The following is a 105,819-nucleotide window of genomic DNA, read 5'->3' on the forward strand; positions in this document are numbered from 1 at the left end:
GAGTGGATAAAAAAGCTGTGGGACATTTACACCATGGAATATTACGCAGCTGTAAAGAAGGAGAATCTCATACCCTTTGGGACAGTATGGATGGACTTGGACAATATTATGCTAAGTGAAATAAGCCATGCAGCTAAAGGCAAATATCACATGATCTCGCTTATACGTGGAATCTAAAGAACTTAATAAACTGATGAACAGAATAGATTCAATGACAAGGAAGCATAGATGAGATTGAAGAATGTCAGAGGGATGGAGAAGGGCGGGTGGGTCGAGGGGGAGAAAGTAACCAAAGAATTTATATGCATATATGCACAACCCAAGGACACAATGGTGGGGAGAAGGACAGGGGAGGGGGAAGGGACGGGGTGGAGCAGGTCATTGGGGAGAAAAAGGGACATCTGTAATATTTTAAACAAAAATTAAATTAAAAAATATATATTTAAAATGGCAAAAAAAAAGAAAGAAAGAAAGAAATATACCAGAACACATGTCATATGATTCTATTTATATGAAATGTCCAGAATAACCAAATCCATAGTAGTTACCTAGGGTTGGTGGGTGCCACTGAGTATGGGGTTTCTTTTTTGGGTGATGAAAATGCTCAAGAATTAGATAGTGATAATGGTTATACAACATAGTTAATATACTAAAAACCACTGAATTGTACACATCTAAAGGATATATTTTATGGTGAGTTATATCTCAATAAAAAGTATACCCTTTAATAATCTTCTGATCATAACACTAGTAATTTAGGCCTGGCCAGTGTGGCTTGGTTGGTTGGAGCATCGTCTGTGGGGAGCCGCTGTGGCCCCAGGCACAGAGGAGCTGCCTGGGTGAGCTGCAGATGTGCTCTCCTGCTCCCTGACCCAGACCTTGAGGCACCAAGGCGATACTAATTTAGCTTGCAGCCATAAATTCTAGAAAGGCTAATTAGGAAGCTGGCCCGGGCCTGAAGGGTTAAGGGACAGTCAAGCCACATACCAAGCCAAGGACTCAATCCTCCCCAAAAGTTCCCATTAGAAGCTAAGATAAAGATAGTTACCAAGGTCTGAGCTCATGCAGGTGGCAGAGTGTTTACTCTGAAAGAGCATCCAAATGGCCTTGAAGGAGTGTGGAGAGCGGTGCTATTCAGTAAAGTCAACAGTGCCTGTATATAATGAGCTGAGAAAATAAACTCGGGGCTGCAGCAGTCACGGGCTGCAGTCCTCCCGATCCCATCTTTTTTGTGTCTGTCTTTTCTCCATCCTCACCCCTTCCTCAGGACTGTTCGACTCTGCCGGCGGGCTCCGGCAATCGTCCCATCATCCCCTACACCAAAAGGGTTGTGGGTTCAATTCCCAGTCAAGGCACATACCTAAGTTGGGGGATCGGTCCCTGGTAGGGGTGTATACAGAGGGCAACTGAACAATGTTTCTCTCTCACATCGATGTTTCTCTCTCTGTGTGTGTCTCTCTCTCCCTTCCTCTCTCTAAAATCAATTTAAAAAACAAACAAACACATATCCTTGGATTTAAAAAGTAATAATGTAGGAAATTACATAGTAAAAGATAAGGAGAAGAAAGAAGGAAGGAAGGGAGGGAGGGAGGGAGGGAGGGAGGGAGGAAGGAAGGAAGGAAGGAAGGAAGGAAGGAAGGAAGGAAGGAAGGAAGGAAGGAAGGAAGGAAGGAAGGAAGGAAGGAAGGAAGGAAGGAAGGGAAGAAAAAAAGAAGAAAGAAAGAAGAAAGAAAGAAAGAAAGAAAGAAAGAAAGAAAGAAAGAAAGAAAGAAAGAAAGAAAGAAAGAAAGAAAGAAAGAAAGAAAGAAAGAAAGAGAAAGAAAAAGAAAGAAAGAAAGAAAGAAAGAAAGAAAGAAAGAAAGAAAGAAAGAAAGAAAGAAAGAAAGAAAGAAAGAAAGAAAGAAAGAGCCCTCCCACCCCTATTGGATGGCAGCCCCACAAGATCACCTTTGAAGGCTGCTTCCTTCTGCTACCCCTTCTCCCTGACTCTCAGGTGATCCATGTGATATATTTGTCAACCCACATCCATTGACACTCATGTCACAACCTGCCTTGCTCTGGAAAAAGAACTTCTATAATTTACAACAGGAGCATACTTTTTCTACAGTATTGAGTCCTTACTGTGTGCCAGCGAGGAAACAGTGTTTTATACACATTATCTTATGCAATCATGCCATTAACCTATTAGGCAGGTTCCCTTATTATTCCCAATTTAGAGATGAGGGAGCTGTGGTTCCCTTATTATTACCATTTTAGAGATGAGGGAGCTGTGGTTCAGGAAATATGAGTAACTTACTTAATGGTATATGGCAGAGCTATAATTCAACAGCAGCAAGAATGTCATTCTCTCAAGTGCCTTTTCTTGTTAATCCCCTTTTCAAAACAGTCTAGTACAGTAGTGTGATCCCCATCATTGGAAGTGCTCAAGTAGGGACCTAAGGAAATGAAAACAATGTAAGATCACTCAGACTAATGGCTTTAAGGGCCCTTTCAGCCTTAAAGTGGCAGGAGTCATTTTTTTACCCAAGGCATGCTTCATTCCCACCAAAGAAAATAGAGCTTTTCTTGAATGTACACTTCCCTTTACTAGACATTCAAATGGTGGAACAGTGTCTTTGTCCTCAAAGACTCCTTAAAAACATCATGCCTCCCTTTTGCACACATCATGGGAAATGCCTTATCACAACTCTTCCAGGATGAAAGCTCTGGTTACAGCAGGAAGCTGATAGGCTGATCAACTGGCAATGATGTCATACTTGAGGCACTAAAAGTCCAGTTGCTGCTTCTCCAGAGAGGCAGAAAATGGTAAAAAGATATAAAGGACCCTGATGGCCTTCGGCAAGGGCTAGGATATCTGGTTTAAATCCATCCAGAAAGGAGCACCTACCAGAAGCAACAGAATGGACTGGGGTATAGGGGCACAACTGGAGGCAATTTGGGAACAAGTAGGCCCCCCCCTCTTTGCACAGTGATGTGGTAGGCTGAATTAAAAGATGGCCCCTGGTGGGGTGGAGGGGATCAACGGGTGGGGGGAAAGGACATCTGTAATACTTTCAACAATAAAGATAGCCCGGCTGGGCGTGGCTCAGCGGCTGAGCATCGACCTGGGGTCCGGGAGACCGGGGTTTGATTCCTCCTCAGGGCACATGCCCAGGTTGCGGGCTCAATTCCCAGTCGGGGGCGTGCAGGGGACAGCAGATCGGTGACTCTCTCATCATTGATGTTTCTCTCTCTCTCTCTCTCTCTCTCTCTCTTTCTCTCTCTCTCTCTCCTTTCCTCTCTCTGGAATCAGTAGGGATGTATTTTATTAAAAACAAAACAAAACAATAAAGACAAAATTTTTAAAGATTTTAAAATAAATAAATAAAACCTTCCTAAAGCGGGGGGAGGGAGGGGGAGATGGCCCCTGGGAGCATTTGAGATCTTGTGTCCCAACACTGTCATGTCCTAAGGCAATATTTTTCCCTAGGTCAATCTTCACCTTAAGTAAGCCTATTTGAAACATGCCTTTGCAATAACAAAACAACTGCCCTTTTTCTGGGCCCTCAAAGCACAAGCACAGCACCAGAGTGGGAGAACACAAAGCCCCTCACTGTTATTGTTATCATGTTAATTTTTGACTGTTAACTATCCTGTACCCACCTATGTAAAAGAAGTATGTGCCGCCCTGGCCAGTGTGGCCCAGTTGGTTAGAGTGTTGTCCCATATATCAAAAGGTCATGGGTTCAATTCCTGGTTAGGGTACATGCCTAGGTTGTGGGTTCAGTCCCTGGTTGGGACAAATATGGTTGGGGCATGTATGGTTGGGGCATGTATGAGAGGCAACCAATTGATGTTTCTCTCTCTCTCTCTCTCCCTCTCTTCCTTCCTCTCTCAATAAACATATCCTCGGGTGTGGATTTAAAAAAAGAAATCTATATTAGCTTATTTTTTTTAAAAGGAAGCATGCGTCTATCATTTTACTTTTTATCCAATCCCAGAGGTCCACCACCCCCAGCTTTGCTTTCTCCTGCCTCCCTAATCTATTACCAATAGATTTCATGTAACCCACTTACAGGTTTCTCTTTTGATTGTAAGGTATAAAATAAGGTGTAAAACTGCCATTTTCTGGAGCATTTTCTCAATCCTTTGAAGTGTTTGCTTCCTTGTAACTGTCATCAGTTTGGCTCAAATAAACTTATAAAAATTCTCTACAGGTTTGAATGTTTCTTATGTTGATATTTCTTGGTCTAGGGCAGCAGGATTTCAAAGATGCTCACCCAGGACCACCCCACAGACCTGGATCCAGTGCTAGGATTCAGCAGGGACCCATTGAGCCCCACCAGCTCTCCTCCACATTGGGTGAACTTGTGTGAGTTGTCTCTTGGGATCCAGGACCTTCCCATGCTTGTAGTAGAGGGTCTGACTTTATTAGAGCTATTCTTAGAAAATCCTAGAGGTAGCCCAGCCAGACGTGGCTCAGCAGTTGAGCATCGATCTAGGATCCAGGTGATCAGGGTTTGATTCCTGGTCAGGGCACATGCCCAGGTTGCGGGCTCTATCCCCAGTCGGGGGCTTGCAGGAGGCAGCTGATCAATGACTCTCTCATCATTGATGTATCTCTCTCTCCCTCTCCTTTCCTATCTCTGAAATCAATAAAGGTATATATTTTTTAAAAACTCTAGAGATAGAGATAAAGGAGTTAAGACAGGCGGATGATTTTAATTTTGTCTTTTCAATTGGAATTACTTAACTGTGAGTCTAAATAAAACTTTTCTGAAATGAGAGCCTGAACCCATTCAGTCCAAAGACAAGTGGTACTTCCTCCAGCCCAAATCTCAGGTATTCTTAGGTGGCTAAGAATCTTTGTGGGGGGGGAGAGAATTTTTGTGGAGGTGTCAGAGGGCATCCTTCACAGTGTGGAGGAGCCCCATAGGGAATTCCAGATCAACTGTAGTTAAACAATTGATTCATCTGAGGATGTACATATAAAGATTGGTCACCTATGCCCTGGCCAGGTGGCTCAATTGGTTGAAGCATTGTCCCATACACCAAAAGGTTGTGGGTTCAATACCTGGACAGGACACGTACCTAGGATGAGGATTCAATCCCCAGTCCGGGTGCATATGGGGAGCAACAAATTGATGTTTCTATCGCACATCAATGTCTCTCTCTCTCTACCTCCATTCCCCTCTCTCTAAAATCAATAAGCATAGCCTCCAGTGAGTATTAAAAAATAATAATAATAAATAAAAATAATAAAATAAAAGTTGGTCAGTTAGCACTCTGAGTACTCACAGCTGTAGTAGACAGCCAGGGAAAGAAACCGAGGCATGTGAGAGGGTTGATGGTACTCAGGGCTCTTTGACTCACTAAACAATATCCCTAGAAAATGTGTTCCAACTCTGCAGATATTCAAAGAAAGACTAAAATTAAAATGGGAATTCATGTCTCAAAGGTCAATGAATCCCAAGAATACCAGCCCTCCATTAATACTCCTGCAGGTTATATGTATAATTCATACAGAATCTCAACTTGCAAATATCTACAGAAATGGGAAAATTTGTCCTGGCTGGTGTGGATTAGTTACTTGAGCATTGTCCCATGCATCAAGAGGTTTCAGGTTCAATTCCCAGTCAGGGCACATGCCCAGATTTCAGGCTCAATCCCCAGTGAAGGGTGTGCAGGAGACAACCGATCAATGTTCCTCTCTCATCAATATTTCTCTGTTTCTCTCTCTCCCTTCTTCTCTCTCTCTAATCAATAAAAACATTAAAAAAAAAAAAAAAAGAAAGAAATGGGGAAATCTAACTAAAAATGTCAACTTGAAATGGCCAAAGTGGGAAACTTTTGACTCTTCTAAATTGATTTTTCTGTGTGCTCAATTAGAAAAAGTCAGATCTAAAATTAAATTGAATGAATGGAAGCTTATCTTGATTGGAAATTAGAAGCTTCTAGAAGAGGCTCAGATAAATTATCTTTCCTAAAGGGAATTAATAAGAAAAATTTAGAAACTGCCTCTGAACTAAAGAAGGCTTCTGAAGCCAATAAATGCCAACACCCCATTCATCCTGCTTCAACAGCTTCTCCACTATATCCTTTGCTCTCTGAGCTTCCTTTTACAGACTTGCTCTCCCCTGAGTTTCTTTCTTCTCCTTCTATATCTCCTCCACTACCACTCCCTATTGACCGAGTGGAAAGTGAAAATAGAAATTCAGACAAGGATAATCCAGGAATGCTAGCAACACCCTTCAGGCAAAAGCCTGTCTCAGGTAGAGTGAAACTTGTGATTGAATATGCTCCTTAGACTAGAACAAAACTTAAAAAATCTAACTAAAGATTTCCCTGACCCTCTCCAGGACCCTGCTGAGTTTGCAAAGGAATTTGATTCAACTGTTGGAACATATGATCCTGGCTATTTTGACTTATTTCAATTAATACACCTACCTGTTTATGAAAGGAAGGCAACAGAATGGCTGAATAAGGTTTCTGGCATACTCCTGTAGAGATTTTTTTAAAACAGAGAGAGACAACCAGGAATTATTCAGGGAATTAGTTAACTGGATTTACCAAGCCATACCTGAGATTTTTCCCCAGGAAAATGGACTGGACCAAGACCCAACAATGTAAAAGAGAGCCTGATGAACAAATCCTTGATTTCTTTGAAAGTTTTGGAAAAAAACTTTCAGCCCTGGCCAGTGTAGCTAACTGGTTAGAGTGTCAGCCTGCGCAACAAAGGACCACAGGTTTGATTCCCAGTTAAGGGCATGTACCTGGGTTTCAGGTTCATCCCTGCCCCAGTCAGGGCGAGCGCAGTGGCAACGAATCGATGTGTCTCTCTCTTACATCGATGTTTCTCTCTCACTTTCTCTCTCCCCCTCCCTCCCTTCCACTCTCTCTAAAAAGCAATGCAAAAATATCCTAGGGCGAGGATTAACAAAAAAACAACTTTCAAATAATACTCAGATCTGTTCCACACAATTTTAAGGATCATCAAAATTATCCCTTACTAAATTTGACATGTTTAGAAGGACTAAATAAAGAGCTTGTAACTTTGATCAAATAACATAAATTAAACTGGCAGGCAACACACATTCTGCCTGATCAACCATCTAAAACCATCCAAAGGAGAGAAAAAGATAAAGTTGCCAAAATTATAAACTTACAGCTCCAACAATTAAGCAATCAAGTCAGATCAACCCAAAGGTCTCTTAGACAAAGGGAGAAAGGAGTTTGTTTTTACTGTAAAAAGCCAGATCGCTATAAAAAAATTGTAGAAAACTAAAATGGATTTACAAAGAAAAAACAAACAAAGCAAGCATAGGGCTACTCTGAGGACTATGAAAGGGCTTTCCCCCTTCTCCTTACTAATACTTTAGAAGAAATTGAAATTACCATAAAAGAGGAAATTATTAAGGCCCTTGTAGATACTGGGGCTACTTGATCCGTCTTTAACCCTACTCAACTAAGTTGTCCTCTTCCTCGGAGTAAAGCTGATTTTGTACAAATGGTAGGGGTATCTAACCAACCAATGACTGTTTTAAAATCAGAACCTGTCCCTTTCAACGAGGGAATGTTATGGGGCAATATATATTTTTATTGGTCAAATTGGCCCTAATTCACCTGATAGGAAGAGATTTTCTTGAAACTCATGATGCCTACTAATTCTTTTCCTGGAAGGGTGAAATGTATTTAGAACTAAATGAATCAGATACTGAACCAACTGGGAAAATGATGATTTTCCACAAAAGGAAAATAATCTTGAAACTGAATGCTTGTTGCAGGAAGTTCCAATGCAGCTTTGGGCCCTTTCCAGTACAGATATTGGCAAGATCAAGTCAGCCACTTTTATTAAAATAACTATTGATGCCCTGGCCAGTGTGGCTCAATGGTTAGAGTGTCTGCCCACACACTGAAGGGTTGTGGGTTCAATCCCTGGCCCTAATCAGGGCTCCTGTGGGAGGTAATCAATCGATATGTCTCTCTCACATCAATATTTCTCTCTCTCTCTCTCTCCCTCTCTCTCCCTCCCTCTCCTTCCCTCCCGTCCACTCTCTCTAAAAAACGATGAAAAAATATTGTTGGGTGAGGATTTAAGAAAAAGAAATAACTATTGATAATAGCATCTACCTAGTATTTGCCAATATCCTTTAAGACCTGATGCACTAGCTGGAATTAAGCCCATTATACAAGATTACTTACAAAGGGGACTTATAATTCCACATACAAACCCCTGTAATTTTCCTATCACTCCAGTAAAGAAACCAGATGGAAAAGGATGGAGATTTGCACAGGATCTCAGAGCTATAAATAAGATAGTTATCCCCAGACATCTTGTGTTTCCAAATTCATATACCTTATTATCAGCCATTCCTGTGGACTGCCAATATTTTTCAGTAATAGATTTATGTAGTGCCTTTTTCAGCATTCCAGTAGAAAAAGACAGTCAATATCTCTTTGCCTTCACCTGGGAAGACTGTCAATTTACTTGGACTGTAATGCCCCAGGGATATACAGAAAGTCCCATCTATTTCTCCCAGACATTAAAAGCTGATTTAAATTATGTTAAATTTCCTAGAGATTCCACTCTAATACAATATGTGGGTGACTTATTTTTATGCTCTAAGACATTACTAGACTCCCAAAAGGCACAATTTACCTATTGCAACAGCTAGCTATAACAGGACATAAAGTCTCAAAAGATAAGCTTCGATTTTGCTTACCTCAAGTAAAATACCTTGGCCATCTCATATCTAAAGATGGGCTACTAGTTAACCCTGAAAGATTCAGAGGACTCCTATATTTTCATTTTCCAAAAAGAAAAAGCAACTTAGAGGATTCCTGGGTTTGACTGGATATTGTTGAAATTGGGTTCCAAATTTTGTCATTAATAGCCCAGTATAGCCCTACTCTCAGTTGGTTGGAGCATTGTCCTGTACACCAAAAAGGTTGCAGGTTTGATTCCTGGTCAGGGCACATACCTAGCTTGCAGGTTCGATTCCCAGTAGAGGTGGGTACAGGAGACAACCAGTTGATCTTTCTCTCTCACATCGATGTTCCCCACTCTCCTCTCCCTTCCTCTCTCTAAAAATCAATAAACATATCCTCAGGTGAAGATTGAAAAAATAAAATAGCCCAGCCTCTATATGCCTGATTAAAGTCAGATCAACCTAACCAATTCAATGGAACCCTGAATAAAAACAAGCTGTAGAAGCTCTAAAGGAAGTCTTATCTAAAGCTCCTGCTTTGGGACATCCTAATTATAAACTTCCCTTCTTCCTTTCACACATAAAAATAAAGGAAATGTTTTAGGAGTTCTAATTCAGAAACATGGAGATCATCATAGACCAACAGGATATTATAATTAGCAACAGACTCAGTAGCAAAACAGCCTCCCTCCCTGTATGAGGGCCATCTCTGCTACAGACACATTATGTAAACAAACAGAAGAGATAGTTATGGGCTCTCCTTTAACTATTTATGTTCCTCATTCTATTGAATCTTTACTGAACTCTGCTCACATTCAACACTTCTTTGTCAGTCAATTGGCTTCTTATGAAGTACTCCTGCTCGCTGCATCTAATATTACTTTAACTTGGTGTAATCACCTTAACCCTGCAATTTTGTTACCCTCTTTATAGGATGAAGACATCCACAATTGTGTTTTGCTTACTGACCACCTTCTTATTCCTAGGAATGATTTACAGAAAACTGCTAATGGTAATGCCGACTTAATTTGGTTTACAGATGGATCTTATGTGAAAGATGAACATGGACATTTCTGAGCTGTATATGCAGTAACTTCCATGGTGAACATAATCGAAAGTTCTTATCTACCTGAAATAGAATCTGTCCAGCAAGCTGAACTAATTGTTCTAACTGGGGCTTGTCAATTGGCCAAAGATCAAGTAGCCAATATTGACATTGATCATTGCTATGCATTTGGTGTAGCTCAGGACTTTGGAATGTTATGGAAGCAGGAAGGCTTCTTAACTTCCTCAGGGCAGCCCATAGAAAAATGGAAAACTGGCTGTGGAATTATTAGGTGCCATACAGCAACCAAAACAATTGGCAATTTATCAAATTTTCAGGACACTTTAAAATTACCACCATGGAACCAAAAGGAAATAATTTTACTGATGCTGCAGTTAGGCAGGAGGTATTGAACAGTCAAGTTTTCCAGACCACCTGAAAATGTTCTTTGTTTTCTATTAAATCGATAAAAAACTATCTTTTACAGTTTCAACAGATAGCTATGGAAGAAGAAAAGAGAATATGGCAACAAAAAAAAGGGGAAACCTTAGCCCTGGCCAGTGTGGCTCAGTTGGTTGGAGCATCACCCCATATACCAAAAGGTGGCAGGTTGATTCCTGGTCAGGGCACATGCCCAGGTTGCAGTCAGGGCAGATGTGGGAGGCAATTGATCTATGTTTCTCTCTCACATCAATGTTTCTCTCTCTCTCCCCCTCTTCCTCTCTCTAAAAATCAATTTTAAAAAAATTTATGTTTTTTAAAATTTTTTTAAAAGGGGGGCAACTTTGACCTAGACAAAGAGATATGGCTTGGACCCAATCAGAAATCTATTTTACCTATAGGGGCCCTCCCTACACTCCAACATGTACATGAGCTAATACATTGGGGTCCCAAAAAGATGATTTCATGGAGTAAGCAATATTTCTGGAAACCTCTTACTGTAGCTCATAAAGTACACAGCAGTTGTTCTATCTGTCCCAAATATAACCTAGGAAAACAACTCCATGGATCCCAAGGGCATTTCCCACATCCTTTAGGTTCATTCGAGATATGGTAATTGGACTATATTCAAATGCTACCATTTTAGGGATACAAATATATATTAGTTATGATTTATGTTTTCTTACTGGGTTGAAGCATTCCCTTGCAGGAGAGCAATGAGAGCAACAGCCTTAACATTTAGTAAATTGCTATTAGAAAAAATAATTCCCTCTGAGTTACATAGTGACCGAGGGACTCATTTCACTGGGCAAATAATAAAATCCATCTGTAACATTTGGCCTGTTCTGCACCATTTTCATTGTGCCTGTCACCCCCAGTCCTCTGGATTGGTGGAATCAGTGATACGAGTCAAAATTCAACTAGCCAAAATTTAAGAAGCTTTTCATCTCCCTTGGACAGAAGCTTTCCCTATAGTACATCCTGAGATCTACTCCTTTTGGTAAACATGAACTTTCTCCTTATGAAATAGTCACTGGCCTCCCTATGCATGTGGATAAAGAGGCATATCAACCACTTATGCTAAAAGGAGAGATTCCATATTATTGTCAAGGACTTATTAACCAGCTTAAAGAAATCTATAAATTAGTAACCAATTCATTCCTTAGCGACAAAGATTTCAAAGATCATGGCTTACAGCCAGGAAAATTGGTCTATTGGAAAAGACATCAAATAAAAGACTCTCTTCAACCTCATTGGAGGAGACCTTACCAGGTATTACTAACTCATGTGCAGCCAAACTCAAAGGAGTTAACTCATGGATTCACATTTCTCATTTTAAAAATGCACCTGACTGCAAATGGATATATACTCCTGTCTCTGACACTCACCTCCGTCTATAGCAGAGATCAAACACTTTTCAAGGATGAGAAACTTCCAACAACAATGGCAGACAGCTATACTAAGACATCAACAAGGCCTGCATGCTCACAAATTGATGCTATTCAAGCCTTGTCCTTATACCACATAATTGTTATTGATTGCATATACATAAAATGATTTTTATATTATTATCCCCCTTATGGTTTCCTAGTGGAAACCCAGACACCCTCCTTTATTAGATATAAAAAATTTAACTTGGGTACCTGCTAAACTTTCCCACCTACTAGACAATGATATTCTGATTACCAGTTATGATAATGAAGTTAATGCTTTGTTGGCCACACATTGGTCTTCATCTACTATTAATATAAGCTTTGGTACATTTTTTAAAATATATATACCTATTATAAAAGACCCATCTTGGGAAAATACCTCCAAGAATATCTCCCTGATAATTCCTCTGGTAGAATTATATATGAATCTAATCTAGATAAGTATCGTATAACTATAGGAATGGATGATAAAAAGCTAAGAAAAGAACCTGGATATCATCAAAAAAGCTTGCAGCAACCTGCCTTGTCTGTCATAGTGTGTCTTGTCCTTGGACTCACCAGCCATGTTCTTGTGGCTGGATGTCTGTGAAACAAGAAGAAGAAAAAATTAGTGGGTTCACATTTCAGAAATTACCGGGATTATTTGCTGGGTAGATATGTCTGTAACTATCCCACCCTGCTTGCTTCCTGAACACTTATGGAATACTCAAATTCTAGCTCATTTTGGGGTTACCTCTACACATTTAACTATAGTATGGGACACTCAATCTTTTGGGGCCCATTCAGTATATCCTAACTGCTTCCAAGCCATAGCTACTTCATGGCAACAACATTCCTGGTGGATCCAACAACATTGGCCCTCTATTATTTTTTTTAAATACATTTTTTATTAATTTCAGAGAGAGGAAGGGAGAGGCAGAAAGAGATAGAAACATCAATGATGAAAGAGTCATCCTGCACACCCCTTTCTGTGGATGGAGCCCACAACCCAGGCATGTACCCTGACTGGGAATTGAACTGTGATCTCCTGGTTCATGGGTAGACGCTCAACCACTGAGCCACACCGGTTGGGCAACATTGGCCCTCTAAAAGAAATAAAAGAGAAATGCTTAGAAGATTAGGGGCTGGCCTTGGTATTCTGGGCCACACTGAATGTGTAGTTTATGAAAAAGATCTTTATCTAAAGAGTCTAGAAAAACTCTTTATCTAAAAATAGGTCATATAGCCCTGGCCAGTGCGGCTCAGTTGGCTGGACATCATCTGTTGTTGGTTTGATTCCCAGTCAGGGCATATGCCCAGGTTGCAGGCTCGATCCCCAGGCAGAGGTGTGCAAGAGGCAGCCAAGTAATGTTTTGCTCTCACATCAATGCTTCCCCCCCCCCCTTTGTCTCTCTCTCCCTCCCTCTCTCTCTAAAAGTCAACAAAAAAGCCCGGCCTGGCGACCTAGGATCCAGGCGATCGGGGTTGGATTCCCGATCAGGGCACATGCCCAGGTTGTGGGCTCAATCAATGACTCTCTTATCATTGATGTTTCTATCTCTCTCTTCCTCTCCTGTCCTCTCTCTGAAATCAATAAAGATTTTTTTTTTTTTAATTTAAAGAATCTTTTTTAAAAAATAAAATAAAATAGGTCATATAGAGGGGATACTGTTTTAAGAAGAAGGAAAAGGGTGGGAAGCAGCATAGAAAGACCATGAGGCCTTAGCTCAAAGGATAGAACAGACTTGACAGACTAGAAAAATTCATGCACAATGGGAAAGAAAACCCAGCAATGGGAATGTGCCTGTACCCTAACTCAACATGGCCTATTGTCTATGCTAATGCAAATGGAATCTGAAGTAGATATGAAACAGTGGGTGCAGTAATGGGTGCAGAAGCCCAGGCCAGATATTTATGGGACTCATATGGTTCCCTTGGATTTTGAAAATTTTTGGATGGGAAATGCAACCTACAATGTTGTGTCTTAAAAGCCCAGGAGCCTCAATTAGATCCTAAGTTTAAATTCTCAGTAGTTCAATGGCTGGCAAAGGGACCATCCTCAATAACACTAGATTATTTCCAATGGGAAGTAGACTGGCCATATTTAAAAATAATAAACAATGGCAACCCACCTCACTATCTGATTGTGAAAATTTAAAAAGTAAATGGTTATTCCCCCAATTTATATGAAATACTTAATCCACCCAATCCTGGCCTATTGTATCTACCCCAACAAATAGCAATATATGGTATATGAGAAAAGGGAGTTTTCATTGGGAAGGGTTAGAAAATTCTTCTGTTATACTAAATGATTTTTACTGTAATAACACCAAGTTTACATTAACTACCACAGGAATATGGTGTAATACTGACATTATAGGCAAAATAACTGCCTGAGGTTAAGAAAGCCTCTGATAATATTGTGGAAGGATAGTAAGAAGCTAGGAGAATTCCTGGGCAAGTGGAATGGGGAAACTGAGACAAGAAGATTAAACAAGGCCAAATAGTTTGGGCACCTTACGGCCAGTTTGTGAGTCACAAGAGCTTATCTTCCCCAACCAAGGACACTTGAGAGCAAATGGTTTATACCTCTCTTCCCTAACCAGAGAATACATAACTTAAATCACCCTGGCCTGGGAAAATGGAGAACAAAGACCCAATTAATGCCACTTGTGCCACCTAAACCCAAGGACAGGTGAAGTCTGGGGGACCAATAACAAAAACCCCAAAAGCGTTTGGATGGTATCACTTGAGGAGGGAATGTTAGGCAGGAAAGATAGCTATTAGGGCAGGAGGAGGCAAAGAGGAGAAAAGGGGAAATTTACCTCACCCCCTGAACAAAGAAGTCAGCAGTCTTGGGATTTGCCAAGAGAACATTTGTTCTCATAAATTCTGGGGAAAGCTGCAACAATGTAAAAGGAGGACCTTGAAATCTAGTCTAACAGGCAGGGAAACTTTGAAACTTATAGGGGGGAAAAGTGTAAAACCCTTGAACCCTTCCCAGGCAGGGCACTCATACTAGCTGGGTTGCCCACTTGTGCTTTATGCCAAGTGTATTCTTTTTTAAAAATGTGTTTTTATTGATTTCAGAAAGAAGAAGGAAGAGAAAGGGGGAGAGAGAAACAGTGCCTGAGTGGCAGCCTTACAAACTCAGAGACCTAAAGTACCACAAAACATGGTCTAAAACTTTTAAACTAAAAGTGGTTCATGGAGGGTAGTCATGTCCTAAAGCAATATTTTTTCCTAACAAAGGTCAATCTTTACCTTAACTAAACCTGTCTGTTTTCTTTTTGCATCTAGGATAACATATTTGATAAACTGGTCTTTGCAATAACAAAATAATTTCCATTTTCCAGACCCTTCAAAGCACAGTCATGGCACCAGGGCAGAGGCCACAAATCCCCTCATTGTTATTATTATCATGATAATTGTTGACTGTTGTAACTATCATGTACCCATCTATGTAAAAGAGGTATGTGTCAATCATTTTACTTTTTATCCAATTCCAGAGGCTCCCTCCTTCCCTGCTTTGCTTTCTCCAGCCTCCTTAATATATAACCAATGGATTTCACGTAACCCATTTAGGTCTTCTCTTTTTATTGTAATGTTTAAAATAAGGTGCAAAACTGCCATTTTCCAGAGCATTGTCTCAGTCCATTGAGATTTTTGCTTCTTGGCAATTGTCAACACTTTAGCTCAAATAAATGCATAAAAATTCTCTACAGTTTTGAACATTTCTTACATTGACAGGGCCTTGCTAACAGGTAGCAAGAAAAAATGGGGAATCAGTCCTGCAATTGCAAGGAACTAAATTCTTCCAACAGCCTGAACAAACTTGGAAGAGGACTTTTAAGTCCAGGTGAGACCACAGACATGGCTGACATCTTTTTTTTTCTTCCTTCTGGCTGATATCTTCATTTTAGTCTTTTGAGATCCTGAGTAGAGAACCAATTATTCCATGCCTGGACTTCTCACCTACAGAAACTGGAAAATACTAACGGGTATTGTTTTAAGCTGCTTAGTTTGTGGTAAGTTGTTATGGAGCAACAGAAAATTAATGCAGGTGATAAGGGCTGAGAAATTCCCTCACAGTAGCAGGGAGTTCATAATTCACTGAGAAGTCAGGAAAGCCTGGAATCAGACAAATCTGAGCTCAAATTTAAGCAACACTATTTATTAGCTGTGTGGTTTTGGGCAAGTGTGCTTTGAGTCTATTCTTTCATACCTAAAATAGAGTTAAATAGTTATCTCATAAAGTTGTTATGAGGCTTAGATGGGATAATAAATAGTTTGAGTATGCAATGACACATCATAAATTATAGTCATAATTGAATTAAACAACAACACTCTAGTAGCCAATCTAAGGCACTGTAGGCAAAGTGGAGAAACGGACAGCAGAGTGACCAGTTAGGATTCAGTTGGAATATACTCCAGTATTTTCTCAAAAGTGGGAGCCCTGAACACACCCTGAGCTTCTGGCTCTTGGGGATTTTGTAACAGGATAGCAAGAAGCTAGGAAAATTCCGGGGCAAGTGGAGTAGGGAAACTGAAAAAAAAAAAAAAAAAACCCTAAACTAAACAAGGCCAAACGGTTTGGGCATCTTGTAGCCAGTTTGCAGCAAGCCCTTATTTTCCCTGAACCAAGGACACTTGAGAGCAAATGGTTAATACCTCTCCTCCCTATCCAGAGAATGCAGGAAAGGAGGGGAGAAGGGGAAAGGAAAGAAGGGAGAGTTTTATTTCACCCACTAAACAAAGAAGTCAGCTGTTATGGGGAACGGGGAGAGAAGAGGGAGTTTTATCTCACTCTTTAAACAGAGAAGCCATCAGTCTTAGGGCTTGTCAAGATAAAATCTCCAGAAGTTTCTCATAAATTCTGCGAAAGTCATAAGAAAGGCAAAGGGAGACCTTGAGATCTAGCAAGATATCCTACAGAGGAATTTTTTTTTTTTATCCTCACTGAGGATATTTTTTTCTTTCCTTTTCAGAGAAAGTGGAAGGGAGAGAGAAAGAGAGAGAAACATCAATGTGAGACACACTGATTGGTTGCCTCCCGAACTCACCCCAAGCAGGGCCAGGGATGGAGCCTACAACCAATGTACATGCCCTTGACCAGAATCAAACCCAAGGCCCTTCAGTCTGCAGGCTGACACTCTAACCACTGAGCCAAACCAGCTGGGGTCCAGCAGAGAAATTTTAAAACCTGTAGACAGAAAAGTATAAAAGTCTAAACCTCTACCAGGCAGGGCTTCTCAGATTAGCTGAGAAGCCTACATATGCCTTAAGCCAGGTGTATTTTGATAGATCTACTTGCTTTGCTTCTTTGATAAATTTATTTGCTTTACTTCTTTAATAAATTCACTTTACTGCAACACTGCTGTCTGGTGTCACTGATGTGAAACCTTTCCTATGAGACTGACAAAAACTGAGGAGGGGACAGCTCTCTCCCTGCAACTCAGGGGGCTGTCTGATAACACCTTTTCTGGTATTTCAGGTATCTATAATAATTTTGATGAATATTAATTGAAATGCAAAGAGGTCAAAGCCTTCCCACGTGTTCTTTGGTTAGGTTGGTGGGAGAAGTTGAGGGCAGGTGATTTGAAAAAAGTTTGTTTATCCTTTTTCCAGTGTCAAAGTAAGAAATATTCAAACCTGTGAAGAATTTTTGTGTTTATTTGAGCCAAAACTATTGACAATTGCTAGGAAGCAAAATCTCAGTGGATTGAGATAATGCTCCAGAGAATAGCAGTTTTACACCTTATTTTATGTATTACAATTAAAAGAGGAGATGTCAGTGGGTTTTATGAAACCTATTGGTGATAGGTTAGGGAGGCAGGAGAAAGCAAAGAGAAGAAACCTCTGGGGTTGGGTAAAAAGTAAAATGATAGACACACACTTTTTCACTTAGATGGGTGTAAGATAGTTAACAGTCAACAATTAACTCAATAACAATGAGGGGATTTGTGGCCTCTACAGAGCAGTGCCTGTGCTTTGAGGGGTCCATAAAAAAGAAAATTACTTTGACATTCCAAAGATACATTATCATAGATGCAAAATGACAACAGACAGATTCAGTTAAGGGAAACATTGACCTTGGTCAGAAAAGGCACCAGCCTAGGACATGACTACCTACCACAAACTGCTTTAGTTTAAAAAGTTTTAATTTCAGACCATCCTTTGTCTTTACCTTAGGTCTCTGGGTTTGCATCGCCGCCATGTCGGCCTTCCTTGAGCTAGTTAAGTAAGCATGTGGCCCCAGTCATCCACACCAGACAGGCTGGTAACCCCTAAAGCCATACTGCTAGGGAGGCAAAAGAAAAAGGCAGATGCTGATGACCAGGAGACAGGGCCTGGAGTGAGGAAGAGGAGACTGAATGTCCATTTTTTCTTTCCTCATTGAGTACAGGGATAGAAATGAGGAATCCCAAGACAAAAGAAACTGTCTCATTACCTCAGGATGTCAGTGAGATAATTCAGACCTGGGAAAAGTGCAGAGCAGCTCAAAGTCAAGATGTAGTTATGTTAGGGGCAGAGATGTTGATCATGTTCTCTTGACCGTGGTTGGTAGCTATAGTTACAAGAAATATTAATCATGTTCTGTTAACTGTGATTATTCTGTTCTAATTAGAAAAAGCACTTTCTAACCTGGCTGGAAATTATCCTTGGAATGCAGTTTATTCTCTTTTTCCAAGAACTGCCTATCATCATGGACAGATTAACAACCTTGTTCCCAAAACAGTGGAATCCTGGAGCACCTGCCCATTGCAACCCCCAGCCCACATTGCCTGTAACCTGGTCCTGGAACGGCCCACCTGGGTCCCCAAGGCACCCTCCCTCTATGAACCCTTTCCCACACTCAACCCACCTTGCCTACTTCCCCATGCCTGTAATTCCTATTTTCCCATGTAATCTTTGTCCTTCTACCCAATGTCAGCTGACTTATGGGGGGGGGGGGGCTGCAGCAGCAGAGCAGATTTTTGTGGATGACCATTACCGCTCTCCCAATTTGCCAGCAATATTGGAATAAATGCTCATATACAATTCAACCCTGTCTCTGCTTAATTGTCTCAAGTGGTGACACACAGCCCAGACCCATTGTTGTCCAGGTTTCAGTTAGTGAGGCCAGATTCTATCATAAAAGCCTGGGAATTTAGCATTGTGGGTGGAGTTTGGCCAGAAATATTCAGGTGAGTCCTCCGAATTGGGGATCTGGTGAATAGAGCCTTGATTGTCTGCAAGCAATCTAATTTCTAAGCCTGTTTCCTTATTTGTAAAGTAAAGTGGTTGGACTAATTTTTTTTTTTTTAATGTTTTTATTGGTTTTAGAGAAACATCAATGAGAGAAACTTCATTCAGCTGCCTCCTGCACACCCCCTACCAGGGATGGAGCCTGCAACCTAGGCTTGTGCCCTGACCTGGAATCTAACGGGGGACCTCTTGGTGCACGGGAGGAGCTCAACCAACAGAGACACATCAGCCAGGGCTAGACTCATTTTTTTAATGCTTGAGATTTATGACATAAGAACAGTTACTAATAATTTATATGTAAACAGTTGCTTTCCCCTCCCCCAGTCGTTCTCTTATTTTAGGCTCAAACGGGGGTAGGAGGAAGCAGAGGTATTTTTATTTTAACTTGTCGTTATTATTGTTATTCACATTTCGAGGTGATGGAGTAGCCCCCCCCCCCCCCGCCCCAGCCGGAATTCAACCACGATATTGTCCACCACTCACTCTGCCCCTTGCCTCCATTTTTGCTCCATGATGTCAGCACAGGGCCACTGAACCAGAGACCTAGTTCAATATGGCACCAAAACGGTTTGTCCTCAGCGCGACGCCGTAGCCTAGGGCCATGTGGCGCTTCCTCCAGCGGAAAAGGGAGCAACGTAGCGGGTGGGGCCTCATGCTCCGCCCTCTGCGCGTCCGGGCGTGAGTCCCACCCCCGCGGTCTCCGGAACGACGGAACCTGCAGCCGGCTTCTCTTCAGCCTCAGCCTGCGCGCCGCCATCGCCGTCATGCTCGGCCCCGGTCTCCGCCGCTGCGCCGTAGCAGCAGCTGCAGTCGCCCGGGCCAGCCCTCGAGGTCTCCTGCACCCCGCCCCGGGCCCCGGCCCCGCTGCGGGTAAGGTCCGCTCCTGCGCCCGCGTGTCCTTGCGGTGACCTGGGCCCCCGCCGCCACGCGAGGACAGGCTCGCCCCGCGGCCTATGCTGCCCGGCCGGCGGGCGTCCGAACCTAGTGGTCGCTGGCGTCCTGTCCGTCGCCTTCGGGTGCGGAGAACGCGAGGACGCGCCCCTGGGGCCTACCTCAGAGCGACTTCCTTGTGTGGGCACCGCGGACCGGTCAGGTGTGGACGTGCTGTAGGCGCCAAGGAGGGTTCCCAGCGCACCTCCCGCGTCAATCCGACCCCTTCGGTCCTCGGGGCGTGACCGTAATACCCCGGCGCAGACCCCTGCGGCCACCTGATTGGGAGTGTCCGCCGCCATCAGCGCTTTGGCGAAGGTGACATTGAGCCGCCTGGCGCGCTGCTCAGCGTAGGGGCGGGAGAGGGCCCTCAGAGGAGCCGGGCACCGCTGCCTCCAGGGTCTTTCGAGAATACAATATGCCTCCTTGTGGGGCACAGTATACATTTTTTTAAAATAAGGCATTTCTCGGTAGGCGTTTTGTGGGTCACCTTCACAGACCGTTGTTAATTTTTAGAGACTGCTATGCCACGATCTAATTATTCCACGTTTACGAGAGATCGACGTGTGTGGTTGTTTCCTTAGGTCTGAAAGAGCGCGAATAGGTGATAAGAATGTTACTGTTTCGAAAATGGGGTACCGCAGACCAGGAATACTGGGTTCTACAGACTGGGGCGGGGGGGGGGGGGCACTTTATTGTTTGCTTCGGGTTAGAAGCCTAGTTGTTGGAGTATGAAATGTGCTGATTCCTGTCTCTTATTTTTCCTTCCCCAATATATGTGTTCCCAGTGACTGTCTAGCGCTATAACTTTATTTATTTATTTTTTTAAATATATCTTTATTGATTTCAGAGAGAGAGAGAGAGAGAGAAACATCAATGATGAGAGAGTCATTGATCCGGCTGCCTAGCCCGCAACCGGGGCATGTGCCCTGACGGGGAATCAAACCCTGAATTCCTGGATCTTAGGTTGATGCTCAACTGCTGAGCCACGCCCCGCCGAGCCAGCACTATAATTTTGATTATTGTAACTGCAGTTTGATCTTGGTCCATGATAGGTGTATATGCTCCATCATTTAGCCCCTAAACATACATATTTTAACATATGAACTCAGAAACTCAAAACCAATAAGATTTTCTTGGCTATTTTGAGTGTTTTAAGTAGACACCTCACCTAAGGAATATGTTTCACTCCATTCAATTTAGACTTTATTTTCTATAATTTATCAGAATGGTAAGGTTGGCATGCACTTCAGAGACCATGGAGACCATTTTATTTTAAGGAAGAGGAAACCAAAGCCCATCTTGGGAATCTGACACCTTAATTAGTGGTAAAACCATTTTCTGTTTCTTAGCCATAGTTATTTTTGGCTCATCCTGATGTTTTTCAGGCTTTATGTTTTTTTATTCTTTCCTTATTTAAATGTGAAAGGAGGAAACACTAATTTTTTCATATAGACACATTTTGGGGAGGTTTTTATGACCTTCAAAAGAATTATATTTTGTGGCAGGTCAAGGAAAAAACCAGAGGTTTTTGGCAAACTGTAAATTAAGGGGATTCTTTTTTTCTTAGTAAGTTTGGACATAATGGTTTATCTCTTATGTGTTCTATTCCTACTCTTAGAGTTTAATTCATAAACAGAAAGTTGTATTTTAGATGTTTGTCCCTTAGGCCTAAATATTTGCCACAAGGAGTCAGTATTGTTTACAGCTGTGTCAGCTGCTTTCTAGCCCTGTGACCTTGGACATGTTAACCTTAACACTCAGTTGCCTCTTCTCTAAAATCAGGATAATATTTGGTAGTGGTGAGGTTTCCGTGAGATAAGGTAGCCCTTAGCATCTTGTCTGGCACTAATGCTTAACACATAATTGCTTTATTATAGTGAATTTCACTTTTGCATATTATAGGTATGAGATTAAAGAGATTCTATGCAATTGAAAGTCAGAAAGTATTAAGGTTCTTGTATGAGGTGATCCAAGGTCAAATGAAAGAATATTTTAAAGAGCTCTGGAAAGGTTAACCTGAGTGGCCTCAAGTTTGCTCTAGTTAAGTAGCAACCCAAATTTGGCCCATGAAGAAGTCTCCAACTTGAAACAATTGTGTTCCAGTAACTGCTGAATTAGGTAATTAAAATGTTTTAAACAACAGCTAGAGTCTCTAGTTAACCCTTTTTTTTTTTAAATATATCTATTGATTTCAGAGAGAGGAAAGGAGAGGGAGAGAGAGAGATAGAAACATCAATGATGAGAGAGTCATTGATCGAGCCTGCAACCCAGGCATGTGCCCTGACCGGGAATCGAACCCGATCGCCTGGATCCTAGGTCAACGCTCAACCGCTGAGCCATGCCCAGCCGGGCTCTAGTTAACCCTTAAAACCTACACAATCCTGGCTCCTACAGGATAATTTGAGAAGGGTGGGAGGAGTTTTCTTTTTCTGTTTCTTGGTGCAGGGCTGAATATAAGTGGTACTTTTTTTCACCTTTCCACCCTCTTTTTTGCACCACTTCCACATTTCTAGATTTTCGGCATTCGGGCCCCAAGATCCATGCCTACTTTTAAGCCTTGCACCTCAGGGTTCTGCCTTTGAGTCTGTTCATGTATCCTTTCCATTAATTGCTGCTTTCTCTTACTCCTAGAATCACCACCAAAATGTTCATTCTTTGGGCCTTGTTCCAGCTGATTATTAAATGGAAAGCTATCTGATTAAACCAAAGGGATTAATGAGCTCCTTAATTTTCCTAAATATGCCAGCAGCAGCAGCTTCTTTCTCTCCTCTTCCCTTCCTTCTCTTCCCCTCTTCTCCTTTCCCTTCTCCTGCCTTCCTTTCTTCCTTCCCCTCCTCCTTCCTCTTCCTCTTCCTCCTCTTCCTCCTCTTCCTCCTCTTCCTCCTCCTTCTCCTCCTCCTCCTCCTCCTCCTCCTCCTCCTCCTCCTCCTCCTTTTCTTCGTCCTCTTCTTCTTCTTGTGCTTAACTGAATGCCAAAAAGCAGTATTAGAAATAGCGTTTTAGATTGAGGCTGTAGAAATGTCTCAGTTTTTTTACAGCTGCTTTCCCCTTTTTTACTCTGGAACCTTCAGGTTGTATGAAAGCACTGAGCAGTTGTTTTCTAAAGTAGTTTGCCTTACAAACCTCAAAATTTGGTGGAAAAGCTATCAGTGGCGGGGAGGGAGGGAATGCCTATACAGTTTACCTAAAAATCAAAATGTTAAGTATGACGCGGCATGTTCATAGCTATGAGAACAGATCCTACTCTACCCATTACTGGAATTGGGAATATAGTTTAAACCATGTGGGAGATGGGAGAATCTTTGCCTCCTGGAAGGGATGTGTATTCCTGGTTTATGCTTGGTGTTCTAAAAAGTTGTTGAATACACTCAAACCTCAGTTCTCAAACATCTCCCATGTTGAACAATTTGGTTCTGGTTCTCCACCAAGTTGTTCACATAAAAAAATGTCTTGGTTGTGGAGCAGAACTTCAGTTCTCTACCTCACCATACTTTCATGCTGATACATCAGCATGACAAAAAGTGTCGCTCAGGCTCTTGTCTCAGGAGAGAATGTGAGTCAGTTTACTGCTAAACCTCGTGTTGTTAACATTTCAGGAAATTGTGCTGTGAATTTGTTTGGTTTGGTTTGGTTTTTGCTTTTGTTGCTGGCAAAATGGATGATTAGCACAGTTATAAAACATAAAGGGGTTGTCAAGAATGCTAATGTTGCCCTGGCTGGTGTGGCTCAGTTGGTTGAACATAACCCCATGCACCAAAAGATTGGTGGTTGGATTCTGGTCTGGGCGCGTTCCTAGGTTGTAGGCTTGATCCTCAGTAGGGGGTGTGTAGGAGGCTGCTGATCAATGTTTCTCCCTCTCCCTTCCTCTGTCTCTAAAATAAAAAACATTAATTAAACAAATGCTAATGTTGCTAAGGGTGTGAAAAACAATGATCACAGGCAGTTGAAGAGTAGAAAAGCTGTTGTTGATTTTAATAAATGAAAAGTGGTTATCCCAAAATAGCATTTTGAAACAGTGGTACATGAAAAAGGGAAGACGCTGCATGCTGACTTCCTGAAAGACACCCCTGGAACGAGTGCTGAAAGTGATTTTTCTTAAGGCTAGTAGAGGGTGATTTGATAACTTTAAGAAAAGAAGTGTTTGTTTATAGATCAGACAGTTCATTAGACATGTGTAGCATATGTAAGAAAGGTTAAAACAGAATCATTTGGGAGTCTGGAACAAACTAATTCAATTTACATTATTTCTAATAGGGGGAAAATGATTCAGTTTTTGAACAAATGGCTTCTCAAACAGCCTTCTGGGACTAATTAAGTTCGAGAACCGAGGTTCCACTGTGCAACCAGTTTGTAACTTGGGACTCCCCAGAAGGAAGGTAAACAAATATTGAAAGTGATCCATTGATCTCCTTGACTGGGATTTGCACTTGCTGGTCATCTTTTTCACAGTTAGAAAACAATACAAAGCTACCAGTCATCTGATGAAATCCATGCCCAGCAGTGAGCAAAAGAATTGGTTATTGCCCTAGCCAGTTTGGGTCAGTGGTTAGAGCGTTGGACTGTGGACTGAAGGGTTCTGGTTCAATTCTATCCAGGGGCACGTACCTTGGTTGCAGGCTCGATCGCTGGCCCTGGTAGGGGCGCTTGCAGGAGGCAACCAATTGATGTGTCTCTCTCACATCGATGTTCCTCCCTCCCTCCCTCCCCCCCCTCCCCCCCCCCTCTCTCTCACTGTCTCTCCCCCTTTCCCCCCTTCCACTCTCTGAAAAGCAATGGAAAAAGTATCCTTGGGTGAGGATAAAAAAAAAAAAGAATTGGTTATTGTGAAACACTTTTCTGGGTGGTAAGAAAGATATACTTAGTAATTACCTCTGGTGAGGGAATGCATATATTTCATATTTCTTGGGTAAATGCTCAAAGTGGAATTACTGGGTCGTATGGTAGATGTGTGTTTAACTTGATAATAAACTGCTAAACAGCCTTCCAAATTGGTTGTACCATTTTACACTTGCACTTTAAGTATTTAGTAAGGATAACTTTAGATTTTGAAAAAAGTAGCTTATACATTTTTGGTAACAGTGGGTAGGAGCCTTGTTGTGATCTATGCTTTCGGATTTGTTAAATGTGAGTATTAATCCTGTAAGAGTTATTAACTATTCATATATTCATATAGTTTTGACTAAATGTTTGCACTTAAAATACTTTTAGGTCTAGAGAGTCATTCTTTTTTCTTATCATAGAAATTAAAGAGTACCCAATTCCAGCCCATTTATATACATGTCCCACTTCATTCTGGGCTCAGATTGTAGAAATTTAGGTCTCTGGTAAGATTGGGACTTGTGCTGTGGTCCTCTGTGACTAATGACAGGTATTTTGCTATAGGTTCAAATGGCAATTTATCCTTTTGCTTGATCTGCAGAACTGGCTAGTATTCCATCTTTTCCTCTTTTTGTTTTCTTTCTCTCTTTTTCTTATTTTCTTTCATTTTTCTGCACTCTCTTGCCAGTTAGAGCATTAAAGATGTATGGGATATACCTAACATTTAAATTTCAGAGTACACTTAGAGCCCAGAGGTTTCTGCATAGTTTTTGGTTTTTTAAATTTAATTTTAATATTTTCCATCACCCTTTATCCCCTCCATGCCCTCTTCCACCTCTATCCTCCCAAAACCCCAGCAATCACTGCTGTTGTCCATGTTCATGAGTTCTCTCTCTTTTTTTTTTCCTTTTTTGCTCAATCCTTTTTAAAATTTTTTAATTGAATTTTTGAGAAAGAAACATTGATTTGTTATTCCACTTATTTATGCATTTTGACTCTTGTATGTGCCCACAACCTTGGCATATCAGGTTGGTACTCCAACCAATTGACCTACTGGGCCAGGGCTTGCTCTGTGTGTGTGTGTGTGTGCGCGCAGTATTTTGTTTTTTTGTTTTGTTTGTTGCTTTTTTTGTTTGTTTGTTTGATAAGCCTTTAACAATAACTAGAAACTATACCAAGCTTGTCTAATTCATCTAACAGAAAATGCAATTTGAAGAATGTTTTATTTCTATAAATTATGATTTTCATAAATAGATCAATTAAGACATTTTTAGATAAGGATTAATTTATAGCTACCATTTATTGAGTATCTACCTACAAAGTACCAAGTCCTAGGCACTGTTACCTGGCCTTTTATAATTTTTTTATTGATTGATTTTAGGGAGAGAAAAACCGAAACATTGATTATTGTTTCACTTATTTACACATTCCCTGGTTGATTCTTATATGTTCCCTGATCAGGGATCAAACCCACTACCCGACCCAGGGCTCTGGCCTTCATTTTTAATCATCATAATCTGCTAAGGTAATGGTATCTGCATTTTACAAATAAGGAAAATAAAACAAGTTAACTTGTGGTTGGATGCTTCTAGGCTCTGCTGCTTCCTAAAACCCAAAGGTAAAATTTCCTTCTCCCCCAGCCCCTACCATACAGAGGCTGTTTAGAAAGAGCCAACTCCTAATTCAATGTCCAACTGACAGGCAGTAACTAAAATGGAAAGGCTTTCATATGGTGCTACAAAGGGTGTAATGATTGGGAGCAGAATGCTAAGTGTGTCTTGTTTTCTTGACACTTATATTTTTTTAAATCTCACTTCTTAGAAATCTTATAAAGTATTTTTTTTATTGGGTGTAAGTCAAAGGGCATGTTTATCAAAATTTATGGGGAGGGAGCTGTAGTGTGATAAAACAGTTTTTAAATTACTATTGCTTTGTCAGGATATGTAATTTATTTTGGAATATAATTTAATAGAAAACATAAGATTTAAAAATTTTTATCAAAAATATATCTTATAAATTTGCTTAAGTACTAGAATGAAGTCCTGACCAGGTAGCTCAGTTGGTTAGAGCGTCATCCCTATACACCAAGGTTGTGGGTTTGATCCCTTGTCAGGGCACACACAAGAGTCAACCAGTGAATGCATAAATAAGAGGAAGAATAAATCAGTGTTTCTCTCTCTCTTGCCCCCTTTCCTCCCTCCCTCTCTCTCCCTCTCAAATCAGTAAATTTTAAAAAATGAATGAATTTCAGAATAAGTTTTAGAATGAGCATTATTTTAAATTAGGATTTAATTCTCTGTTTATTGTAAAAATTCAGACATTTTGGAAGTGTATAAAGAAATAAGGTTTTTCCTTTCAGAGATAACCAATGTTAACAATTTCAAGCTAGCATTACACATTAGGGGGGAAAGCATAAACATACACCCATAGTACTTTTTGTTCTGCTTTTCTTTGTTTAATTTTTAAGATTTTTTTTCATATCAATACATAAGATTTGACATTTGACCTGCTGAATAATTTTTCTACTGTGACATACAGTTGATTCAAAACTTAATGCATTGAATGTATTTATTTTTATTTTTTTGTTTACTTTTTTTTTAATATGTCTTTATTGATTTCAGAGAGAGGAAGAGAGAGATAGAAACATCAGTAATGAGAGAGTCATTGATTGGCTGCCTCCTGCACATCCCGTACTGGGGATCAAGCCCACAGCCCGGGCATGTGCCCTGATGGGGAACCAAACCTCAGTCTCCTAGATCATAGGTCAGTGCTCAACCGCTGAGCTCAGCCGGCCGGACTACATTGAATGTATTTAAATGCCACTGAACTGTATACTTAAAAATGTTTAGGATGGTAGATGTTATATGTGTTTTAACACAATAAAAAAAGAAAACAAACAAAAAACCCTTAATGTATTGACAGGATTTATCAAGTACTGCTTCTGTACACTGCAGTTATTCTTTCTCCATTGTAGCTATCCAGTCAGTTCGCTGCTACTCCCACGGGTCACATGAGACAGATGAGGAATTTGATGCTCGCTGGGTGACATACTTCAACAAGCCAGATATTGATGCCTGGGAATTGCGTAAAGGTAATTGGGATATAGACTGCTGGACAGTCTATTTTGTCTATTTTGGTATAGAATTATGAACTGCTTTGTAGTCTTTCATTACTTTGTTAAAAGCAACTATTTTGAAAACATGTATCATGTAAACTAAGTACTCTCCTGCAACTTGCAGTTAGAAAACATTATAGCTTCCATAGTATTTCCTGTAAAGCAAGGTTTTAAAGCAGGCACAATTCATAGTTAGTGTTAGATAATAGATCTTTGTTGCAAGTGTTGTCCTTTGCATTGTAACTTGTTTAGCAGCATCCTTGGCTTCTACCCACTAGGTGCCACCCCCCACCCCACCCCAGTTGTGACAACCAAAAATGTTTCCTGGGAGTCAAAATGACCTCTAATTGAATGATAGGTCAGGGTGAGCAGGAGTTAAATTTTGTATCTTTTAGATAATTTATGCAAGTAGTCATTTGGTTCTTCTCCCTTCTTAGTCATAATTTGGGTTTTTTGTTATTTTTATTCTCAGTTATGATTTGTCTTGCCCGAATAACTGTCCAGTCTAAGTGAGCTAGAACTTATTTTTCCTAAACTTATAGATGTGCATTTAACCATGTGTAAGTAGCATTAATGATAACTAGTCTAATAGTTAGACTAGTAACGTAGATAACTTAAGGTGTAGGCAGTTTATCTCAGACCAAGAATTCAGTCTCTGTGACTATATTCTAGCATTATAGTAACTGGTGTCCTTTGTTTAAATATTATAAAATAAAAGCGAGAAACCTAAGTGCTTCAAATTTCTCTGCAGGAATGTAATGGCTCCATTTTGCTGCAACCAAGGAAATACTTATTTAATAATTTTGAGAAGTAATTAAAAGAACAGAAATTCTGCATTTCTGTTAAGAGAATTTAAATTTTATGTCTTATTTTGTGCAAAGCTGAAAGTAATCATGCCCAACCGTTTTTCTGGTTGAATATTTGAGTCTGTGCACTAATGTTTCTCTATGTATCTTTAATGTCTTCATTTGAGCTTCATTAACTCTCCTTTAGCATTTCTCTGGTTGTTTTTAGATTACTTCCCAATCAAATCTATTTTAAAGCAATCAAAGTGCATACATTGTACTAAGAGTTAAAGATACGAGTTGAAAATGATCCTCTTGTTTGAAAATGTTTGTTTTTCTTCATTACACAGGCTACTACATACTTCTTTCCACTTATTTATTGTGGAAGAGTCATTATGATCTTATCATCTAGGATTTGTTAAAAGTAGATTCTCTCATTTTATAGATAAGAGAATAGAGGCCTGATGGGTTCCAGGACCCAATTCCAATGTGTGTGTGGAGGCTTTCCTACACCAAGAAACAAATCTGGATGCCAGCAGGGTGTCCAGGAATTCAACTCAGTATGGCATTATCTACCTTACCCACAAGTAGAATCAGATTCCACAGGTAAAGGGCTCAGTCTCACAAGATTACCCTTCACTTTAGAGACTGGTTTTAAGCCTAGGTGGTTCATCTGTGCTTCTGACCTACCAACTACAAATCAGAAGTTCTCACAACCCCCTCCTTGGGTTCAAATGGCTCACAGAACTCAAGAAAACCTGTTTCTTCACTATATTTACAATTTATTACAAATGTTAAAGGATACAAATCAGCCAGATAGATACATAAGATGAGGTCCCAAATGAAGGAGCTTCTGTTCTCATGGATCTTGGGGGCCTGCACAGTGGCTCATGGAGGCATTATAATACCTCAGTGTGGAAGCTCTCTGAAAAAGGACCAAGGGCCTTTCCTATGGTTTTTATGGAGGCTTCATTACCTAGTCATGATTGACTAATTCTTTGGCCATTGGCAATTAATTCAACCTAAAGCCCCTCTCCCTTCCTTGGAAATCAGGGGTGGAACCGAAAATTTCAATCTTCTATGCAGAGTTGGTCTCTTCTGGCAACCAACCCCCACTCTTGGGAGTCCAAAAGTTACCTCCTTAATGTAACAAGAGGCACCATTGTGATCTCATCACTGAGAAGATTCCAAGGAGGGTTGGGGGTTCTGTGCCAGAAACAGACCGAATATATATTTATTATAAGTCACAGTATCATAGGCCAAAATAGACAAGATCACATGTTTGTGTTTTAATAAAAACATAGATAACTAAATTATAGTTTAAGTGAGAATATTTCAGGTTGATGTGGCCCCTCTTTTTAATTTGACAGGGATGAACACACTTGTTGGCTATGATCTGGTTCCAGAACCCAAAATCATTGATGCTGCTTTGCGGGCATGCAGACGGTTAAATGATTTTGCTAGTGCTGTTCGCATCCTAGAGGTTGTTAAGGTCAGTGAAATAATGCTCACGTTTTTCTGGAAATATGTGATCTGGTGATTAGATGTCAGCATATTCTGTATTTTTTAATTTGTTAAAATTCCTAAGATTAGTTCTTATATAGCTAGAGGGAATGTACAGTGCAATTAATAATTTTTTTGCAGTGCAGTTTGACAGAATTTATCCCAGGCCTTAAAATTTGTGCTTGATACTCTTTGGTTCAGCACATCCATTTAAGAGTTTATCTTGAGGATGTACAAAGGTTTAACTATAATTTATCTTTGTGCTATTTGTGATAGGAAATTAAATGTTGTTAGTAATTTCTTAAGGTGGGACTTCCCAGAAGTGGCTATTATTACACAAATGTGTTTAACAGTAAACATATTTATATTAAACATATTTATAGCATGTTAACTAAAGAAAATTATGAAACCACTTTTGTGGTGTGACCCCATTTTATTAAAATATATATAGGTGAAAATGTAGGTGGGCATATTCTCCCTTTTGCTTGATTATAGTTTCTGATTTCTCTGTAATGTGCAAATAAATACATTTCATTTTAAACAAGAATTTTATAATTAAAAAAATATAACTAAGAAAGCTTAGAATTTGTTAAAGGCAGAAGAATAGCAGCTTGGCAGTGTCCTTAGTCCTTTTTGTCCCTGGGGAACTTTGTGACAACATATAGGTATTAATGTATGTTGTGGTGAGTATTCATGAAAACTCTCTTGCCCTAGAAATAAGTATTCTCTAAGTGTAGCTCTCTAAGAAAGGATGTGGTCTATAAGATAGAAATTCAAGATCTGTAAAAAAAAAAAGTGTGAGATTACTTTATCTACAATGGATGATAATTTAGGGTTCTGTAGGCTATCAATTCATTCAGCACCAGTAGTTAATTCAGTTAGGGTCTCAAATTGGAAGCAAGTTTTAAAACTTTTCCTCTGTTAAGTTAATTATTCCTTTTGCCTGCTGGGTATGTTTAATTACCTTCACAAAATTCTGTCATCACCACCCTGTTTTCCAGTAACTGAGGCTTTGAAAAAAAATTTTTCTGGATTTAGTCTAATTGTCTTAGTTATTCCCAAAGTGTCTTTAAAAACCTACCTTGACTAGTGCCCACAAAGTTGCTCTCTTTATGGAACAAATATGTTAAAAGTAGTCTCTGCATATGTGAGTAAAAGCATTTTCAGGTTCATTTTGTAAATAGAGATGGCTTTTCAGAGAGCTAAATGTGATTTTTTTTTGCCATCAGGACAAAGCAGGACCTCATAAGGAAATCTACCCTTATGTCATCCAGGAACTTAGACCAACTTTAAATGAACTGGGAATCTCCACTCCAGAGGAACTGGGCCTTGACAAAGTATAAACTCCATCGGTAAGCAACGTACCACTGACTAAAGCAGTAAAGAATCCAGGGAGGGGTGAATGAGTGACATTTCAGTGTTTTCAGAGTAAGACCTTTTAATGGGCTTGTTAGAGGCTATGAGCATAGAGATTTAGAGGATACCAATGGTGATAACTAAGCAGCTTGGACTGTTATTCTTATCTGTTATAATTGTTCTCTTACTGGTGTAAAGGCAAGTAAGGTCTCCTTAATAAAAAGTCTATATAAAATATTTCAAGTATAAAGAATAGCATAGAGCCCTAGCCAGTTTGCTCAGTGGTTAGAACGTCAGCATGTAGACTGAAGGGTCCCAGGTTTGATTCCAGCCAAGGGCACATACCTCAGTTGCAGGCTCAATCCCTGGCCCTGGGGCATGTGTGGGAGGCAACCAGTCGATGTTGTCTCTCTCACATCAATGTTCCTCTCCCCCTCCCCCTCTCTCTCCTCCTCCCCTCCCCCCCTTCCCCTCTCTCTGAAAAAGCAATGGAAAAAATATATATTCTCAGGTAAGGATTTAAAAAAAAAAAGAATAGCATAGAGAGCCTGGTCAGTGCAGCTCAGTGGTTGAGTGTTGACCCATGAACCAAGAGGTCACTGATTCAATTCCAGGTCAGGGCATATGCCCAGGTTGTGGGCTCAATCCCTGGCAGGGGCTGTGCAGGAGGCAGCCAGTCAATGATGTTTCTATTTCTCTCCCTCTCCCTTCCTTTCTCTCTAAAGAATCAATTTTAAAAAAAACTTCTCTTTTAAAAAAGCGTAGAGAATAAATGTAACCACACCCAGGTTTTCAGATATTATTATTTCGCCATATCTGCTTTAGTCACACATGTCCAGTCCCCGCCCACCCCAAGAAATGATTGGTTTCACCTAGAGTTGAAGCTCTCTGGATACCCTTCCCTCATTTCGGCCCATCAACCTCTCAAAAACTAAAAGTAGTTCACTGCATTCAAGATATTTTTCATGTATTTTTTTTTTTTTGTATATATATATATGGACTTTTATTGATTTCAGATAGAGGAAGGGAGAGGGGGAGAGAGAGAGAAACACCAATGATGAGAGAGTCATTGATCAGCAGCCTCCTGCATGCCTCCCACTGGGGATGGAGCCTGCAACCCGGGCATGTGCCCTGATGGGGAATTGAACCTCGGTCTCCTGGATCCTAGGTGGATGCTCAATCCCTGAGCCACACCTGGCCAGGCTCATGCTTTTATACATGTGGTTATTTATTTATTTATTTTAAAAAATATATCTTTATTGATTTCAGAGAGAGGAAGAGAAAGGGGGAAAGAGAGAGAGAAACATCAGTGATGAGCGCCTAGGCATGTGCCTTGACTAGGAATTGAACCAAGATCTCCTGGATCATAGGTTAATGCTCAACCACCAAGCCAAGCTGGCCGGGCTACATGTGTTTATTTATTTTTTGTTGAAATGTATGTTTATTCTGATATTTCTGATCAGTTGTACACTTATCTAGGGCAAATTACCAAATAAATTTTACATTTCTTCAGGACTGGGGTTTTTCCATGGCTTCAAATTTGGGATCTTCAAATTTGAAGTCAGGGAATGCATTCATGTCTGCTTTACCATACATTTGCTTAAGCTTAAAAAGCTCCCTTTCCAAGTCTTGCTGATACTCTGGGCCAGCATCAACAGGTCCTCCAGATGACTGTCACTTAGTTTTGTATTCTCTAATCTTGTCCACGAAGAGTTTCTGTACAGGATCAAGCTCCTTATTAAATGCCACTGCTGTAACACCAATATTCCTTCTCAAATGGACTGAGGTTGCAGACTGGATGACAGAGGAGAACCTGAAGAGCCTCTGAAGAATCATGGTGATTCTTTTACTGAGGATATTTTTTCCATTGCTTGCACTCAGTCCCACGCTGCCAAAGCCACCATACATGTGTTTATTTTTAACAACAGTGTTTTATTAATTGATATTTTTGTTTTTGTGTGCCCAGGTTTAATTTAATAGTCAAGTAAATGTTCATCAATAATAAAAGCTTATTGTTCTCTGTGGAAAGACAGATAGGTAATAAAACCAGCCACAACGTTGTCTAGGTAGTGAGCAGTGTGCAGAAAATCCTTTGTAAAACAGAAAATATATAAGCAATAACTCACTTTAATTTTATTTAACAAATACTAGTGTATATCTTTTTCCCCCTAAATCCTCACTTGAGGTTATTTTTCCATTGATTTTTACAGAGAGTGGGAGGGAGGGGAAGAGCAGGGGATAGAGAGAGAAACATAGATGTGAGAGCGATACATTGACTGGTTGCCTCCCACACGCATCCTGGGGTCAGGGATCAAACCTGCAACCCAGGTACATGCCCTTGATGAGGAATCAAACTCACGACACTTCTGTGCATGGGCTGACTCTCTAACCACTGAGCAACACTGGCCAGGGCAGTGTATGTAATTCTTGATATGTGTCAAGCACAGTTTTAAGTACTATATAAATATTAATTCATTTAATCCTCATAAACATCCCTAAGAGGTGGTTACTGTTATTATACTATTCCTATTTTATTATTTACTGGTGAGGAAACTGAGGCACCTTGTCCAAAGTCAAGGTAATATAATGCACATTTAAACCCAGGCAGACTGGCTCCAGAGTTCATTGCTCTTACTATGCCACATGTCCTGCATAGGCATTTACTAAGGTCATACTCTTATTTCTCAGAGTTAAAAAATAAGGCTTAAATAAAAGTGGACTCATAATTATTTGAGGAGCTATTAAATATCAGATCCTTCACAAGATAAAGAACTAATGAGCCTGGTTAGGATATTATTAGTGAACATTTAGTCTTCCTACTGACAGACTAAGCAGAAAATGTTTGAGGTTTTACTGTAATCCACTTTGGGGCTTGCTTTTTGGAGAAGTCTTAATTTTTTATCTTTGTCCACAATCACCTGAAGTCAGGTAGCTCATCTTTATAACCTATGGAAAGGTTTATAGGTTTATAACCTATAAACATTTCTTTGAGCACTAAGAGAAAATTAGGTATCCAGAATAGAGGATTTCCTAAGTTATATTTTTGAAGCTCTTATCTGTGGTTCATACTTCATGATGGACTCTTAAAAGGTTATCTAAACACTTGGCCTTAATTTTTATTTTATCAAATATTATTGCAAGAAGTCCAGAAGATCTTTGTTATATAGAATGTATTCTTGCTGCAGTAATGTGTTTCTTTTTTAAAAAAATTTAAGAGCAACTCCCCAATACTTTTCTGATTGGAAAAGAAGACTAACCCAGTAAGTACCAGGTATATAAACAACAAGAGAGCCACAGATAGCCCCCTGTGAGGTGACCATAGCAGGATTAAGAAAGCACAGAAAAGGCTACATAGAGGAAGTTATTTCCCTGGGCTGTTGATCTAAAGAAGGTTATTGTAAAGATTTCTACTTTTTCATTATTTCCTGCTAATTGTTCATATTTTCTCTTACAGATAGGCTTCCCAAGGATTTACTGATAATGCTACTTGAGTGTAAACAATCACCTGGAAATACTGATGATAACATATTACCTTATTTGAACAAGTTTTCCTTTATTGAGTACCAAACCATGTAATGGTAACTTGAACTTTAATAAAAGGAAATGAGTTTGAACTTAAATTTGATACTGTTCCATCTGTTTACATTAAAAAGCAGAAAATGGTTTCACAGTTTTGTTGTTACCTTATGTGCTGAGAGAACTTTAATTTTCTGGAAGCCATCACTAGAGAAACATATTTGGGTGCACTGACTGGTAAAATAGCTAAAGGCTAAAAGTCATTTATATAGAATTTCCTTGTTGACAGGGCCAGCAAACCCTGGGCTTAGGGAATTGGTTGTCTGAGGATAGATCAAATTGTGTACCTTCCCAAAACAAGTGAAATAAAGTTTAAAAGTGGTCATTGAGATAGTCTTGAGGATGTGCTATAGGGTAGCCAGTTCTCTCTTAGTGCCCCTTTCCTTCCCTACCTGATCTTTCCTGGCAGTGCCTTGGGCATCAAAGAATTTGTTGTTGTAGATTTAGAAGCTTTCTGCTTAAAGAACTAAGTAAATGGGTTTACTTCTTGAGAGAATAAAATAAATCCTTTCTTTAGAAGTCCCATAATACTGGATATCAGCTGCTGGATAAATTGGTTCTAGGCCTGAGTGTCTTCTACTTCAGCCAGTTCAGACTGCAGCATCCGGGGAATAGGGATAATGTTCAGTTGAAATTTAAAAAAAAATTTATTTATCTTTATTGATTTCAGAGAGAGGAAGGGAAAGCGAGAGAGAGAGATAGAAACATCAATGATGAGAAAGTCATCATTGGACACCCCCAGCTCAGGATCAAGCCTGCAACCTGGGCATGTACCTTGACCGGGAATCAAACTGTGATCTCCTGGATCCTAGGTCAATGCTCAACTGTTCAGCCACGCCCGGCCGGGCATAAGATTCATCATCTGTTTCATTTTTTTTTTTTTCATTTTTTTTTAGAGGAAGGGTGGGGGGGAGATAGAAACATCAATGGGCTGCCTCCTGCAAGCCCCCTACTGGGGATGGAGCCCAAAACCCAGGCATGTGTCCTGATAGGGAATCGAACCAGTCACCTCTTGTTCATGGGATGACACTCAATCCATTGAGCTACACCTGCCAGGTCAGTTGAAATTTTGATGTCTTTTCTCCTAAAACCATTGTAAGGGAATGTTAGTAAATGTTTCAGTAAGGTTTTAACACAAATGACCTTTTATAAAAGGCTGACTCCCTCCCAAAAATTCCCCTCTCCCCTGTTTTAAGGATTATAAATGTGAAATAAACTAAAACAGCCACATACATCTATTTATGTGTAGTTAGTAGTCCATAGCTCTTAGGTTTGCTGTCTCTGCAGGGCAGTTCTTTCCCTCTCCTTCCATGTAGTATAACATCCCAGTTTCCTGGGGTTTTTCCTCCAGATTCTCTTTATGTTGCTTCCCCCACAGTAGTGAATATCAACATAGTCCTGCCCTCATAACCTCAAGAGTGAGAGGCAGGGGGATATTAAAACAGAATAATCACAGATATAAAGGTGTCATGGCAGATTTTTAAAGTTCTGTGAACAACAGCCCAGCCGGTGTGGCTCAGTGGTTAAGCATCGATCCATGAACCAAGAGGTCATGATTCGATTCCTGGTCAGGGCACATGCCCAGGTTTCAGGCTCAATCCCCAGTAGGGTGCGTGCAGCAGGCAAACGATCAGTGACTCTCATTTGATGTTTCTATATCTCCCTCTCCCTTCTCTCTGAAATCAACACATATTTTAAAAAAGAAAAGTTTTGTGAACTTGCATTTGGGTAATGTGAGAAAGGGAATGATAGTTTAAGTTGAAGCCTAAAGGATTGGGGGTGTTTGTTTATACAGGGCTTTAGCTAAATGGTAATTTCATTTACATATTTACTTTTGCTAATGAAGGACTTTATTTCAAACAAAAATAAAAAATTGAGAGCTGTATCCCTGGGTGTGGGGAAGGGATTAGGGCAAGAAAATTCCCATGGCTAGCCCAATACCCTCAGGTACTGGAGGGGTTGTATAACTCCGTTCTTGGCCCCTGTGATTGAGAATCTCAGCAAGTGCAGGACCCTATGCCAGAGCCCACCTTCCAAGGGGAACTCAGGCTAGGAATCAGTACCTGGAAAGGGAAAGGCAGCACTATAGCCAAAGGCAGACCATAGGATCAAGTCCTAAGTACCAGGGACTGTTTCCTGCTTCCTGGGACCCAGAACAAAATAAGAAGATGGCCTATGATCCTAGCTGGTTTGGCTCACTGGTTAGAGCATCAGCCTGCAGACTAAAGGGTCTCGGGTTTGATTCCAATCAAGGGCACATACCTCAGTTGCAGGCTTGTGCGGAAAGCAACCAATCCATGTGTTTCTCACATGGATGTTTCTCTCCCCGCCTCCTGAAAATCAATGGGAAAAATATCCTCAGGTAAGGATTTAAAAAAAAAAAGGTGGCCTGTGGAGCCCTGGCCAGTTTGGTTCAATGGTTAGAGCATTAGCCCAAGGACCAAAGGGTCACTGGTTCGATTCCTGGTCAAGGGCATGTACGTCCATTGCGTGTTCATTCCCCAGCCCTGGTTCAGGTGCATGCAGGAGGTGACCAATCGATGTGTTGCTCTCATGTCAATGTTTCTCTGTCCCCCCTCCTCTCTTCCTTCCACTCTCTCAAAATCAATAGAAAAAAATATCCTCAGCTGAGGATTCACAAAAAAAGATGACCTGTGGAAAGAACTTCTCACCCTGGTGGGAAGAAAGACCCAGTGTCCTCATGTTTATCACCTCTGTTCTCTGGAGGGCACTGAGTCCTGGAGTCTGTCAGGTGGTAATACCCACACTGATGAGGGCAGGGAAACCCCAGCAAGTCTGGATAAGGCTGATTCTCCCACCCCCTGGCAAGGTCTACACTCACCCTTTGATCCTTTGTATTTCTTACCTTCTATTTCCCTTGGGTGGATGGGTAAGTAGATGGGGTTTCTCCAGCAAGGGCCCTCCCAAGGAGGGTCCCCTGAATGCTCCACTACTCCAGGGCCTGAGAAAGTACAATGTCACATTATGCCATTGGTGAGGTACTGGAAGCTGTCATAGAGTTCGGTGGTGATAGACTACATGCTGCTATCCACCAGTCGCTGGAGCTGCTTCTCAGTCATGCTCATGTAAAACCTTTGAGATTATGGATGGTGCTGGAGCCATGGAAGCAAGGAACTGGAGAACTTTGCTGCACAATCTCCATGATCTGCACCACCTTGTCCATGTGTTTCCAAGCAGCAACGAGGCCCTGCAGCAGCATCTTGTAGTAGTTGAATATGTCACCATCCAGGCCACCTATGATGTCTACAAACTGTGGTCAGCTTAAAGGCTGGCATTGCAGAGCTCAGGTTTCGGGGTGAGCTGGACAAGATGAAGCCAAAGTCATTGTGAATGATGTGGCCTTCTGCTTCTAAAAGGATGGTTCCATTGTGTCTCCTTGACTTGGAGCAGGTAGCCAGCTCAACTTTGCACGACACTGTGCTGAGCACTGAGGAATGCCTCAGTGGTGTAACTGCCATGCTCCTGTAGGAAGTAATCATCGGGAAAGGAGGGCTGTAACTGTTTCTTTCCCTGGTGGCTGAACACTTGACCACTGGTTCAGTCATGCTACTGTCCATTGAAATCACAAGGACTTGTATGGCTTGATCCACAGGGTACTTGCTCCTGTTCCCAAGTGGACTGCAGTTGCTTCAACACCTGGAAAGCCAGCAGCTCCTTCCCAAAGGTCATCTCCCACACTTGACAGTGACTGACAGGAGCTGCCAATTGGGGAGATGGCCGTAGGGGGAGCTGAGCACTCTCTGATACCCTCACTTTTTCCTGCCAGGGCTCTTTGAGAGCAACTGTAGAAGGGTCTTCTGGGTCACATATGAAGGTGGAGGGTGTGAGCCAGCTGCTCTGAAAGGCACTGTCAGATGTACCCTGCTGCAATGAACACAGGCTCTTTGCTTTACTGGATGGTGATACTGTCTATGGATGGAAAACACTGTCACACCTGTTGTGCACTTCAGGGAGCTCCACTTGCAGCTTCCCTGTGTGGTCCACTGACCAGGCCTCATCATTTTTGTCATAGGCACAGTGTTGAAACTGCCTTCCTCCTGCTTGTGGGTGATACCGCAGGTTTTCTATAGACCATATGCTCTGTATTCAGCTCTCGGGGACCTGGGCAGGGACATTGGTGGTGTTGAAGTTTTCACATTCAAGGACTTCCACACAGATCAGATAGGGAGCCTTGCCCTTGGGAGTTGAGGACAATAGCCTGGGTATGAGGCACATGGACCACGTGGTGGTCAAAGCTGGTAGTGGGCAGCCAGACTTAGGCAGGGAGAGCTCTGAGATCAGCCACTGTGTTTTCTGCTCCTTGGGCCCAGGGTTGGGGGAAGCATGGCCAGCCACATGGTGGTCACCATCAGAGATTCGATGAATTCTCAACCAGGAGCCAGTCTGAAAGGCTCATCCTCATTCTCCACTTTGGGGTTGCTGGCTTTCGTTTCAGATTGCTGTTGACTTATGCTGGTGGTGGCTTCTGACTTAGGGCACTGGTAAGTCCTTTTAGAGGAGACAGCCCTGTGTCAGGGGCTGGGCTCAGGGAGGGCAGCTCCCTCTTTCAGTGAGCTGGCTTCAGCGCATCTGAAAGGATCAGTTTAGGTAGCTTGGTCCCACAGGAGTTATTGTTGAGTGGAAATGTGCTTGTCAGAAGAGTAGACCCCAAGCAACAGGGCACACTGGAGGGAAATGTTAATGCTCTGGCAGCAACAGTAGACTATGCAGGGCTTAATGGCATCATCCACATCCTCATCCTTGTGTATGTACATGTTAAGCAACTGGGGCAGATAGAAGTCCATGTCCTTTCAACATCACTAATCATCAGAGAAATGCAGTTTACAACCACAATGAGATATCACCTCACAGCTATCAGAATAGCTATCATCAATAAATCCACAATGGGCAAGTATTGGTGAGGAACTGGAGAAAAGGGAACCCTCACACACTGCTTGTGGGAATGCAGATTGGTGCAGCCACTATGGAAAACAGTATAGAGGGTTCTCAAAAAATTAAAAATGGAACTGCCTTATGACCCAGTGATTCCACTTCTGGGTATGTATCTGAAGAAACACAAAACAATTTCAAAAGTATAATGTACCCCTATGTTCATTGTAGCATCATTTACAATAGCCAAGGTATGGAAGCAACTCAAGTGCCCATCAGTAGACAAGTAGATATAGAACAGGTGATACACACATACAATGGATATTACTAGGCCATAAAAAAGAACGAAATCTTACCATTTGTGACAGCATGGACCTAGAGGGTATTATGCTAAGTGAAATAAGTCAGAGGAAGACAAGTACCATGTGATTTCACTTATATGTAAACAAAACAAAATGGAAATACTCATAGCACAGAGAATGGACTAGTATTTGCCAGAGGGAAGTTGGGGAACTGGGTGAAAGAGGTGAAGGGAATGAGAAGTACAAATTGGTAGTTGCAAAATAGTCACAGGGATGTAAAGTATAGCATAGGGGGATATAGTCAATAATATTGTGATAACTATGTATTGTGCCAGGTGGGTATTGAAATATCAGGGGAGAAACATTTTGTAAAGTGTATGACTGTCTAACCACTATGCTGTGCACCTGAAACCAATACAAAATAATACTGAAAGTAAACTGTAATTGAAGAAAAAAGTCCACATTCTAATTGTGAAAGTAGAAGAGCCTGTTGCTAACCTAGGCTTGCAGCCCAGGCTCCTTGGAGTTACACAGGTATGAAATGGCCATGGACATGTCAGAGTTTTGACTCAATTCTCAGCAGCCAAGACTGGCTGTTGTTCAGCCTCTGCCTTCTTGCTCCCTTGGCTATGCTGGAGGCCACAGTGGCCCCCCATCTCTCTTCTTCCTCTCTTATCTGGGCAGGTGGAATCATCTAGGCAGCGGATCTCACTGTGCACACCATGTGCGTTGACCAAATCCAGTGGAATGCCTCTGCTAGAGAGAGCCATGCCTCCATGCAAAAGCTTGACCTTTAGCACCTCCTGGCAGGCCTTTTGGGCCACCTCAGGGTCAATTACTGATAGGTCTCTGACCCGCCCATGATGACACTTAGCAAGGAGCCCCCATTATTCCCTGGTGGGCCAGGAGTGGGCTCAGAAGTTGGCTTCAGGGGGTAGGCTTCACTACCATGCCTCTCATAGCCACAGCCAGACTTTGAGTTTAAAAATCCCACGGGTCCCCTGCAGAGTGGGTGCTGGTGGTTTGGGTCAGGCTGCCAACACTGCCACCCCAGCAGCAATAGCTGCTCCCGGGTTCCATTGGCTACCAGTGATTCCCTGACAGTGGCCACAGGGGCTGCTGCTAAAAGGTAATTTTATTTTTTTATTTTTATTGAGTTTATTGGGGTGATATTGGTTAACAAAATTATACATGTTTCAAGTGCACAATTCCACAACACATCATCCGTACACTGTATTGTGTGTTCACTACCCCAAGTCAAGTCTTCGTCCATCACCATTTATGCTCCCTATACGTCCTTCCACCTTCCTCTCCCTTTCCAAGCAATCATCACACTGTTGTCCGTGTCCATCAGTTTTTTTCTTTTCTTTTTTGTTCTATCCCTCTACATACCTCCTACCCCACCACCCCACCCACAACAGCTGTCAGCCTCCTCTCTATGAGTCTGTCTCTATTTTGCTTATTAGTTCATTTAGCCCATTAGAGTCCACATATAAGTGAAATCATATGGTACTTGTTTTTCTATGACTTGCTTATTTCACTTAGCATAGTGCTCTCCAGGTCCATTAAAAGGTGATTTTATTTTTTTAATATGTTCTTATTGATTTTTAGAGAGAGGAAGGGAGATGAAAAGAGAGAGAAACATCAATGAGAGAGAAATAATCAGTTGCCTCCTGCACATGCCCTATTGGGGATCAGGCCCACAACCCGTGCATGTGCCCTGACCGAGAATTTGAACAGGTGACCTCTTGGTGCATGGTACAATGCTCAAGCAACTGAGCCACACCAGCCAGGGCTAAAAGGTAATTTAATTACTGTATCACGTGTTTGGCTTTTACACCATTGGAGTGGGGAGAAGGGATTTTTTGACAATTCTCATAAGTGGATACATAATCACATTTAAATCTGCTTCTTTAATTACCAAAATCTAAAGGATTTACTATAACTAGCTGAAAAAGGATCATGTGCGTAATCATGGGCTCTTAACATATAGGAGGAAGGCAAAATGATTACAATGGTTTCTGCTCTTAAGGTCATGAGAGGAGCCTGAGGAGGGAACACAGTGGTTCACAATTATCTACAAGGGTGAAATAAGTGCTGTGACGGTCTTCATGCCACAAACATTTACTGAACAGGTGCTAAGCACTGTGTCAGGTACTAAAGGTAGAGCAGTGAACAGGAAAGACAGAATTGGAGCCCAAAGAAACTGGAGGTAGGGACACAAAACAGCTATACTGTATAGCAGTATAATTATCACTTAATGAGGATTTTGAATTAGGGTAGCAGCAGTAGAAATGGAAAGAGATAAATTTTGAGTTACATCTTTGAGCTGTAGTTAACTAATTTGGTGAGGGGAAATGAGAACTCTTGGAAGGTCCGTTTTACAGATTTGAGTGATGGTGCCATTCATAGGAAAACAAGAGTCAGCAAGAAGAGGAGTTTGGTGCATGGTAGAGAAGGTACTGCATTTGATCCTGGTCCTGTTAAATCTCAGGCATTGGTGGGCAGAGTAGGCCTAGAACTCTGAAAAGAGGCAGAGACTAGAGGGATTATGAAGGAAGGCCATTTGGAGATAGATATGAAGTCCATTAATGGCTAAAGTTTCAGGAGCAGGGACATTTAGAAGAAAGAGGAGAGTAACTTCTTATTACAGAAAATTTAAAACATTTACAAAAGTAGAACAGTATTATAAATTCTCATAAACTCATCACTCCACTTCAGCAATTATCAATTCATGACCACTCTTCATCTGTATCCTCATTTACCCCAACTCCAAATATTTTGAATCAAATCTCAGGCATCATATCATTTCATCTGTAAATTACTATTTTGGCATATCTCAAAGTATATATATGCACAACCACAGTAAAGAAGAACTTAAATTTTTTTTTAATCCTCACCTGAGGATATGTTTAGAGGAGAGAGAGACATCGATCGGCTGCCTCCCCCATGTGCCCCAACTGGAGATGGAACCTGCAACCTACCTATGTGCCCTGACCAGGAATCGAATCCACAATCTTTTGGTGCACAGGACAACACTCCAACCATGCTCACAAAACAATACAGGAAAGTACAAGAATAAACACCTGAAATTTCACCACCCAGTTACAACCATGACTAGCATTTTGGTGACCATCTTTCTAAATGTTTCTCTGTTGTGCATGTGTAAATACTTTTGCATGTTGTTTTACAAACCTGTTTTTCACCCCTTTGCTAGGTCAAGACTATTATTTTCTGTTTAATAGGCTATAGTATTCCACAGTGTACTTTAATTTGGGTGATGGCTTTTGTAATGACTTGTTCAGTAAGGTATAATTTCCATGGACACAAATGTGCTAATCTTAAAGTGCATAGTTTGAATTCTTCCATGTGTAATCTATGAAATCATGAATGGAGGACTTTTAAAAGTTTTTTTGTGTTTTTGTTTTTTTTTTCTGAAGATTAAATAAGACTAAGTGAAGTTGTGAGCATACAGTGATTTTCAACAAATATTAGTTCCTCTGCCATGAATTAAGGGAGTTCAAGGCCAAATTATAGGAGGTAAAGAAGTGATCTTAGGCACTGAAGGAGGAAGGCTCCTGAAGAACAATTAAGTCCCAAGAGGGTGATGGGAAAGATGGTGAGGGTTGAAGAAAGTTAGGCATTTCTTTTACATGCTGGAGATTTTTACTGTGTTGCTGAATAGAACCGGCAGCTGGAAAATGTTACTGTTTTCTTTGCATCTTAAGTTCTGCTTAGATTTCTAAATTCAGTTTTTACCTAAGTAAGTCATTTGTGTTTTTAGAAACAGATGGGTATTGTGATAAATGCTAACTTAAAGTTTGTTACAGCCTGGCCAGGTGTGGCTCAGCGGTTGAGCATTGACCTAGGATCCAGGAGATTCAATTCCCAGTCAGGGCACATGCCTGGGTTGCGGGCTCGATCCCCAGTTGGGGGCGTGCAGGGGGCAGCTGATCAATGACAACTCTCTTATCATTGATGTTTCTCTCTCTCTCCCTCTCCCTTCCTCTCTCTGAAATCAATAAAGATATATTTAAAAAAAAAAGTTTGTTACAGCAACACCTTAGACTGCAGAAGTAAGTGCTGCCTTTTGAATAGCATGATGTATCTCCTTTATCTCTAAGGTAAGGGTGGCAAACTATGGCTCCTGAGCCAAATCTAGCTCACCACCTATTTTCATACAGTTGGCAAGCTAAGAATTTTTACATTTTTAAATGGTTTAAAATCAATAATAAAAAAAATAGCCCTAGCCTGTTTTGCTCAGTGGTTAGAGCGTCGGCCTGTGGACTGCAGGGTCCCGGGTTTGATTCCAGCCAAGGACATGTACCTTGGTTGGAGGCTCAATCCCCAGCCCCAGTTGGGGCACATGCAGGAGTCAACCAATCAATGTGTCTCTCTCATATCAATGCTCCTCTCTCTCTCTTTCCCTCCCACTCTCTCTGAAAAGCAATGGAAAAAATATCCTTGGGTGAAGGTTAAAATAAAATCAGTAAAAAAATATTTCATGACATGAGAAAATCATATGAAATTCAGAATTCATTGCCCATAAATAAGGATTTATTGGAACACCAGCTATACATTCATTTGCATATTATCTATGGCTGCTTTAAAAAAAATTGTAGCCCAGCCAGTGTGGCTCAGTAGTTGAGCGTCGAACCATGAACCTGGAGGTCACAGTTCAATTCCCAGTCAGGGCACATGCTGGGTTCCAGGCTCGGTCCCCAGGGTGGGTCATGCAGGAGGCAGCCAATCGATGATTCTCTCTCATCGTTGTTTCTATCTCTCTCTCCCTCTTCCTTCCTCTCTCTGAAATCAATAAAAACATATTTAAAAAGAGAGAGAGAGATGGAAAACTAGTTTCATCTTTTTTTAAAAAATTGCAAAGTACAAAAATTTAAGATAGTAAATTTTATGTGTACATCTCAGTAGCACTAAGTACATTCCCATTGTTGTCCAATATCTATGGCTGCTTTTGCACTACAATGACAGAGTTGAGTAGCTGGAACAAAAACTTCATGGTCCATAAAGTCAAAAATATTTTTAACCTGGCCATTTATAGAAGTTTCCCAACCTGTAATCTAAAATAATAGAAATCATTTTCCATGCAAGCAAACATCTAAACCCCAAGTCTAATACTAAGAGGAAAGATGACTAGATAAATCTACTGAAAAATTTCTTATTCCCAACAAAAGCAAAAATAAACAAGTAGGACTACATCAAACTAAAAAGCTTCTGCATAATGAAGGAATCCACCAACAAAATAAAAAAGTGTCTAATTAAATGGGAGAAAATATTTGCAAATAATTTATCTGGTAAGGGGTTAACATCTAAATATAAAAAGGACTTCACAACTCAATAGCAAAGAACAAGCAATTCTATTTAATAATGGGCAGAAGGTCTTGGCCGGCTGGCTCAGTTGGTTGGAGCATCATCCCACACACCAAAAGGTTGCTGTTTCAATTCTTAGGGCACATATATGGGTTGCACATATATAGGTTGCCGGTTTGATGCCCAGTCGGGGCACATACAGGGGGCAACCAATCGATGTTTCTCTCTCCCCCTTCCTCTCTAAAATAAATGAAATCATATCTTTGGGTGAGGATTAAAAAAATAAGTAGATAGATGCATAGTTAAAAATGGGCAGAAGATCCAAAAAGGCATGTTTCCAAAGAAGACATATAGATGGCTAACGGCAAATGAAAAAGATGCTCAACATCACTAACCATCAACTAAATACAAATCAAAACCACGAGATATCACCTCACACCTTTTAGAATGACTATTATCAAAAAGACAAGAAATAAGTGTTGGCAAGGATATGGAGAAAAGGGAACTCTCCTGCGCTGTTGGTGGGAATGTAATTTGGTGCAGCCACTATAGAATACAGTATAGAACTACTGTATGACCCAGCAATTCCACTTCTGGGTATCTATCTGAAGACAATGAAAACACTGATTCAAAAAATATATCCACCACTGTGTTCAATGCAGCGTTGTTCACAATATGGAAACAATCTAAGTGTTGATTTACGGATAAATGGGAAAAAATTATATATACATACACATATATATGTGTGTATATGTGTGTGTGTGTGTGTGTATAATATACAACTCAGTAAATAAAAGAATGAAATTATTCAGCCATAAAAAAGAATGAAATCTTCCCATCTGTAAAAACATAGATGAACCTTTAGGCATTATGCTAAGTGAAATAAGTCAGAGAGAGAAAAACAAGTATCGTATGATCTCACTTATATGTGTAATATAAAAAAAACACACAAAGTAAATTCATAGATGCAGAGAACAGACTGGTGGTTGTGGGAAGGGGGATGGGTGAAGGGAATCAAAAGGTACAAAATTTCAGCTATAAAATAAGTCATAGGGATGTAAATGTACAGCATGATGACTATGGTTAATACTATATTGCATATTTGAAAGTTGCTAAGAGAGTAGATCTTAAAAGTCCTCATCATGAGAGAAAAAAGAAAATTAATTTTGTAACTGTGGTGATCATTTAACAATGTATACAACATTGAGTCATTCTGTTGTACATCTGAAACTAATATAACGTTATATGTCAATTATACCTCAATAAAAAATATTTCACCACTGTTTCACCACTGTTCTCTATCCCTTGCTATACCTAATCACAGGTCCTTACCAGTGGACAGCAGAACAAGACTTCTCAACTAATGATGAAGATTCATCTGTCCCAGGATGAGGAAAAGGTTAGGGATTTTGGGATTCCCATGATCTGGAGCCACAGATAAAGGATGTGACTGATGGGGGCAGGAAAGCCTGAAAGCCTGAAAGCCAGGGTGGGAATCTTTCTTAACAGCCAAGGATTCCCTCCACTCGATCCTATCCTACCCCTAACAACGAATTTAAAAAGACTGGGAATTAAAAAGTAGAAGGTGCCTTATCAGTCCTGTTCATCATTAGATCTATAGGGTCTTGCATAGCACCTGACCTACCTTAAATGAGTAAAGCTTTGCTAAATGAAGGAGCTGAGGGTCCCCAGTTCAGCAGGGGTCCAGCACAGCCACTCTGGGTTAGGGTCTGAGTACATGGGGTAAGGAAGAGGGGCTTTGTGCCCCGTGTGCTGTGGCAGTTCTTGACCTGGAGACTCCATCCCCTTCAACCTAGGCTTTATTCTTTGTTGTTTGTTTTGGGGAGTGGGGAGTAATTTATTTTTTCTTAGATTCCTAGTGAACATCATATCTTCTTTTTTTCCCTACAAAAAGCTTTCTTGTTTCTGTTTGGTCCAATGCATGGGAGAGGTCTCCATGGTGGTTAAAAGAATGGCTAGTGTTTTGGGGGAGAGGCTCAAGCAAAAGTCAGACACAAGGGGAATGCAGAGGGGCCCCTCAAAGTCCTCTGGGCTCCAAAGGCTCCTAGTCGTGCTTGGGGGTGAGCCTTTTGAAGAGATACTTGCCCAGCCCAGCCTGGGGGCCAGCCAGCTTGCAGAGGTCAGGTGGTCACTCATTTCTTTATGAGTTTCACCTCCTCAATCCAGGAGGTGGTTCTTCAGGAAGTCACAGAGATGAGGGTCTGTGCAGGTAGAACCCAGGGCATGCAGATCCAAAAGGGCCTGGTTCAGATTCCTCCCCAAGGCTATGGCTGCTTCCATGGCATCCTGAGCTTTGCCCCACTCGTCCTGGGAAGGATTCAGCATGTTCTGGAAGAGAATGAGGCCACTGCACTGGTTTTGCATCTTTAAGAGATGCTCAGCACCCTCGCACTTCTTCTCCTTCAACTCGTGGAAGAAGTGGCCAACACCCTCCAGAACCACATCATCACAGTTGAAATAAAAGCCCAGAGAGAGGTAGGTGTAGGAGTCCCGCAGATGCAGCTTGGCCAGGTGGTTGATGGCAGCCTCCACCTCAGTGGCATAATTCTGACGAATTTGGGAGCTCACGGTTGTCGGCAATAAGGAGTTAAGGTCGAAAAACAGTGTTGGCTGGTCGCAAAGGCTGAGGATGGCTGAGGTGGTTCCGAAGGTGGTGACTGGAAAAGAGGTTGGAGAGTGGTTGGAGGCTGGAAAAAGTGGGGTCCCTGGGTCTGTTCTGTCCAAACACTGTTGAAACAAGAGACAGATCCAGGACTGCCGAAGGCACTGATGAACATAGTATCTTAAACGGAAGAGAGCTGTCCATACCCAGGCCAGGACAGTTGGGCAATCACAATTTCTTCATTAATAAAATGAGTTTAGACTATGTAATTTCTAAAATCCCTCCCAGCCCCAAATTTCTATGATTCTAAATAAACTAAAACTTAAGAGGGGAAAATAGAACATTCATTCAACAGATAGGTGTTACTATGACTTTGTGCTAAAAACAAGGAATACAAAATGAGTAAGGCACCCTGGCTGGTGTGGCTCAGTTGGTTGAGCATCATCCTGTGCACTGAAAGGTTGCTGGTTCAATTTCTGGTCAGGGCACATACCCAGGTTGCAGGTTTGATCCCTGGTCAGGGTACGTATGAGGCAACTGAATGATGTTTCTCTCTGTCTCTCCCCTTCTCCCTTCCTCTCTCTTTAAAATCAATTTAATAACGTATTTAGAACAAAACAAATCAAAATGAATAAGGCAGTCTGCCCTTGAGTAGCATAAAGCCAAGTGAGAGGATAAACACTAAGTACTTAGAATACTATGTAAGCTTTGTAAGGTTACATTTCTTGAGAGGCAACTGCCATTCCAAGCACTTGACAATTTAACCTCACAATACTATTAGTTACTATAATCGTTCCCATTTCTCAGATAAAGAAACTGAGACATAAGGAGGTTAAATAATTTGACAGTGATACAGCAAATAATCTGGATTCAGGGTCCATGTTCAATCACATAGCAATGAACTGAGCACTAATGATGGGGATTTAGGAAGGGAATGGATGAGGGCACTCAGACTCTTTTTTGCTACAAGTTCCTGGAGATTTTCTAACATTGAATGGGTTTCGATCACATTTTCTTTGGCCTTTGGTAAGGTCCCCATCAGTTTAACAGGCAGCATAGCCATGAGAAAAGCCATTTCTTTGGAATCCACAAGGAGTTGGGTTCAAATTCCAGCTTTAACCACTTAAGTAGTAAACTTGACCAAATCTAAGCCTCACTGCATAACAGGACTAACAACCAGCTTCATTGGGAGGTCAGGAGAATTAAGTATTAACCATATGAAGTTGCTGTTTCTGGAGGTCAAAACAAGTGGATTCTAATGAAATAGTTAGCATTCCTTTGTGTCTCTAATTTTTAAAAAACTCCAGCTCTTGCCCAGCTGGCGTGGCTCAGCGGTTGAGCAATCGACCTATGATCCAGGAGATCCAGGTTCGATATCCAGTAAGGGCACATGCACAGGTTTTGGGCTCAATCCCCAGCAGGGGGCGTGCAGGAGACAGCCAATCAATGACTCATCGATGTTTCTATCTCTCCCTCTCCCTCTCTCTGAAATCAATAAAGATATATTTAAAAAAAAAAAAAAAATCTAGTCTGTTGTCCAAGATATCTGTCAGGGAAGCTTTGAAACCTATAGGGAGGAGAAGGGTATAAAACCTTGAACCCCACAGACTAGTTGAGTACCTGCTTGTGCTGCATGCCAAGTGTATTTTTTAAAAGATTTGCTTGTTGCCCGGCCAGGCGTGGCTCAGCAGTTGCGCATCGACCTAGTATCCAGGCGATTGGGGTTCGATTCCGGTCAGGACACATGTCCGGGTTGCAGGCTAGGCAGCTGATCAATGACTCATCATTGATGTTTCAATCTCTCTCTCTCTCTCCCCCTCTCCTTTCCTCTCTCTGAGATCAATAAAGATATATTAAAACAAACCAAAAAAAAAGATTTGCTTGTTTTGCTTCCTTAATAAATTCCCTTGCTTTGCTTCAACACTAATGTCTGTCATTCGTGTGAAATCTTTGAGCTGACAAAAGCCCTGACAGGAGCCAAGGAGGGGACAGCTTCTCCCCCGCCCCCCAGACTGTCAGGTAACACCATGGCAGCTCCATGCCCTACCTACTACACACAGACTCAGCCCATGCACTTTCACCCTTCTGTCTACAGCCTGTTTTACCCTTGTTTGTCGCTGCTGTAGGAAGGTTAGTGACGTTGGTTCCATTTTTAAATGTGGAATCAGGCCTACAGAGGGTTTGGCCTCACCTAAGGTCTCAGACACCACCTGGTGGGTTTGGACTTAGATAAGCCCTGGCACTTACGTGACCTCCGCAAGGTCCTTGAACCTCTCTCTGGACTGTCCTTTTCTGGAGAAAAGCGCTAATACGTCCCTTTCTCACACAGTTCTTTTCCGTTCAGCACAGGCTCTCCCGGCCCGCCCTTGGGGGCTCTGGCTGTAGCAGTATGATCCGCGACACACTGCATAGAGCACAGGCGAGCAGGGGCACACCGCGACCCCCCATTAATATCAATATTTGATTTTCACTAGACAGCACTGGCTCGGCAGTTCCGGGTTCAGACCAACTACAAGGACCACAAAGCGCCAAAAAGGAGAGACTGAACCTACCCGGCCCCTGAAGAGCAAAATGGCTGGGCCACGCTCTCGGTAGGCGGGGCCGGAAGCTCTGCGGCTCCGGCCCGCGCCTGCGCACCACCATCTGGCTCAAAGACAGCACCTCCCTCCCGGCTGACTAGTTAGCCCCTAGGCGGGGCTTGGCGAGGCCGCGGCGACTGAGGAGGCCATGGCGACCGAGGAGCCCTGCGGGCAGGCGGCGCGGGCGTCTACCCCGGGACCCTGGCCCGGCGGGGTCCTGGGCCACATGGCACGAGCTGCGGGGCCGCCTTCCGGGCGAAGCGGCCGTGGAGTCGCCCGATTGGGGGAACGGACCCCGGCGGCTGTGGAGAAGCGGGGGCCGTACATGGTGATGCGTGGGCCTCCCATTCAGGCCAAGCTGCGTGAGTGCGGCCCGATGGGGTCTCTGCCTGGGCGGGCTGCTGTGTCCCCCGGGCGGGCTCCAGAGCCTCGCTGCGGCGACCCCCGAGAGGCACCTCCAGCGCGCTCCCGTTCCCGAAAATCTGTTCGAGAAGAGCGGGTTCCTGGCGTTTGGGAGAAACCGCGGAGTGGGGAAGACCCCGCTAACCTGGGCTCTTTGACTTCCAGAGAAACACCGGGACCTGGCCAAGGCCGTTCTGCGGAGGAAAGGCATGCTGGGGGCCTCGCTGAACCGCCCCGACGCTTCAGGGAAAAGGTGTCAGCAGGCGCCACCTCCTCTGTGCAGACAGTTTTCCGAGAAGGCCTTAGTCCTGGGGCTGGGAGACGGGGGACTCACGTTTAAGGCCCAGCTAGGGATTCCCCTGACGCCAACCTGTCAGGTTCACTATTTTTTATTTTTTTAAAAATCCTCACCCGAGGATATTTTTTCCATTGTTTTTCAGAGAGAGTGGAAGAGAGAGAGAGAAACATTGATGTGAGAGAGACACATCAATTGATTGCCTCCCGCATGCACCCCAAGGGGTCAGGGAATAGAACATGCAGCCGGGGTACCTGCCCTTAGCCAGAATCGAACCTGGGACCCTTCAGTACGAGGACCGAGGCTCTAACCAGAGCCAAACCGGCCAGGGCCCGATTCACAATTTTAAAATAGGAAAGGGACCGACTTTTTTTTTTTCTTTAAGAATGTGATGGTGTCAGGGCAAGGGTTTTAGAGTAAGTTTTGTCAGGGCATAAAATCAGTCACTAAGTTAGAGAGGAGCATAATGGCTGGGTCCCCAGAAGGGAAGATGGACAACAGTGTGGGACAAGCCAATGCTGTCCTGATTGATGAAAGTTTGGCTTTTCCTCAGTAAGAGTAGGAGGAGTGGTATGGGGAAGTGCATATTCTGAGGAGCTGTAGCCAGATACATAGCTGGTGGCTGTGTGACCAGGTAGAAGACAAGTCAGGAGTAGTGCAGTTAGTTCTTTTAACATAAGAGCAAGGCTTTTGGCTTTCCCTGTAAATGCTGGTGCTTCATCTGTACTTGATCTCTTCTATCTTCCCTCAGGTCAGTGAAGTTTAACAAGGGCTATACTCCTCTTAGTCAGAATCCAGATGAAAACCTGGTGTCCCTCAACTCGGACAGGTGAGTTCTCCCCTTGGAAATACCCCTTGGGGAGTGACTTGGGTAAAACTGCAGATTGCTTGGTGCCTTCGCTTGTTCCCTGCCTCTTCCAAGACCCTTCACGCATGTTCCAGGGCTGTCTTCTTTGGAGCACTATTCCATCCCAAGATTGCTTGCCTAGAGGATTCCGAGGATTCATGCTGCTCTTGGATTTGCAGCACCAGCCTTGTCTGGGGAAACCATCCTGCCCTATTGTGTCTTGCACTGTTAGTGACAGTGACCTTGTCCCTGCTGGAGCCTTTGAAGGAACCATTTGTACTCACAGCTAATTCTGGGCTTGAGTTCTATGGTGTGTGGTCTTTACTTCATAACTCCTGCAGACCCCCTTGCATGCTTTTCACCTTGCCATTTGCAGCTGTGCTCCATAGGTATCCTCCTGAATTGACTCTCTTCCTCTTCTCCTAGTGATGGGGAGCTGGAATCCAGATACTCCTCCGGGTATTCCTCTGCAGAGGCAAGTTCAGAGTGCCTTCCTGCGCGGGGCCAGGCATCAGGCAGTGTTATCACCACTGCCAAATGCTTGTCGAGTGCCTGTTGTATGCACGGCACTGTGCCAGACATCTGGTTGGTTCTCCAATCTTCTACTCTGTCCTCTTCCCACAGCAGAGGTATAGGTGTCTGAGAAGGGCTTGTTGAAAATCCAGGAGCCCATAGACCCTTAGAGCTGGAAACAACTTCACAAGTCTTCTAGTCGAGGCCACCACTGAGAAAAGGAATTCTCTAGGTCAGGGATGGGGAACCTTTTTTCTGCCAAGGGCCATTTGGATATTTATAACATCATTCACAGGCCATACAAAATTATCAACTTAAAAATTAGCTATGAAAAAAGCTCCTAGATTTATTAAATTTCAAGTCCCGCCTGCGGTTGCGTGGGCAAGGCCAGACATTTCCCACTCCTGCTCTAGATAAATCCCAGCTAAGTGTTTACCAGCCTCTGCTTGGTTGCTTCTTATATATTTATAGATTTCAGAGAGAGGAAGGGAGAAGGAGAGAAAGAAACATCAATGAGTGTCATTGATTGACTGCCTCCTACATGCCCCCTGCTGGGGATTGGGCCTGAAACCCAGGCATGTGCCCTGATGGGGAATCGAACCTCTATCTCCTGGATCATAGGTCAGTGCTCAACCACTGAGCCATGTTGGCAAGGAACTTGGTTGCTTCTTGTAATCAGGTACTCACTACCTCCAAGAAACCTTGCTGTCCGCCCTCTCTCCAACACATATGCCCAATTCCTTCTTCAGGTAGCTCTTTGAGCTAAGTCTTCCTTATTTATTTGAAATGTCTTCTGCAGCCTGGACTGGGTGGTCACACAGTAATTCAAGTCTCCCTTTTTTTTTTTTTTTTATCTAAGATCAGCATTCCTGTCCCTCCCCTGGCCATCCTCCACCAAGCTTGCTTTCTTCCAGGCCAAACAACTTCTGTTCCTTCAGTTGTTCCATCTATGGGAACTGAGACTGAGATACTCCTGGGCCAGCCTTTTGGATATGTTTCCAGAGTGATTGTCCCAGACAGAAACAGGATATAAAGTTGTGGCATGTGCCTTTGACAGAAGTGAAGTTCTGGGGACATAACTGTACACCACTGGTATTTCTTCCTTATTCTCCTGGAAACTGTTGGCTACCCCCAAGTTTCTGCCAAAGAGAATAGGGGCAGTTTATAAACTGTATCCTCCTTGTATATCTGGGTGCCTAAAATTGTTAAAACTAAGAAAAGAAAATTAGCCAGGAGCCAGAGAAAGCCCTACACTGTTCCCAGTCTGACTTTCCTTCTGCTCAGACGAACTGGTAAAGCCATGCTGACAGGTTCCACTTTGCAAGGAAGGAGCTCTGCTGGCATCGAAGAACAATATGTCTAACTGGCAGTGCAGACAAAGCTGCTCTTCACCCTGTTCTACTGTAATTCATATTTCTTTACTATTCTACCCCATCGTTCTCGTATCGTTATCCCATATTTTTCAGCCTTCATTGGGACCAGTCTGGGTTCCCAGTGAGAATGGTCAAAGCATTGATTTTCAAACATATTCTGGAATCTGGTATTTACATCAGATTCCTCAGTATTCTTTAGTGAGAGCAGCTCCTCTGGGGGTTTGTGACAGTGCAGCCTGGACAGTACTGGCTCGTGCTCTTGGGTGCTCCTCACTGCTGGCTGAAGCACAAGTAGGAAAAGCTGGCATTTCTATCTGCAGTCCCAGAATGTATGGGGTTGACCTGAGGGTGGAGAATGGACAAGAAGCTATGTTAAGGGAATGTGTGTCTGCATTTTGGGCAGCAGTCATTTCTGCTTTGCAGTCTGGCTTATAGTTTTCTCTTCTGCTCTTAGCAGGTGAACCAGGATGTGAGCCGCCAGCTGCTCCAGGATGGGTATCACCTGGATGAGATTCCAGATGATGAGGACTTGGACCTCATTCCCCCCAAGCCTATGGCCTCCTCGACGTGCTCCTGCTGTTGGTGCTGTCTTGGGGACTCTTTCTCCTGTACCCTCCAATAGACATAAGCCCCTAAGTGGGCCCTGCTTGCCGTGCCTATGGAGTCCTTTGGGCTCTTCATAGGTCACAGACTGCAGTGGGAACTGCTGTCAGCCCCAGAATCACTTGAAGTACTGGCCTGGGAAGTCAGTTACCTGCAGTTACCCCTTACCTGGTGCTTCTCAGGCCAGAGGCCCCCACCTGGGTGATAGGGTAGTATGTGGAATTCTGTGGTTTTCCTCTGCTGTTGGAGCAGAGTTTGGTAAAAAAACCACTTTAATAAGGGCAGAAATAGAAGAATTCTGGGAAAAGGGCTTATGTGCCCAAGTTGTGCTGGATGGTGGTGTGTGGAGGCAGAAAATTTGAATATGTGGCTTATAGCTGGGAATCTTTGAAAAAGAACTATATGGGACCAGTTCACGAAATTTCTTAAGCTCTTCTCCTCTTCCTAGCTCCAAGACAGGTTTGCCTTTCAAGAAAGCATAAAGCTTTGGCCTTCTGGTTGTGCCTGACTATTGCAGGGAGGTCAGCAGCTTGCTTGATGACATAGCAGGTTCAAGGCTTCCAGAATCCCTGAACCCAGAGCATCCCCAACTGTTCCAGCTGGGTAGGTTTAGTGACTCTGGTCAGCCCTAGTTAGAGAAAAACTGCTCCACTATGTACATATTTATTTATTTGTTGTTCCTTGGTTTCCATTCTCCGCCTTGGTCTTAGCTAGTTTCTTCTCCATCCAGTCTCAGAAGACTGCAGATTTTGGTTACCAGCAGAGGGAGCTGCAGAGAGCATTCAAGTGTCTTCCTATTTAATAGCCTTGTAAACTTGACAAGCATACTGGCTAAGCTGTGTGTGGTCTCTGACATAGATGGAGGCTCATAAACAAGATCAGGAGTAGAGACTTGTGCCAGCTCCCAAAGCCCCTGCCTAAGGAGATAATCTGCCATTGCAGAGGGCCTCCTTTCACCCCATTCCATTGTGTCCAGCTGTCCAGATTCCTCTGACCACAGCATAGGCATCACAATGGATACTCAGGATTGGACTTTTTACAGTAAACGTTTGCGTGCAACACAGCCTCTCAGCCCCCAGTGTGAACACAGCAAAGACAGCATAATCCCCCCATGACCCCTACTAGACAGCATATCTTGCTAGACCACACCACACCTCTCCCTAGAATTTAGTTTGTGTTTTTGTTTGTTTTGCCTTACCTAGAACCGTGGTGAGGACTGAATGGGAGTGGACAGGGTTCCCAGCCCAAGGGGCATGGTAGTCAGGGTTGGAGTGTGGGCCCCACATGGGAAAGTGCCTGGTCTCTTGACTTATTTGATGCTCTATAACCACTAGGTATATATGAGGGATGGTGTGGACTCTTGCTTGCTCTAATACTATGTGAGGTGATTGAAATACTGAGAATGTCAGGTTAAAAGGACATATCTTAGAAAGTAGAGAGGAATACAGTATCCAGGGGGCTGGTGCCCCACATTCTGAGCACTTTGTGCAAATGCTTGCAGGGCGTGAGGACACTCCTTTCTGAACCCTTTGCCCACCCACAGGCCTTTCTGGTTTCTGCAGAGGTGGAGAAATGTACACAGAGGGTTCAATATAGGACAGTGTAGACAGTGGTAACAGAAAACCCAGTGGGGCCAGAAAGTGGCTGTGGCAACCAAGTGTGGGACAGTTTTCTGTGGGGCAGGTGGTTAGGACAGTGGATAGAGCAGCCTAAGCATTCGGCAGCTGTCGGTGCTGAGGGTGGCAACAGGACCCCAAGATCAAGGCGCTCTGGGTGATTGTTGCTATTTGGCTGTGGCTGTCCCTGAAGACGATAGTATGTTCCAGAGCTGGTTGACCCTGAGCGGAAGGCATTACCTTTGTGGGAAAAGTTGCAGGAAACTAAAATGGGGGACAGTGTGCAGTGAGGTAGGATTTCTGGAAATGGTCAGTTGTTTGGGGCCAGAAGCTAAAATATCACCAAAAAGCACCAAGATGCCAGAGCTAAACTGCCTTAATTGAGAGTGTTGGGTGTTCTGTAGGTAAGTACCCTGGGGACAGGTGTATTCAGGCTAACGTCACAGATGGGAGAGGTACTGTATGGTGTTTAGAATACTCTACAGAACTCTTGGCTTAGACTTCTACAGCTTTGTAAGTTTATAATAAATACAGTCATGCTAGTTGAGCTGTCTCTGTTGCAATAGGATTTTTCAGAAAGGCCCAGGCCGCAGTCGTTGCCCCTTCTGAATTCTGAAATAAATAAAGAGCCTAATAGCCCCAACTGTGACCATTCCTCCTCGGACCTCCTTTGTGCTCTTCCCAGTGGGCTTCATTTTCAGGCCTGCTTCACTAGAGGCCATGGATGGAATCAGCCTTTACACATCACTTCTCTTTAGAATGAGTTCCCTTTAGCAGACCCTTCTTTCCCAGGTTTTTTTTTTTTTAAACCAAGGAAATTTGGGGCCAAAAAAAACCCCAGAACAGATTGACCAGAATTTTTTGGAGATAGTTTTCTAGAATTGAGTTGAACAGGGAGTCTAGTATGGGCAACAGCCCAGAAAGATCCTTTTGTGAGAGTCCAAACCCTTACCCCACAAAGGAAGGAACCAATAGCTTGGATCTCTGCTTAGTCTGGGGTGATAAGATCTAAGCCTGTTGACTGAATGTGCTCCATAGTAGTAGCTAACAAACCTTCCCTCTGAAGGGCCAGTCAGTACTTTGACTTTGCAGGCTGCACAGTCTGACATATCAACTCAACTCTGTAGCCTGAGAGCAGGCAAGGCAGTATGTAAATGGTAGGTGTGCCCAAACCCAGTCTGCTGATCCCAGCCTAAAGGCCAGCTCAAACCCTCAGAAGAATCTTGCTTTTTAGACCCACCTTTCCACTGTCTGCAGGGCTGGAAGGCCCAAGGCCTGCCTTGCAAGCTCTGCATCTGAGGCTGAAGCTGGTTCCTTCTCCCACACTGTCCTATAAAAAGCTCTAGAGTCCAGCCTACCCACTTCAGGGACTGGACAGCCAAACGTTCAGTGTCTTTCACGCCACAGCCTCAACACAGGTGATCTTTATTTTTTTATTTTTACACAAGTGATCTTTAATTACTTGACAAAGCAAGAGGGTAACAAGGAACAATGCTGGTCCACAGGCCTACCCTTTCACTCCTCTGCTACTGAAGAAGTTGGCAGTCCCAGGGCCAGAACCCTGTTCTTTTGCTGTAACTGGTGCTAAGCTAATCATAGATTTCACCAGCCTGTCTAATACTGTAGGTGAAACAGCTGCTCTCTCCTGCACTGAGTCAGGTCAATGGTGAGACTACAAATGGAATGTTGGCCCTTAGTCCTCACATGGGTCCCTCCTCCCAGGAAGATTGTTCAGTCTAGGCCTGCTCAGGCTTCACTACCTTTGAGGTCATTGCTCTATATTAGCTCTTCTAGGAAGTACTTAGAGTCCAGAGCAGGGAAGGAATTTGAGCTGGGCCTAAGGAGGTAAGGCTGACCCGGACACGATGACTGGGCAGGAGAGCCAGGATGGCTATGGCTTCTACAGCAGACAGCAAGCACGGAATATCAGCAGGTCCTCAGGCACAGTGAGCTCCAGTGAGACACTCTCATTGGCCCCAATGAAGAGCACCCCACCACGCTGCAGGGGGATTATTGCCTGGGCTGTGGGAGTCCTGGCTGTCACTGTGCCCTGCACCATCAGGAGGATGCTGGCGGAGTCCAGTGTCAAGATCTTATACTCAGTGACTGAGCCAGGGACCTGGGCGGGAAGAAACAAAAGAATGGTGTAGCTCAGACTGCTCCTACAGCTCACAGGTACAGGACAACCTGAAGGGCCACCTTTTGTCCCACTGCTCAGGCTCTTGTCAGGATGGAGGCCTACATATGGTCCCTGGTACAGAGGAGTGGGCAGGCCCTTTGGCCATCTCTCACCAAATGAACTTAACAAGAAAGGAAACTCAGCCCAAAGTATAGTCCACATTGTGGCCCTTGCCAGGGTTTTTCATGCCCCACAAAAGATGCCCACCATGGCCCCTACTCACCTCCATCTTCATAACAGTGAAATCTGGTACGGGTGGGTCATAGAGAGAAAGGTAGGGGTCTTCCTGACTCAACTTTGGAGAAAAGAGCCTGTCCTTGCTGGAGCTGGGGGTATAGCTGAGCATTTCACACAGAGTTGGCACATCAATGAACTTGGATGTCAGGCCAGCGCGTACTGTGTTGTCTGAACACGCCATGCACTCCACACAGTCTGGGGACAGAGAATTGTCATGTGCTAAGCTGATGAAGGATGCCTTGGGTTTTGGCTGCAAGGCTGGTCCTTCTAACTTGAGCTCCACAAACCCGCGGCAGTTAAAAATGTGTGAATTGCATTCTCTGGGAGAATGAGCTAAAATATCAGGCACCAAAAACAGGTGATAGTTCACCCGCTATTGTCAGAGGTAGTCATCTTCACCCTTGGGGAGCCCCAACCCTCCTCAGACTCTAATTCTCCCACAAAATCTTGTCCATGAATGGATATATGGCCAAAAGTCAAAATGCAGCCACCCTTCTATGGCAACATGTATTTTAATGTAAAATCTCTGGGTTGATAAGGCAAACATGAAGGCAGTGATGCAGGGGAGAGAACAGACTTGATCCAATATACCCTAGGTTCAAATTGTGGTTCCTACACATTCACAGGGTTTCACATGAAAGTATCATGACCTCATGGAGTTGGTGTGACAATTCAAGCAGCATCTGACAACAACCTGGCATTCATCATCCCTACTGGCCTCTTCCCTGCTGAACCCTAGAACCCTGGAAAATCAAAGCTGAATAGGACCTTAAAGGTCTTCTCAACCACCCTCTCTATCATTTGTCTGGATGGGGAAACAGGGCCCAAGGGGAATAGCAGTGGGGCTGACTGCTGAAATGTGGCTCACCTCCTTTCAGGTAGGCATGGGGCACATTGGCCTCCAGAAACATGGCTTCCCCCGGCTTCAGGGTAAGCAGGTTCAGGAAGTAGATGGCAAAACATCCGACATCACCTGGGTACTGCTGGTGCAGCTGCAGCAAGAGCTCCCCACAGATGTCTTCCATATTTTCGGCAGCCACTGAGGGTCACAGAGCACCCCAAGGCCACTTAGGAGCACTCAGTGATAATTCACAGCCCCACCTTAGCCAGGGAGTCCTGGGGAAGTACCTGTCCACAAGAATCCAAACTGGTGGGCATGTCCTCCCAGCCACATGCCCAACCTCCTGAAGACCAGCCTTCCTTCTAGCCTGCACAGATGCCATTTTTCCCGTCTGTATGCCACTACACTAGGCATTACAAAAACAGTGTGAAAGGAAACAAGATGGCGTAGGTAACAGCTGCACCCGCTGCCTCTCACAACCACATCAAAATTATAACTAAAATACAAAACCATCAAGCAGAACTTCCTGAAATCTGGCTGAATAGAAGCCCTACAACAGGGAACTGAAGAAGCACCAAGAACAGTAAGAGGGGTGGAGACACGAAGACGAGGGTGGATCAAGGCTGAATCCCAGAGACTCGGCCACGGGCCCACACTCGGTGCTGCAGTTTAAACCTGGGAGGGACATCTTGGTGGTGGAGGTTTCCCAGAGGAGTGAGGGGTCCCAGCCCCACATCAGGCCCTCCAGCCCAGGACTCCAGGGCCGGGAAGAGAAATCCCCACAACTTCGGGCTGTAAAAACCAGTGGGGACTGTGGCCGAGGAGCACAGGCTGCAGAAGTCCCAGGCGTTCCTCTTAAAGGGCCCATACACAGACTCACTCCCTCTGAGCCCCAGCGCTGTGCAGCAGCTTGAAAGGAACCTGGGACACTTGGGGAGGAACTAACCTGCCTGATATTGGGGCGAGAGGTGGAGGGGCAGCATTCTCCTGGCAGAGGTCATTGCTCCTTTGGCAAGCCCTCCCCACACAGAGGCTGCTGGAAGGCACCATATTTGAATCGCCAGCACCTGACTCACACTTTTCACCACGGCCTGGAGATTCCCAGAGACCCCCACCCCTCCATACCTGCAAGCTCATCTAAACCATTTACAGTGGCTTTTCTATGCAAGTGGCCTCTTGAGCCTTATGCTTAGGACTTTCCTAAAATCTCTCAAACAAGCAGCAGCGTGCCCCATGTGACTTGATAAGTGGCTCCAGGCCTGGCACTAGAGGAAGCCTGCATGGCTCAGTTTGGCCTCTCCTGGATACCACCAAGCCCAGCACAAGTAGCAGCAAACTACGGTTAGCTGTGTAGCTCATGCTGAGTGGCCCTGGGCAAGGCACTGGCAGAGGCTGACTTTGCACCTCCCAGGAGGCCCCAGAGACAGTGCACCTGGTGGTAAGACTCAACCACGCTAGATAATAATCCTACCACAGCCATGAGTGACACTCAAGGAGTGCACTTGGTGAGCACCAAAGCTCCACTGAAGTAAATCCTGCTTCATAAGGGGGGGTCTGCAGCACAGTAGCTGTTTGGCTATAGTTGCAGCTGGTCCTCACAGCTGATTGGTCTGGGGGTGAATTCCTCCCAGTGACGCCAACAGTACCCAAGGCTTAACTACAACAGGACAGTACACACAGCCCACACAGGGGAGCACCTAGAAGGCCCAGCTCAGGTGACTAGGGAGGCTGAGCCACTGAACCCTGCGGGATGCCTACTACACAAAGCCACTCTACAAATTCCAGGAGACATAGCAGCTCTACCTAATACATAGAAACAAACACCTAGAAGCAGCCAAAATGCGGAGGCAAAGAAAGATGACACAAAGAACAGAAGAAATCTCTAGAAGAACTAAATGAAATAGATCCAAGCAAGCTAACAGATACAGACTTCAGAATTTTGTTTATAAGGATGCTCAAGCATATTATGAAAACAACTGAGAAAACAGATGACATAATAAATGCCAATTTGAAATGAAGGCTACATGAACTGAAATGAAGAATAATTTACAGGGAATCAACAGTAGAGTAGAGGATGCTGAGAATCAAATCAGCAATTTGGAACCTGAGGAACAAAAAACACCCAACCGGAAGAGCAAAAAGAAAAAAGAATCCAGAAATATGAAGATAGTATAAGGAGCCTCTGGGACAACTTCAAGAGGCCCAACATTAGTATTATTCGGGTGCCAGAAGGGAAAGAAAGAGCAAGCAAGAAATTGAAAACCTATTTGAAAAAAATAATTACAGAAAATCTCCCTTACCTGGGGAAAGAAATAGACTTACAAGTCCAGAGAGTACAGAGGGTCCCAAACAAGAGGAACCCAAAGAGGCCCACAGCAAGACACATCATAATTAAAATGCCAAAGGTTAAAGACAAAGAGAGAATCTTAAAAGCAGCAAGAGAAAAGCAGTTAGTTACCTACAAGGGAGCACCCATACGATTGTCAGCTGATTTCTCAACAGAAATTTTGCAGGCCAGAAGGGAGTGACAAGAAATACTCAAAGTGATGAAAAACATGGAACTACAACCAAGATTGCTCTACCCAGCAAAGCTATCATTTAGAATTGAAGGTCAGATAAAGAGCTTCTCAGACAAGGAAAATCTAAAAGAGTTCATCACCACCAGACAAGCACTACAGAAAATGTTGAAGGATCTTCTTTAAGAAGAAGCTAATGGCCCGGCCAGGCGTGGCTCAGTGGTTGAGCATCGACCCAGGATCCAGGCCATCAGGGTTTAATTCCCGGTCAGGGCACATGCCTGGGTTGCTGGCTCGATCCCCAGGAGGCGGCCAATCCATGACTCTCTCATATTTCTATCTCTCTCTCTCCCTCTCCTTTCCTCTCTATGAAATCAATAAAGATATATTAAAAAAAAAGAAAAAAAAAAGAAGCAGCTAATGAACAAAAGAATCTGACGAACTAAATAGATCCAGAGACATTGACGCATGCAACAGATGATCATATTTCAGAGGGAAGAGGGAAGGGGTGGAGGGTGGGAAGAGATTAACCAAAGAAGTTATATGCATATAAGCATAACCCATGGACACAGTCAATAACGGGATGAAGGCCTGGGGAGGGAATGGGAGCGAGGTGGAAGGGGTCAATTGGGAGGAAAAAACGGGACACCTATAATACTTTCAACAATAAAGATAAATTAAAAAAAAAGAACTAGAGTGTGCCCTGGCTGGTGTGGTTCAATTGGTTGAGCGTCGTCCCATGCCTGTTCAATTCCCAGTCAGGGCACATGCACAGGTTGTGCGGACTTGATCCCCAGTAGGGGGCATGCAGGAGGCAGCCGATTGATGTTTCTCTCTCATCATGTTTCTCCCTCCCTCTCTTTAAAAAGTCAATAAAAACATATTATTAAAAAAAACACACAAGTGCTAGAGTGTTTGTTTTGGGGGGACAGTGTTTCTCACCCTTAGCACTACTGACATTTTGGGCCATGTAATTCTTTGTTGTGGGGGCTGCGCTGTGCATTGTAGGATGTGAAGCTCTACCCACAAGATACCACTAGCATCCCAACCCAGGTTTTGCCAACCAAAAATGTCTCCAGATAATTGCCAATGTCCCCCAGTTGAGAACTACTGTTCTAGGAGCTCAAAATCTAGTTAAGAGATAACCCAAGAGTTATGTATGCTAGCCCAGGCCTTTCCCTTTTTTAGCACTGAAAGTACTGCATCTCAGAAAACTGCTCAGTCCCAGGCAAACTGAGGTTGGTCACCCCAGATAGCATGAAGTACAATGCACCAAGAGCCAAATTTTGAGTTCAGCTTGGGCTACAGTAGTGAGGGAAGGCCTTTGGAAATGGGCGGGGAGTGGGGGATAGGAGCTGAGTTGTTTTAAATGTATTGTAGAGGAGAGTATTTATAAGTAAAAGCAGGATGTGTCAGTGCCACAATAAAAACAACAGCAACAGCTGATCGAGATTGGAGGGTTGTTCTGATTTCATACAGCTGAAAGCCTATTCTGTGCTAAGCACTGGGGACACACAAAAAGGTCAAGGAGACAGGTCCATGGCCTGTGTGTGCACATGGTATAGACTCACAGGTGCCAAGGGCTATACGTGACATATGAACAGGGTGCTATGGGATATCCAGGTAGAAGGAATCAGTTCTGTGAGTGCAAGAATCCCTAAAGGAACAGGCATGCAAGCAGAGAAAACACCAAAAAACAAAACAATTGGTAGGCTTGGGTAAAATAGTTACTTGTGCCTCAAAAGTAGCAAGGGAAATGTGTAGAGACAGAATCAGAAGAGTTCTGGGGTCACCTGGAGGAGCTGGGGCTTCATCATGTGTGCCACATAAGCTCATAGCTGAGAGTTCATTCTGCCTTGTTTTTCACTATATTGATTCTCCAATCTGAAGGTGACTACACCCACCAAAGTCATTTCCTGAACTCTCCTTAGTTAGCACAAGGTTGGGCACAGGGCAGGTATTTATGTTAAGATCTACTAATTAAGAGCTCCTGGCATCAGGCCTGTGGAGGACAGGGAGGATCCCCTTCTCTTTTCCTGCTATCTAGCTCCAAAGTACAAATCCATCCATGGCTGGGGGGTGGGGCAGCTGTCAAGCTGGGGAAATCTCAGAATGCCTGGCTGAAAGACATCCTAATTGTCTTCCAGGCCAATCTGTCTCCAGCCATCTAAAGAAGATGGCCATTTACAAAACATCCTTCAACCTAGGGCCCTACTCCACAAAGACTAAGAAAAAAATGCTAAGTCACCAACAGGCCACCTAAGTTGGGCCTGCTTTAGTGTTCCACTTGAGCAAAGGGGTTGAGAACCCTGTCCCCACAGCCCAGTGTCTGTGCCGGGGACCCAGGACAGGATATTGCCCCCAGGCCTACAATGACACCTACCTTGCTGGGAGATCCGCTTTACCAACAAGTTGAGCTGCTCTACCACCACCTTCTTCTCGCTCTTCATCAGGTGGGAGAAACAGCTCTGCAGAGCAGAGGCCACGGCCTGGGAGTCATGGCTTACGCTCTGCTTCAGCTGTGTTGTTGCATTGTCTCCAATTAGGAACTGGAACTCAGGGACCTCTGCAGGAAAGCCAGGCCAGGGCCCGTATCAGGAATGGCAAGATGGAACCCATAGAAGTGGGAAGTTGCAGGAGGCCTACCCATCCCATTCCTAACCAAGAAGTCAAGAGATGCTAAGCAAATTACAGTGAAAACCAATTGCTCACCACCAGCCCTCAGCAACCATACCTAAGCCTGGTCTCATGGGATTATCCCAGTGGATTCAAGAATTCATGAGGCCAACTAGCCTGTCAGTTCCTATGACATTCAACCTCTGTTCTTGGCCACTGTTCCAGGTCAGCCCTGGGTTGCCCATTTATTCTAGGCCCAATATGCATGCTGTCAGCATTTTGCTCAACCTTACTTGTCAGAAAGGTCACAATTTCCTCAACTGGCCGAAAGCCACATAAGCCCTGAAAGGAGGTGAGGGCAATGGCGATTTCTGGCTTATGGTTGGCATCAGGGTAGTGCTGTGGAGCCTGGAGATGCAGCTTCTCTGCCAGCTCCTGTGGGATGGCCAGGGGAAGAGGAGAATTAACAAGGTGCAGCCATCACCTAGCAGGACACCAGTCCCACCCAGGCCTCACTCCCTCCCCTCCCCAGTCGCCAAACAGCAGTAGCTTCCCACTTCTAGTAATAAGCCATCAAGGCATAATGCAGAAATTCCAGGTTCAACCAACCCAGGGCAGGGACAAGAGCCAAATCGAGGGAAGAACTAGGGCAGACTTTAAGAGGCCTGGACTATGAATCAGGAAACACCAAATCATACTCTGACACTAACAAGTTGTGTGACTTTGGGTAAATCCTTCACTTCTATGGGTCTTACTTGACTCATCTAGAAATGAGGAGTTTGGACAGATAAATGCTTATGATGTGACTCATGAGCTTGTTGCAGAAAGACACCCTGGAGGTGGAGCTGAGGCAACAGCTAGGGTACCTGCCCTGCCTGAAAGGTGAACACTCTAAAAGAACCAAGTAGGAAGATGCCAGATATGAAGAGTCCTGGGCTGGGTGAAGGGAGCCCAGCAAGAAGCTTGGAGAAATTCCCCAGGCACAGGCTGGTCAGCTGTTGACTTAAACTTAGCTGCCAATATGTGTCACAAGCATTTGGCCCTGCCTATCTAAACTGGGAATTGTCAGGCCTGGATTTAGCTTTAAGCTGAAGCCTGGCATGGGTGGGGTAAAAGCAGCAGTAAAAGTTGTAAGAGGGCTTTAAAAATAAGCTCTTCTCTACCCTGATTGTATCCCACTCTGATCCTATACCTTGTTAGGGTGTGCCTGGATGGAGAGGGCTGTCTCAACTGAGAGCACTTTGAAGAGGAAGGGCAGCTTGCCATGAAAGGTGTCCTTGACCTTTGAGCCCAAGCAGTCCTGGTTCTCAGCGATCCACTGGCCTAAGGTCTTCTGTGAGATATGACTGTCAAGAATCTTGGCATCTCCCCGGGGGTGGGTTCCCATCCACAGCTAGAAAAACAGGAAATTCAGGAGGAAAAGCAGGAAAACCTAGCACCACCAGTTTGCCTGCCCCAATCCCAGTTACCCTGTGTTCTCCATAGGGCAGCTGAGTCCCAAGACAGGCCTCCCAGGACTGAGTATAAATGTTCATGCCATCACGGACCTAAAGGGAGGCAGCAGACCCCAGAATACCCAGAGTCAGGAGACCCAGGCTCTATTTCAGGCTCTGCCTCTAACCAGCTATGAAGGCTCAGACTAGTTATTTCCTGTCTCTGGGTCTCAGTTTCTTCACCTGTCCAACAAGGAGAATGACACCTGCACTGTCAAGGTCACTGAAAATCTCTGACTCTCAAATAGCTCTGTGAGGTGTTAGCATTCATTTATGCCAGCCTCTATGTTTTGGCTTTTTCTCTACTAAATGGGCAGGAGGCCCAGCCGGGCGTGGCTCAGCGGTTGAGCATTGACCTAGGATCCAGGCGATCGGGGTTCGATTCCCGGTCAGAGTACATGCCAAGGTTGCGGGCTGCAGTTGATCAATGACTCTCTCGTCATTGATGTTTCTATCTCTGTCTCTCCATCTCCCTTCCTCTCTCTGAAATCAATAAAGATATATTAAAAAAATTAAAAAATTTTAAAAAATGGGCAGGAGAAAGATACATTATTTTAGACTTAAAAATGTAAGTTAAGGCTGGGTAGCTCAGTTGGTTAGAGCATTGTCCTGATACACCAAGGTTGTGGGTTCATTCAATCCCTGGTCAGGGCACATATAAGAAGAAACCAATAAATGTATAAATAAGCGGAACAACAAATCAATGTTTCTCTCTCTCTCTCTCTCTCTCTCTCTCAAATCAATCAATAAAATTTTTTTTTAATCCTCACCTGAGGATATTTTTTTCCCTATTGATTTTTTAGACAGTGTGGAATGGAGGGAGGGAGGGGGGAGAGAGAGAAACATTGATGTGAGAGAGACACGTCGATTGGTTGCCTCCTGCATGCGCCCCAAACAGGGCTGGGGATTCAACCTGCAACCCAGGTACAGTGCCCTTGACTGGGAATCGAATTCACCACCCTTTGGTGCACAGGCCAGTGCTCTAACCACTGAACCATAGTGGCCAGGGCAATAAATAGAATTTAAAAATAAAAGTGTGAAAGTTAGTCAAAGTAAAATTTTTCTTTTTAAATATATCTTTATTGACTTCAGAGAGAGGAAGGGAGAGGGAGAGAGAAAGAAACATCAATGATGAGAGAGTCATTGGTCAGCTGCCTCTTGCATGGCCCCAACCGGGACTGGGCCCGCAACCCGGGCATGTGCCCCAAGCAGGAATTGAACGGTGATCTCCTGATCCTAGGTAGAGGATCAACTGCTGAGCAACACCCTGCTGGGCTCAAAGTAAAAATTTTAATTGTCAAAGAAGACTGAATTAAAATTCAGTAAGTGCTAAGAGTTCTTTGAGGAAGAAGGTACTGGAAATCCCAGCCTATTATGAGAAAACCTCTCTTCTTTGGGTGCCACCATCTGGGTTCAACAACCTGCACTGATCTAAGAGGCTAGAGGGCCTCCTTCTTTACAGTTTCCCCCTCCCAGGTGATCCCGGTGCCTTACCTCAGGCCCTTTGAATTTAAGAGTCTTTTGGTCTCACCTGCTGGTAAAGCGGGTTCTCACCTCTGCATATGGCTTGTCCTCTGAGATCCGGGCCAGTGGGTCACTGCTGGCCAGCAGCCGAGCCACTTCACTGTTGGAACCCATCTTCCCCCAGGCATACTGCTGCACCACACAGGAAAGTGGGAATACTGCGGGCACAGACAGAGGGTCAGCTTCCACTCCACCCCTGAGGCCTGACTCTATTGTCCCGGGGAACTTGCCACGAGCTGAGAGTTTTGTCTGAGGGACAAAGTAAAACCAGGGGTTTGTAGGTTGTTAGCTGAGACCCTTCTCCTCTGCAGGCCCCAATGTTCCCATCTATAAAACGGGCAGTAAGGATCTTCTGCTGACGTGAGGCAGATAGCTGCACTGAGCTGACCGGGAGGGAGCGGGAGGAACCTTTTCCACCGCCCGCCGTCAGGAAGAGACCCTTGAGAGGCCCCTTCCACCGAGACCTTCCTAGAGGGCTCCAGTAACGGCTCAGTCCCCAGCGCAGGGCCCCTTCCCCTGCCCCACACCCATCCATCTGCCCGCGAAGTCCCGAGGGTGGGTTCGACTAGCATAACAAGTCAGGAAGGGTCCCTAAGATGCGACCCACACCCTCGCCTGCTCTCTGGCGCAAACCCACCTCGCTGAGCCGCCATCCTCGCGGCACCGGACCGGCTTCCTGCACGGGTGCCCTTCCCGGCAGCACCTCTGGCCCCTCTGCGCCCAGAGCTTCATGGGAAACGTAGTTCCTCAAGCGCCAGAGCCTGAGCCACAGGGGAACGCCAAGCAGCCATTCCTGCACTTTTATGGTTTTTTTTACTTTTAATTATTTTATTTTATTTTTTTAAATATGTCTTTATTGATTTCAGAGAGAGGAAGGGAGAGATAGAACATCAATGATGAAAGAGAGTCATTGATCAGCTGCCTCCTGCACGCCCCCTCCTGGCGGTTGAGCCGGAAACCAGGGCATGTGCCCTGACCAGAATCAAACCTTGACTTGGTTCATGGTTCAAAGCTCAACCACTGAGCCACACTCGCTAGGCCAATACCCTACTCTTGAATCCTTCTCCCACCCTCTAGCAACCTGGAGATGCCCCCACCAGCTCAGAGGCTTCCAGCCCGCAATCCTTAGATCTCAGTATTCTTTCCATCCTCCACTGGACACATTTATCAAGACTCTGCTAAATGCCAGGACTAATCTAAGGGCTGGAGATACATCAGGGGACAAGATACTGATCCCTTTGTCTTTGTAGAGCTTACATTCTTGTGAGGGGAAGGCAGGCAAACAAGTATAATAAATAAATAAATCATATAGTATGCTGAAAAATAAATGCAACAAAAAGGGGTGGGTGGCAGTTTGCGGAATTTAAAATGTTGTCCAGCCTGGCCAGGTGTGGCTCAGTGGTTGAGCGTCAGCCTAGGATCCAAGAGATTGTGGTTCGATTCCCGGTAGAGCACATGCCCAGGTTGTGGGCTTGATCCCCAGTTGGGGGCATGCAGGAGGCAGCCAATCAATGACTCTCTCATCATTGATGTTTCTATCTATCTCTCTCCCTTCCTCTCTCTGAAATCAATAAAGATATATTTTTTTAAAATAAATAAACATAAAATAAATATAAAATAAAATGTTGTCTAGGTAAGCCTCATTGAGAAGCTGACATTTAAGCACAGTCTTGGAGGTGAGAAGGAGAATGTGTTCTGGGCAAAAGAAACAGCTAGAAGGAAGGCCCTAAGGTGGGAACTTGGGAACACGCCTGTTGTGTTCTGGAGTAAATAGCAAAGAGGCCAGTGTGGCTGGAGCTGAGTGAACAGGAGAGGGGTGATTAGGAGGAAAGGCAGTGAGCAGAACTTTGGAGGTCACTGTGAAGACTTCAGGTTTTACTCTGAGTATCGAAGTCGTTAGCAGGTTTGAACAAAGAATTCCTGTGATCTAAGCAGGGACTAGCTGATGCTTGATTATGATGGCAAATGTCATATGCAAGTCCCTTAACATGTCTGAACTTCACTTTCTTCCTCTGTAAAATGGGCTAATAATGCCAGCCTGACAGGATTGTTGTAGGGTCAGATGAGATGATATGGGATGCAGGAAGGCAGTCAGTGCTGGGAGCTCCTTTCATCCTCCTTGCCCTAAGTACTGCAAGACTCAGAACCTGAGCCCCTCCTCCAGGCTGAGATGCTCACAAGTCACAACACACAGAAGTCAAGGAGAGTCACCAGGACCCCTGCATGGCAAAGACTGGGCTGGGCCTTGGATGTGGAATAATCTTGCTATATCCTGTGGAGAAAGGCTCTGACCTCCTCAGTCAACAGCCCAGGAAGAGGGCAGCCAGATGGAGGGGCCCAAGAACACAGCCACCAAAGCTCCAGGGAACCTTGTGTGAGGGGCTACAGTACTAACCTGGCCTCCCTTTCTCCTTCCCCAATACTGATTTCCACAACCTCTACAACACATGCCCAGGAAAAGAGGAGATACTGTTTTCTCTGATATGTCCAGCTGTAAACATCAACCTCCCCTGGGGTCCCCTGGCTCAGATAAATTAGCCTGCATTTCAAGGGAAGCTTCACCATAAACTAAGGAATGATAAAATGGAAAACACAAGAATCATACAAACAACACATCTCACATATCTCCTACCTTTAAATCTCTCTCCTTCCCCTTGTCCCCATTCCTCCAGCCATATGAACCTTCTGGAAGAAGAATAAGGGATTAGTTTAGGCACTGGGGGTTCTTAGAGCACCTCCCACTACGACCACCACTGAAGCCAGTTAGAGTCACTTCCTCATAGTATCTCTACAGGGAGGGAAGAACTTAGATTGTTGGGGCAGAGCCTCCACCCCATGCCATCCTCCCTACACACAGAAAAATATATCTGTAAGGGAAACTAGGGTGTTTAGAGAACTTAGAACCTTTCACCCTTACTTCTTGCTTGTCCATTTCTAGCAGAACTGATCACACTTTATTATCCAGTGATGATCTGCTTTCCTCCCTCTCTCTTCTCTACTAGACCATATGTCTAATGCAGCATCATATATCTGCTAGTGCCCAGCTGAGGGCTCAAGCTATAATAGCAGCTAACATTTATTGTTTGTTTTGTACTAAATCCTGTACTAAGCCCCTTTCAAGAATTCTCTTGCTTCACTCTCAAGACAATCCTATGGGATAGGTACTGTCATGAGCCCCTTTTTTTAGAGATGAGAAAAATGGGTCTTGGAGAGATGAAGTAACTGGTCTAAGAGCATAGAGTTTTCGTCTGCTATACCTCCTCCCTTGTTGAATATGTGCATGAATAAATAAATGCATGATGTCTCTGGACAGATCCCAGGAGTCTTCAGAGACAGATGAGTGGGCCAGCTCTACACTGGTGATATCAAGTTCCATTCTTTCTTCACCACTGTACTAGGTCAGGCAGATGAGGAGGCAGGACAGCCTCATGTTGTATACTGTTCTCTCAGGCTGCAGACAGCAAAGATCTCTGTATGCTGCCGGTGATATTATGATATAATAACCAGCTCCTGTCCAGAACTCCTAAAACCTTTGTAATTTTCTAAGCAATAAAGGTGGTAGGGACATCTTTTGTTCTAATATTTAGTCTTTGACCATGGTTTCTGATGCAGAGTTCCTAAATCCTTTGGAACTTCCTAGACTATCAGAGCACTTTCTGTCCTAAAAAGGCAACTCTTGATGGGCTCCTGAATAGCCTCAGGATGTGGCTCTTCACCAGAAAGAACAAGCCTTGATTAGAAGCTTGAAACTTTCCACCCCACCTTCCATCTTCCAGGAGGGATGAGGGGAAAGATTAAGTTAATTATCAATCATGATCACACCTATGTGATGAAGTCTCTCTTTGGAAAGCTTCCAGGTTGGTGAATACATCCACATGTCAGAAGTGTGGTATACCCCAAACCCACGGGCACAGAAGCTCCTGCACTCAGGACCCAGACCTCACCCTATGTATCTTCAACTAGCTGTTCATCTGCATCCTTTGTCATACCCTTTACTATATAAGAAGCCAGTAAATGTGTTTACCTGAGTTCTGGAAGCCATTCTAACAAATTACTGAACCTGATGAGGGGGTTGTAGGAACCCTGATTTATAGAAGTACAGGTGACTTGTAGAAGTACAATCTGAGACTTGCAATTGCCATCTGAGACTTGCAATTGCCATCTGAAGTGGCGGCAATTGCCTGGCCGGCGTGGCTCAGCGGTTGAGCATTGACCTATGATCCAGGAGCTTACAGTTTGATTCCTGGTCTGGGTACATGCCTGGGTTGCAGGCTTAATTCCCAGTAGGGGGCGTGCAGAAGTCAGCTGATCAAAGACTCTCATCATTAATGTTTCTATCTCTCCTTCTCCCTTCCTCTCTCTGAAATCAATAAAAAATATATATTTTTTGAAGTGGGGGCAATCTTGTGGGACTGAGCCCTTAACTTGTGGGATCTGATGCTAACTCCAGGTAGATAGTGTCAGAAATGAATTAAATGACATCCAACTGATGTCAGAGAATTGGTTAGTGTGGCGAAAATGAAACAAAACCTGTGTCTGGTCACATAAGTGTTCTGTATGAGTAGTAAAAGAGAAACACAAGAGTTTTTCCTTACACTGCCCTTGGATGGGTGGCTGTGGGGGGTTAGGAGTAGGTAGTTTCTAAGGGGACACACATAAGGATCCCTTTCCTTTCCATTCTCCCACTTGAGGACATTTCCTGGAGAAAAGTTGAGCTGGTCTCTAAAGAGTAGTTGGGAATTAGCCAAGGGAAAGGAAGGCAAGAGAAGTGAATGAGGGAAATAGCAAATACAACATGAACAAAAGACCAATGAGCAGCCCTGTACTAGTCCAGGGTAAGGAATGGTAGTGGCTAGATTCGGTGGTAGCAGAGATGAACAAAGCCAGAGGTGAATAAATAAGGAAGGTAGTTTGTGGGGAGTGCAGCCATCTCTCCCATGGGGGCTGAGGGCTGTATTGCTGAACTCCTTCATTCCCTTAACAAATGCTTGACACTCAGGTTCAAATCCCAAATTAGGCCCTAAACCTGTATGGGCATCAAGAGGCAAGGCCTAAAAGAAGCAGAGCTCAGCTAGTGAGAGGACAGCTGCATGGTCGGCTCTTCAGAAGGGAGCCCCTCTGCTCGGCCCCTACCACCAGAACACTCCCGCGTAAAAGTAGGCTCACACTCCAGTTCCCTGCCTGGACCAGTGGTGCTTCCCAAACTTGCTCTCCAGGGAAGTGAAGGGGTTACGTTTCTGGCTCCCCTTTGGGGGGTTTCCAAACACAAATCTGGCTGCTGTCAGACCGAGAGGCCGTTGAGAACGGCTTCGACACTCCCTACTCCCTCCCCGCTCCCCAGCCCCCAAATCTCTGGCTCCTTTGCTCCCGGACGCCGTCGAACCCGGAAGCACAGGTACAGATAAGAAACCCTGGGAAAGGAGTGAGCGCTGCGCAGGAGGGCGGAGCGGACCTCTGTTACGTACAGATTCACGTCCCTTGGGGCGGGCGCTGCGCCTGCGTCAGAACGGCCGTCTCGTTCCCGGAAGTGGTGGGGTCTGCCTGGAGAGAGCCGCTGGGTCTCGGTGCCCGGAGGCAGAAGCGCTCTCGGAGCTCGTCTGTCGGCCTCCGACTGCCATGTCGGCCTTCGAGACCAATCCCTTCGCGGACCCAATGGACGTAAACCCCTTCCAGGTAGAGCTTCAAACACACAGTTCTCTCTAGTGCCAAAGGCCGTCGGCCGGGTCTTTTTCTCCAGGGCCCGAAGACGTGGCGTAGGAGGGACGGGCTGACTGCCCAATGGGAGAGCGGGCTCTGAAGGCTGGCCTATCGTAGCGTCTAGGGGGCGGGACTTGAAGCAGGTGGCCCGATTGAGGGCGTGGGCTCTGCAGCCTGGGAAGAAGTGGGACTCTCTAACTGCCCCGACAAACACCCTGTTACCGGGTACTGCTGGGGAAGGGGACTGGAGCAGACTGGAGATTCCCTCAGCATCAGAGAGAGTAATGACTTCACCTGAGGGGAAGTGTGACAACCACAATCCTGCAGTCTTGGTTTGAGTCACATTAGGAGAGGGATGACAGCAGCATAATGAAGAAGTGGAAGCCTTCATGGATGGAGAAATGTGGAAATCCCTAGACAACCCCATCCCCTCTCCCCCAACAGCCAAACTAGCATATAAGGTATAAGAGGACCCCTGAGATTTTTCAGGAAAGGAAAGCTGGAGAGAGGGTGAGAAGCTGAAATATGGCCTTGATAAGAATTACACACTTTGGCCATGGGTCTACTTTGGACTGGATTGGCTAGTTAGGAGAGCCCAGGTTAGGTAGGGAAGAGAAGTGAGAGGGCTCTGAGGGTTTTGAAGCACAAGGAATGTTGGTCTGATGGACCTGTATGTGGTGGCAGGGTAGATGAGATGCGCTGACCTATGAGCTGGCCTCACATTTTAAACAAATGATGGAGGAAGAAACAGTCTTCCTACTTAAAGCCAAAACCTTTCTGCCTTTGAGCTAAGGGCACAGGGGCATTCTTTTTCCGTGATGAATGGCTGGGAACTTCTGTTAGCGCCCAAGCTCCTGTGTCTCTTGTTTTATGTCTGTTCAAAACCAGTTCTAGGAAACCTTGCTTGTGCTGACTGGTGATTTATGAACCCCTAGGTTTCTGCTCTGTCAGGATGTCGCCAGGCACATTAACCCATCCTGCTTGGACTTCGGTCATTGACAGCTGCAACGTTTCCTGCAGTTGGAGGGGAAATCCTTAGAGGGGTCCTTCCTGCCATTCACAGCTTGCGCTTTCCCACCTTGAATCTCCTCAAGGGCCAAAGCCAAGACAAAAGACACTAGAACAAAATTACTATACGATGTCAGGAGAGTGAAAAGTTTATGCTTCTTTCTTGGTCTCAAGATGACAGCCAACAGGAGCCCTCAAGGCAAATTTTGGTAGCTTGTTCTTTGTAACATCAGAGAATTCTTGTAGCTTAATGCTTCTTGACAGGACCTTTGCAAGGACCTTGTCTCATGTAATTCAGTCATCTCTGTTAGTTGAGTGAAGAAAGAACATTTGCGTTTTATCTGCCAGTGTCTTCTGGTAACTGTTTTGCTTTAATTACAAAACTGCAGTATAATACTGGAGTTTGAGGTTTAGTAAGGATCTAGTAGCTTTTTGTTTTGTGTACTGTGTAATCATTTACTTTTTTTTTTGTCCTGTCAGAATCAGAAATAAAATGTCTGCTGCTACCTGACAGAGGTGGTCAGCTGTCCAAAGATACAGAGAGCTTATCCCCAATGCTAGCAGTGGGCAAGATAGTTGGCCTGAGTTCAGCCCTGTATTAATAGTAGCTTGAAAGTCTTAAACTACATCTCCAGCCCTAGAAATGATTGTGCAAACTGTGGTAGAAGAAACTTCTGCATTCAAGCAAGACATTCTGTCCATCAGGCAATCCCAGGATATGGCAGGACAGGAAACAGCTGTGAGCCTGTGAAGAGCAACAAAACATCTGGTGGGGAATCCAGTGTAGGAAGAAGAGAGTTGGCTGGCTACGATTCTTCTCCTTACTCTGGGCTGGTTTTTCCTCTTGGTGCACAGTTGTGTGGGGAGAAGGAGCTTGGAAGTGAGGCCCCCAAGCTCCTGGAGAGCTGCCCTCTCTCTCCTTGTGAGGACAGTGTCTGGTTCCCTGACTGCCAGGACTGGAACATTGGGAGGGTGCAGCCTTTGGGTGACTGGGTGTGAGCCCAGCTTCATTTACTCAGGGTGTTGGCACAGAACTCAGGAGAGAGGCGATAGGCTCAGAAACTGTCACACTTAGCCAGCCTTCAGAACAGAGTCCTTTTTCCATCACTTGATGGTGGGTTGTGAAAATATATTTAGCGTTCAGAGTCCATGGTGGGCTCTTAAAGCTGGGACCATCTTCAGAAGTCTATTCTAACCCTTTCAGTTTAGAGATGAGAAAACCAGGAACCCAGTGAGGATGGGACATGCCTAAGTCACCGGCTAATTTGCAGCAGAAAGGGGCCCAGACCTGGGTCTCATTCCCAGAACAGTACTGTTTTAAAGGTTTTTGAAGCTCAGATGTTATCTTAAACTGCTCTGGGTTATTTAGGCCAGCTAAGGAAAAAAATGTTATGTCATCACTACCACCACCATTCTTAAAATGAGAGTACTGATAGGGGTGAAAGTAACAAATTTGTATTAGCTAAGCTATTCCCCCCCCAGTGTGGGGTTGGAATAGTTGCTTACGTTTTTTAAGACAGTACTTTAAAGTAGTGTATGTTCTGAGTAATACCAGTCCTGAAAGGTGCTCAGGGTTCTGCATTCAAATAAGTTTTTGAGAATCACTACTTATTCCTTTTTTTTTTTTTAAGATTGATAAGGCTTGTTAATTTGTTGAAGAAAGGAGCTAAGAAATCCTACAGTAAAGACATTTACTCAACTTTATTTTACCCAACATTTCTCAGAGTTATTATTAACTTTTGTAATACCCTATGAAACTCCCAGTGCACTTTTAAGTTGACTTCCTTACCCATGTTCTTTCCAGTCCCTACTCCCACCCCTGTCCCACACTGTGGGTGTGGTCTTTTATGCCCTATTCCTTGCGTACAGTTATAATTGGGATTATTAGAAAACTTCCTGCAAAGTAAGAGCCGTGAAAGGAAAGTTATCATAAAAGTGTAGCTGAGGGCAGTAGATGGTTTGCTCAGTGGTTAGATAGAGCATTGGCCTGCGGAATGAAGGGTCCTGGGTTCGATTCCAGCCAAGGGTATGTACCTTGGTTGCAGGCTCGATTCCCAGCCTCAGTTGGGGCGCATGCGGGAGGCAACCAATTGATGTGTTTCTCAGCAATGTTTTTTTCTCTCTCTCCCTTCCATTCTCTCTGAAAAGCAATGGAAAAAATATCCTCCAGTGAGGGTTAAAAGAAAAGGTGCAGCTGAAGGTTTATCAGACTTGTAGGAGGAAGCAGGAAACTGCAAGACAAGTGTTGCTGATTATACAACCTCCAGTGGCACTCCCTAACCCCTCTATTAATGATGATGTATCTGCTTTGTACCCTCTGGAGATGCAGGTCCTACTTTGGACTGATTCAGCATGTCTGCTTCTAAAAATTTCTCGGTCTTGTCGGGTGATGAGGCGGTAAAGGGCTAAAAAGATAGGCATTGTACTGTTCATTTGATTTTTCAGCAGTCCAGTAACAAGCAGGTCACCCAGACAAACACCAGGGTTACTTTCCTCCTCAGTATTTCTGCCAGTTACCCCGGTGGCCCACATTGATCTCAAAGGGGAGTGGACCAGCTGGTGGTTCTGTTTAGAGAAAGCCTTTAAGTCTTCGTGAGTTTCCAAATCACATAATTTATCACTTTCACATGTTGCCTCTTTGCAGTTAAAAAGATAATCTCAGTGACGTGGCTACTTCCCAAGGATTTAAAACATTTCTCTCCTATGGGAGGAAGTGGTGGCAGAAACGTGATTTGGGTGTAAACAAAGTTACCCGAGGTTCTCTGCACAGACACTGATAGCTTTGCCACTTCCCAGAGAGGGTGGGCTCTAGCTTGACTCTAACTTGGGAATTCTTAAAACCACTGAGTGGACCTGGTAGGGCAGGAGCATTATCTCAAGAAATTTGTCTCATACATTTAGAGGTGTCCTGGAGTTCTGTCCTTGACTTTGTTCTCACTGAATACCTCTATGAGTAATTTCTTTCACTTACATGGCTTCAGAATAGCATTCACGTAACAACGATCCCAGATCTAGAACTATGTCTAACCCTCACCTATCTCCTGAGCTTCAAGGCAGTATTCAGCTCTCACCTGGACATTTCCAACCATTCCAACCAGATAGATTCCATATGTATCTCCAGTTTAATCTAGTGTCTTCTCAGATCCTCTTCCTGCTTGCACACACCCACTCCTGAAAAACCTGTTCCTCTTGTCCCATGATCAGTGGTCGCCTGTTCCCCAGTTACCCAAGCTGGCAGTTCAACTCCTTCCTTTCCCTTCCCTGCCCCCCCCCCCATCTTGCCCTGCAGTATTGCCATACCTCTACCAACCCAGAGAGTGGCCCAGCCTGTGGCATCTACCTGAAAAGGGTCTCTGGGGTCTATCCCCTCTTCTCTTTCCCCAGCTGTCATACTTTAGTTCAGTCCTCACTATCACCCACATAGACTTGTGTCCCAGCCAGTTTTCCTGGCATCCTTCCCTAAGCATTGCACTCTCCTCTCTGCTAGCAGAGATGATCATGGCAATCCCTGCTCACAATCTCTAGTTGTCCTCTATTGCCCATAGGGTAAAGTCCAAACTCATACAGTCTGGCCCTACTCCTTCTTCAGGTCGGTTCCCTGGTGCTTCTGGCTACTTTCTGTACACACTCTGCTCCACAGCCCCCAGAACTTTCTCCTGTTCCCTGAACACATGCAAGCTGTTTTTAAAGGTGCCAGGTCTTTTGAAATGCTATTTTCCCTTTCTCTTTAGTTCTTGCTAAATTTCTTTCATCTCTCAACTGAGATGCCACCTCAGTAAAGCCTTTTTATTTTTTTAGAGAATAGTTTATTGATTTTGAGAGAGAGAGAAAGGGAGAGGGAGAGAGAGAAACATCAATGTGAGAGCACATCAGTGGGCTGCCCCCTGCACGCCCCCTACTGCAATGGAAATGGCAACCTCCCAGTACACAGGATGACGCCCAACCAACTGAGCCACACAGGCCAGGGGCCAGGGCAGTAAAGCCTTTCTTTCTTTTTAATCCTCACGCAAGGATATTTTTTCCATTGCTTTTCACAGAGAGACATCGATGTGAGAGAGACACATTGACTGGTTGCCTCCCTCACATGCCCCAACCATGGCCAGGGATCGAGCTTGCAACCAAGGTACATGCCCTTGGCTGGAATCAGATCTAGGACCCTTCAGTCAGCAGGCTGATGCTCTAACCACTGAACAAAACCGGCCAGGGCAAGTAAAGCCTTTCTTCACTTTTCCTGATAGTTTAGTTCCTCCCTCGTCTATGATCCCCTTCCATCTGCCCTCATCTTGTTACAGCACTGATCATATGCTGTCTCTGCCCTGGCTTCTGTTTTGTGCTCTGTACTATTTGCTTCTTGAGGGCAGGAATCAATGCTTTTCCTTGGTGTCCTCGCCCTGTGCTTGGTGTGGAATGGTTTCTATGGGAGTCAAGAGACAGAGGTGGAAGGCAATGATGAATGGCTTAGTTTGATTGAGAATGGACTGTGCTGAGAGGGGTGCTGTGCCAGGTCGTGGGGCCTTGAGGCCAGGCCAGGCGGCTCAGACTCTGAGGCAGGAAGGGAAGTCTGTGGCAGGAAGGGAGGTCCAGGAGTACTCAGGCTCTTTTTAAAAATATGTGTTTTTAAATTAAATATAACAATTGTACATGGAAAATTCGGAAAACGAAGTAAGTCATCCATATTTCTACCAGTCTTTGGCAACTATTGCTATTTTGATGTGTTTTCCTGCCAGTCTCTTTTCATGAGTACATTGGATAAAATGTATTCATGTAACAAAGCCTTTTCTGTATTGCCCCCTATGTTCATAGCTGTAATTTTTTTTTAAAATGTGAATTTTCAAGAGAGAGGAAGAGAGAGAAACATCGATTGGCTGCCTCCTGCACGCCCCCTACTAGGGATTGAGCCCACAACCTGGCATGTGCCCTGTTCGGGAATCAAACTGGTGACCTTTTGGTGCATAGGACACCATTCAACCAACTGAGCCACACCTGACACGGCCTTTGCTGTAATTTTTAATGGCTCTTTAGGCCATCAAGGGAATGTGCACCAAAACATGCTTGTGCTTAGTGTCATTGGATATTTGTTTTCTGCTTTTTTCTCCTATTGTAAATACTGGTGCAATAAATGTTTTTGCAGATACAGATTTTTATGTTTTTGTCAAATTTCCTTAGGATGAATTCTTAGGTTCTGGGTCAGAGAGTACTGAGGGTAACTGTGGCTTTGGTGCACTGTTACACACAGCTGCCAAAACAAATAGGACTTCACAGAGCTTCTAAAGTATTGGTGACTCCATGCTTCCTAGAGAGAATGGCTGAGTTTTTTTAGCCCATGAGGTATTTATTTAATGTTTACTTGGAACCAGAAATAATCCCCACACTGGGAGCTTGGGTGGAATGTAGGATGGGAAAGCAAGGAAAAATCCCAGAGAGCTAGCTTACAGCAGGACCTGTGAACCTTGTGGAAAGACATTGCCAAACCAGTGAAAATAAGTGTATTTTTCAAGTCCCCTCCTGGCAGAGCTCCAGCCTAACTCTGCCTCTTTTCTCTTGGGTCCCTCACACCCCAGTGACATGGAAGTGTTCCCCTGCCCCAGAGCTGTGGTGAGCCTTACTCACTGGGCCTTTGCTTACCTTCCTCTCCTCCTCTTGGATCCCTCCCTTTCTCAAAGCCCTACCCAGACCTCCTTCCCTGTCTTCATTCCATCCTGGGTTCTTGAGCATGTGTCTCAGCTACCAGATCGTGTACTCCAGAAGGACAAGAGCTGTGCCTTTTTCATCTTGGTGTGTCCCTCACACTGTTTGTGACTGTTAATGGAATGAAAATAACTGAGTTCAGGAGCATTTTATTTGTTATAAATTAAGTAAGAGGCATTAGCCAGTTTGGGGCCTTTGGCACTGAGGGGGTTTTAGGTTACTTCTTTGTAGGTGAAACTTAGCTCTCACTATCCTTTCAAATAACTGCTTGACCCACTTATGAATTAGTTGGTGCTCAGTGAATGGGAAAGAAGATTGCTGCTGTGACTCCTTATTTGTAACTCAGTAAAAGCTGAGGATCCTTTTTCATGCCAGTCACTGTGGTCCTTAGTCACAAGACACTCTACATGTGTCCTACAAAGGGTGTTCCCCAAGAAGGACTTCTCTAAGGCCTAGGAATAAAGAAATGAACAGAAGCAGTTGTCCTGATCACTCACAGTGTCCTCATCAGTGTCTTTCCAGAGTGGGGTTCATTTATTCAACCACACATTGATGGAGCACCTTCCATTTGTCAGGTGCTGTACCAGGCTTCAGGGGTGCACTGCTAAACAAGGTAGAACTGGGCCTTTTCCTGTCAGGTTTACCACTTTTGTCTTTGGAGACAGCCTTGGATTCAGAGTCGGGTTCAGCCACTACTTCTGAAATCTTGGAGCAGCTGCTTCCCCTCTCTGAGTGGAGGCATTCTCCAGCTGCAAACTACAAATACTCCTTCCTCACAGGTTGGTCGTGAGGTGGAATGAGGAGGAGAGGGTGTAGCTTTTCTCAGCCAGGGCTTCTTAGCTGGAATGAGGGGGAGAGGGTGTAGCTTTTCTCAGCCAGGGCTCCTCAGCTGAGCCACAGGACACACAAGTTGATTGGAGTGACTGTTTTCTCCATTCTCTCAAGGATGGAATATAACCAGGGTGGTTCAAGATGCACAGGAGAGAAGTCAAGTCATTGCAGACAGTGAATGCCTTAGGGTAGTGGGGCTTAATTCTGTTGAGGAACCAGGTTGAGAAAGGCTAGTAGAATCATCTTTTTGGATGGCTTGACACAGTGGCCAGTTCTGGGGTGACTAGAATTTCACAGTAGCATCCTGTTATGGTAAGCCTGGCACATAGTAGACAATAAATGTCAGCTCCCTTCCTCAGTCCCTCCTCCTTCCTGCCTCTATCCCCAGTTCTCAGCTTCTCTTGAAGCCACCCACAACTTTCTGAAGAGCCCAGGTCTCTTCAGATGGGAAATATCCTTGTCTCCCAGAGTGTTCCTGTGCCAGGCTTCTCTTCCCAAGCAAGGTGCTTTTGTGCCCTGTGGCTGCCACTGTGATGCAGGTGCCTCCTTCTCTACGCCCTAACATTTGTGCAGTGCCTCTTAGAGAAAGCAGAGAGCCTGCAACATTCAGCATTTATTCTCATTTATTCAGCATTTATTCTCTTCTGCTCTGCATAAGCCCTTCACCAAGCACTAGGAAGCCTGAGTATAAACTAGACACCTAGCTGCAGAGTTTACAGCCTGCTAGTGGAGACTGGATTTGTTTATGGTGAATCTGTTGTCTTTTTCCATATAGAAAAATTGAGGGAGTTGTCTTTTTCCATATAGAAAAATTGAGTGGGTTCCATATAGAAAAATTTATGGGGAGCCTGTTGTCTTTTTCCATATAGAAAAACCTGGGGGTCTGCTTAATGTTAACATTGTGTTTAAAAATCCAACCTAAGGAGGCTTTCTGGTGGAGGTGAGGCTGGGCTAGAAGGGCAGGAGCATCTGGATGAATAGTGAAGGATGGGGGGTGAGGTGTGCACACAGAGTAACCTAAATGAGGCCTGTAACAGGGACCTTGACAGAGTCTGCTTACCCTTCACAACTGTTTCTCCCAGAACCCAGCCATTGCTGTTGAGCTGGACCTGAGCCCCATAACTGTATGTATGGGGAAGAGGGAGTGTATAGGAGCTCTGCTGGGTAAGGGGCAAGATGAAGACAGACTGGCCTCAGGCCAGCAGGAAGGCTGCTTGGGTGAAGAGGGCGGCAGGGAACTCTGTGCAGGTCTTAGACCAGAAGGGCTGGCCTTCACAGAGATCAGATGGGAAAGGGAAGATTAAACATTTAGGACAAGCTGTGTTCTGAGGATATTTTTGTATTTTTTGAAAAGAATCTAGAGGGAAAAAACAACCAAAAACATTTTCCTGGCTTTTTATCTGAGCCCTTTTTATCTCTTTATTCCTAGTAAGTATGCTTGATTTAATCAAGTTAGCGCTGGCACCCAGCAGCATGCTTTTGTTCTAGGACCGTGAGCTATCCTTTTAAAAATAAGAGGAATAAAATAATAAATAAAACATTTCAGAATAGTTATAAATTGAAAATTTTCTACCCATACCACCCATTCACCACCCCACCACCACCAAAAAACCCCACTCCCTGGAGGTAAATACTATGAACTGTTATGAATTTATAAAGGTTACTAACAAGAACACGTGTAGTGTTGATTCCCAGGCCTCAGAATATAAAGCTTGCTTTGAATCTCTTCTGGGAAGTCGCCTGGGCTGAACCTCTCCTTTTCTAGAAAGGGAAAAGAGATTGCAGTTCTGTGTGATAGGGGCTGGGTACAGGAGCCTTCAGAAGAAGCTGTTCAGGACACTAGGAAGGGTCATCAGCAGCCTCACTTTAGCCGGCATCCCTGGGATTGCCTGTTGGCCCTGAAATGGTGATTTCCCTGCTTCGCCAAAGTTCTCTCTTTTCAGTATCTAATAGCTTTTTGTTTCACCTTCTCAGGACCCCTCTGTGACCCAGCTAACCAATGCCCCACAAGGTGGCCTGGCTGAATTCAACCCCTTCTCAGAGGTTGGTGAGCATGTCCTCTTTCTGAGTCTCTGGGTCCTCTGGGTGGTGCTGGGGTCTCTGGGGCAAGGAGCCTTGGCAAGACAGTGTTGTAAGAATGTGCAGTTCTCAAAGGGACAGTCTTTTTTTTTTTTTTAAAGGGTTTTTTTGTTTTTGTTTTTTTTTTATGTTGATTTTAGAGAAAGAGGAAGGGAGAGGGAGAGAGAGAGAGAAACATCAATAAAAGAGAGTCAGTTATTGGCTACCTGCTGCACGCCCCTAACTGGGGATCGAGCCCGCAACCTGGGCATGTGCCTTGGCCGGGAATCGTACTGCCATCTCCTGGATCATAGGTCAATGCTCAACCACTGAGCCACGCCTGCTGGGCTCAAAGGGACAGTCTTAACGTGAACTTGAGGGGTGGGGGTAAGATGAGGAAGCCACCAATTCTCCCCTTGGGGTCCATGATCTGGACTCCTCCCTAAAGAGGGCAGGACAGTGCCAGGAGCTCGGGATCCAAAAAGGCCATGGGTGCTGGGTTAGGCATCATATTGCCCAGAGCCTGAGGCTTGTTGGCCGAGAAGCCACAGAGGGAGGCCCAGAAGGAGTACTCCTCATAGGCAGGGGCATATCACTTACCCTGCTGTGAATTTGCTCCCACATGGCCAACTAGTGGAGTCCCACTCACCTCACTCCTTTGATCTGTCCCAAGCAGACAAGTGCAGCAACAACAGTTCCTGCCACCCAGTTCTCTGGGCCCTCGCAGCCAGCTGTTCTCCAGACCTCAGTGGAACCAACCCAGCCAACCCCCCAGGTATGGTTGTCAAAGATCCCTTTTGCCTCTCCTTTCCAGAACAGGAAGCACCCAGACTAATAGCTGAGTCTTGAGATTGAGTGGTGGGCAGAGGGCCTTATTCTCTGTCTTCCCTTCAAGGGCCCTCTTGATAATGTCTTTGGAGTTGGTCACTTACATGTGGAGGGTCTGCTCACCTATGCCCTAATCTCCCACCTCACTGGCAGCACCAAAAAATAAGCCCTACTCACCAGGCGGGGTGTCTTCAGACAGAGCATTGCCTCTCATGCCATTCTAGATCTCCTAGGGCCTTTTTTACTCAGGGTCTGGAATCTATCTTTTTTTTTCTAACCTTACTTATTCCTGCCTTCCTTCCTATTTTCCTTTGTCCCTTCACCAAATACTGACTCTTGTCTGCTTGGTACCCAACCCTCCACCCCCTTGCCTCACTGTTCTACTCCATGCTCTTCACTGTCCCTGGTGAGCATGACCCACAGTGGAGTTGTGTGTTGCAGCTCCTCCTTAGACAGGCCAGCAAGTTCCTGCCTACCAGATTCCTGGCAGTGAGCGAGCTCTCAGAGAGGCAGATGCTACTAGGAGGAGATAGTATTCTCAGAGACAGCTACATGCGAAAGCTTCCAAAGGTAGGCAAAGTATAGGTGAGCGTGAGTGAAGGTAAAGTGCCTGGAGCCTGCCAAATTGGGCTTTGGATTCTAGTGGGCCCCAGGCTGCTCCCGTCATCTGGCCAGACTTACTCTGAAAGTGCTGCCCCTGCATGGAACCCTGGGACCCTGGGCCCCATCTGTGGCCCTAGAATCCTGTGAGGTGATGCTTAGAGGCAGAGAAAACTTTCTTGTTTAGCTGGGTGGTGGGTCCTGGGTCCAGCTCAGCTGAAGTCACAGACTTGGGGAAATAGGCCAAGACCCTTACCATGGTCAATTCCTCGGTTTTACCTGAGATCTGTTCTGGTCCTGCTTATACCCCCAGTGCCAGAAATTTACCTCCTGAAGGCAGTCTTAGCTCTTTGGGGAACTTATTTTGGAGAGAGTGACCGAGAACACACATCCATATGTACACTTATCTTCCTGTGAGATGACCAGTTTGGTATTTGATCCTTAAAAAGGACTGTAGACTTTTGGAGGAACTGGGCCCCAATAGCTGCAGCACCCACCAGGAGTGGGACTGTGGGCTGGAACTCTGGGCCCAGCTCTGTCAGCCTCATGTAGAGTCCCCTAGCTGCTTCACTTGGACACCCTGCTCTGCCTATAGAGGGGATAAAGCTTGGCCTGTGCATGCCATCAAAGCCAGGCAGAGCAGGGCCAACCCTAAGGGGCCGTTCTGGGATGTAGCCAGTCACAGTTCACGTTGACCTCAGGGGACAGTTCCTGGTAACAGAGCAGGTGGAGGTGCTTAAATATATATCCCTCAGGTTCCAGGTGTACACAGTGTGGCCTCAAGTGCCTCCCCTCCCTACTCACTCTAGCAGGTTTGCACTGTTTCCCTTCACACACCCTCTAGGCTCTTCAAGCGACGCTTAGGTCTCTGGGTTTCTGACCACAGGACAGTCTGTTGTGAGACCTTTTGCCCTTTGCTATCCCCCAAAGGTAAGGTCAGTGTAACTGAACTTGGCCTGGATTACAGTATGGAGGATGGTTCTCTTATCTCAGACTTTGGAATGAAGGGGGGAGGAGAACCCTGGTAATGGCAAAGGGGCCAGAGGTGTTGTAAGAGCAGTAAGGGACAGGTCACTTTGGCCTCTCTGTGGTGGTCTCAGGGACCCAAGACACTGAGGGGTGGGACGGCCTCTGGGACTCCCAACTGGATCTCCCTGCATGAGGCACAGGCCCTGTGACTTCCTGTCAGGCCAACACTGTTCCTCTGTCTCTCGTGTTTGCCTGCCTCCTACTTCCCCTTTTGGCTCCAGGCTGTGGCCTCTGCAGCCCAGGCAAGCCTACTCCGGCAGCAGGAAGAACTGGACAGGAAAGCAGCTGAGCTAGAACGCAAAGAGCGGGAGCTGCAGAACACTGTGGCCAACTTACATGGTAAGGGAGGCTGCACAAGGTCCTGGGTTACCAGGCCTGGTGCAGGAGAGTTCCCTCAGCCTGCTTGTTCCTGGGGCAGCCTCAGATCTTTGCTAAGCTCCTGATCATCTTAGAATGGTGCTGGTCCTGGGGAGGGCAGTAAGGTGGGACTCAAGAGACCTGTAGTGTAAACTTAATGGGTGTAGATTATTCTGTGCTCCTTTCCAGCTGTAAAATTCTTTGATAGAGTGGGGCCACTGGCCTCACGATTCCTTGATTATAGACTGTTCAAAAAAAATAATCACTTAGGCTGTTTAGCTCTCTGTTTCCCAGTACATTTGGGGTCCAATATCTTGGACTGAGCTTGTGGGTGTTCATGTCCCATCATCCTTTTCCCTTCCCACTTTATACCCATGAAGACCTTGAGCCCCACTTGCTGGCACCCCTCTGGGGGCCCTGGATCAGCCCCAAACTGGGCCAACATGCGCACTGTGCCATGCTGCTGCTGAAGCTGGGCCTCATCTCTTCGTCTCCTTCTACACAGTGAGAGAGAACAATTGGCCGCCCCTGCCCTTGTGGTGCCCTGTGAAGCCCTGCTTCTATCAGGACTTCTCCACAGAGATACCTGCTGACTACCAGCGGATATGCAAGATGCTCTACTATCTCTGGATGTGTGAGTCAAGCTCCTGACCCTCTGAGCTCAAGGTTGAAATGGGCTGTGTCTTGAGAGCCCTATCTATGCTCTGGCTTCTCCTCCATGGCAGACTCTAGCCTTCCTCATTGCTGTTTGGGCTGGGATGGGGAACCTTTGCCCACATCATTGGCCCTCTGAAGTCTGCTCCTTATCCTGGGAACCTCCCCTCAAGGGCCAGTCCAGACCAACCATCAAGTAGGGTGGGACTAGCTGGAGGCTTCTGAGTTCTTGTGGAGCTCATTGCACTAAAAGGTCCTCCTTTGGTGAATGCCTCCCCTCCCTACAGACCCCTGGGCTCCTAGGAGTGAGGATAAAAGACTCCCTGCTGCCCTGGCCAGTGTGGCGCAGTGGTTAGAGCATTGGCCCACTCACCAAAGGGTCAGGGGTTCAATGCCTGGTCAAGGGCACATACTTTGGTTGCAGGTTCGATCCTCAGCCCTGGTCGTGGCATATGTGGGAGGCAACCAATCGATGTGTCTGTCTGACTGTCTTTTTCTCTCTCCTCTCTCTCCCCCCCTTGCCCCCTTCCACCCTCTATAGAAAAAAAAAAAAAATCAATGGAAAAAATATCCTCAGGTGAGGATTAATAACAACACAAAAGACTCCCTGTTGCTCCCCTGTGAGCAATCCAGGGCTAGGGGAAAAAGTTGCTTAGAGAAGGATTCCATTCCTCGAGGATCAGTTTTTCGATCTGCACCCTTTCCATAGCCACCCCTTAGATACCTGGGTTGTCCCATTACCTCTTAGGAGCTTGGTTTAGTCCCTGGTTTTGAGGTCTCAAAAAAGCAAGGATAGGAGCTAGCCCTGCCTGGGTACCGATCGAGCTCCTCAACTTTTGCTACAGCTGTCCTGAAAGCATGGACCTCATCTCCTCTCCAGGGGGTGGTTTGCCATATCCGGGAGCCCTTCAGCCACCTTGGCACCAGCCCACGTCTGTCTCCCCCCTTCCACAGTGCATTCAGTGACTCTGTTTCTGAACCTGCTTGCCTGCCTGGCCTGGTTCTTAGTCGATAGCAGCAAGGGAGTGGACTTTGGCCTCTCAATCCTGTGGTTTGTGATCTTCACCCCCTGTGCCTTCCTTTGTTGGTACCGACCCATCTATAAGGCCTTCAGGTAAGTAGGGTTGGAACAAGGGCGGTTAGTGTATAGTTGGCATCCCAGGTAGCAAGCCAAGGACCATGAACCCTAGGGCCGCATTCCAATCAGAGCAGAACAGAATCATGAAAATTCACTTCCCATTCCCACCCACAGCCAGAGTTGGCAGGGATCAGGAGCCATTTTCCTCAGTTGTACTTGAGATCTGTTCTAGCCCTGTCCTCAGACCAGGAAAGGAGACCTAGAAAGGGGAGCTGGAGCCTTACTTGCCCTTTCACTGCACCCAGTCTGTTTGGTGCAGGATGATTTCAGTCACTGGGAAGAGAGAAGGGACTTCCTTAGCTCCCTTCTGAAGTTTTAGGGCAGCGATTTTCAACCAGTGTGCTACAAGAATTTTTGACTATTTAGTCAAGGGCACTGACCTCTTTTACTTAGATTGTCAAATGAGAAAATGCCAACAGTGAACACAACAGTAGCTGTTTGGTGTGAATGAATCAAAATTATACCTATTTTTGTGTCAGATTGGCAAAAAATATATTTTGTTGTGCCATAGAATTTTAGTAGTTTATGTGTGCCATGAGATGAAAAAGTTTGAAAATCGGTGCTCTAGGGTATGCTTCTATGAGTCAGACTCTGAGATACATTCTTTTTTAAAAAAAATGTGTTTTTATTGATTTCAGAGAGAGGAAGGGAGAGGGAGAGAAATAGAAACATCAGTGATGAGAGAGAGTCATTGGTCGGCTGCCCAAACCATGATCTCCTGGTTCATGGGTCCACGTTCAACCACTGAGTTCACGCTGGCTGGGCTGAGATATGCTCTTAAGGCTTATCTCTCCATGCTTGCTTATGCCCCTCCCCCTACCTCCCTAGTAACTGTTGAGCATTGTTGAATGCCAATATTTGACCAGTTTACCTAGAATAGATTCTGTGGACTTCAGTGGATCCACTTCACAGACCCCTAGGGCTTTTGGAACTGTGCCCCAGAGCTGATGCTTTCAGGGAGCCCAGCAGGCCCTGGAAAAAGGGGGCAGGGCAGTGGCTGAACCTCCTCATACACTCAGCAGGTGGGACCTGAACCCTCACTGTATTCTAGGCCTCAAGGACATGGAAATGGAGGTACTCAAAACAGCAGTTTTGCCCAGTGTTTTCTACTCCCCCAATACCTTTGCTGCCACTCAGGCCTACACTTTTATTATTAAAGGTTTATACTTCTGGCTTAGATTTTCTTCCCTGTTATGAAATGCAGATAAGTACTCTAGAAGATGGACTCTTTGTATAGATTGTCCTTTGGGTAGGCAACTGTATTAGCTCTTTGAGGAGGGGGTCAGGCTTTGTTCTCTTAAATAAGAAGGCACTGAAAGGCAAGCCCTTTTGATTGTAGTGTGTCCTTATAGACCAAGGATGGGGAACCTTTTCTGCCAAGGGCCATTTGGATATTTGTAACATCATTCACGGGCCATACAAAATTGTCAATCAACTTAAAAATTAGCTATGAAAAAAGATCCTAGATTTATTGAATTTTGAGTCTTGCCTACAGTTGCCTTGGCAGGGCCAGACCAAATGATTTGGGGCCAGATGTTCCCCACCCTTGTTGTAGACAGTGGGACTGAGCCTCTGATGCTCTGTTTGCTCTCCCATTCTGCCCCCTGGCTTCTAGTGAGGAGGAATGTCAGACTATGTGAGGAATGCTGAGGAATGAGTCCCAAGCCCTTTTGTGACTTCTGGTTTTCTCCTCTCTCCACAGGTCTGACAACTCTTTCAGCTTCTTCGTGTTCTTCTTTGTATTTTTTTGTCAAATAGGGATTTATGTCATCCAATTGATTGGCATCCCTAGCCTGGGGGACAGGTGAGACCTGGGGCAGTACAGAGGGAACTTTGCTTTGGAGGCTCAGCTCAGCCTCTCTTGCCCTATTTGCCAGCCTCTGAGGGCCCCTCTTCCATTGTAGCAGGGAGAACGCTAACTGGGCCAGCTTGGATCTGCCTTCAAGCCCCCTCTTCAGTTCTTCACTAGTAGCCACTCACTATCTTGCCTTGCTCACCACTTTCTGGAGTGTTGTGGGTGAATGTGGCCTGAATCCTTAGGCTACCTGAACTGTGTCCTGCACTGGATTGCATCCTCTTCCTTTTCTCCTGTCACACCCTCCTAGAAGCTGGTGCTACTTCCACAGGTTCCAGACATGCCCTTGGTTTTGGGCAGCTGCTGATGGATGCCCTGGTCTTTGCCAGCCATGAGCTATGACTTTTTCCAGAGGCCCTGTAACCTCAGGAGATGGAGCCCTAGCCTCTCCTGGATGGCTCCTCTGGCTGCTCTCTTTGAGCAAACACCTGGCTTGAATTTCTGAGTACTATAGTCCTCCACTCAAAATAAGTCTCAGAAAGAAAAGCTGATGGTTGATGTTTTCCTTTCTGCCTCAGTGCACAGGGAACATTATAGAAAGGTCAGGCTGGCACTTGGCTGAAAGCCTGAGCCTGGAAAGGCTGCACTATTTTGGTCCCATCTCTCCAGTGGAGCTGGCAGGTCCAGAGCAGTGGGGAGGAGGGTGACTTACCTCGAACTCAGAGCCAAGTGCACGCTGCTCTCCTACCACCCCTCTTCCTTCTCATCTTGTTTATAATCTGGCCCCTTTTCTCTTTGGTGACCTAATTACATTACTCATTACCCTAAGTGAGATTCCTGGTAGAAAGGCTGTGATTAATAACTGCTGTTTGCACCCAGGATGGGGAGTCTGAAGGCTTGATTTCTGGTCCTGGCTCCACCCCTTAATGCCCTGCCTAGGCCTACCTGGATGAGCCCTGCAGCCTCCCACCTCCAATGTCTTTCTCACCTCATCTCATAACACTCCCTTTTGATTGTAAAATACACATAACATAAAATACGTCATTTTATGTACCACTTAAACCATTTTAAAGTATACCTCTGTTTTCTTCTAAGATTTTTATAGTTTGAGTTATTAATAGGTCATTGATCCATTTTGAATTAATTTTTGAAGGGGTCCAACTTAATTGTTTTGCATGTGGATATCCAGTTGTCTCAGCACCATTATTTATTTATTTATTCATCCTCACCTGAGGATATTTTTTCCATTGCTTTTTCCGAGAGAGTGGAAGGGGGACAGAGAGAGAAAGAGAAGAGAAAGAAACATTTATGTGAGAGAGACACATCGACTGGTTGCCTTCCGCACATGCCCCAACCGGGGCCGGGAATCAAGCCTGCGACCAAGGTATGTGCTCTTGTCCAGAATCGAACCCGGGACCCTTCAGTCTACAGACTGACGCTCCAACCACTGAGCCAAACTGGCCAGGGCCCAGCACCATTTTTAAAAAACGGTTTTTAGAGGGAGAAGGAGAAAGAAACATCGATGAGAGCAAAACATTGATCGGCTGCCTCATGCATGCCCCCTTCTAGGGATCAAGCCCGCAACCCCCGCATGTGTCCTGATCATGAATCAAACTGGCAACCTTTTGGTGCACAGGACGACGCCCAACCAGCTGAACCACACTGGCCAGGGCCCAGCACCATTTGCTGAAGAGACCATTCTTTTCGCATTTAAATGTCTTGGCACCCTTGTGAAAACCAGTTGACGATAGATGTATGGGTTTGTTTCTGGACTCTTAACTCTTTTCCATCAACCTCTATATTGTACGTCTGTCCTCATGCTAGTACCACACTGTTTTGATAACTGCAGCTTTGTAGTAAGTTTCTAACTCATGAAGTGTGAGGATATTTCCTTTTATAGATGAAAAAGCTGGAGCTCAGGAAGGAGACATGACTGGACATAGAGGGGGCTGTCTCTGGGCCCTAGTGGGAGGAGCTGAGGTGACAGGATGAATGCAGTAGTTCTCTTTTCCTGAGGGTAGGCCCTCAAGAGTGAGCAGCCATGCTTTCCATGTCTCCCCAAGCCCCCAAAGCAGCAGGAAAAAGCCCTACCCAGTGCTACTTCTGACTGAGGGCAGCAGCCACATCCCTTCCAGACTTCACATGGCCCAGAGATTCCATGTAGGCAGTATGGGGCCTGTCGGCCTAGGTGGTGGTCAGCATACAGCAATCACTTAAAGAAGAGCCCCTCATGGGACCTCTGGCCCACTTCCACTGTACCCTCTCTGATCTCCTCTTCCCTTTTGTAGTGGTTGGATTGCAGCCCTGTCTACACTGAAGCAAGACTTGGCTGTGTCGATCATCATGATGGTGGTGGCTGGCTTCTTTACCCTCTGTGCCGTGCTCTCACTCTTCCTTCTAAAGCGGGTAAGTGGGAGGAGGGGTTGCTGTTCCATTAGCAAATCTGAGGAAGCAGGCACCTCTTCCTGCCTTGCCATAGGGGTGTTCATCACTACAGCAGTTGGGCCTCCTGAGTTGCCAAACATCCTGTGGCTTTCTCCAAGGCTCTGGGCGGGAGGTCAGGCAGGATGGGTTCCTTGTGGGCCTACAGGGCAGGCTTCTCTCACCACAGCCTTTTTCCCCAGGTACACTCCCTGTACCGCCGGACAGGGGCCAGCTTCCAGCAGGCCCAAGAGGAATTTTCCCAAGGCATCTTCAGCAACAGGACCTTCCGCAGTGCTGCCTCATCTGCTGCCCGAGGAGCCTTCCAGGGGAATTAGTCCTGACTCTCCTCCCTCTGCCCCAGCCTTTTCTCCTGTCTGCCTTCTGAGCTGCACTTTCCAAGGGTGCCTTAAGCAGTGCTATGGCCAGCACAGACCTGGGGAGGGTCTTGCCTTGGCTCTTCCTCCTTCCTTAGCAACCAGCTTCCCCTTCCACCCAAGGGAAGGGGGGAGGGATAGAGACTTTTTTTACACAAGAGAAAAGAAAAAAAACAGAGTTGTTTTTTCTTCTCTGGTGGTGGTTTGGTAGAATTCTTTTGTCTCTCTCTGGAAGCAGTGGGACTGAAGTTCTCTTTCCTCTACACACACACACATGCGCGCGCGCGCACACATGCACACGTGTACACACTTGGGACCTCTGGCTGACCTGGGCCCACCCCCAGCTGGAGTTGTATTTCTGTCCGGGGCCTGGGCCTCCACTCCTACCCCAGCAACCTGGCCTGAACCTGGCTTCACAGACCCAGTCTGTGGCTTCCATAGTCCTGCCCTCCTTTCCTGTTGGGCTGGGATGACCTCCCAAGGGCTCCCCTTTAGATGAGCTATGGTCTGGGCTGGTGGGTAGCTCTATTCCCCAGATTATTCTGGACAAGTCTCTGGGCTTCCAGAGGCTCTGGGCTGATTCCTCAGCCCCTTCCCTGCCTCATGTTTCTCACAAACAGATTAATAGCCCTATTGGCCCCCTGCACCTTTTTGGTGTGGGCAGCACCCTATGCCATCTGGGGCCCTCCCTGAGCCCTTCCCTCCTTAGACTTACTAAATGTACATTGGGGTTGGTTGGGATCTGGGGATGGGGAGGGACAGGACAACCTGAGTTGTCCTGCCCAGCCTTTAACAGTCTTCTAGGAGGGGTGTATGTGACTGTCCTGGTGGGGATAGTTTGTCCCTGTTTGTTTTGGTTTCCTCCTGGGGGACAGCTGCACTCTGCGTTGGCCTCACATTCTAATTCTCTGTCCCCACATCAGCAATATCTAGCTTGTATGACTCTTAGGAAGGGCAGGGTGAATCAGTCCAGACCTGCATCCTTCAGGCTGCACTGATGAACCAGGGTTCCAGACTCATCCTTCAGGGTTTTCCCATACCCTGAGTAGTAGAGTCTAGGTTACCTTCCACTGGTCCTGGGGATTCCCTGGGAGGTGTGTCACTGTGATGAGCACCTAGGAGTCCACCATTAACACCTGCACCATATCCTCCAGGGACTGTAGGAATGGGTGTGTGGACTGAGGGAACTTCTCAAAAAGCAGGCCAACCCAGAGGCAGCCCACAGTCTGCAGCCCACTCCAGAGCCGCTGAATGATAATTTAATGGCAATGACCAAGGTTTTGTAAATTCCTTTCTGGTATTTTTTCTCCATGTATAAATGTATATGTTATGTTTCAGTTTTGTGCTTAAATAAAAAGACATTTTCAGACAACACTAGTCCTACTGTCTGCTGCACTCGGGAGGATGGGGAAGGCCTCCAGGAGTAGGGGCTGGGGTACTCTATAGGTGTGAAGGGTCAGTCAAGGTGCTGCTCCCTGCTCCCTTGCTGGTCTGTGACAGGCCAAGCCTCTCACTCCTGGAGGCAAGCCTCTACCTAAAATAACTATTGGCCTCTTCCATGGTGCTTCCCCCCCCTTTAAAAGATTTTTTTTTAAATTTATTGATTTTAGAAAAAGAGAAACAGATTTGTTGTTCCACTTACGCATTCATTGGTTGATTCTTGTTATGTGCCCTGACTGGGGATAGAACTGCAACCTTGGCATATGTCCCAGTAATTCCACTTTAAGAGCTGCTGGTCTTGGGAGGAGGGACCTCTTTGAATCCCCCCACACACCGCTCAAGCGCCCTGCACCCTTCTTGCTCCTCACGTGGGCTATCTCTAGGATCCTATCGGAGCCCCGATGGGATTCCCCGTGACCTCTGCTGGCCTCTAGTTCCTCCGTTTGGCCCGCTGGGGTCTCAGTATTCCCAGATGGATGTTGCGGATCAATGGATTTGTAGTGCAGGTGGGGGCGAAGGAGGTTTTGGGCAGCACTCAGAGCAGAGCAGTGGCTAAAGCAGCAGGAGGCAGCGAGTCGCGTGGGCTGGGGAGCCCGGCCCCTCGCCCGCACTGCACTTCTGGCGGGCGGCGCTAGGGGCAGCGCGGAGTCCGGCCAGTCGCTGCTCGCGCTCCTCTCTCGCGGCTCCGGGCCGGAACCCGCTCCGGGAAGCAGGAAGCGCCTGCTGGCGCTGCTGGGGGCTCAGGATGGCGGGGTCCGGCTGGGGCCCCCCGCGGCTGGACGGCTTCATCCTCACCGAGCGCCTGGGCAGTGGCACGTACGCCACGGTGTACAAGGCCTACGCCAAGGTGAGGACGGGGCGGGGCCGGATTGGGGAGCGAGAACTTCTGAGGGCCTGGCCCGGGGCGGGCCAGACCGTGAGGGAGCCCGGCGGGTACGCGGCTGAGAGGCTAGGGGAGGTCAGAGACTGCACGGGAGCATTAGGTGCCCGCGGCCTGCCACTTCCCGACCTGATTGTCGGCGGATGACGTGGAAGCTGACTGCCTCCTTTAGGTCTTAAAAACAAACACACATAAACACACCCGTGTTCGAGACCTGGGTGGAGCCTTGTGTCAGTGCCTTAAGAATAGGCTCAAAACAGGGAGGACACCCGGTGGGCTGGGAGGAGTCTTGGACAGGATTCTGGAAGGCTGGACCCACTTGGGAAGCAAAATGGGCAGTTCTAGAACACTGAATGACTTGCCTTAGCAGGTGCACTCTAGAAGGGCTGTAGGACTTAGCAACAGAGGGATGGAGAACAACAGGCTGGGTGGGGATTGCAGAATCAGGGGGCCTCATTGACTTGAGAAGAGGAAGCTGGGAAACCTGGATACTGGTGTGAGTGGCTAGGCCCAGAGAGGGGGAGAAGGGCAGAGGGAATCAGAGCCTTTCTGGCCAGGCATGGGCCCTGGCTCCCTCAAGACAGAGCCCTCAAATCTCCTACCCCCACAGAAGGACACTCGAGAGGTGGTAGCCATAAAGTGCGTCGCCAAGAAGAGTCTGAATAAGGCATCCGTGGAAAACCTCCTGACAGAGATTGAGATCCTCAAGGGCATTCGACACCCCCACATTGTGCTGCTGAAAGACTTCCAGGTGCGGGCCTGTGGTACATCCACCCCCAAAGGGAGCTGGAGAAGAGATATTCTCTTCAAGCTGCCTCTTTGCCTCTATCCACAGTGGGACAGTGACAACATCTACCTCATCATGGAGTTCTGTGCAGGAGGTGACCTGTCTCGCTTCATCCATACCCGCCGGATTCTGCCTGAGAAGGTGGCTCGTGTCTTCATGCAGCAGTTGGGTAAAAGCCTCTGACCCCAGACTTCCCATGATCTCGTCTTCCCTCTGTACCCCTACCCAGGCTTAGAGCCCCTGCATTCTTAGCAGTTGCCTCCTTTCCCAGGTTGGATTTATGGGGCCCTGTCTTTACCATGTGCCCATCTCTAGCTTAAGGATGTTATGAGAGACACAGAGGCAGGAGCCCTAATCTGTGAGAAGTCCAGATTTTCCACATGTGGAACATAATAGAAAGACCTTGTAGGACACTCCAGGGCCCAGTGGGTAGTACCAAGTGCTTTTCCAAGAGAAAGAGCAAAAGTCTAAAGGGTTGGGGCATCCAGGGAGGCTCCTAGGAGGAGGGGAGACTTGCAAAGGGGCCCAAGGGATGAAAGAGGGTCCTGGAGGTGGAAGTGGGGGGTTCTTAGAAGTGGCAGGAACCTGGTACTTGTATGTAAAGCATTCAGGAGACCAGCCAGGCCAGAACTAGGGTCATGCAGGCTTGAAGAAGCAGATGTCAGTCAGGGAAAGCAAGAGGCAGGTGGGAGATGAGCCCCTCTGACCTGTTTCTCTGCATGTGTTCTGTTCCCCAGCTAGTGCCCTGCAGTTTTTGCATGAACGGAACATATCTCACCTGGATCTGAAGCCACAGAACATTCTGCTGAGCTCGTTGGAGAAGCCCCACCTTAAACTGGCAGGTGTGAGTCTGGAACAGCAGGGGAAGGCTGGGCCTGGGTCTACACAACAATCTGTGGGCTCACCTGGGTCCTTAGAACTGAACAGAGCATCAAGGTTTGGAGGGTGGGTATGCACTCAGCAGCCCTGGTTCTGGAGCCTTCTATTGAGTTATCAAATAGGAATAGGCTGGGAGATCCAGGAATAGGCCGGGCCCCATCATCAAAAGGTAGGACCTTTCTCAGGCTACCCACACTCAACACTAGCAGTGTAATGGTTGAGAACAGGGTTAAGACTTAGTTTGTGCCAGGATTGGAGCTCAAGTTGTGACTCAACCTGTGGCATTGTTGGAGGGTGTGAGGTGGGGGAAGGGTGGTTATGGTCTCTGATAGAGTTTGGAGAAGAATTTACTTGAGGCTGGAGGTGGTATAACTTGAACTTGGTGGGACAGTGAGGGAGGATTCTAACCCCTAGTGGGCCATTATATTCATAGCTGATATGAGCAGGATGGGCTTGCTGGAAAAAGGTGCCTGAAGGGGCTGTATAGGATGGGTAGGATTTATGCCCCCATAGAAAGATATAGGAGGGTGTTCGAGGTTAATAATGAGCAAAGACTGAGAAGTAGGATTGATCGTGGTGAGTCTGGAAAGTGGGGAGGAGTCCTGTGCTGGAGCTCAAGGTAAGCCTTCAAAGGCCAAGAGCAGAGGCAGCTGGAATTTGAGCCCTGCTGCCTGGCCTCTTGCCTGCAGACTTTGGCTTCTCACAGCACATGTCCCCGTGGGATGAGAAGCATGTGCTCCGTGGCTCTCCTCTCTACATGGCCCCTGAGATGGTGTGTCAGCGGCAGTACGACTCCCGTGTGGACCTCTGGTCCGTGGGGGTCATTCTGTATGGTGAGAGCTCTGTCCCCTGCCCCCACCCTGTGAGGCCTGTCCTCAGGCAAGCCCTCTCTGGCCACTCCTGAAGGGCTTTAATGAGAAGGCTGACTCTAATGGCCCAGGGCCCCTGCTCTAGGGGTTGTCTGGCCCTCCCAGGAGTCGGCCAGGCCAGGCTGGACCCTGTGCCCTCCCAGCTTGCCCTCTACCTCCCTCCACAGAAGCCCTCTTCGGGCAGCCCCCCTTTGCCTCCAGGTCATTCACAGAGCTGGAAGAGAAGATCCGGAGTAACCAGGTTATTGAGGTGGGTCCTGCATGGCCTCAGCAACCTGTTGTGGGGCAGTGGGATTCAGAGCCCTCAAGTTGGAGACCTCACTACTCCTGTACAGACTGGAGTGTGGACTCCAGGCTACTTTGTGGTGTTGGGCATGCTTGAAGCTCCATTCAGTTCTAGGGACCCAGATCAGACCACAGATTGTTGTATAGACCCAAGCCAGGGAGGAGAAAACCCAAATTAGGGTTCTACGACAGCTCAGGGTTCCAGGGAGGGTGTAGGCAGGAGCCTGGGCAGGAGGCTTGGCTCTCTACTGCCTTCATCACCCAAACTTATCACTGCTCCCCCTGGCTCTCAGATTCTCCACCTGTCAAACATGTACCTCTGGGACATACCAGGGCAGGGCGAGGGAGGTTCTGGAGTCCAGTGTGACCTGTCCCCTGCCCTCCCCTCAGCTCCCCCTCCGGCCCCAGCTCTCCCAAGACTGCCGGGACCTGCTGCAGCGTCTCCTAGAGCGGGACCCTAGCCATCGCATCTCCTTCCAGGACTTCTTTGCCCACCCCTGGGTGGATCTGGAGCACATGCCCAATGGGGAGAGCCTGGCACAAGCAGTGAGCAGGCCACCAGGGATGGGCTGGGGTGAGGGCAGGTTGGGGTCATCTACACTTTTTGGTGGTGAACAGTTGGCTTGCCCCACAGGGGAATGAGGGTGGGCTCGTTCCCACATTATGGTGAGCAGAGGGGTAAGCGTGACTCCTGATCTCTCCATCCCCCAGACCACCCTGGTGGTGCAGGCTGTGAAGAAGGACCAGGAGGGGGATGCTGCGGCCGCCTTATCTCTCTACTGCAAGGCCCTGGACTTCTTCGTGCCTGCCCTGCACTGTAAGTGCGTAGGGCTCTGGGTACAGCAGGGGTGGGTCAGCCCTAGCTGCTGTGGATGGATTCCAGAAGCATCTCCCTATCCAGAATTTTATGGGAGACAAGTCAGAAGTTAAATCTGGAACTTGGTGTTTTTGAGGATTATGGAGGGTTTGGCATGGGACAGGGTCCTCATATGAACCACCACTGTTTGCAGATGAAGTGGATATACAGCGGAAGGAGGCAATTAAGGCAAAGGTGAGCGAGGGAGTCCCCTGGAGGATACAGGTGAGGGGTCCTGGGACCACCTGGAACTGGCTCTCTTAGAACTGGGACTTCCTCTACTGAGAAGGGGTCAGGCCAACTCCTGATATTACAGCTTGGGACAGTCACTGAGGACCTAGAGGGAGAACTTGGATGTGGATGCTGGAAAAGGAGGCAGGGTGGGACATCTCCACAGCCCCTCCTCAGCCCCTCGTTCTGCAGGTGGTGCAGTATGTGTCCCGGGCTGAGGAGCTCAAGGCCATCGTGTCCTCCTCCAATCGGGCCCTGCTGAGGCAGGGGGCCTCTGCCCAAGACCTGCTCAGAGGTAGGCCCAGCTCCTGACTGACCACCAGGCCCCCAAGTAGATTGGGGTCAGCTTCCTGAGAAGAAAAAACAAGCTGCTCCCCTCACCCTGAGCCTCTTTGCCTCTCATCCCAGAGATGGCCCGGAATAAGCCACGCCTCCTGGCTGCCCTGGAAGTGGCTTCAGCTGCGGTGGCCAAGGTTTGCACCCAGTAGGAGGGGTTCAGGTGGGGCAGGGAGGAATCTAGGTCATGATCCTAAATGACCTGGTATCTCTCTGGCTGCAGGAGGAGGAAGCTGGCGGGGAGCAGGATGCCCTGGACCTGTATCAGCACAGCCTGGGGGAGCTGCTGCTGCTGCTGGCAGGTGAGACCCCCATCACCATACTCCGATTCCCCGCTGCCCTGCCCTTACCACATGCCCTTCCTCTTTTTGCAGGGGAGCCCCCAGGCCGGAGGCGGGAGCTGCTTCACACTGAGGTGCCCACTGGGTTTGGGAGGGTTGGTGGGGCTTCATCTTCCCCTTTGACCCTCCTTCTATCTGGGAGGAACTCCTTGGGTTCCCTTGGGGTGTTTCAAGCCTGAGAGTCAGACATCACAAACCTAGTAAGTTGCTAGCCCCATGAGCTTCATAGGGGCTGGGAGCTCAGGTCAGGCAGTGGGACAGGCAGGATGTAGGAACCCAGCAACAAAGTTGGCTGGGCTGCTTCAGTTAGGAAGGCTTTCTGAAGGAGTGAGCAGTTAAAGGACTCAGAAGGCATTTGTTCTGATGGGCAGAGGGTTCTAGAGAGCAGCAGGAGCGAGGAGGTTCTTACTCTGAAGGCCCCTCCCCCACACCGATGGGCTTGTATATATTCCCTTGACAGGTTCAGAACCTATTGGCTCGAGCTGAATACCTGAAAGAGCAGGTCAAGGTGGGTACATGAGGAGCCCCACTGGGGCAAGGCTATGTGGTAGCTCCTCTCTGCTGGTAGCTGTCTGTCCCCTCTCCCCCCTGTTTGTGTCTCCCTTTCTGGGTTCCATCTGAAGGACTTTCCATTGCTGTCTCCATCTTTCATTCCCAGTTGCTCAGCAGCTGGTGATGTGGCTCCTTTGTGTGCCCCTGGCTGCCTCTCACCCCTGTGCTGCCTTTATGTTCCACAGATGAAGGAGTCTCGCTGGGAAGCCGAGACCCTGGACAAGGACGGTCTGTCGGAGTCTGTTCGGAGTTGTGAGTCCTGCCCTGGGGTCCCACCCTCTGCCCAAGGAGGGGTGAGGGCTAAGGGCAGCCCTGGATTCTGCCTCTTTTGCCAGAGACCTGACACTGGCCCTTTCCCCTTACCCCTCCACAGCTTGCACCCTGCAGTGACCCCAAAAGGATGACTGGACAGACAGACCACAGGCCACCTGGAATCGGGGGACACACTCATCCAGGCTGATGCCGAGAATTCTGTGGCCCTCTGCAACCTGGCAGAGTAGCCTTTCTGGATGGGCAGTTCTGTGACCACTGCGTCCAGGATCCCCAACACCCTTTAGAATACTTCCTACCCCACAAAGGCTCTGATGGCCCAGCCCGTGTATGTGTTGGGAGCACTGGGCCTGGCCCCAGGGGAGGGAGTGGGCCTCTGGGAGAAGAGTGTTTCATGTGACTTTGGTTAACTGGTCGCTGCTGGACCCTGAGCCTGTCAATTTGGGACATCAAGGCTCTGTTTTTGCTCTGAGAAGAGGGCAAGGGGCAGCTGTACTGTGTGCCCACCCCTGTCCTTCCTCGGAGCCCTTATTTCAACTCACCTCTATCCTTGCACTGGACCAGGGTGCTCTAAGACCCCTCAGGGACCACCCACCCCATGGTCTGCACTCCACCCCACAGAACTTATCAGTCATCTTGGAAGCTGATGCCTGCCCACCCTCTTTCACTATTTTTAAGTTAGTCCTTTGAGCCATGAAAATAAATATTTTTTAGGGTGGGGCAAATTGAAGAAACTCATGCCTTGTTCCTGCCCTGACCCAGGGATTATCAGGGGAGGGGTCCTTAATCCTCATTCCTCCATCCTCCATCCCTTTTTAGGGAATACCCCTTACTTTCTGCAGAGCTGGTCCTGGCCTGGGAGGTGGAGGTATGGGGGCTGCCTGACTCTTCAGGGTTTGGGGACTCACTAGCCCAGGAGACATTTCAGGTCCAACATGGCTGCTACCTCAGCATGTTCCCTGGACAAGCACCTTTCCCTTTCTGGATCTGGGCCTCCCCATCTCCATTGGTGTTACTATTACCTCCTTAGCTGCCCTTACCCCCATGTGGGCTTTTAGGAACACAAAGTGACTTGCATCTGGAGGAGATGTACACACCTGGAGTTATTGAGGGGTTTCTTTTTAAAACTCTGAGAGGCTGTTGGTGATTTCTAACCTTTCCACCCTTCAATGCCTCCTTTGGGCAAGATGTATCTTTCTGCCCTGTCAGAGGTCTGTGTGAAGTGTGTCATTCATTGTTTCCCTATTAAATTATTTTCTGAACTTGTGATTCCCTTCTTGCTCTGGAAGAAGAGAAGTAGTAGGTCAAAGTGGACAGCCCCTTTCCCTACACTAGTGCTATAGGGGCCCCAGGAAAACCTGGGTAACCTGATGGAGGGCTGAGGGAGGCCACAGGGTGGTAGGGGGAGTGAAAGCCACATCTGCCTTCTGCCCTCAGGCCCCAGGAGAGTCAGGCTGACCAGTTGCCATTCCTGCCCACCACCTAAGGGAGTAGTGGGAAGGGGACAGGCACAGGCCTGAGTGCCAGGCAAGGCCCTTCCTCTCTGCACCTGGAGAAGGGTGGACTCCATGGCAGGAGTACAGACCTATAAAACCTCTGTGCTCTGCACTGCACACTTCCTTGCCCCAGACAGGATCGCTGGACTTCCACCTGTCTTTCCTTGGGCCAGTGAGTGAGCAGGGAGCTGGATTGGGGCAAAAGGCATTCTCTAGGGTATCTCATGTTCATGCTCAACCCTCCAGGACCCCCAAAAGATGGGGTCATTTCTCAAAGTTCCCCACCACCACCACCCCTGCAAGGTCTTGGTCTGAACAGTGCTTAGAAGCATCTTTGGGGACTTAAGGGATAGGAAGCCCTGCCCCCCTAGAGAAGCACCAAAGCAGCAGTTACATAAATTTATGAGATACCAACCACAAAGATAACCTTCCAGCAAACATTAAAGGGAGGGAATTCTTTTCCCTGAAGTCCTTGGCCTGGCTGTGAGGAGACCATGTAGAGCAGTGGTCCAGAGGGCAGGAGGTGAGGCTAAAATCCTGACTCTGCCACTTGACCAAGAGACCCATTGACTGACTCAGCGATTTCCAATCTTGTTCATCTCATGGCACATAAACTAATCACTAAAATGTGGTGGCACACCAAAAATATTTTTGCTGATCTGACAAAAAAAATAGGTTAATTTTTATTCACTCACACAGGATGGCTGGCTATTGTGTTGGCTGTTGTCATTGTTTTATTTGACAATCTAAGGGGAAAGAGGTCAGTGCCACTGACTAGTCAGGTATTGCATATTTTAAAAATTCTTGCAGCACACGGTTGAAAATCACTGGACTAGCCCATTTCTCAGTAACACCGGGTTGTGGTGAAGTGCCCTGTGGAAATCTGTAAGATTGTTATGAGTTACTGTACACAAGTCTAGCACACAGAATTCAATAAAACGTTATTTTCAGATGTAGGGAGAGATGTATTTCAGATTATCTTTGGGAATGGGCTGGACAAAAAAGCCCCAGTAAGTAAAAAGGAAAAGAAGGAGGGGAATGAATGGAGTTGGTTGTGGGAGTTAATGGAGAAAATTGAATGGGAAGGAGAGACTGATTGATTAGGATGATGGGATGGAGGGGTTGGCCCACAGACCCCAATTATTTGTGGTACCTGTATTGGCTACCTGTCAACTGGGGACTGGACAAGTGGGACCATGGGGGATTGGGCACTCTCTGGGCAGAGTATTTTTTACTTATTTTTAAAAAATATGTTTTTATTGATTTCAGGGAGAGGGAGAGAGAGATAGAAACATCAACGATGAGAGAATCATTGATTGGCTGCCTCCTGTATGCCCCCTACTGGGGATCTATATCTGTGACCTCTTGGTTCATAGGTTGATGCTCAACCACTGAGCCATGCCAGCCAGGTTGGGCAGAGTGTTTAGGTGACCTCTAAGCTGGTCCTGTGTTTGGGCCACCTGCCAAGGAGGGAGGCAGCCCAGCCAGAGAGCTAAAATAGGGAGGAGGTGGGGTTCTCTCTCTAGGGCTCCCTTCTAATGCCAGAGACCTATGAGAAATAAACATCTGCTTTAAAAAATAAATTTTTCTTCCTAGGGTAGTAGTTGTTTCTGCCTCTCACCTTTAACACTCTGAAAGTGCCTAAAGCAGGGCAGACACCTCCCTAGAATCAGGGTGCCTCACCCTGCCCTGTCTTCCCACCTCCACTCAGTCTCCCAAGTCCAAAGCCAGTACTCGGCCAAACTGGGGGAGCACCTGGACCTGGGACCCTCTGTCTCCAAAGGGACCAGCCCTGGGGACAGCAGATGGGCCTCTGGGGCAGATTGAGAGATCCAGGTGTCCCTGGGCCCAACCTGCCCCTTCTTTGGCCAACTGGGGAGATTTTGAAGGCCACTGAAACTTGGTTCCTGCAGGTTATCTAGGAGGGCTCTTGTCCCCAGAGACCAATGAGCCTGGGCACACTTTCCCCAGAGTAACTCATACCCATACCTAGCCACTTGAAGTCCCATAGATATACAAACACACAGACACCAACAGGCCACAGGCCTCAGACACATACAAAATTACCAGAAGCCACATCCAAGCTCACAGACCCATGCAGATTCCACGTAGACTTCTACTCATGCTCACACACACAGGCATGGTCCCTGCTGAACAAGGCTGAGACTGCCTCAACGGGGCTGCTCTCCCCAGCCTGCCCACCCTGGCCTCTTTGCTCTCTTGGAGCCTCACATAGATTTTGAGAACAGTTGTGCCTGGCAAGTACTGAACCAGAGGCAGATAGCAGGCTTTGTGGCTTTCTTCCAGCACCCTCACATGTGGCTCCCCACCCCCAAGCAGCCTCAGGTGTTAGCTGGGTCAATAGGCACTGCCAGCAGCTTTGGCTCAGCATATATTCCCCGAGATGTTCCCAGCTCACCTGCTGGGAGCCCCCAGTGTCTGAGGAGGGACCAGCTGGCCATTGGGGGAAGTGGGGAGCCTCCCAATTCCAAACCCTGTCACCATCCTCCCCAAGTTCACCCTGGGGGCCAACTGACCTCTGGAGAGCAGCTTGAGATCTGCACACCTCTCCCTCTGGTAACTAGGCCTGAGCTGTCTGGATGGATGGAAGGAGACTTGAGCAGACCATGGACCAGGACTTGCCACCAATCTCCCTGAAATCCCCCATATCATGGGGCTAGAGAGCCTAAGGGTGGGAGTGGGGGGGAGTAGGCCGGCCATCTTTGCTATCCCTCTTTTCCTGAAAGAGTGGTCAGGGGGTTGGAGAGACTGTCTCATCACCTTGCAACATCTCCCGTATCTTCAGACTGTCTACAAGGGTGAGAAGGATGAAAGAGAGAAGAACAAGAGGGAGAGGAGGAGAGGACCTGGGGAGGTAAATGCTTTGCTCTAAACTATGGGGCCTTAATGGGATTTTAGTCTCTGTAAAAAGGGAAGTTCCGGTGGCAACTGGCTTTCTTTGCTGTCATATAATAACAGGTAGGTGGACTAGTCATAGAGCAAGCGATTATCTAAATAAATGGGAGTAGAAACAGGATGTAAAGAGAGTAGTCCTCCTTAGGCCCCAAGAGCTTGGAAGTGAGGCAGGTAGCCCCCAGCTGAGGGCGCGGGTGTAGGATGGGTATGAGCCAGAAAGAGCCAGAGGGTCGGGGGACATAGATGAGAGGGGCATGGACTGACAGAGAAGCCAGAGAGCAGGGGGAGGAAAAGGAGAGGCAGGGTGAGGCCGGCAGAGCTTGGGGATCCCTCAGTCTGCTTGCGCATTTCTGCCTGAGCACTTGAGCTGGCACCTGCTACCTCAGAGCTTCCTCCCCCCAATTCCAGGACCATGTAGACAGGTCAGGGCTTCTTGTGGTTCCCAGCCTGTGAGGAGAAAATCAGTGTGGGAGCTCAGCCTCCACGCATTCCCTGACCCCAGATCCCAACCACTCTGTTTTGTGAGGGTTCAGTGAATGCTAACCCTAGCCTCCCCACAGCCCTGTCTCCCTACCTCTTTCACTCTTGGTCTTGGAAACCACTAAGGGTAAAGGAGTCTGTCCACTCCCATTAGGCAGGAAGCCCCTGGAAAGTGGGGTGCTGACATGGGCCTTGCTGCTGATGTTGTGAGGAGGCCCATACCCTCACCCCCCCACACACAGCCTGGGGCCCTGACTTGAGCCTCCTCCAGCTTCAGGAAGGTCAAGAGGGGTTTTTGTCCAGTGACAACTTGGGAACAGGTTAGCGAAAGCTCAGGAGGGACCTAGCATGACGGCTGCAGCAGCACTGCCCGATCCTGGGCCTGTGACCTCCTCTGCCCTCACCTTCCTAATTCCTCACCCTCTTCCACCTGACACTCCCCGCATCACCTGTTGTGCAGGTTTTATGTGCCTTGCTCTTGTTTTGCAAAAGAGGCCCTAATGGAAACTTTGCCTTGAAACCAAACCCTCAGATGGCCTTCCGCCTGTAAGTCTTCTCCACAAGCCGGTGCCAGGGGCTGGGGTTGGGGTGGGGGTTGACACCTTTTTCCTGCTTAGACCCCTGGGGTGGCCTGTTTGTGGAGCCTCCTGGTTGGTTTGCTGGACACCCCACAGGTAAGCAGGATGAGATTTGGGCTCTTCAGTTTTTTTAAAGAATGAGTTATCATTTATTGATATGGCCTATCATGTGCCAAGTGCTTTATAAATTGTCACCCTTTGAAACATGTATTGTTATTTTTTGATGAGGGGCTCTTCATTTCACAGGGGAGAAAACAGGCTCAGAGAGGGAAAGGGACCTGTTCAAAGTCACACAGGAGTGCCAGGGCTGAAATGCAGTTGCCCTGCCTTCTTTTTGTCATTTCTTCCACTGCTAAGGTGAGGAGGGGGTATAGTCACAACTGCCAGAGACAGCTGTGGTTGAGCTGTGGCCTCTCCTGTGATCTCAGGTAACACCTCAGAGGCCC

At 45.7% G+C, this 105,819-nt stretch overlaps 5 protein-coding genes and 3 pseudogenes across 10 annotated transcripts; 4 read left to right on the plus strand and 4 right to left on the minus strand.

Moving 5' to 3' along the window:
• Positions 1–19,519: 19,519 nt before the first annotated feature.
• Positions 19,520–34,963, plus strand: COX5A (cytochrome c oxidase subunit 5A). Its single transcript, XM_016210538.2, has 5 exons — positions 19,520–19,703; positions 27,559–27,675; positions 29,855–29,976; positions 31,217–31,339; positions 34,798–34,963. Exons 1-4 carry the CDS (start codon positions 19,598–19,600, stop codon positions 31,328–31,330), a joined length of 459 nt encoding a protein of 152 aa, XP_016066024.1. The 5' UTR covers positions 19,520–19,597; the 3' UTR covers positions 31,331–31,339; positions 34,798–34,963.
• On the minus strand, positions 32,468–35,616 carry LOC107535181 (ATP synthase peripheral stalk subunit F6, mitochondrial pseudogene; annotated as a pseudogene).
• Positions 35,617–37,505: 1,889 nt separating this feature from the next.
• Positions 37,506–41,167, minus strand: LOC107535179 (phosphatidylinositol 4-kinase beta pseudogene; annotated as a pseudogene).
• Positions 41,168–41,241: 74 nt separating this feature from the next.
• Positions 41,242–50,705, minus strand: LOC107535204 (ferritin light chain pseudogene; annotated as a pseudogene). Its single transcript, XR_015714839.1, has 2 exons — positions 50,615–50,705; positions 41,242–48,117 (listed from the first exon to the last, which is right to left on the minus strand). The product of XR_015714839.1 is annotated as a ferritin light chain pseudogene (transcript).
• Positions 50,706–50,720: 15 nt separating this feature from the next.
• FAM219B (family with sequence similarity 219 member B) lies at positions 50,721–58,049 on the plus strand. Of its 2 annotated transcripts, none has more exons than XM_016210536.2 (5): positions 50,721–51,003; positions 51,209–51,296; positions 52,090–52,167; positions 52,612–52,660; positions 54,526–58,049. In XM_016210536.2, exons 1-5 carry the CDS (start codon positions 50,790–50,792, stop codon positions 54,691–54,693), a joined length of 597 nt encoding a protein of 198 aa, XP_016066022.1. In that variant the 5' UTR covers positions 50,721–50,789; the 3' UTR covers positions 54,694–58,049. The 2 variants fall into 2 exon arrangements, with proteins under 2 accessions (XP_016066022.1, XP_016066023.1); XM_016210537.2 differs by having other exon boundaries at positions 54,529–58,049.
• Positions 57,614–68,383, minus strand: MPI (mannose phosphate isomerase). Of its 2 annotated transcripts, XM_016210533.2 has the most exons (8): positions 68,334–68,383; positions 67,727–67,854; positions 65,872–66,072; positions 64,973–65,114; positions 64,447–64,629; positions 59,575–59,745; positions 58,693–58,901; positions 57,614–58,409 (listed from the first exon to the last, which is right to left on the minus strand). In XM_016210533.2, the coding sequence occupies exons 1-8, from the start codon at positions 68,347–68,349 to the stop codon at positions 58,191–58,193; spliced, it is 1,269 nt and encodes a 422-aa protein (XP_016066019.1). In that variant the 5' UTR covers positions 68,350–68,383; the 3' UTR covers positions 57,614–58,190. The 2 variants fall into 2 exon arrangements, with proteins under 2 accessions (XP_016066019.1, XP_016066021.1); XM_016210535.2 differs by lacking the exons at positions 67,727–67,854; positions 68,334–68,383 and adding an exon at positions 67,704–67,721 and having other exon boundaries at positions 57,620–58,409.
• A 4,828-nt stretch (positions 68,384–73,211) lies between these two features.
• Positions 73,212–93,549, plus strand: SCAMP2 (secretory carrier membrane protein 2). 3 transcript variants are annotated; one of them, XM_016210532.2, is made up of 10 exons: positions 73,212–73,369; positions 82,895–82,963; positions 83,655–83,753; positions 84,248–84,376; positions 85,657–85,774; positions 86,298–86,426; positions 87,401–87,560; positions 89,287–89,388; positions 91,668–91,785; positions 92,004–93,549. In XM_016210532.2, the coding sequence occupies exons 1-10, from the start codon at positions 73,313–73,315 to the stop codon at positions 92,136–92,138; spliced, it is 1,116 nt and encodes a 371-aa protein (XP_016066018.1). In that variant the 5' UTR covers positions 73,212–73,312; the 3' UTR covers positions 92,139–93,549. The 3 variants fall into 3 exon arrangements, with proteins under 3 accessions (XP_016066018.1, XP_016066016.1, XP_016066017.1); XM_016210530.2 differs by lacking the exon at positions 84,248–84,376 and having other exon boundaries at positions 83,652–83,753; XM_016210531.2 differs by lacking the exon at positions 84,248–84,376.
• Positions 93,550–94,362: 813 nt separating this feature from the next.
• ULK3 (unc-51 like kinase 3) lies at positions 94,363–101,165 on the plus strand. The gene is made up of 15 exons (XM_087824283.1): positions 94,363–94,464; positions 95,108–95,248; positions 95,333–95,453; positions 96,022–96,126; positions 96,853–96,996; positions 97,200–97,282; positions 97,708–97,863; positions 98,029–98,134; positions 98,328–98,368; positions 98,597–98,699; positions 98,813–98,877; positions 98,964–99,155; positions 99,542–99,589; positions 99,819–99,885; positions 100,007–101,165. The coding sequence occupies exons 1-15, from the start codon at positions 94,363–94,365 to the stop codon at positions 100,021–100,023; spliced, it is 1,491 nt and encodes a 496-aa protein (XP_087680409.1). The 3' UTR covers positions 100,024–101,165.
• The last annotated feature ends 4,654 nt before the right edge of the window (positions 101,166–105,819 follow it).

This window comes from Miniopterus natalensis, chromosome 1 (genome assembly GCF_054644295.1).
Source record: "Miniopterus natalensis isolate mMinNat1 chromosome 1, mMinNat1.hap1, whole genome shotgun sequence".
Classification (NCBI taxonomy): domain Eukaryota; kingdom Metazoa; phylum Chordata; class Mammalia; order Chiroptera; family Miniopteridae; genus Miniopterus; species Miniopterus natalensis.

What these genes read in the sequence shown, in the direction of transcription:
- COX5A (XM_016210538.2), top strand. Translation starts at nt 19,598, where the DNA reads ATGCTCGGCCCCGGTCTCCGCCGCTGCGCCGTAGCAGCAGCTGCAGTC. An exon ending in GGGCCCCGGCCCCGCTGCGG is followed by an intron (nt 19,704 to 27,558) that starts GTAAGGTCCGCT and finishes TCTCCATTGTAG; the next exon opens with CTATCCAGTCAGTTCGCTGC. An exon ending in GCATCCTAGAGGTTGTTAAG is followed by an intron (nt 29,977 to 31,216) that starts GTCAGTGAAATA and finishes TTTTGCCATCAG; the next exon opens with GACAAAGCAGGACCTCATAA.
- FAM219B (XM_016210536.2), top strand. Translation starts at nt 50,790, where the DNA reads ATGGCGACCGAGGAGCCCTGCGGGCAGGCGGCGCGGGCGTCTACCCCG. An exon ending in GTGTCCCTCAACTCGGACAG is followed by an intron (nt 52,168 to 52,611) that starts GTGAGTTCTCCC and finishes CTCTTCTCCTAG; the next exon opens with TGATGGGGAGCTGGAATCCA. An exon ending in CCGGGTATTCCTCTGCAGAG is followed by an intron (nt 52,661 to 54,525) that starts GCAAGTTCAGAG and finishes TTCTGCTCTTAG; the next exon opens with CAGGTGAACCAGGATGTGAG.
- MPI (XM_016210533.2), bottom strand. An exon ending in AGGACAAGCCATATGCAGAG is followed by an intron (nt 66,073 to 67,726) that starts GTGAGAACCCGC and finishes CTGTTTTTCTAG; the next exon opens with CTGTGGATGGGAACCCACCC. An exon ending in TCACTGTTATGAAGATGGAG is followed by an intron (nt 58,410 to 58,692) that starts GTGAGTAGGGGC and finishes CTTCCCGCCCAG; the next exon opens with GTCCCTGGCTCAGTCACTGA.
- SCAMP2 (XM_016210532.2), top strand. Translation starts at nt 73,313, where the DNA reads ATGTCGGCCTTCGAGACCAATCCCTTCGCGGACCCAATGGACGTAAAC. An exon ending in ACATGCGAAAGCTTCCAAAG is followed by an intron (nt 84,377 to 85,656) that starts GTAGGCAAAGTA and finishes TTTTGGCTCCAG; the next exon opens with GCTGTGGCCTCTGCAGCCCA. An exon ending in CACTGTGGCCAACTTACATG is followed by an intron (nt 85,775 to 86,297) that starts GTAAGGGAGGCT and finishes CCTTCTACACAG; the next exon opens with TGAGAGAGAACAATTGGCCG.
- ULK3 (XM_087824283.1), top strand. Translation starts at nt 94,363, where the DNA reads ATGGCGGGGTCCGGCTGGGGCCCCCCGCGGCTGGACGGCTTCATCCTC. An exon ending in TGTCTTCATGCAGCAGTTGG is followed by an intron (nt 95,454 to 96,021) that starts GTAAAAGCCTCT and finishes TCTGTTCCCCAG; the next exon opens with CTAGTGCCCTGCAGTTTTTG. An exon ending in TGCCCAAGACCTGCTCAGAG is followed by an intron (nt 98,700 to 98,812) that starts GTAGGCCCAGCT and finishes CTCTCATCCCAG; the next exon opens with AGATGGCCCGGAATAAGCCA.